General features: G+C 41.3%; 12 protein-coding genes, 1 long non-coding RNA gene and 1 other non-coding gene across 23 annotated transcripts; 9 read left to right on the top strand and 5 right to left on the bottom strand.

The window, feature by feature from the left end:
• The first annotated feature begins 5,295 nt into the window (after positions 1 to 5,295).
• On the top strand, positions 5,296 to 7,715 carry LOC120457478 (protein yellow). Its single transcript, XM_039645032.2, has 3 exons — positions 5,296 to 5,626; positions 6,459 to 6,864; positions 6,924 to 7,715. Exons 1-3 carry the CDS (start codon positions 5,394 to 5,396, stop codon positions 7,599 to 7,601), a joined length of 1,317 nt encoding a protein of 438 aa, XP_039500966.1. The 5' UTR covers positions 5,296 to 5,393; the 3' UTR covers positions 7,602 to 7,715.
• LOC120457485 (anamorsin homolog) lies at positions 7,632 to 8,704 on the bottom strand. The gene is made up of 3 exons (XM_039645040.2): positions 8,494 to 8,704; positions 7,913 to 8,409; positions 7,632 to 7,855 (listed from the first exon to the last, which is right to left on the bottom strand). Exons 1-3 carry the CDS (start codon positions 8,627 to 8,629, stop codon positions 7,742 to 7,744), a joined length of 747 nt encoding a protein of 248 aa, XP_039500974.1. The 5' UTR covers positions 8,630 to 8,704; the 3' UTR covers positions 7,632 to 7,741.
• Positions 8,705 to 9,257: 553 nt separating this feature from the next.
• On the top strand, positions 9,258 to 12,681 carry LOC120458080 (suppressor of hairless protein). Its single transcript, XM_039645596.2, has 4 exons — positions 9,258 to 10,074; positions 10,838 to 11,718; positions 11,777 to 11,984; positions 12,050 to 12,681. Exons 1-4 carry the CDS (start codon positions 9,700 to 9,702, stop codon positions 12,356 to 12,358), a joined length of 1,773 nt encoding a protein of 590 aa, XP_039501530.1. The 5' UTR covers positions 9,258 to 9,699; the 3' UTR covers positions 12,359 to 12,681.
• A 1,940-nt stretch (positions 12,682 to 14,621) lies between these two features.
• LOC120458318 (myosin-VIIa) lies at positions 14,622 to 27,116 on the bottom strand. Its single transcript, XM_039645927.2, has 12 exons — positions 26,929 to 27,116; positions 22,774 to 22,878; positions 22,183 to 22,443; positions 21,501 to 21,850; positions 21,234 to 21,434; positions 18,776 to 21,170; positions 17,269 to 18,719; positions 16,417 to 17,203; positions 15,792 to 16,357; positions 15,588 to 15,734; positions 15,404 to 15,524; positions 14,622 to 15,288 (listed from the first exon to the last, which is right to left on the bottom strand). The coding sequence occupies exons 2-12, from the start codon at positions 22,789 to 22,791 to the stop codon at positions 15,082 to 15,084; spliced, it is 6,504 nt and encodes a 2,167-aa protein (XP_039501861.1). The 5' UTR covers positions 22,792 to 22,878; positions 26,929 to 27,116; the 3' UTR covers positions 14,622 to 15,081.
• Positions 27,117 to 27,918: 802 nt separating this feature from the next.
• Positions 27,919 to 28,487, top strand: LOC120458328. The gene is made up of 2 exons (XM_039645949.1): positions 27,919 to 28,284; positions 28,332 to 28,487. The coding sequence occupies exons 1-2, from the start codon at positions 27,919 to 27,921 to the stop codon at positions 28,485 to 28,487; spliced, it is 522 nt and encodes a 173-aa protein (XP_039501883.1).
• A 755-nt stretch (positions 28,488 to 29,242) lies between these two features.
• Positions 29,243 to 30,673, bottom strand: LOC120458364 (transcription elongation factor S-II). Its single transcript, XM_039645978.1, has 2 exons — positions 30,382 to 30,673; positions 29,243 to 30,320 (listed from the first exon to the last, which is right to left on the bottom strand). The coding sequence occupies exons 1-2, from the start codon at positions 30,445 to 30,447 to the stop codon at positions 29,451 to 29,453; spliced, it is 936 nt and encodes a 311-aa protein (XP_039501912.1). The 5' UTR covers positions 30,448 to 30,673; the 3' UTR covers positions 29,243 to 29,450.
• A 339-nt stretch (positions 30,674 to 31,012) lies between these two features.
• On the top strand, positions 31,013 to 44,119 carry LOC120443825 (ATP-dependent RNA helicase vasa). Its single transcript, XM_039623173.2, has 9 exons — positions 31,013 to 31,125; positions 35,371 to 35,424; positions 38,452 to 38,489; positions 38,543 to 38,768; positions 42,219 to 42,472; positions 42,532 to 43,275; positions 43,328 to 43,541; positions 43,600 to 43,871; positions 43,940 to 44,119. The coding sequence occupies exons 3-9, from the start codon at positions 38,469 to 38,471 to the stop codon at positions 43,991 to 43,993; spliced, it is 1,785 nt and encodes a 594-aa protein (XP_039479107.1). The 5' UTR covers positions 31,013 to 31,125; positions 35,371 to 35,424; positions 38,452 to 38,468; the 3' UTR covers positions 43,994 to 44,119.
• Positions 32,797 to 40,184, bottom strand: LOC120443826 (plasminogen activator inhibitor 1 RNA-binding protein). Of its 2 annotated transcripts, XM_039623174.2 has the most exons (5): positions 40,033 to 40,184; positions 38,144 to 38,255; positions 36,986 to 37,724; positions 35,043 to 35,309; positions 32,797 to 34,802 (listed from the first exon to the last, which is right to left on the bottom strand). In XM_039623174.2, exons 3-5 carry the CDS (start codon positions 37,662 to 37,664, stop codon positions 34,288 to 34,290), a joined length of 1,461 nt encoding a protein of 486 aa, XP_039479108.1. In that variant the 5' UTR covers positions 37,665 to 37,724; positions 38,144 to 38,255; positions 40,033 to 40,184; the 3' UTR covers positions 32,797 to 34,287. The 2 variants fall into 2 exon arrangements, with proteins under 2 accessions (XP_039479108.1, XP_039479109.1); XM_039623175.2 differs by lacking the exons at positions 38,144 to 38,255; positions 40,033 to 40,184 and adding an exon at positions 37,949 to 38,092.
• LOC120443824 (sister chromatid cohesion protein solo) lies at positions 38,785 to 42,002 on the top strand. Its single transcript, XM_039623172.2, has 2 exons — positions 38,785 to 39,990; positions 40,292 to 42,002. Exons 1-2 carry the CDS (start codon positions 38,888 to 38,890, stop codon positions 41,886 to 41,888), a joined length of 2,700 nt encoding a protein of 899 aa, XP_039479106.1. The 5' UTR covers positions 38,785 to 38,887; the 3' UTR covers positions 41,889 to 42,002.
• A 460-nt stretch (positions 44,120 to 44,579) lies between the features above and the next one.
• LOC120443822 (anoctamin-8) lies at positions 44,580 to 72,496 on the top strand. 8 transcript variants are annotated; one of them, XM_039623163.1, is made up of 19 exons: positions 44,580 to 44,653; positions 45,271 to 45,648; positions 57,339 to 57,524; positions 62,656 to 62,908; positions 63,037 to 63,407; positions 63,518 to 63,810; positions 63,876 to 64,031; positions 66,382 to 66,517; positions 66,581 to 66,711; positions 66,777 to 67,058; positions 67,130 to 67,459; positions 67,608 to 67,970; positions 68,036 to 68,127; positions 68,355 to 68,492; positions 68,863 to 69,124; positions 69,689 to 69,787; positions 70,224 to 70,725; positions 70,928 to 71,073; positions 71,132 to 72,496. In XM_039623163.1, exons 2-19 carry the CDS (start codon positions 45,402 to 45,404, stop codon positions 71,357 to 71,359), a joined length of 4,215 nt encoding a protein of 1,404 aa, XP_039479097.1. In that variant the 5' UTR covers positions 44,580 to 44,653; positions 45,271 to 45,401; the 3' UTR covers positions 71,360 to 72,496. The 8 variants fall into 8 exon arrangements, with proteins under 8 accessions (XP_039479097.1, XP_043861633.1, XP_043861632.1 ...); XM_044005698.1 differs by lacking the exons at positions 44,580 to 44,653; positions 57,339 to 57,524; XM_044005697.1 differs by lacking the exons at positions 44,580 to 44,653; positions 68,355 to 68,492.
• A 15,865-nt stretch (positions 72,497 to 88,361) lies between these two features.
• LOC120455956 (zinc finger protein with KRAB and SCAN domains 8) lies at positions 88,362 to 91,510 on the top strand. The gene is made up of 2 exons (XM_039642502.1): positions 88,362 to 89,309; positions 90,546 to 91,510. Exons 1-2 carry the CDS (start codon positions 88,362 to 88,364, stop codon positions 91,368 to 91,370), a joined length of 1,773 nt encoding a protein of 590 aa, XP_039498436.1. The 3' UTR covers positions 91,371 to 91,510.
• A 461-nt stretch (positions 91,511 to 91,971) lies between these two features.
• On the top strand, positions 91,972 to 96,541 carry LOC120450088 (protein shuttle craft). Its single transcript, XM_039632885.2, has 5 exons — positions 91,972 to 92,685; positions 92,754 to 94,132; positions 94,476 to 95,543; positions 95,611 to 95,962; positions 96,025 to 96,541. Exons 1-5 carry the CDS (start codon positions 92,362 to 92,364, stop codon positions 96,124 to 96,126), a joined length of 3,225 nt encoding a protein of 1,074 aa, XP_039488819.1. The 5' UTR covers positions 91,972 to 92,361; the 3' UTR covers positions 96,127 to 96,541.
• Positions 96,542 to 99,483: 2,942 nt separating this feature from the next.
• Positions 99,484 to 100,415, top strand: LOC120453831. Of its 2 annotated transcripts, none has more exons than XR_005616566.1 (4): positions 99,484 to 99,594; positions 99,682 to 99,774; positions 100,052 to 100,108; positions 100,237 to 100,415. It is a non-coding gene; the product is annotated as an uncharacterized LOC120453831 (long non-coding RNA). The 2 variants fall into 2 exon arrangements; XR_005616565.1 differs by having other exon boundaries at positions 99,682 to 99,797.
• Positions 100,416 to 110,869: 10,454 nt separating this feature from the next.
• Trnal-uaa lies at positions 110,870 to 110,953 on the bottom strand. The gene has a single exon. It is a non-coding gene; the product is annotated as a tRNA-Leu (tRNA).
• Between the last annotated feature and the right edge of the window lie 10,943 nt (positions 110,954 to 121,896).

The following is a 121,896-nucleotide window of genomic DNA, read 5'->3' as shown; positions in this document are numbered from 1 at the left end:
GTGACGCGGGCGCGCACAATAATAAATAATAAATAATTCATAATAAATAATACATAATAAATAATAAATAATACCTAATACATGATACATAATAAATAAGACATAATACATAATAATAGATAAAACCAAAACATAATAAATAATCATCATAAAGAAGTTCAAATTCAAACAAGGCGCGCGCGCGCCCAAATAACTAGAGGGGCACACTAACCCCGAAACCCGGCCACACTAAGTCGGGCAATTCGGACATACGGACATACGGGCACACTAAGCCAAGCGCTATATAAAGCGGGCGGCTGGCCTCAGAATGGGCAGTCGGTGGTGGGAGTCGACCGAGGTGGACGTCACCAGCGAGCGGGAAAGCAGCAAGATCAGGACCGGGATCAACAAGTGGTAACTATTGGAGAGTAAGATCAACCCCTACGTATATACCCCACCCTAGCTGACTTCAGGGTCCTGCTTACGTCTATACGTTAACTTCAGGGTGCTACTTACGTATCTACGCTGACTTCAGGGTCCTGCTTATGTCTATACGCTGACTTCAGGGTCCTACATACTTCTCTACGCTGACTTCAGGGTCCCGTGTAATTCTCTACGCTGACTTCAGGGTCCCGTATAATTCTCTACGCTGACTTCAGGGTTCCGTATAATTCTCTACGCTGACTTCAGGGTCCCATATAATTCTCTACGCTGACTTCAGGGTCCTACATACTTCTCTACGCTGACTTCAGGGTCCCGTATAATTCTCTACGCTGACTTCAGGGTCCGATATAATTCTCTACGCTGACTTCAGGGTCCTACATATGTACTTCTCTACGCTGACTTCAGGGTCCCGTATAATTCTCTACGCTGACTTCAGGGTCCCGTATAATTCTCTACGCCGACTTCAGGGTCCAGCAACATCTGCTTACGTTGATTCCAGGGTACTCGCCGGAATTCGGAGCGGCCGCGTACGGAAGACCGCGTCCCCGGACGAAGACGCGAGGTACGAAGAGCCTCGCTGTGGAAGACGGAAACTAGGCCGAGGGAGCCCCGTACAGTTCTATGTAATTATTGTAACAGGGAAAAGGAATGAATAAACTCTGCGTCTATATTTAAGCCTAGTTAAGGTTAACTCTGCGCATTATCACTGGGACTCGGGTCGGGGATTCCTCTCTAGCACCATTGTCCTGAAACAAAGAAATTTCCTGGACGACCCTGGCCAGCCCTGACTACCCGAGGAAAGGCTGAACGTCACACGCTTCCTTCTGCCTGTTACATACTTTTCAACGAATCTAGTATACCCTTTTACTCTACGAGTAACGGGTATAAAAACTTTCAAATCACACTTTTTTTAATTTTGCACATCGTTAAATGAGTATTAATTTCTAATATATTTATTTTGCAGATACTCATGACCATCGTACATGAAAAAACTTGTTCCTTTTCCTTTGAGGGATGGGTGAATTATACAAAAGATATGAAATGCAAATAATGATGCTAAAGGAAGATGGATTTAAACAAACACGTACTTAAAGAACTATGTATCAACTTTAAGCTGAGCTAAATAAATGAATTGGAAGCAGCAATTTTGTAGAATAATGAAATATGTATTGTACCTTAAACGTGTTTAGCGTTAAAGGAAACAAAATATCGACATTAGCAAATTGTTAGACTTTAAAGTTGCAACTCAGAAACCAAAAATTCTAGCAAATCAAGAAAATCCTGTAAAATACGATCGTGTTAAAGTTGATACTTTTTAAATTCAGGAAGGAAAGAATAATTATTGTTTTTTTTTTGTTAAATAAATATTGTTTTTTAGTTATACGAATTATCTTTTTGAACCTCATTTGCTCAGCGCTGTCTTCTAAAGCTCTCTATACTTAATTATAATAAAGATGAATAGATGAAAATTCCCAAAAGGCGTCCTTCTCCTGATTCCCATTATTAGTTTTTATTTACGTCTCTTTCTTAAACAGGTCGCGGCAATACAAACCAAACTCCTAGACTCCGGGAATCAAACCATGGAACTCTGTCCATCTCGACAGGATAATTGGGTTGTTTCCCAATATGTTGGCTATGTTAGCATTATGCACTTTGAATAGATCCATATGTGTATGTGAGGTGTAAATGTGCACTCCATAAAAGTTTTAATAGTTTACATGTCAGCAAATCGTAAAAAGCACAACTCGAATGACAAGTCTAGCAAATATTAGATAATGAAGGGATATTTATACATTTAGCTTAGACTAGTGTAGATTCAAAAGTTAATATATTACATTATGAATGGGTTGACCGAGGAGAGACCGAGCATAACTGAAGACGTCGTTATATAGGAATTGACTTTATTTAAACATATACTTAACTGAACCCTATTGACAAATGATGAACTTATCCACTTTCATAACATACTATCACTCACTCACCCTTCAACAAAATCGAATCCTTTCAATTCAATTCAAACTCACTCACATCCAAGTAAAACGGAAATTTATAAAAAAAACAAGAGAGAACGCTATAGTCGAGTTCCCCGACTATCTGATACCCGTTACTCAGCTAGTGGAAGGGAGAAGGAGAGTCTTAAACACAATTTTTGGCGGTTTGTAGGCGTTATAGTGGGCGTGGCAGAAAGTTTTTTGGCAAATCGATAGAAATTTACAAGACCAATATAAAAATGAAAAAATATCAAAACATTTTTCAAAAGTGTGGACGTGGCAGTTTTGGGCGGTTTGTGGGCGTTAGAGTGGGCGTGGCAACATGAATCGACAAACTTGCGCTGCTTCTATGTCTCTGGAGTCTGTATGCTTAATCTCAACTTTCTAGCTTTTGTAGTTCCTGAGATTTCGACGTTCATACGGACGGACAGACGGACATGGCCAGATCGACTCGGCTATTGATCCTGATCAAGAATATATATACTTTATATGGTCGGAAACGCTTCCTTCTGCCTGTTACATACTTTTCAACGAATCTAGTATACCCTTTTACTCTACGAGTAACGGGTATAAAAATCACAAAAAGTGCTTAAGAAACATACACATGTCTCCGCTTTCCATTATATATGTCGCTGCTTTATATTAAATTTGTCATGCTTGAAGCATTATACTATGTTAATGTTCATTTAAATAATTGATGAAATGTAGAGCAAATCGAAGAATACTCTAGAATTCGTCCTGTGTCCGTTAGAAGCCTGGGCTAACGGTTGTTTCTGTTTTGCGTAGCCTAGGCGCGACACAGCTGCAAGAAGTGTGGCGCCGAGCTTCGAGTAGTTTCGGGCCTGAATTCCAGTGAACTTCGAAGAATGGTTTTGACGCGACAAAAATGCAAGAACGCATTTATTATTCTAATGTCTTTGCATCGACGGTATCGATGTAGTGAACGAATATTGATCCATGATTTTACATATGTATGTACATACATATATAAATATTGAAATATATAACTATATGCAATTTACACATGGCGAAGAACATCTCTAGTACATTGATATTTGTTAAGAGTCGTTTGAATTTGTAGGTTAATTGTATTGTATTTCATACACATATAGGGAACACTGTTAGGGTAGACGTGTAACTCGAGATCATGTACATATGTATATTGTATATAGAGCATTTAGATGCGCCTCTCAAACACAGAAACATTGAAGAGCCACAACGGTAACCAAATCTACAAATGCAACAAGTAATCGACAGGCAGAAGGAAGCGTTTCCCACCATATAAAGTATATATTCTTGATCAGGATCAATAGCCGAGTCGCTCTGGCCATGACCGTATGTTCGTCCGTATAAACGTCGCGATCTCAGGAACTACAAAAGCTAGAAAGTTGAGATAAAGCATACAGACTCGAGACATAGACGCAGCGCAAAGTTTGTTGATTCATGCCGCCCACAAGCCGCCCAAAGCTACCACGCCCACACTTTTAAAAAATGTTTTGATATTTTTTCATTTTTGTATTAGTCTTGTAAATTTCTATCGATTTGCCAATAAACTTGCCCCAAACCACCAAAAACCGCCAGTGTTGAAGACTCCCTAAGCACTTTCAATAGCTGAGTTACAGGTATCAGATAGTCGGGGAACTCGACTATAGCGTTCTCTCTTGCTTTATTTACACTTGCAAATTTTTCTCGCTTTGCCAAAAAACTTTTTGCCACGCCCAAAAACCGCCAAAGACGTTCAGTGTTAAAATTTCTCCTACGCACTTCCACTAGCTAAGTAACGGGTATCAGGAAACTCGACTATAGCGTTTTCTCTTGTTTGTTTTTGTCCTCAAATCACAGCCGAAAGAAGAACTTTTAGCAAAGTAAGACACAGTTTAGCCACCTAATTGTTATATAAAAACGAGTAAATAGAAAAAGCAAATAATTATTTCAAAGGAAGACACAAGAAAGTGAAATTCAACTGTTAGTAACAAAATACTTATGAACCATGACAAATAATAGCAATATGCAGGAAAAACAAACGATCAAAGTAATGAAAAACTTGTTATGTTCTTATGAATGTAACACTAACGAATTAATTTGAAGTTTGATAAAACTTAAATTTACAGTTGTAAACAGTTTTCTTATCTACCACATAAACAAATAGGCCACCTGAGTCTACTTTTGTTTTAATTGTTGGTTTGAACAATATAAGTGTTTTTATTCTTATTATTATTATTTATAAATATTCTTAGGCTTTAATTAATGGTAACATTGAAATTTCAAGTTCATTTGCTTTTAAAATTTGAGACTTCATAATTATCGTCCACAAATTTGTTTCTTGAAATGCAAATCGTTCTTAAAAGCAAACATTTACTTTGCACCCCACCCGTGTTGCATTTTAAATGAGGGAATCAATAACCTTTATTCATAAATCAGAGCTTGAATTGTTTATGCAGTTTAGTAATAATCATATGAAAATTCTTAAGATTATTTTAAATATGTAAACGCTTTGGCAACTCATTTATAAATCAGTTCAATGTTTTATATCAATTCCTTTAGAACCAAACATTTTTTTGAATTTCTTTTTATATAAAAAAAAATTACCACAATTGACCCATTAGTTACTAACTGAAAACGACGTTCACTGTTCGATTGATTATATTCGAGGTGGGCTTAAAAGGCGAGTAAAAAGGTATTTTTAAAGTATTACCAAGTAAATTCCAGATCTTCCTTCCGGCTACGTTGCTAATTTTAAGTCCGAGCCCATCCATTAACATGCAGCTGGGTTTTTGGTATAACAGATTATAACACTACGGTCTCCGATCTCTGATTTCTGAGCTTAAAGCTCATCTTGTTTTGGATCCAAGCCAGCATATTAAGCCTGACTCCGATCTAAGCTCTTGCAGTAAGCGGGCTTAACTGAAAGTGAACGGACGTCCCAGAAAAGAAACGAGCAATCCACAAAAACGATCTATTTAAAGCCGCAGCTCCGAAATGAACCCACTAGGAATGGTGAGCCTGGGCCTAATGTTTTGCCTTTTCGGCGGCTTAAGCCGGATTTCATCGGCCAAACTGGAGGAGAAGTTCTCGTGGAAACAGCTGGCCTTCGATTGGCCCACTCCGGAGGCCGAGGCGGAGGCCAAGTCGAATGGCCACTACATCGAGGAGAACAACCTGCCGCTGGGCGTGGAGCGTTGGCAAAACAGAATCTTTGTCACTGTGCCAAGGTAAGTTTCCAAATTCAAAACCGAAAAAAGACATCAAATTTACGAAAACGTGTAGTTAAATTTTCTTTTTTCTTATTATTTACCTTTTTGTTGGCTTGGTTTGTAATTAAATGTCAAGCTAGACTTGCAAAATCATCGAGCGTCAAAAGGGGAAACCGGTTTTCTCGCTGGCTAGTTAACTTTATTATTTTTTTTTCTTTTGTGTATGTCCATTTTGCATTTTAAATCGTGGTTTCTAAATGCAAATCGTTACATGAAGTCAATTAAAAAAATAATAAGAGAAAACACATGATCGGAAAATTCTGTGGAATATTACAGACCCCATTAAAGGCAATCTTGATAACTAGTAAACAAAATCATTGTGACGTCACCTTTTTGGGATTTACCACCGATGCGCTTGTTGTCCAAAAAGCCCCGAAACCCATTTTGATATTTGGGAGCCATGAATAACCAAAGCAAGATTCAGTTTGCTTTTCACATTAATGAAACAACATTCTATAATAAAAACATTCCGAAATATATGCTACATATTTTCCCATCAATGTAATGTTTTCATGTAAAACACGGTAATTATACAAACCATAATTGCCGGCTATGTTTTATCTGATAGGGCTAGGATATAAATTAAATCTGTAGCTTATATTAGGCAATATCCATTGAGTTATAATTTTTTCTGAGGTAGTTGGCATTTTTAATCTAATAAACTTTTTTTTGCCAAAGCCTTAGGAATAAATAAAAGTAATAAACTAAGAAGTCTAAAATGCAAATTCGTGGCTTAAAATTTTAATTTATATCTCCTCTGTATTAAATGATCTACTTTCTATTTATGTAGATGGAAGGCTGGTGTTGCTGCCACCCTCAACTATATCGATATCAATTCGACGGAGAAGTCGCCAAAGCTGCACCCTTATCCCAGTTGGGAGGCCAACAAGCTGCCCATCGAGGTGCAGCCACAGGACCAAAAGACTCCATCCGGTGGACGTCTTGATGCCGATAAGGCTCAAGAAGCCGGCATCCAGCTGAAGGACAACTCCACTGTCATTTCCACCTTCCGAATTCAAGTGGACGTATGCGATCGCCTGTGGGTGCTCGATACTGGCTTGGCTGACATCCTGGGCAGTCCCAAGCAGATTACACCCAATTCTATCCTGGTATTCGACTTGAAAACGGATACCTTACTGCGCCGTTTCACCATTCCCGCTGATCAGACCAAAGAGGACTCGTTCTTTGCGAATATTGTGAGTATTCATAGGCGAATTTTTCAAATTCTAAACTGATAGAATACATTAATATTTAGGTTGTGGATGCAGACCGCTCAGAGTGCCAAGATGCTTTTGCTTACATCCCGGATTTGGGTGCCTACGGCGTGATTGTCTACTCCCTGAGGAACGACAAATCCTATCGCGTCAAGCACAACTTCTTCCACTTTGATCCGCTGCAGGGAGATTTCAATGTCGGCGGCGTGAACTTTCAGTGGACGGATGGCGTTTTCGGCTTGGCCGTGGGTCCAATGAACCCAGATCACTCCAAGGACATTTACTTCCATGCCTTGGCCAGTACCAAGGAGTTTAAGGTTTCGAACCGAGTGCTGCAGAACGAATCGCACGTGACCGGTGGCGATTCGTACTACGATTTTAAATACGTTGGTGACCGTGGCATGAATGGCCAGTCCACCGCTGAGGTCTTTGATCCCGAGACCGGCGTCATCTTCTATACGCAGGTGAACAAAGACGCCATCGCTTGTTGGAACATCAAGCGTCCCTACACTCCCGACACCCAGGGGCTAATCGATTCCGATTCGCACACCCTGGTCTTTCCTAATGACATGAAAATCGACAATGAGGGCACTGTTTGGGTGCTATCCGACAAGATGCCTACGTATTTGTACAAGGAACTCGATCCCTCGGCCGTCAACTATCGTATTTTGATGGGCCAGAACCGCGATCTCATCAAAGGTACTCCATGCGAAATGTGATCACTTGGATATTTAAATCTACATGCTGTGTTTGTGACGCGGTGCATTTTTGTATTTACATTATGACATTATTGTTTGTTAGTAAGTCAGCTTAATAAACTATTTGAAATGTGATTGATTGGGTGTATGGTGAGCCTAAGTTAAATGTCGGATTTCAGGAGGTTGTCGCCCAGTTGCACCTTCTCACCAGGCTTAAAGGCAGGCATGCCCAAATAGGGGCAAGTGGAGCAGCGGAAGGCGTCTCCCAGATAACACTACAGAAATTAAATCAGTTAAAATCACGAATATTGAAAATGTATAAAAGAACTTACATTTCCACAGCTGGACTTCGCAGTCTCGTTAGCTTTCTGGCTCTGTTTTTCAGTCTCTAATTCCTCGGCCAAGCCGCAGGAGCAGTTTTTGCATGCCTTGCGCTTGCCTGTGGTGCTACAGACACGTAGACCAGCCGGATCCGGCTTCTGTTTGTCCTCCTCGTCCAGCAGCTCCTCCTCATCGATCAGTTCTTCATCGTCTCCGCTTATCTTCCACACATTGACTGCACTAGCGTTCTTTTTAGCGAAAGACAGCCTCGCTGAGGATCCCGTCTCGTAGCCAGGCTTCTCGGCGGTCAGAGCATCTGGAGAGTCTTCACGACAGTTTATAAATCCGGATAACTTGATCTCCTGCAGCAAACTAGCCGCCGGTCCGATAAAGGACACCAAATGCAGTTTGCCACTCGGCTTTAGCATGTGCAGCAGTTTTACGTAACTGTCGGTCAGCTGCGCGCACTCGATCACAATCAGGTCGAAACTGGAGTTGGCATAGGAAGCTGGAATGCATAAACACCATTGATTTCAATCTGCTGACTCACTAGCTAGACAAAACAGCACACAGACACCACACCGCAACTTACAAAACGACAGGCGGTGCACATTTTCCAGGGCCACATCGCCGCCGGTGGCCGACTTTAGTTGCTGTACACGCTTGTCCAAATCGGCGCTATCAGTCCATATATACAGGGATTTCTGCAGACCCTTGAAGTTCTCCATTGTTGCGGTGTTTCTAGAATATCTTAAAAGTTCACGGAACCGATTTTTGATTTCACAAGTTAGATATGGCAGTGCAGCAAAAATATAGCGGTGATATCGATTGTACCGTCTATCGAGTTTAAAGTGATATTCAGTGGTTATTGCGCCAGCTTCATTTAATAATGACTTATAGCTTGCATACTGATATATAATTTACAAATTTGGTTGCTAAGTGCGCTGTTCTGCCAATTAACTGCACTCAAAGGTAACATATAAGCTCGACGTCGCGAATTGTCTCTAAGATTCATCAATGTGTACATTCCCACGACCCATTTTAAAAATGCATGTGCCGTTAAGAGAAGGTTGGTAACTTGTACCTTGAATTTTAAATGGTAGAAAATCGATATCTGTATGCACGGCAATAAAAAGTATTGACAAAAATAGTATTAAACAAAATAAATGGAGGAACTTCTTTTATAGTAATGTGATGGGAATATATATATAAATGTATTTAGAATTATAAATATATTAGCTAAGTCAAGTTGGTTATAATATAGCCAAATGACCATTGCAATTCAATACCAGTATCAGTGCTGCGAAGCGCCAAACATATCGCCGGTAGGCACCGACTATTATAAATAAGCGTCTATCGGACTATCGATACAACATCAACATCCTCAGTCGCTTTTTTATTTGTAGCATATTATAAATATAACTCGAGCGCTAGTTGCAGCCTTAAACAGAAGCCAGCCGCTACTACCGCTAGTCGCTAGTCAAGATCTGCCCAAAACGCTGAAATATGTGTGATTAGTCGTGAACCGCAGCTAGCCGCAAATCCAGCCAGAGCTACAACAACAAAGCCAATCCGCGATTAAGAGGAAGAGAGTGCGTGAGAGAAACGACAGCTGCTCTGCGTGTGTGTTGGTGCAGCAGGATAACAAAATAGAAAACATACAGCAGCAGCAACAACAACAACAGCAGCGAACAGTGTATAAAGTGCCAAACGAATTTGCCAAATAGCCAAAACCGAAATAATAGGAAACATATAAACAAAATTCCAATCAGTTCAATGCTAAAAGACATGTGCATAAATGAAGAGCTACAGCCAATTTAATTTAAACGCCGCCCCGCCCGCCATTGCCTACGATACTACGGTTGTAAATCCCAACAGTTCGCCCCTCGATCCACACCAGCAGCGGCAACAACAGAGCCAGGATATGCCGCACTTTGGACTGCCCGGTCCGCAGACGCCGTCGTCGCAGCAGCAGCAGCAACAACAATTGCAAGTGCACCACCAACAGCAGCAGCAGCAACAACAACAACAGCAGCACCAACAACAAATGCAAATGTCCTTGCTGCCGGGTCCTTATCGGCCACACATCGAGGAGAAGAAGCTCACGCGGGACGCCATGGAGAAGTACATGCGCGAGCGCAACGACATGGTCATCGTTATCCTGCATGCCAAGGTACGGAAGGACTTCCTTATTTAAGCCTGTGTTTCCAGGTGCTTGTGCTAAAATTATTATTTAAGCTATTGTGGAACAAATAATTTTAATAATTACGCTAGAAAAGCTTTGATTAGATTATTTTACGTTTGAAACACATTTTTAAACAGTTAAAGCCAAAAGATAGAAATGAAGAAATAGCTTGACTTCTGATTTAAATTATAATTACCTTAAGTGGCTTTTTTTAACAAAAGACCATTGATTAAATGCCGATTAGCACAGAAGATGCAAGTTTTATTTTTCTATTAAAAATCTAACGATGTGTCCCTTTCTTAAATATCCTACCTATCCTTGAAAGTTTAGCTCATGAAAAAAAATTCTTTTTTTAATTGAATTCTTAACTAATCGGTCAGTCCGCACCGCAAACCCCACCCACTATTAAATAGTGCTAGTGTTTCTATTGTCCACTTTAAAGTGTTACATTTTTGCGGTTTTTTGCGAAGGCAGACTTAAAAATGGAATCAAATTGTCGCGGTTGCTTTTAGCGGTGGCGATCTTCAAGCGGCGACTGCCGCCAAATGCGAATCCTTCACACTCGACTGCCCGCAAATTGAGCAACGCGAGCCCAGTCCAGTCCGCAATGAAAATAATTGAAATTAATTACAGAAAATTAACAAAGCTGCATTGCTTGCGGTTTTGATATGATTTTCCGATAATCTGGATGGCAATTTGTACTAATTGAATTTTCCCTGCACCACCGTGTGTCTGCCTGTGTGAATTCCAGGTGGCCCAAAAGTCCTATGGCAATGAGAAGCGCTTCTTTTGCCCACCGCCGTGCATTTATCTTTTCGGAAGTGGCTGGCGCCGGCGGTACGAGGAGATGTTGCAGCAGGGGGAAGGCGAACAAGGGGCACAACTATGCGCCTTCATCGGAATCGGGAGCAGTGACCAGGACATGCAGCAGCTGGATCTCAATGGCAAGCAGTACTGTGCGGCCAAAACGCTCTTCATCTCGGACTCGGACAAGCGAAAACACTTTATGCTGTCGGTAAAGATGTTTTACGGAAATGGTCATGACATCGGCGTCTTTAACTCGAAACGGATTAAGGTGATATCGAAGCCGTCCAAAAAGAAACAATCGCTGAAGAATGCCGACCTGTGCATAGCCAGCGGCACCAATGTAGCCCTGTTCAATCGCCTGCGTTCCCAGACCGTCTCCACCCGTTATCTTCATGTGGAGAACGGACACTTTCACGCGTCGTCAACACAATGGGGAGCTTTTACGATACACCTGCTGGACGATAATGAGTCCGAGTCGGAGGAGTTTCAGGTGCGCGATGGTTACATTCATTACGGAGCCACGGTCAAACTGGTATGCTCTGTTACGGGCATGGCCCTGCCACGTCTGATCATCCGGAAGGTAGACAAGCAGATGGCCCTGCTGGAAGCCGATGATCCCGTTTCCCAGCTGCACAAATGCGCCTTCTACATGAAGGACACGGACCGGATGTATCTCTGTTTGTCGCAGGAGAAAATCATACAGTTCCAGGCCACGCCCTGCCCCAAGGAGCCCAACAAAGAGATGATTAATGATGGAGCCTGCTGGACCATCATATCCACCGACAAGGCTGAGTACCAGTTTTACGAGGGCATGGGTCCTGTGGCGTAAGTATGGCTTACTTACAACTCGATGGATAAGTTTTCACGACTTGCTTTCTTTTAGTTCCCCAGTCACTCCAGTGCCAATCGTTAATTCCCTTAATCTCAATGGCGGCGGGGATGTGGCCATGCTAGAGCTCAGTGGCGATAACTTTACTCCTCATCTGCAGGTGTGGTTTGGCGACGTGGAGGCGGAAACTATGTACCGCTGCACGGAGACATTGCTATGTGTGGTGCCTGAGATTTCGCAGTTTCGAGGCGAATGGCTTTGGGTAGGCTTACCAATGTAAATCATTGAAATACATACTATAAATTCTTCTTGTAATGGTCTTTGCAGGTACGTCAACCCACGCAGGTGCCCATTTCGCTGGTGCGCAACGATGGAATCATTTATGCCACCGGTCTGACCTTCACGTATACACCTGAACCAGGTCCTCGGCCACACTGCAACACACAGGCCGAGGATGTGATGCGAGCGCGACAGAACAATAACAATAATAACATCACTAGCATAAGCAACAATAATAACAGCAACAATGCAGGTTCGCCGGGCGGCGGTGGTTTGCAACAACAACAGCAGCAGCATCAGGCTCTGCCCTCAATCTCAGAAGTGCAATGGAATAGCCATGGTAGCGGCTTATCCTGAGTGCAGGATTATTGCATCGCACGTATATGTATCCTAAGTTTATAGTTTTTATTGAAGTCCTTAGTTTGTAGATTGACAATTTTTCTCATACTAATTTTTCACCCCTCATGACGTAAACCAAAATGTGTCCCATCCTCTCTAAAGTTAATCATCCTATATACATGTATCTAGTGCTAGTTTGGAACCAATAGATTTGTAATTGCCCCATAAAACTATGTAAATAACTCGAAAAGCTCACTGACATATACACGTTTGTATGCGCATGAATATACATTTACACAAAACATGTAATTCTAGTTAAATATACAATTTATGTAAGTTTATAGACGATTTTTAGGAGCGGTTGAAATATTTTTGATTTTCTTTGCTATGAATTTCCAAAGACTTAAATGAAAAAAATACTGCGAAATACATAAGAAATCTTAATGATACAAAAGCCAGTAGCCACGCTACAAAAACATTCCATTTCCCCCTTTAACTTTCTAAAAAGTCAATGACAAAGTCTAGTGGGAAAATTTTCTTTCTGTATATACAGTTTTGTTGAATTTTTTTTATTAATCAACTCCTTGGAAATTCGTAGCATTGAAAATCCCGAAAAATTATTTTGTAAAATAAAATCGCAACCAGACAAAGCAGCGAATTGTTTAAGAGTAAGCGAAATGCCTATCATAAATAAAAAAAAAGAAATCCGAAAAAGAAAAATCAAATCATGTCATTTTATGTTGTTGGTTTAGCGTGATTCTTCGGGTTCAGCATTTCTTGTTGGGTCTGAAGTGGAGAGCTGGGGAGGATTGGTTGCCTTAAATTGCTGTGGGAATATTACCCAGTATCGTGTGAATATTTTTAAACAAAACAAGTGCAGCTCTTCCCACGTTGGCTTGCCTCAACCCCCTTGGCCGGACCGACTTTAATTATAGTTTGGTCTGGAATTGCTGAACGCGAAGCTAAGAAGCAAATATACATACATAGATATATAAAACTATTGTTTCCGTTTTGGCCAAGCTAAGGAGCAGAATATTCTCACAGCCCAAAAAGCCGCTCAGCTGCTGTGAGAATTTTTACGGCCTTTGTTGAATATTTATGCAGTCGTCGTTGCTGCTGTCTTTACAGATTTACAAATTAAGATTCGCAGTTTTGAATTAATTATCGCTTACTTCCGCTCGACGGAATCAGAAGGTGAGCGCTGGCCAAGCATTTAATCTCATCTTGCACTTGGGAGACACATTTCTTATCAGAGTCAGCCAATAGGAACTGGGCTGCAACCCCTAAGATTTAACTGCACCAGGCGATGGGAACGAAAGACTCAAACAACGAACTTCAGTTGCGTGAGGAAAACTGGCTTGTTTATTATGATGGAAAAACCACCACCAAAAGTTCTGGCTCTGGCAATTGGAACTGCAACCTCTTAAGGTCGCCGCCGTCTTATAAGAAGCTGAATATGAAATTAGTTTGGAATTTTTAATGAACAATTCCTTCACATTTCCCCAGGCCTCTTTCTCCCCCACTGTTTGGATAGGTGAGTGCGATGATTGTGGTCGTTTTTAGAAAGGGGGAGACAGCAATTTCTAAAAGTTCTCAGGACTGCTACACAACTTCATACCGTCTACTAAAAAGTTAATTATCTTGAAAAATCTAAGTCTACCTGCCGTCTTTAGTCGCTCGCCTGCCGACTGCTGCTGTTTTTCACACGCTGGGGAAAAATGGAAATTCTCGCAAAATACAATGCGTGGGAAATCGGTGGCGTGGGAGTCAGCTAAGAAAATCAAGGGAAACTATATAATCCAGTACATTAAAAATTAGTATTCACAAGTCATTGGACACGTATTCCGTTCCTTGCATGGTAAATCCAAAACCGTAGGTCAAGATTGGATTATTGATTGCAAAATATGTGGGGTGACCTGAACTATTTTCAAAGTTTATAAATCGGTCGTTACCGACAATTTAACTTGTTTAATTCTAGTGTGACCTAACAAAGATATTTACATAAGACTAATATATTATTAATGACTTGTGATAACAAAACATTTTTTATCTAAAATATATTTTACGTTAAATATGTTACGCTAACGCGTCATGAAGCGTATTACGCTTGCAAAAGTAAATTTTTATGAAACTAGGCTAACACATTATTCTATACGATCCAACTTAGGACAAAGTTCATGGGTTTACATCCAAACGAATAGGAGAAGTTTGCTTTTCTGGCCGTTGATATCGAAACTAAATTCGCTTTGGAATAGAGGAAATGCATCCCATTCAACACCTATTAAATTCAAAATAATTTGTATATAATTTATTAAATAATTGAACATTTCTATGTATTTGATACAAAACGTCATCAGTACAGATATGCAGTTAGGATATACAAAGAGATAGATGCAAAATGTGTAGATACAAATGCATATATAAGAATATGTAAGACCTTTTCTTCATACAAAACATTGTATTAAATATTTAACCGGAATGTGCCATAAGAATACCTAAAAGTGTAATTGCAAAATTTATACAAATACAAATACTAAAAACAATAGTTGAAAGTTGGTTTGGTATAATCGATAGCTGAACCAGACCAAAATTGGAATGAGTTCTCTGAAAAGGGAATGCTATTAGAATAAAGTGAGGTGGGTATTAAGTATGATTTAAGTCTATAAAGTACTAGGCTTTTATAAGTTATTGCAATCGTAATTTATAATTATTATAAATATTTGCGGTATGTGTAGGTTTTACTAGTTGGCTCGAATGGTTCGATTTTTGTTCATATTGGTCAACATCAACGAGATATATGAAGTCAGCAGATCGTCCATCTTGTAGCCGAGCGACGTTTCGCATAACAGTTTCGAGCCCCTTACCAGATTTCCGATGGTCATGTGGAAATATGTATTGCCCGATGACCAATTCGAGATGCGTGTAAATGGATGCGTGACCAAAATGTCCTGCAAATAAGCAAAATATTAAAAAATTATCAGTTTTTAAAATAATGTGAGCAAAAGTATGTATAAAGGTGCTTATCTTCTTAGTTTATATTGTAATCAATTTATAAGTTCTTACCTTGGTCACTGGATGTATGAGACTCACGCCGTGCTTGTTAATGGCTATCAAAAGCATTTCGGGATAATTCGGTTCGGTGGTTTGTTTCACCTCAAAGAAAGCGGATCCAAAAGTTGGCCACCTGAGCAAATATATTGAAATGAAATAAGCATGTTTAGGAAAATGATAACGTTGAGAAACCCACCTATATACAATCTTCAAGAAGGCCACCTTGGCGTCTTCGGAAGTCATGCCGCCATCCTGGTTATAGGATGCAACAATCGATCGCTTCCATTCGCTAGTGCTCTGCATTTTCATAATATCCGACGGAATAAGTTCCCTCAGCATTTGCCTGAAAAATGTTTTTGTTTTCTAATGTTTTCTCAGTAGTAGGATGATCTGTGCTTACGGTATGGCCTGCAGTTCCTGTTTATTTTCACCAAAGCGCACACGGAAGACAAGAGCAGCTAGCTTAGCCGCCTCCTCTCTGGAACACTTGTGATAGCCACGCAACAGCTTGGGCAACTCCTGATGATAGTGGAATATAAGATCGGCATTCCGATCCTTGCCTGGCACTGTGTTCGTCCACAGTTTCTTCATGAAGAAGACCTGATAAGTGAACTGCGGATTGGCTCCATCTCGTATGGGACGTGCTTTTTTAATCCAGTCGGTCAAATGGCGTACGAAATCGAAGAAGAAATCACCTTCGGGAACAGAAATTACCTTATCGGCAATCTTCACAAACAAGGAGAAACCTTCGCTGGTGCGCAGCGATAGGCGCTGCGAGATGTTGTTGCAGAAATCCTTCGCCCGAGTGGAGCTGTCCACTTCGAAGGCCTCGTCTGTGTCGTCCGGAAAGTAGACCTTGTGGAATATCTGTGTGGTTTTGTGCTGTATGGCTTCCACCTCCACCTGATGCGGCGGATACTTACGCTGTCCATGGCGTATAGTTTTTTGTAGTCGATGCATTGAGTCCTGTGGTGTTATTTAAAAGTATTATTAAGTAAAACTACAAGATTTATCAGTAGCGTTACCTGTGAAATGGGATGACGCCTGGTGCGCAGGAATAATAGCAATTCCTTGAGCAATCCCTGCGAACAGGCAAACAGTCCCGTGGCCAACCACATGAGCTCCCAGCCCCTCTCCTCGGACATTCGGTTGCGGTTGTCCGTTAGCTGCTTCATAAGTTGACAGTAGATCTCGTCGCGCAGAATTTCGTGCTTCAGGGGTCCATCAAATATGTGGTCCGTGATTTCATTGCCCATCCGCGGACGCTTGGAGGGCAGATCTCCCATATACTTCAGTATGGCGGCAAAGGCGAAACAGGCCTCCTCGGCAAACTCTTCCTTACTTTGCAACTTGCGTAGCAGCGGTGCTTTAATGGGATCCCGGGAATAGCGCCACAGTTCCTCACTCCGTTTTGAACTTAGAGTGAGTGTTTTCGACATTGTTCGTTTTGGTGGTAAACGGAAGTGATCCAAGGCATACTCCATCAGCGTATGAGGTCGATCCCTAGGCTCCACAGCACCACCATTGGAAGCCATGCTCAGGCGTCGTCCATGATGCGCCTCCTCGATGTTGAACAGGGCCAAAATATCCTGAGGCGGTTTGCTAAGGGTGGGCAGCACGTACACGGTTTCGGCGGGGAAGTCTCCTCGCTCCTGGGAACGATCGCAACGTCCTATGCACCAGCCGTTGTTCAGAACTGATTCCCCACAGGATTCGTCCTCCAGTATGATCAGATCTCCCTTAAAGAAAGACAGAAAGCTGGTTCCATCTGAAGGCGCACGATAGTCCTGCAAGGCTATGACATATTTCGAGCTGAAAGCAAAGTTAAATATTATTAATTGGTGTTCGTACATATTGGATCATCGGGAGCTGCTTACCGTTTCTTCAGGCCATCCAAGAAGTAGACAACCAGATCTCGGATATCCTCCGCATTGGGACTCTGGAAGGTGAACTCCTCACCTCGAACAGTGGAAAGACTGAAAGTCTGGGTGAACACTTTGTTGGTCTTCTGACTGGACACGGCAGTAATCTCGGGGAAGCTCAGTTCCAACAGAACCTGCTCCTGATCGTCCACCACATAAACGCCGGTCCAGTTCACGGCAATGATAACATCGTTTTTGGGCAGATTCGGACCGGAGTTTCGATACGCTTCGTAGAAACGAGAAAAGAGCAGGGGCCACTTGTACTTGGCGTAACTGACAATATCCTCCTTTATTTTCAAGGGTGCAATTTTGTCCTTGACATAATAGGATTTTTTATAGGCCTGTAGAACCAAAGCAGCCCAACGTTCGATGGCTTTGTCCACACCGCTGAGACAAAAGTCGGGTATGAAGTTTGGCAGAAGAGTAAACAGCCTCTCCATAGACATATCGGTCGAGTATTCGATGAAATATTGCTGCGCAGCTATCATGGCCAAGTCTTCCTCCTTATCGCAGCGGTATTCGCCAAACTTAACGCCTCTCACCACCTGTTGGTAAATTAGGTTGGTGGCCACCTGATCGTGCGTGGGTTCGTGCCAAGGGGCAAAGATTTCCTTCCGGAAGAACAGACGCCACGGGGCATTCCGCTCCTGGGCGCCCTGCTCCTTTGCATACTGCTCACATTGTGAGATGGCGTCCATCACGTGGTCCCCGCCACTTCCCAAAGAACTTACTTTGTCGAACAGAGCTATGTACAGGGAAAAACCAAATTGATCCTTGAGGCTTATCTTGTCTGAAAGTTGATTGCAAAGTTCGCGGGCCGTGGTGGCGGAATCTGCCAACAGAGTCTTTGTGTTTCCATCCATAAAAGTAATAGGCAGCATGATGGGCTTCTTGGATTTGGTGGCTTGCAACTCCAGCCACGAAGGCGGTTGATTGCGAGTGCCATTGTTGAACGTTCGCTTCAGTCGCTCCTCGCAGTACGGTGCATAACCAGGGGGACCCTCACGGATGAAGGCCCTTAAGTAGTTAACAAACTTTTCCGATGGAGCAAAACATCCAACGCAAAGAGATAACAGAATCCAACCTCTGGCATGTGAGGATTTCAGAGGATTGTTCGTCAGCTGCTTGCAAATCTGACAGTATATTTCATCACGCAGCTCCGCCCGCAAGATACCATGGCCAATGATAAAATGCAGCTTTTCAAGGTTGGAGGTTGGACGGGATTGGAGCCAAGATTGGTAGCTGTCCGCCGTGTATTCATCATCTTGAAGTCGCCGACGCACATCTTCGCCCAGTTTGTTCTTCCGCTTCAACGTCAAGGATACAAGCTTGTGGCGGATCGATCGTGGCTTTTGCTTCAAGAAAGCATCTGGGTCCAGGCCCATAAGCTGAGCCTCTTGGAATTCCTGAAAAAACAAAAGTGAAGCGAACCACTAATGTGCGGTTTAAAGTTTAAACTCACCTTACTCCTGATGAAATTGCGTCCCAAGGTGGCTGTGACCTTTGACATGACGGAAGTGGTGTCCATCCGATCCATTGTGTGATACTTTGGCTCCGGCATATCCCCTGTAAATCTGAGAATAGTAATCCACAATGCCTGGGCAGCAAGTTGATCGCCTTGCGTATGAAGCGGAAGTAGGGGATGCTTTAAAGCTTTTTTAGCATACTGATGATTGACATTTCCTTGGAAATAGGTGGCGGCGAATTTTTGGAACTTGAATTCCGATAGATCCTCCTCATCCTCGGATATGTGTATGGGTGCAATGATATCGTCTTGGTTGACGGTTTGCGCGTGAGGCAGATCGTTAAACACGGACGTTTCACGTCCACCATGCGGAGTAGGGGCATCGCTACTGGAGTCGGGAAGGAAGTCAAACATGGCCTCCACCAGTTTGCCATCGTCCACCGGCTCTTCCTGTTTGCGAGCGGCATCATTGATAATATTCATATTGACCTCCACTCGACGACGATTCTCCAATTGCTCCTGAATTTCCCGACGCTCCAGCTCGTGCAATCGATCTCGATAATGCTGCTCGGCGATTTCTCGGGCATGCTTATTGCCGCGATGTAGCAGTTCCTGCTCCTCCAGTTTGCGCAGCTGAAGAACCTCGGCAAACTGTTTATGCTCCAAGCGAAGTTTCCGGTAGCGACGCATGGCAATCATTCGCCGCACATGAGACTGGATCTTAATGACGGCCCACATCTTGTGACCATACTCCCGCCTCACCAAATATCCACGGGCATGAGCTTGCAGACCGACAATGTGACCCCGTAGATGGCGAAAACGATGTGACAGAACCCTAGAACGGATCAACGCTTGCAAACGCATGTAGCCCACTCTCATGTTTCTGTATCGTTTACGTTGGGCATAGCCCTTCCAAAATCTCTGCACAGTGATAGCAGCAGCTCTTAGGCGTAGAAACCTTCGTCGGTACACCCAACCGCGAATGCTGCGCTGCAAGATAAGTATTTTTCGCGTCAGCACGCGATCTCTCTCCTGCTCCAAAAACAGATCGTGGGCATCCTTGAGGAAGACCTTGGTGTGGCCCAGCTGATAGTCGGACTTGCCCAGAACTACGGCACAAATCCTCGAAGTGGCCGCCTGGCAATCCGTGCGATGAGCTGGTGGAACTCCTGGTATCAGGAATCGATAACGCTCGACGAACTCTCTGAACCCATGCCGAATGGGATATCCAGCGCGACGAATTCGGATCGTTTCCATCATGCCCGAGTATCGCAGCTGTCGGCAGCACAAGCCACGGTCAAACATCATTGGCTTCTTCAGCTCGTTGGGTTTGATACAACGAATAAAAAATGGCTGACAACTGCTGAGCGTCTTCATAAGCGCATCTAGGGACTTTCGAAACTGTGTGGAAAGTGTGGGTGTCCGCTTGCGCGTTTCTGCACCCATCTCTATGTCCTGAGCAAAGATTTGTCGGAGGAACTTGTTAGTACTCTGGCTAACCAAATGCAATAGATCAGGACTGAAGGTATCCCGATTTTTGTCTAGAAATCCTCGTGTGTCGTAGAACACCACACCGGCAAAGTGATTCAGTCCAAAGCTGGTGTTGATATCCGACTTGGGCTTCAAATAGTTCTTGTGCGATCCATGGGTTTTGTGTAGCTTGGCCAGCATCGTCTGATCGGTGCCCTTGGGAAACCGGGCCTCCTCATCGATTAAAGCCATAATATTGAGCTGCTTAATAGCTATCAAATCGAGCGCATCCTGATTGTCTACAAACTCAATGTGTTGCCAGTTGATGGCTTCGTGGTTATACTCTTCCTGTTCAAGCTTGAATATATGCTGCACGAAGAACTGCTGCAGATTCTCATTGGCATAGTTAATGCAAAACTGCTCAAAGCTATTCTGATCAAAGTTCTCAAATCCAAAGATGTCTAGAACTCCGATAGCATTTCGGGATGTGCCGCGTGGCTTGAAAATGGCCGTATTGATCTTTCGAACGATGTGCACGAACATACGTCCGTATATGCCTTTTACAAAAGCATCGCGCACATCAACGGATTGATCGCGCGATAGAGTGGACACCACGGTTTCTCCATGAGCGAAAAGCGTTCGACGTGTTAGAGCATCTATTAGCGGCTGAATGGGAAGTCCAAGTAGACCGGCAACACGCTCCACATTTATGTGTTCCGGTATTTCGGTAGCATCCAGATTATCCACCACCGTCGCCTTATACTTGATGTTGCCGCAATGGAGAAGGGCAGCCAGGAGCTTAATAATCTCCCAGATTTCCTGATCAGAGAAGAGCAAAACCTTCATGGCAGATCGAATGTCTGAGAACTCGGCGGCATCATCGCGTCCCTCGCATGTTATGCTATTGCCACCAGTCAGGTATCTTTTATGCGACAAATGAAATCCAAATCAATAATGTTAATTCAAGATGGAGACAATTACTTACTTGTAATCAGCAGCCATGCCAAGATCAAGGCGGCTCTTCTCATCTGACGATAGCCCTGCCAAAATGCAGTAAAAGACATGATAATTGCGTTCGCTATGATTTTGGGAAACAATTCGCGACTTCTCCAGCAGGTATTGCTCTATTTTGGCTCCCTCGATCACGCCATTAGCACTAAAGTGTATATCTATGTATTTGCCAAAGCTGCAAATGAATTCATTTGATTATTGACAGATAAGGTGATGAAGATTCTATGCATATAGTAGTTACCGCGATGAATTGTCATTGCGAATGGTTTTTGCATTTCCGAAAGCTTCCAAAATGGGATTCGCCTCGAGGATTTGCTGTTCGATCCATGAGTGTTTGCCACTAATCGCAGCCAGATACTGCAGGATTAACTTTGTGCTCTCCGTTTTTCCAGCTCCCGACTCTCCGGAAATGACGATACACTGATCCTGGCGATATCGTTTCATATGCGCATACGCATTGTCGCCAATCGCAAAGATGTGCGGCGGTAGCTCTCCGATTTTTCGTTCCTTGTAGAGCTTGATCTGATCGCCCGTGTAGATGGGCAGAATCTGGTAGGGATTAACAGCAACCAGTATAGAGCCGGTGTAAGTCTGAAATAATGAAAATTATAGACGTAAAATCTCATTTCGTGGTACATATTTATGTTTTTAGAAAGGCGTTAGCCTGCCGCCGATGTGATTTCTTTCAATTTCTTATAAATGGGGCACGATAAGGAATTGGAGGCAAAAACTGAAAAACACTTAATATTAAGTGGGTAACGATGACGCAACATAATTTGATCTTTACGAGCTCATTTCCTTATGTTTACCCTCAATAGTTTTAAAAAACATTTTTCTTTCTAGTGGTTACCTCTAAATTGGTCAGGAAAAACCAATTAAAGTACCTAACTGCATTTGAATGCAATACATATAGATCCACTTACGTATATCAGATTCTCCTTGTAGCGGATGAGCAGATTCCGCAATATGCCGGCCTCGTGCAGATCACCCAGGGATATCATGTCCTCCACTCCCTGGACGGAGGACGCGTGCATGGCCTTGATGCGGCGCTCGGGGGCCAGCCACACCTCGTCGCCATCGTCATCGCGCACCTGGATGCGACGACCCTCAGCGGAGACGACACGTGCTCCAATGGCCACATCGAATTCTCGCCCAGAGGCCGGCTCTATCCAGATGTAGTCACCCTGTCGATTAGAGGCGTGTATACAAATTTACCATTTTTAACCAATTTACGATTTTACAATTTGACATTCAGTTCTTTACGAGGCTGCCGCATTCGGTTGCCATGGACTATGGGCTGTTTGTTGTAAGAGTCACTTGAGCGGAACGCAAACAAAAATAGTAATACCATGGACAGATATGGGCAATGAACATGGCGTGGAACTTCCGCTTTTTGCTTCTGTTAGCTGGTGCTGGTGCTCATGGCGCAGGGTAAGGTGAGAAAGATGGAGTACCTCGATAAGAAGAGATTCCCCCACTGCGGGCCTAGGAGTGCTAGGGAGTGAGATACTTACACGTGTTACGATCACCATGTTCGTCGTCCTTCATTTACTGATCCTGGGTTGGCATCCAGGGACTAAGGCCCGTTCCTCTTCGCTGCTGCCGTTTAGGTTATTCTTCTGTGAAGAAAAAGAACAAGTGGCGTTGGCCGTGAACAACAATAACAAAATACGAGTTAGCGCCTGTGGCAACAAAAACCGGCTTCGAATAGGAAAAAAATTAAGGTGAAGTTTACGGTAAATTGAAAGAATTCACAACTTGTCGCTGTCTTCGTTTGTGGTCCGTCGTCTCTTTTTGTTGTTCTTGCTATCAAATCGCTTTCCTAGCTCGAAATAAACGTCTTTCTTTCCTCGATTTGGCCAACACACTCTATCTCCCCGAGTCGCCAGCAAAGGTGGCAGCTCATTAACAACACAAAATCAACAGCGAATTAGTCATCAAACTTTAACGCATCCACAAAACTCATACTTTCGATACTTCTTTTCTTCTTAAACTAAGGGAAACCAACCCGACCCAAACGAACCGATACGTGACCGAAAATCCTATAAAAAAGTAAATAAACCTTAACACCTTTAAACCTTTAGACATGCAAAAAAGGCCATCGAGCTATTTTCACTTTTTAGCCTCAGTCGCTTCGAACAAACAGCTTTGGCCACGAGAACCACCTGAAAAGAGGGTCTAACCGAAATCGAAGGTCTCAATGAGCTGCGTTTGTTATGCAAATTACTTGCTTTTCATTGAAAAAATTTACTTTCATTACTTTGTACGGCTCGACAGTAGTTTAACAATGTTTTCGATTTAAGGCGATAGAAAACTGAGCCATTTTTAAGTAAATGTTTACGAAAAAAAAATATAAAGGTGCTGATACTGACAAGTTATAGTTAGGGGAAATGGAACCTTTAAATATGTTGTTTAGAACTAAAGAAAATTAATAGTACAATTATAATAACCAATTTTACTGCCTTTAAAGTATTGAAAAACACGGCTCATAAGCAAGCAAATGTGAGCTGATTATAGAGCCTGATTACAACCATTAATCTTTATATTAATCATTTAAGCTTGGGAATCCGCACACGGATCAGATCGACTAAAGCCCCGGTAAAACTTATACAATCAACTTGTAGATCAGCTTTTTAAGCGAACTACTTCATTTTCGAAGCCAGCCATGATTCAGAATTTCAAACTGGCGTCATTTCCCATTTCCCAGTCGGTAACCATCGAAACCGCCTTTCAATTGGACACCCCATCCATCATTTAGCACATGGACTAACGGCTGCCTCCGCACAGGTATGGTGTGGCATGGTATCATCCTTGGTGTAGTTACTCATTGGGAGGCGTCTCTCCGCTCCACGGTAATTGCAACATGCCAGACAAAAAAGCAGCAACAGCTACGGAGCAACCAAATTTAGTGGCACACGGCGGCACGTATACTCATACTCGTACACATACCAGTCTGGTTACGCTCTGCCGGTCAAAATACAAGTCTAGTGCACATAGGGAACCCATCTATTCGCGATCCACACTCGAACACAACCATATAGCAACCTGAATTGTCGGCTGGAGTTCAAGCGTTTATCTGAGACATATGTACATTGTATATTGAATAATATTGCTCAATACTCGTTGGTCTGTTATCAGCACCCAATTTAATAGTTTAATTCCCTCATTGCCTTCTACTATCCCCACTATCCTCAATTACTTAAATGTAGAACACGGAAAAGATTCGATATTCATTTTATTCGAAACTCTGTTTAGTTTGTATACATTGTGCCTTTGGGATTGATTTTTAAAGAAATGTTGTTGAGAGGCGATCTGCACTTCTACTAGTACTTTAAGCTTTTTTCATATTTTGCACTTAACTGTTTTCCAAGTGAATAGAGAACTTAAACTAAGCGCAGTCATGGCCGAATTATTTAAAAACGATTACCTAATTGTCGTACCTGCTGTTATCAGAATTTCCCTGCAGCGCAAGCAGAGATAAGCAGCGAAACATCAAACAAGGTGTAAATCGAGGTGTGAGGCAGGCGTAAATCTGGGCATGACCAAAAACGATTAAAACCCTAGGAATCGAGCAAAGAGTGTCTAAGAATTTCCGGCTTTGCAGATTTAGCATCGAATGGTGATAGTGCCCGTCAGTGACGAACGACTGGCACGTATCTATGTGCATTTATTGCAACCGTATGTATATACACACATGTATGACTGTTTATACATATATGAGTAAGAGAGTGCGTTGTTAGTAGACTGAGTTGTGAGTGATCCAAAAGTTCATCGAGAGTCATTAGTGAAAGTTCGTGTGTGGCAGCCACGTACAATTACGGTTTATGCCATCTACTCTACATACAGACACTCGGCCATATATTAGCTACAAACATATACAAATGTAATGCTTTATTGCAAACATTTTTTAATATAACCCCTTTTTATTCACTTTGACTTGGACACTTTTGAGCGACCTGTGGCATAAAAACATTTCCTACCACAAAACTTCATGTTTGTCTTATTTAACAAAAGACCAATATGATCCTATGTGTTTTACCTTATTTATACGTTTATTGGAGCAATGTAGTTAAGTCCTTATTGTTTTATTGACCTTTGAATTAGATTTCTCATGATAAGATGGCTAATAATAAATCTAATCTATGAAATAGGAAGGGATTCAAGGGAACAAGCTAATTTACTTTTTCATTATATTGACTGCACAGTAAAAGTATTTTTTTTTAATTTTTTTTTTTTTTTTTTTTAAAGTTGACTTCTGTAGCCTTTAGAATTCTTTTTCGCAAAGCCTAGTTTTCTCACACAATTTGCTTCTGGTTTAACAACTGAAATCTACAAAATTTAACGACTCACCAGCGACAGCAACAAAAAAATGGGCAAAGTATTATGTTCGTTTTTTTTATTATGTATTTAGAGAAGACCTTAAAAAAGTTTCACCAAACAAACAGAAAGTCGCTGCGTGCGCGAAAGCCCCAGCAAACCAACAAAAACGATCCAACAACCCAAATGAAAACGCAAAAAAAAGGTTGAGATGGAGAGAAGAAACAAAAACCGGCTAATGAAAAGCGTTTATTTGAAAAAGGGTTTTCCAATTGTCCACACACGAAATGTCCCGTTGTGCAACAGCAAGAACAACAAACCGGACAAACAAGTGTGCCTGCGTTTTTGTTGTTATTGTCAATTATAGAACTCTTAACCGCTGCACTGGTAAAAAAGCATGCGCTTTGTGATCAATTTGCATATATGCAAAATTAACAGTGATATGAATGGAATTTACTTATTGATTTACAATCCATAAATCAAATCATCTACAAATAATACAACTGGCTGATTAGATTAGATGTTAGAATACTTTCAGAATTCTGATTCATATATACTTTTCATAATAATAATCATCATAGAAATTTAAAAAAAGTTGTCAACTGATATACATACATAAATGCAAAACACACTTTGCACTGTTTTAAAGGTTGGCCACGAACTTCTATAAGACTATAATTGAAATCCAATCTTTTTGGTTTGACATCGTTTTTCTCAGTGCCGCAGCCTGGTTCAAGCTCAAGGAAAAATAGAGGGAGAGAGCGCACTGGTAAGAGCGGTCGGAAAAGGGACGTGGCAGAGGGGGGAGCGGGAGCAGCACCCATGAATGTGTTGCACTGTGAGCCGCTCTTTACGCATCTCTCCCTCTCGCTCGCTCTGCAGTTCTTCGGCAGGTGTACCTGTTCGTGTGTGCGTTCGAGAGAGTCGGTCTGCGCTTGTAGTGTGCATGTTAGTACCGTTCTAGCAACGAAACCTGAAGCGTAGCTATTTAATTTGGTCAATCGCCTAAAGTAATAAAAATGCAATGCAGCCACGTCTCCGTCTTGAAATGCAATAAAATCGATGTTACACTGAACCGTTGCTGTGACCCTTGTCATTTTCCCCACTAGCGTTTCTAGCCACAACCAGACACACACTTACACACACCGATTGGCAGGGTTAATGCACTCTTTTCTTTTCTGTTTTCCAATCACTCTCTACCTTAATTGGCGCTTCAGAATTTGCACTCTCCGCTTTTCGGTCACCGAATTCGAATTCTAATTGGAATCGCTCTCGCCACAACCGTTTAATTAACACCCGTCGAAAGCGGGATATGCTTTTTCAAAAACAGGTTACATAAATAGGTCACGCACCAGCAGTCGCAGGAAAAGAGCACCGCGCCGAAAGTCCGCTTTTCCAGCACAGTTAAGCCGAGCAACAGGTGGATCCCAGTCCTACAGACCACTGATCATTTTGGGGCTGTGCGATTTGTTTATTGTTTTTTGCCGAGAAGACAAGACTTGGAGCGAAAAATAACAACCGATAAACTGATCAATAAGAGTGACCAGGTGGTGGGGCCAGTTCCGCATGGCCTAAAAAATCCGCGGATAACTAATCTTGTTATACTACCGGGTAACATTAACAAAGAAATGGAAAAACTTCGGATCTGGCCACACTGTCACATTATCAGTCCGATCGATAGCCATTCGGTAGCATCGATATCAAGGCACGAAAATCTAGCTAATTTATCGTAATTCCTATTTCTGGCGCGAATTTTAAAGTGTCTGCCAAAAACTTTTACTCGTAGAGTAAAAGGGTATACTAGATTCGTTGAAAAGTATGTAACAGGCAGAAGGAAACGTTTCCGACCATATAAAGTGTAATATTCTTGTCCGTCTGTCTGTCTGTCCGTATGGACGCTGAGATCTCAGGAACTAGAAAAGCTAGAAAGTTGAGACTAAGCATACAGACTCCAGAGACATAGACGCAGCGCAAGTTTGTTGATTCATGTTGCCACGCCCACTCTAACGCCCACAAACCGCCTCTAACGCCCTCTCCTTCGCACTTTCAATAGCTGAGTAACGGGTATCAGATAGTCAGGGAACTCGACTATAGCGTTCTCTCATGTTAATTTTGCAAAAAGCTTTCTTTTTATTTCAATAAATTGAATATGTCGTCAACAACGTTTAGTGGCTTGTTGAAATGGTTTGTTGATTACCTAATTATTTATACGTATTGCGAAAAGTAGTCAGTATATCAATGTTTTATTATTTTGTAATTAAAATCTAATTACGCCTGACCAATAATTGCATTTTGGATCACAACTATATAAATTGGTTAGTGCATTCAGACTATCAGCCCCGATGAAGTACCTCTTGTGGATCTTCTTCCTTTTCATAGGGAAATCCCACGGATACGTGCGCCTTACAAACCTGGCGTGCGAAAGCTATGACAAAACATTCGTTGACTTTCCAGAATGCCGACTGAAAGTGCTTGGCAGGGGAATCATCGGGGCCAACATCCATGTGAAGTTTCTAAAACTGCCAATAAATAGGATGGCCGTGAGATTCACCGTTTATCGGAAGCTATCCGGATACCATCCGTTCCTATTCAATGTTTCCGAGGAATTCTGTCGCGTCCTAAAGCATCCCAATCGTCTGAGAGTCTTCTACTACTTCTACACCGCCTTTTTGCCCTTTTCCAATCTTAATCATACATGTCCTTACAATGTGAGTACGTTTGACGATAATCAGATTTATATTAATATGTCTTTTAGGCTGATGTTTTCATAAGGAACTGCACCTTGAGTGACCGCATGTTTGCAAAGGTTCCATTGCCAAAAGGCATCTACAAGTTGACTCTCGAGATGGATGATGGAGTCGTAAACTGGGTGTCCATCATAAACGTCTACTTCGAAATTAATGTTGACTAAGCGCGGAAACAGAGGCGCATTCAACATGGCAATATATGATATTTTAAAACTTGAATTGCATGTGGTATATGTATATCTATCTTACTCGGTATCAAAAAATTATGGGTCGAGCTCAATTTATTTTCCCAAAGAGCCGTTTTAAAGATATTTGCTTATATGCACACATTATCAAGAAGGGAAGTTCAACAAGCCGAGTTTGTATACTCTTCCAATAATTATTTTACTTACGGCTATAAAAACTAATATTTATCAAATAAGAACATTTTATGATGAAAACCAAAGAAACTATAATTTCTTCTCCTTCATTTTTAATTTATTTTACTGTTCATATGGCAGCTATAGTCGGCCATTTTTAATTAGTTCTATAGTTCTATAGTTAGTTCTATAGCAGATATGATATAATGGTCCGATTTTGCTTATATACTATATACTACCTGCAATAGAAGGAATGCTTTAGGGACAGTTTAATGCAAATAGCCTAAAAGCAGGGATAGCTATTTAGAGGCTCGGCTGTTAATACTGATCAAGAATATATATACATATAATATGTACATACCGTATATGGGTTTCTTCACTGCGCTGCTAACTCCTGCCTTCTGCAAGGGCATACAAATAAGTGTCAGTCCGTACTGAGTTATACTCATAATATTTAATTAGCTCAATGCTCAATTCTTCGCCCCGTAAGTACTAGCGTTATCAGCCACATGGCTGTTATCACCGGCTTTTTAAAAAACTGATTGCGGCGACAAGACGTCTTCGTTTTATCAATAGTTAATGTTTATTGAAATTTCTTTTCTTCTCGTTTAGGTTTAGGTGGTCAGAGTAAGCGCCTCCACAGTTGGGCAGCATATACAAAATGTGTTCTTGCGTGTCGTGTCTTTACAATGTTTCATTTAAGAATATGAAGGATGTGTGGTGTGTGCTGTTTTGGGATTGATTTAGTATTTGGAACAATCTTGGGAGTTAGCAGAACTTCCATCGGTTGCCGCACTCGTTGCACATGACGAAGGTGGTCATAGGTTCATCGGCGGAACGCGTCTGCAGCTGGTTGTAGGTGCAGTTGCGCTTCTTGCACTTGGCGCACTTGAGGAGATCGGTCTTAGTGCCCTGCACGGTGGCCAGCTGGGCATCGTTGATGGCCTCCTTGACGAACTTCTCGCGCAGCTTCTTCATCTCATCGCTGGCCATCTCCTCGGGCGTCATTTTGGCCAGCTGCTTGGCAGTGACGGCGCCGCACATGAAGTTCCCGCGCAATCCCGGATTCTTGGGGTCCTTCAGATTGGCCACGCGCGACCTAATGCGATTCTTGTACTTCATATCCGTGTTCTTGAACTCGGAGTAAATGGCATCCTCCAGCTCGGCGGCCATTTCCTCAGGCTCCCCGCATCCCTCAGGCACTTCACCAATCTTTAGTGCGGCGGCCAGCATTTCGCGGCACTTGATGCGAACCGCATCTGTCATGCCGCCGGAGGGAAACGAGGACTGTGACGAGGATGACGAGCCTTTTTTCTCCTTATTATTGGATGAGCTGGATGAACTGGACTTGTCCTTGCTGGAGGATGACGACTTTGCGCCGCTCGTTGACTTCGCGGCACTGCTGTTGTTGGAGGAGCCCTCCTTCGTGGAGCTGTGGTTCGGAGTGGTGGGCGCCGGGCTGGCCAGGAAGCGCTTCCAGTTTTTGATCAGGGTCTTGGCCAGAGCGATTACCTCGTCGTCCTTGCTGCTCTTGCGCAGCTCGTTCACGGTCATGCCGATGCGCGTTTTGGTCAGAATGTCCAGGTTGATGTTCAGCGTTTGCAGGGCCTTCAGCAGGTCCAGAGCCTGATCCTGCCCCTGTGTGGCGGATATCGTTCGTGACATGATGTGCAGAATGTTAGCTTATCTCGATACTCACTGTGCCGTCGCTGGCCATCTTACTCATCTTCTTTTGGATTCGAAACACTTCCTCCTCCACGCTCATTTTGGGACACTCAATCTGATCAGAGGTTAGGTTAACTGACGTCGGCTACCGGCTATGGTCAGTGCTGAGGGTCTGCGTCAGTTGTTTATGGGGAAGCCGGGCTATTACCTTTTTTCCCTCCAATAAAAGTTGTTTACTATTTTTTCGTTTCTGTATTCGCAGAACGAGTTGCAAGAATACCCTAACGCGTTTTAGTGGTACCGGGCGGCGGCTTGTCAAGAAATACCTTCCCATGGCTACTGCAAACAATTTTCAACTGGAAGTAGTGTGAGTTTCATAAGCCGTCAGCGTTACCGTATTTAAAAATACATATGGGTTTAAGCGAGTACACACACCTAAAAACTGTTCTTAAAACATGTACTGCTTGCAAGCAGTGCACTTTTGTTTTTCCATGTAAGAACAGCGCTTTTAAACGGAACGTTTTTGATTCAAAATCATAACTGTATATATCATTAACAGCCAATCTAGAATACTGTCAGGGGAATACAATATACAGAGACTATCGATATTTTTAAAAGTGGTCCGATAGCCATATTGGTTATTCCACCGCTAGCTCTAACCTCACGCTTTTTTCAGATCCTTTTTAGTTTTGCGTTTGCGCCAAGAGCTGTTGTTCTTAGTTGAATTTCTAAAGTGGTTCCTAGCTTAAATAGCATATATTTGCTCTAGAAGAGCAAGGTAAGTAGAAAGACTATCTTAGTAATTTCATTTTAAAATTCTTTTTTTATAATTTTGGAACTTTAAAATGAGGTACACTTAAACTTTTCGATTCATATTAAAGTTTCCGAAAGTTAGTGCTTTAATTAAAATAATTCTTCTTTTCTAAAAAAAAAAACCGCATTAAAATTTTACGCCAGTTTTCATACTCCTTATAAATTGAATTTATTAAGTTTCTTTTTACTTCATTCGTCCATTTTCGGATTTTCTTGTGTCAGTCGCCGTTATGTTTTAGGGTTGTCGAAGCGACATAATGTAGTTGCCACGGAGTTTCTTTATATTTGACTGATGCAATTCGAGAGCTTGGCTACCCTGAAGCATGAATTCTTCATTTCGTTTCCTTTTTGTGTTCAATTCTAACGGGATCTCAAAAGTTCAAAAATAAAAAAGTCAGCGTGTGGAAAGTCTATTCAGGTTAATAAAAGAAATCAGTTAGAGAACAAATTTCGCCTTTTCTAGATCGGGGGATCTTGTTTCATGTGCGTATTTTGATTTTCGCTTTGAAAATGTTTTCCTGTTAAGCTTATTCATTTTGGCCAACCATGTTTAAAGAGGATGTTCTGCTATTTTGCCTTTTTGTGCGTGTTTGTGTATTTGTTCGGTTTTCTTTTCTGTCTATTCTCTTTAAGGCGTCGTTCGTCTGACATTTCTGTGGAACTCTGTTTTAGGTGCGCTTATACTTTTGCAATTCATCTCAAACATTTTAATTCAAAGTATTATAACAAGTACAACAAACACTTAATTCATTGTAGAGTTCAGTGGGTTTCCTTTTTTTTCGGCTTTGTTTTTAAACATTTTTCATAAACCTAATAAATTGCTTTTATTAGACTCCTTTTAACTTCTTGCGTTCATTTTCATATTTTCTTGTGTCAGTCGCCGTTATGTTTCAGGGTAGTTGCCACGTAATTTCTTTCTATTTGACTAAAGCAATTCGCAAGCATGGCAATCCTAAAGCATTAATTTCGTTTCCTTTTTGGCTTAAATTCTAGAGGGATCTTAAAAGGGTCTAAAATAAAAAAGTCTGCGTGTGAAGTGTATTCATTTTAATGAAAAAAAAAGTTAGAAAAAACAAATTTGGCTTTTTTAGTTCGTGGGAAAAAAATGTTGAAAATGTTATCCTGTGTAGCTTTTTCATTTTTACCAACCAGGTGTTCGTATATTTATTCGGTCTTCTATTCTGTCTATTCTCTTTTGAGTTTTGGAACTTGATGGAACTCTGTGGAATACTGTTTTAGGTGCGTTATACTATTGCAATTCATCTTAAACATTTTCATTCAAAGTACTACGTTGTAGTGTGGGTTCCCTGAATAAATCTGAAAAATGTTTGCGTTAGGTTTCGTTTCTTTTGGCTTAGTTTTCAACACTTTTTCCAAAGATCAGATTTGCGTTTTCTACGATCTGCCCATGTTTTTCTTTCCTTTGGCTGATATTTTGAATTTTTTTTTTATTTTGAAAATCTCAAGGGGAAGCATTTGCTTTCATAGTCCCAACAAATTTTGTCATACACAGAAATTCTTTCCCCTCGTCGTCAATTACCATTCGCTATTCGATCTTTTATGTGCAACTCCTCAAATTACTTGCTCTTTCATGAATTTTCTTTCTCCTTTTCCCCAAAATTCTCAAACTGACAAGTTTTGTTTTCTTTGTTTCTTTATTTTTATCAAATAAATGTTCTTGTTTTATGTTTAAACGAGTTGCTCAACATTTGTTGAATGGTTTCTTTGGGTCAAAACACAATACAATATTTCAAAAAATGTATTTGTTTCATGTACGATTTCCTTCATATTTTTCATCTGCTCTTTAATTTTCTTTGCTTTGTGTAATTGCCCTCATAAAATTGATTTTACCATGTACGAATATATATATCTCATATAATTTATACAGTTTCTAGTTAATATAGGCAAATGATTTTACAGGGATCTTCAAATTAGCGTTTTCGGGAGTGGTTTTCTCATCTGAAATGGGTTTCTTCAAAAGTTTCCCTCCAACTATTATCTACTTATTAAAGGTTTCTAATTTGCTCCAATAGTTAATCAATATTTTTTGTTTTTATTTCTTTAATAATGCTTAAATTAATATTGTTTTGTTTTGTATTTCAGTGTGTGTGTGTTCAGTTAGGTATTTATAATTAAAAGTAGTATATATGATGCATAGTCCGCTTTATAATTATTAAATTTAAATGTTTAATCATAGAATTTGCATCCAAGAAACACAGTTACAAAGGTTTTAACACTTACTATTCTTTCGGTTTTGGGTTTCTTTCTCTCGAACTATTGATTTTTTTTTTAATATTTCTTCCTTTTGGTGTTGTTTATTTTAAATAAAAGTTAACATAGTAAAAAATAATAAAACGTACATTTCGCTACGAAAATGTGATTCGTTATTGAACAAAAAATTATGAGTAATGAAAATGCTTTTACTGTTCTCTCGGTGAAAACAAACTATTGTAATGTATTTAGTGTATTTTGCTTCTTTTCGTAGAAGATTTTATCAGGCTGTGATGTTGTATATTATATATTTTATCTTTAGTTTATTTTATTCGCCTTGTTCACTGGTTAGCGACTGCATTTTGTTTTTATAAGGTAGGATGATTTTTTGATTAAGTGAGTGGTAATAACAAAAAAAAAACAACTACATCAGGTTTTGGTTGATGCAATAAAACAATTCTTATGACCGCCTCTGCCGTTTTAGAAAAAATCTCGTATCGTGAACAGTTACTAGATATAAAATCCATAATGCGGATGACTTAGCCTGACACTGACTAGTTTACACGAGGTCACTTGCTTGATCGCGATTTTATCGGGTAAAATCTGAATAGTTGGCCGCGTATAAACTAAAATTGCTTTTTGTGTGTTCTCTTTTCATATATTTTTAAACATATGTATAATTTATTATACATGTTTTGCTTAGCTTGTTGGTTGGTATTTTTGTTGCTTTTGGCTTATATGGCGGCTACAATTGTTTTGTAATATCCCCTTTTTGTTTTAGGTTTTAAAAAGTTTCTTGTCTGTGATATACGTAATTTATAAGATTTCATTTTGGTAACCTGCTGCTTGCTTTCATTTTTCAACGTCAGTCACCAAAACTGCAATTTGAGGAACTACTCCTGCTCAAACAATCGATTTAAGCCAGAGTGGGAAACTGACGCTCATCGTTGACCTTGGGAGCGGTGTTCTGTTGTCGCTCAAAACGCTTATTCTGTCCTGGACCGCTGTTCTGATTGTTGTTTTGGTTGTTTCCCGGACCACGACGATCGATGGGTGGCCTCTGATTTTGAGCGGAGGGAGCACCGCCCTCGTTATTATGCTGCTGGCCATCTCGTGGGCCACGGTTTCCACCCTCACGATTGTCTCGGCCACCCTCACGGTTGCCGCCATCGCGGTTGCCTCCCTCGCTGCGCGGTCCGCCTCCAAATCCGCCGGGTCTGGGACCTCCACGGCCACCGCGTCCTCCGAAACCGCCTGGTCCGCCACGGCGACCATCATTGAAGTTAAACTGAATGTCCAGGACGCGCTGCTGCCTACCCACACGCTGTGGATAAAGGGCAGGATCGTACTCGAGCTCCTCTTCGCTGTCGTTCTCCTTCTTCTTGTTGCTAGTTAAGACGACCATTTTCTTCCATTGTGTGGTGTCCTCGCCTGCGGAAAAAATTGATTGTAGATTGTTTTGTAGCTAATAGGTCATAGCACATAGTTTACTATTGTTAAGCTAAGATCTGTTTAAAATCTAAGGAGTTTCCTGTGATTTGTAACTTTACTATAAATGCGGATTTTAGCTAACATGATTAAAAGTTTAATTGATGGTTAGCCGAAAAGGATTCTTTCCATGGTATCGAATTCAAATGATTAACTATAGATCATTTTGCATTGCACACGCACCTTCTCCAGCCTTGCGGATGTTAAAGGTCGGCTTTATGCGCTGTCCTTGCTGTGCCTTCCACTCGTCCAAGGTCAGCTCTTTGGCCTCCTCCTCGGCAACAGCCTGCTCGCTCTGTGGTTCAGTGCCAGAATCTTCAGCCTTGGGGCCACCCTCTGCATTGGTCACATTGGTCTCGCTTTCGTTCTTGTTCACATCATCAATAGCCTCTTTGACCGATCCCCAATTGTGGGAACCAGCTCCATCGCGTTTGTCAATTGACTTCACACCTGTGAATATAGTAATAAATGTTGCGTTAATTATTATTGACCTACTTCTTCATCATTTCAGAAAAGCCAACAAAAAGGAAAAGCGGAGCTTCTATACTTGCAAATTGTCGCGAAAGTAAGTTTTTCAGTTTAATTTAATTAATCTATTTAATATTAAGTTATTAAACCGGTAAAAAAGTATTTCCAAGCCAAATGGACTCTATTCTAGCAGTAGCAATACCCCACTAATTAGGTCAATCTTGCCTATTGAAATCTAACCACGATAGGACTTTTCACTGCCCTCGCATAGTGACAGATAAGCCGACAGCACCCGTTCACTGTAATCAGATTCAGCGGGGGAACTATTCCGTCCCCTCCTCTTACCCAATGAGTATGCCTGCAAAGGCCTCCTACAAGCACTTGCGTTAGACGGGAATGCCGCCCAGAAGATGGACGAACTATTTTTAACACATTTTCTCTGTCGGTTTGTGCCGTAGTGCTTCTTGTTTCTTTTGCTGCCGCTGTGATTATAATTTTGGATATTCCAAAAACGAAGCGGTCTAAGAAGCAGGCAGCAAGAAAACAGGCGGAAAATGCGAGGAAAGAGATTTCATTCAATGGAAAGAAGTGTGTGCTGTAGCTAGTTGAATGTTCTGTTCCGACCATTAGTATTGATTTGACTGATCCCCCCACGTGAGTGGGAGATATGCCTGCGTCGTTTGACCACTGCTTGACCATAAGCTTACCGTGAACTTATGTGCCACAATTGATTTACATACACCGTGTTCCCGCTCTTCTTCTATTTGCCTAGCATATACCACATCTTACTATCAAATTATTTTTAAAGCGTTTATAATCCAACAATTTTAATATAGATATCTATTAAATTTATTTCCATTGGACCATCAGCAGTGTGGTCTATGCAGGCGGCTAATAATTATGAATATAATATGTTTCGTTATAGTTTGACATTAAGTCAATGACCTTGATTAGTTGTACGAATCTTATTGTTATTGCATCAATCGATGAAAAGTTCGCGTTAGTTATAAAAAGGAATTATATTTCAGATACCTAATTCGAATTATTTTCCTTCAAATATTTGTTGGGTGGGGTACACAGAAGATTTCAGTCATGTTGCCTAAAGGCGGCTAATAATTCCTCGTGACTATAAGCATGGGTAATTGGTTACGAGTAAACTGTAGATGGAATGTGTTTTTCCTGCGTCGCCTGCTGAGTTTGATTTTCTAGTTGTCATGGAAAGTTGTTTTTGGTTTATTTGTTAATTTTTTCTTATTTTCTTGAGCGCGGGCGCGCTCATTTTGTGGTTATGTCTACCGTGCCCCTTGGTAGTTCAACGTTAGATTCGATCTGATCAACAGAAACACTTAAGCATTGGAATGAGAATAATGGAATGGGGTAAAAACGTTCACGTTTATTGGCCAGGGATGGAATGCAAAACCATTCTCATAATTTGGGTAGATTTACTCCTAAAATTCCATCTTCTCAAACTTTTTTAACAGAAAACAAGCAAGTTAACTTTGCTTTGAAAGAATGTAGGTACAATTGTATAGCTCGAACCCTCAGAAATCCGAACTGATCCGGAGTTAGTGGTCTAAACTGTATCTATTTGACCTGAACTAAGGACTTTCCATCTGCTGTGTTGCATTAACGACATGACTTAATGCATTAACACTTACCAGTTCTATCGGAACCCGACTGGCGATCGAACTCGCGCTTCCTGTTTTGGCCATCGTAGTTGCGGTTTTGACGCTGGGGACGATCTCCGCCAGCACCTTGACCACCGCCTGGGCCGCGGTATGGTCGCGACTGCTGGCCATCGGGTGCTCCGCCGTTTTCGCGGACATTGCGGCGATTGTTGCGCTGCTCACGAGTCTCGGCATTGCCGTTTTGTTGACGGAAGTTTACGCTGCGCTGCTGCTGGCCACCTTGTCCTTGTCCTTGACCCTGTCCTTGACCGCTGCCAAACTCACGTGTTCGGTTGGCGCCACCTCCTTGCCGTGGAGCACCTTGTTGTTTGTTGTTGCTGGCGTTGTTGTTGAACTGTTTGTCGGCTGATGGGGTGAACTTCTTGCCATCGGTCTTGTTTAAAGCATTGTTGGGCTTGTTTTCCTTCTCGGCCTGATTTGGTTTTTTGGCATTGGGTCCACCGGTATTGGATCCTGCGGTCGCCTTGTTATTGTTGTTGGCCACCTTGGCGGTCGTTTTGGTGGCCGCTGCAGCAGCTGACGGCTGCTTCTTCTTGCCAGCTGCTGCTGCGGCAGCGGCGGCCGTCGGCGCCACAAGATTATCTAATGGATCGCTGACATCGTCGTCCATGAACAAAAGTTCATAACGATTTTTACCGGCGCTGTCCATGATTTTGTGGGTGGGTGTGTTTTTCGTTGCTAGCTGCCTGCCGCTTCAATTGCCTTTTTTCTGTAAAAAGAAATATTTACACACAGTTTTAGTGGGAATTGATTGATTTTCCTTTTTCGCCCGCTGCCTCACACCCTTTGATATTCGATAGGATTTCTCTTTCGGGTCACAAACTATGGTCTAATGTGCCCCATATTCGCTGGATTTATGGTTTACACAATAAACTCTTGGACTAACGTGAATTTTTGCAATTTATTTAAGCCTTTTGGGGGGATTTTTCTTACTTTTCTGCTGGCTGTTTGGTGCCTGCTGCTCTCTAACCTTAATTTTCAGTGTTTCTTCTTCGCCTCGCTGCTAGTATTACCTACACATACTGCCTCACGCGATTCCACATGCACATGGGCCAAATCACGCATACAGCCAGCACAAACAGAGCGCCCACATGTGTTCTTGGTATACATAGAAAAACAGAAACTCACGTTTTTCCACGCGTTTCGCTGCGAATGTCGAAAATCGATTCGAATGGCAGCTGTGTTTAGCGGGCTCTCGATTTGGCGGGTACTTTTTAGTTTGAACCAGTCATGGCATCGGCTGGAAAATATGAAGAAAAATAAGTATATTAAATGAAAAGCGACCAAATACAAATACATTATATATTTTAAAAATTCAGATTTGAATACTTAAGAAATGGCCACAATAATTTATTGGCTGTTTTTTGATGCCTTTGTACGCATGGAAATAAATTCATTCAATACTTATTTATTAATTATTAATTTGTTTATTTTAGCCAAAAAAACCATCAATATGTCGGACTGGGAGGATTTGGTTCGTATTGCTTCGTACAAATAATATATGCTTACTAAACTCAACTATTTCAGCCCTCTGCCCAAACTAGCGGTGGAGCCTCGTTTAGTAAGCCTGAGAAAGAAGCACCCGGATGGAGCGATGATGAGGACAAGGGCAAGAGCTTTGGCGGCGGCGGCAGAGGAGGTGGAGTCTATCGAGGAGGAAATCGTGGTGGTGATGGAGATGGATTTGGTTTCCGTGGAGGACGTCGCGAAGGAGGCGGCGGCTTTCGAGGTCGCCGCGACGACAACGAGGATGGTAAGTGAATCATTTGTAGGCACGGTAGTTAAAGTTTGGGTTATGGTCATTTAAGTCATTACTGCTGAATTCTATGTTGTGCATTGTTTTGTCATGTAGTTTGTTTTTTCGTTTTGTCTATGCGTGTTTGCCCGATTCGTGGTAAATTGGCCAACATTTTAGTTATGGAACTGCCGCCGATCCCTTCAAGCTGTGATAAGGATGAGGTGGGTGCATTCATCGATCAGCTGAACCTGAGCAAATACACGACCAGCCTACCATTGATTCGCAAATTGCGTGACTACATGCTGACTGCCTTTAAGACATTGGTCAACCAAGCATGGGCTTCTCTCGAGAAATTAGCTCAGGAAAAGCGTGCTCAAAAGGCACATCAGATACGCAAAACAACTGATATTGTGAATCGCCTTATGGACGACATGAACCGATTGCTTTGTGAAAGCGAACATGAGGAAGCGAATGGAATTGGACAGTTTCAAAACATTATTGCGGATTGTAGAGCTGATTTGTCCCGGTTGATGAACCTACAGCAAATTGTAGTACCGCAACTTTCGCAAGTCGGAGATAGACAAATAAACAGAACCAGCAGGACTGAGAGCGCTCGATCGAAAGGTTTAACAGAAGTCGAAGACATAACGGAAATACAAAGCGCTGCATACAACGTGTATCATCAGGTTTTTGGCCAAGGATACCAAACAGGTCGAAGGCTATATGATGATAATCAAGGTGTCTTGAGAGATGATTTTATTCCAACAGAACAACAAAAACACCCAGGAAATAATCAAGTGGAGGGATCTACTTATGAAGTGACTAGATTTCAGCACTGGTTAAGTGAGCACTTCGTCTCTCGACATGAAATAAGGGCAATGCGTTTTGGCATTCCGGAAATGGGTTTTCAATCTTATGCCTGGCCAGATGCAAAAAAGCTACATATTTCGACGGTCCACCAAAAAAAGATTTCTTATTGTCGACTATTAACTAGGACACACATAATATTGACTGTTGCGACCGAACCAATCCAATCGAGTAGTGTTCAGGCCAGTAGTATGGTAAACTTGGCACGACACCAGCGGTCGCAAAATCAGGAAACGCCAGATGGAGTTTACGTTAGTCGCTACAATGCAACTGGTGATGAGGGGACTCCCTGTTCCGCAACTGGCGTCCCCGGCAGAGCAGTGGAAATGCGTGCTTCGAGCACCCCAAATGAACATAACAGCGATCCAGGGTACTTAAACCAAATATCTAGTACTACTCTTCTCTTCCTTACCATCTATGAATCCTCTTTAGTTCATTTTCCGAATTAGCGATTGAGTATAAAGGCAGATTCGAACATTTAAAGCTTACAAAAACAACACCAAATTTAGCCAGTCACCGAAACATTTAATTCGAAATTTGATTTGACAGTAAACTAATCCAAAATAATGTCAGCTTACTTTTCTACATGTTTTTCCAATCCCATCGCTTACTTTCGTTTCCTTCTCTTCACTTTAAATGAATACATAAGCTAAGTAATGTCCGTTTCACAGCTTGTCTTTTATACCCAATTTGACCTACGAAGATGGAACCATACCATTATTGGCAACAGGCGGCGCTGCATCGACACCGTCAGATCCATCACTGCCAGCAGAGCATTCATTGGGGTTAGAAATGGATAGCGGCACTTTGGTGCTGCCTGCAGATGCAGATGAAACCCGCTTAGTCGGTCTTCCTGGATCAACGGTGGTGCGTTCGCGGCTTGGAGGCGCTCCAGCATCAACTCCTTTACTGTCTTTCCGGCCTAGACTACCGGTCATTGACGAAGAACATCATCTACGTCTCAGCAGGGTGTCACGCGAGCTGCAGTTGAGTATTACTGTCCCTCCGGAAGAAACCACACTAATCCAGCAACGTGAGTGGAGCTCGATTTTCCGTCCACGTGATCAAATGATTAGGTACGCCGAAGGTGGTCCCCCTCCTCGGCAGGCACAGAGGGTCCGCCGTCGCAGACGAGGTCACCGTAACGCTTCAGTCGCCAGTCCTCCACTAACACCGGAACGAATTCTCCGTCGCGAGGAAGCATTCCGAAGCAGCCGGCACATTGCAGCCACTTTTATGTCTAGCTTGCTACAAAACGCAGCTGGAGAAGTATCATCGACTTCACGTCTAAATGTATCTCGTTCAGAGGATAAGATAATGGGTATCAGCCGAAATGGACAACCGCAGATACTGACCACAGCAGCAACAACAACAACCTCTCTAGAAGTTGCTGAGGCACCAAGATTTTCGGATTCTGGGGCTTATACGCAATCTGCAGCTTTCTCGCAGTACGTTGCAGTAGCTCCCTCGGACATTTCTACAAATGCACCAATTGATCAAGCATCATTTGATAAAGCTTTGGCTATATTACCGCCAATAAATTCCACTCCAATAAGTCAACATCCAATTGCTGTCTTTGGACCTAAAAGCGGTCTTGAATATAAACCACAAATAATGGACAACTGTGATATTATGAATATTTCGGTTCCACCTATGCCAATGGAAGTTGACGAGGTCCCAGCGGAGGTTTCAAACACTTTGGCTAATATAAGCGATCACGCTTATGTGACTGATGTACAGGTACTACCAACGTTGCAAATTAATTCTTCGAATTCTGCTAGCACATATATTACCAGCAGTGCTGTAAATCTGGCTCCACCGACTTCAACAAATGATTTGCAAACGGTTAATACGCGCAGAACTTCAATGGAAAATCAACTGTATAGAGAGTCTATAAACGATTTGGAATACATTTCACAACACGCTAATGTGGTTCGCCTAATGGTAGATCGCCAAGAGGAACTCGGTGTACAGGGCAACTCCCTGGGACATATTACGGAAAATAGGCGAGGCTCATTGAATTATAGTACTATGCCCGCTGTAAAAGTGTACGATCCACAGATAATTCAGAACATCCAGAAGGACAAGATAAGAATAGTTCATGGGCTGTTTGGAGCTCTCATCAGGCAGTCCCAGGTGGACATGCACAATGCACCTTTTATCCGTAATCGCAAAGATGCGATAATGGCATATCGCTTTTTACTTGAGCTCAAGACTGCAAATATTATAAGTCTTAGTCCGGACGGTAGATTCTTCGCTCTTCTCTAAATAAAATAAGATGAATATTAACTTAAGGAATATGATGATCGTTTAATAATAGTCTTCTTAAATATTCGAATTAATTTGTAATTTTTATTTAAATCATCTCCATATTAATTATTCCAATACCTGGTTGGAGTAACAGTATTTTATCTTAATATTGTTCGTGATTTATTAATTAATGCTTCAAAAAAATACTTAAATAAAGTAATTATGAAATTGAATTTTGGGTTTGATTAATAATTATTACTAATGCATTTTGTCTTCAGATTTGTCTGTTGATCATCATGATTTAAGCGGATAAAATTCATGTTTTTCAAAAATCAACATATTTTCTAGGTGAAGAACGTCGGGGCGGACGCGGAGGCTTCAATCGGGAGCGCGGTGAACGTGGCGAAAAAGGAGAGGGTGGTTTTGAAAGGCGCCGGCGAAATGATGACGATGTTAACAATAACAATGATATAGTCGAAGACGGCGAGAAGAAGCGAGAATTTTACATTCCGCCAGAGCCTACTAACGATGCAACTGAGATCTTCAGCAGTGGCATTACTTCAGGCATTAACTTTTCAAAATATGATAATATTCCCGTTAAGGTAAGAAAATGCCATTTTAGTTAAAAAATTTTCAATCGGTATATAACTTAATTCTTTAGGTGAGTGGCGAGGATGTTCCCAAAGCCATTAGGAACTTTGAACATGCTGAATTGCGTGATATTATCAGAGAGAATGTTACCAAATCGGGCTACACGGTTCCGACTCCAATTCAAAAAGTTTCTATACCGGTGATTGCCGCTGGCCGTGATTTAATGGCTTGTGCCCAGACTGGCTCTGGAAAAACCGCTGCTTTTTTGGTGCCTATCCTCAGCAAACTGTTGGACGATCCCCAAGATCTGGAATTCGGGAAACCGCAGGCAGTGATTGTATCCCCAACTAGGGAGCTGGCAATTCAGATCTTTAGCGAAGCGAGGAAGTTTGCTTTCGAGTCATATCTAAAGATCAGTATTGTTTACGGAGGCACCTCTTTCAAGCATCAAAACGAGTGCATAACCAAGGGCTGCCATGTGCTAATCGCGACTCCGGGACGACTGCTGGACTTTGTTGACCGCACTTTCATTACCTTTGAAGATACTCGTTTCGTAGTATTGGACGAGGCCGATCGAATGCTGGACATGGGCTTCTCGGAAAGCATGCGGAAATTTATGACCCATCAGACAATGCGTCCGGAACACCAAACATTGATGTTTTCCGCCACGTTTCCCGAGGAAATCCAGCGCCTGGCAGGCGAATTCTTGAAGAGTTATGTCTTCGTTACTATTGGCGTAGTGGGAGGAGCTTGCTCAGATGTACAGCAGACCATTTACGAAGTTAATAAATTCGCCAAGCGATCAAAGCTAATGGTAAGTGGACTTCATAATTAAAGCGTATGATTAATTTTTGTCTTTTATTTAGGAAATCCTTCGCGAGCAAGCGGATGGTACCATTGTCTTCGTAGAGACAAAGCGTGGGGCAGACTTTTTAGCTTCGTTCCTGTCGGAAACAGAATTTCCGACAACCTCGATTCATGGCGATCGTCTCCAGAGTCAACGCGAGCAGGCCTTGCGTGACTTCAAGAACGGCTCTATGAAGGTTATCATAGCTACTTCAGTTGCGGCTCGTGGTCTTGGTAAGTGAGGACACTTACTTTTCTAAATTAAATTTCTTATAGTTGTGGTTCATCTCAGATATCAAGAACATCAAGCATGTGGTCAACTTTGACATGCCCAATAACATCGATGACTACGTACATCGCATTGGACGTACAGGTCGAGTAGGCAACAATGGCCGGGCCACATCTTTCTTTGATCCTGACCAGGATCAATCTCTTGCAGGAGACTTGATAAAAATCTTGGAGGGATCTGGCCAGACCGTTCCGGAGTTTCTACGCGACTTGGGTGGGGGCGGTGGTGGTGGTTACTCCAACAAGAAGTTCGGTGGCGTGGATGTGCGTGGTAGGGTAAGTAAACTTAAAACACTTTTATTTGTCGTACTTAAGGCTTACTGAATTAAAATTCTTTCATTCAGGGAAATGCCGTAGTCGAGGCAACCTACGCTGAGGATAACGAGGAGTGGGATTAATAAAAACCTTTGGACACAGATGCTAAAATACTCTAACCTTAGCAACTAAGATTAACAGAGTTCTTTGTCTTGTTTAAGTTCAAACTCAATAGGCGATATATAAAAACTATATAATAGCCTAATAAAACGCATCTTTATGAGATGCAAGCTTAAAAAAAACCGTCCGAATTTTCTATTTTTAATTCCTTTTTACGAAGTAATATTTTTTTAAGAGCTTTTAATAATAAGCGTTTGCTGGTAATTTGCCAAATTTAACTGAAACTTGTATGACCTTATCTACTACCATGTACTACCATGTGTTTGGTTTTATGTACTCATACTTCGTGTTCCGTTGTTTGTTGTTTGCCTTGCTGCCCCTCGCCTCTTACGCTCTCTCGCTCTCCGTTGGAGCCGGCTTTTCGAATGCATGCCTCGCCCTGCGTGCGCCCAGTCCTCCCCCAAAAAGCATACCGACCAACAAATGTTGCCCTTTTGCGTTTGCTGTCTTTGCAGAAGAAAATCAATAACTGAGAAACCCACCACACTGCTGCTCTCCGTGTTGGATTTTCAACTTCCGCAGCCAAGTAAAAGACATTTTAGTCTCTGACGGAATTTCGCAGCGCGTAAACACTTTCTTCGCATCGCGCTTCGCATGACACATTTCCAAATAAGAGGAAAAAGGTGTGAAAGTAATTCTGGTTAATTGTTATAAGTAAAACGAATCATTATTGAGATTAAAGAGTTTGGTTTCGTGGTGTACGATAGTGTTTTTTCGATTAGTGATAAATTAAACAGTGCTATTGTCAATCTACAGATTGGTAACCTAAATGCAAAAAGCGATTATGAAATAAGAAAGCCATTTGGGTTTTGTATTTGTTTTCACAAGGGTTTCTCGATTCATTTCTGTTCACGCAATTTGTCTGCGAAACCGCCGTGGTAGTTTCGCTTTCGAAACGCATTTTGGATCGGTCTTGGGGTTGTGCGTAATGTCTCAACCCACCCCATTGCACTCGGCAATGCTCCAACACCGACCAACCCACTTTTACTAGCCACCCTATACAGCAGCAGTAGCAACAATAAAAGCGTCATTTTAGCCGGCAAAGTCTTGGCATTCTTTTTTTACACATTTCTCTGGGAATGGCGTGATGCTCCTGTCCACCAAACCCTTTTCCTCGAATCACGCACTAAATTTAAGCATTTACTTATTTGTGATTGTAGTAAAGATCTTGTACCATAACAAATATGCTTTTCTGTTGCCTACTTTTTTGGGTCATCGGATTCATTTCGTTTTATTGTAGTTCATGAGGAAACATGCTATGCCTGTCATCGTGTGCCAATTGGTAAACAAAAAACATTGAGAGCGCCGAAATAATCAAGCAAAGTAAACTAATTAAATATAAAATAAATCACCAACGGATTTTGGCACAGAATGAGCCAAACTTTTAAAACTTTAATGCACGGCATTGAAGGAGACAGAGATGGAGTTTCGCAGCAGTCGTCGGAGGATGTACCGGACTCCACAGCGACAACCACGGCGACTTCAACAGCCGGCGACGTTGGAGGCGGATCAAGGGATGGCGGCGAGGATGACTTCACCGATGACAACAATTTCGAATCAAATTTGCGACGTCGCAAAGGCAAAATAATTTCCTGTGCCAAGGAGACCATCGAGAATGGTGAGTGCCAAATTCAAAACGAAAAACAAACCACAAATTCGGTTTCAATATATATGTATATATGTGCGCATATACATACAATTTGAAGTCGTGACCCACATCTTTGTCTATTTGTATACGATTGCCAAGCTCCGGAAGATGAATATTTAAGTTTACCGCCATTCCATCGTAGACATGTGAAAAACAAACTTTCAACCTGTTCATTTGTCATTGATAGACAATTGGAAAGTGCTGGTTGTGAAATGAATAGAAACTTAAAAAGCATCTGCGAAAGCGGAAACTTGCTCGAGATTGTAAGGTTATAAAAAGCATGCTCTATTAAATTTTTATAATAATAATTTTATTGATTTGCCAAGGTAAAAGTTTGTTTTCTGGGAGAGTTGTATGGTTTAATGCAAAACTGCCAAACAAAACTGGTTTATATATATATTTTTTAAATGATCAATCCGTTTAAATTCTAATTTTGAATTCTTCATAACAATTCAAAGCCACTTGTTATGTGAAAGTTGGTTATTTTTACTAGAATGTGAGATAGAATTTTACACCAATATGCTTAATCGTGTGCAAGTCGGTTAATAGTTTAACATTTCCGTGCGTTTGTTCTCCCTTGGGACTGACATCAAAGTTTTTAAATGGGCTGCGTTTTCGCACGACCCAAGCAACTATCCAATTACGCTGAAATTACTTTCAGATTGGCGCACATCCTGTCAGCAATAGACAAATAAAAGAAACTTTTGCATGCATTTTACTCAGACGTCGGTGTGCATGTAGATGGAGGGTAAAGGAGGCTCATTGCCATTGTCCCACTTGAGTCCTTTGTGCAGAGGAGCTATTGAAAATCGTCGCCGTCTAAGGCGCTATTTGAATTATTTATGCGAAGATGACAAAGGAAATGCGCTTCGAGCCTTGCACAGCAACGCCGACTGAACTGTAGGGTATTTCCCAATGGATTACTTTAATGATTGGGCACCGCGCTGGCTAATTTTGCACCAGCCTATCCCCATATCGATTGTCTTTTCCTTGGTTGTCGCACTACATTAGAAGTCTACATTAACCAGTCTAGTTCAAGTGCTTGCCTTTATTGCCCCGCATATAGAGAGTTATTGGCTTATGTTTACTTGCGGTGACTTGCTTGAGGGAAGTTAATTAAATTTATTAGCTTTTATGGGTCAAGGTTGCGTGTATATAATATATGGGTTGTCTATATTGGATTGATGGCTAAACGAAATTTGTTATGACTTGTTTGTTATGCTTGTGTAAGGGTTGCTTTTATATATGTTTTCATTCCGTGACTTCTGACAAGCATTTAAGAAATTAAGTTAGGAAAATAGAGTTATACTATTTCATTTGTAACACGTAAAGTATTTTCCTAAAAGCTATTGCTTTAGAGCTATATAAATAACTTGATCATAGATAGGCATTACATTTTCTTTAAGCTTATGTAATCATCAATCTTCTGAAATCTTTCTTGCAATTTGCTGCGCTAACAAGTCCGTTTGAATTGCACAAAAAATTTAGCAGCATGTTGTGGCGTTCTTCGCGTAAGCTCGTGAAGAGACTATCCCTACTTCTCCCGATTCATGGCCTCGATTGGCTCCCCATCAGCCACCCTCTTGGCTCGCTGGTGTTGCGGTTCAGGAAGTGCGCGGATTTACGTGTTGCCAAAATGTCAGACCTGACTTTTAAACTTTACTGGCAATCTGGGACGACCGAGTGACGTGGCCAACTCACTCACGCCAGTGCACATTGGGCCAGCGAGCCGATTTTTCAACGAAAACAAGAGAGAACGCTATAGTCGAGTTCCCCGACTATCTGATACCCGTTACTCAGCTAGTGGAAATGCAAAGGAGAGTCTTCAACACGGACAGTTTTTGGCGGTTTGTGGGCGTTAGAGTGGGCGTGGCAAAAAGTTTTTTGGCAAATCGATAGAAATTTACAAGACTAATACAAAAATGAAAAAATATCAAAACATTTTGCAAAAGTGTGGGCGTGGCAACTTTGGGCGGTTTGTGGGCGTTAGAGTGGGCGTGGCAAAAAGTTTTTTGGCAAATCGATAGAAATTTACAAGACTAATACAAAAATGAAAAAATATCAAAACATTTTGCAAAAGTGTGAGCGTGGCAGCTTTGGGCGGTTTGTGGGCGTTAGAGTGGGCGTGGCAAAAAGTTTTTTTGCAAATCGATAGAAACTTCAAGACAAATAAAAAAATGAAAAAATATTAAAACATTTTTCAAAAGTGTGGGCGTGGCAGTTTTAGGCGGTTTGTGGGCGTTAGAGTGGGCGTGGCAACCTGAATCGACAAACTTGCGCTGCTTCTATGTCTCTGGAGTCTGTATGTTTAATCTCAACTTTCTAGCTTTTGTAGTTCATGAGATCTCGACGTTCATACGGACGGACAGATGGACAGACGGTCATGGCCAGATCGACTCGGCTATTGATCCTGATCAAGAATATATATACTTTATATGGTCGGAAACGCTTCCTTCTGCCTGTTACATACTTTTCAACGAATCTAGTATACCCTTTTACTCTACGAGTAAGGGGTATAATTAAAGTTTTAAAGCTAGGTTAAAATTTCGTACATATGATAGTGTCGATGCATATAAAAACATATCCAAGTTTCAGACCGATCTGACTACGCCTTCCCTAGCCGCCCATATAAGTTATGTTTCCTCTTATTCTTAATTGTACGGTAGTTAAAATGGTAGCACTCGTTAAATTCAGCAAATGTTTTTAAATCATTTTTTTTAACACATAACCTTAATATTAATAACTAAAAAATAACAATGCATTCAAAATGACTATACATAAGTATTTTACATTAAAAAATGTTCATAAAAGTCGTGTTCTACATCAAGATCTATTGAAAATGGATTTTCAGAGTCAGAATCTGAATCACTATCACTATTGTTAGCATCAAAATCGGGAACATTGCTATTATTGTTCATGCTAACAAAATTTAGCAAGTTTGGTGATTTCAAAAGTTCGATTGCGTCAGCTGGTAGGGGTAGTTTCTTTTGCTGGCCCAATCTTTTTGTTAGATAGATGCTAGACACAAGAGGATCTGAGGAATCCATTGCTCTGCCGTGTACTCTTTCGAGCATGTAACCTCCTGTCACTCTTATAGTATTTGTTGCGATCCTCTGAGGCGTTTTCGCCAAGAACACCTAATGGAAGGATGCTTCTATTATCTGGTAGCCGTGCATTAACACTTTATGGACCGTTGCCGACATTGGAAACCATGGATAAAAGGACAATATTTTTATACCCGTTACTCGTAGAGTAAAAGGGTATACTAGATTCGTTGAAAAGTATGTAACAGGCAGAAGGAAAAGTTTCCGACCATATAAAGTATATATATTCTTGATCAGGACCAATAGCCGAGTCGATATGACCATGTCCGTCTGTCCGTCTGTCCGTCTGTCCGTCTGTCCGTCTGTCCGTCTGTCTGTCCGTCCGTATGAACGCTGTGATCTCAGGAACTACAAAAGCTAGAAAGTTAGGATTAAGCATACAGACTCCAGAGACATAGACGCAGCGCAAGTTTGTCGATTCATGTTGCCACGCCCACTCTAACGCCCACAAACCGCCCAAAACTGCCACGCCCACACTTTTGAAAAATGTTTTGATATCTTTTCATTTTTGAATTGGTCTTGTAAATTGCTATCGATTTGCCAAAAAACTTTTTGCCACGCCCACTCTAACGCCCACAAACCGCCAAAAGCTGCTACGCCCACACTTTTGAAAAATGTTTTGATATCTTTTCATTTTTGTATTGGTCTTGTAAATTTCTATCGATTTGCCAAAACACTTTTTGCCACGCCCCCTCTAACGCCCACAAACCGCCCAAAACTGCCACGCCCACACTTTTGAAAAATGTTTTGATATTTTTTCATTTTTGTATTGGTCTTGTAAATTTCTATCGATTTGCCAAAAAACTTTTTGCCACGCCCCCTCTAACGCCCACAAACCGCCCAAAACTGCCACGCCCACACTTTTGAAAAATGTTTTGATATTTTTTCATTTTTGTATTGGTCTTCTAAATTTCTATCGATTTGTTAAAAAACTTTTTGCCACGCCCACTCTAACGCCCACAAACCTCCAAAAACTGTGTTTAAGACTCCTCTCCCTTCCACTAGCTGAGTAACGGGTATCAGATAGTCGGGGAACTCGACTATAGCGTTCTCTCTTGTTTAAATTGTGTTGGATCAATTGGTAGGTCACAAGGAATAGCAATTAAAATATTGCTCAAAATATGCAATGAGGAATTCATCAAGACCTAAAATTTCAGCTAGTAGCTTAGTGGGCGTCCAACTTGTCTTGATGTAGATGGCTTTGGATTTGAAGACAACAATAAACTTACTGTTATAACCATGTTGGACGAAAGCCATTTGGTATGCTTTGTCTTAAATCTGGCTAATACAATTTGGCAAATTCTTTTGTATGTAAAGGTGAAAGCCTCTTACTTTGGTGCTGATTTTATCCTTTTTCTCCGTGCTTAAGTCGAACTCTTTCAGTTCATCATATATCCAACTCGAAACGTAAGATGCGCTACGATTGTTTTGTATGTAGATATCAAGCAGTTGCTCATAGGCGAACTCAACCACAGCTGTAATATTAAGGATTATACACATCGGAGCAAAAAGGAGCAAAAAAGATTTTTAAACTTAGTTTATATACACTTTGCACTATAATGACACATAATTACTTTTTGGCACAAAATTAGTTATACTCCACAAAAGAGGGGTTAGCAGGTTAGCTTTTTTCTACTTTTGGACAACACGAATAAACGCACACAAAGAACACATTAACCAAACATGAACTAAATTTTTTTAATAAAAATATTCTACATACCTTCTTTTCCTTAATTTTTGTGAAAATGAGTTAAACCACAAAAAGTTTGGCACGCTCGCAAGTCAACAAAATTTGTCCTGCGCTTTTTAGTTTCGCACGCATGCAATCAAACAGCTGACTTAGAAGGGATGCCAAAATTTCAGGAATGCATCAAAACACTTAAAATCTTTTGATTCATTTTAGTCGAAGTATATACTATTCAAATTTTATTATTAAAACAGGTTTCCTTTTTATGAAAAATTTGAATTTTCGTCGAAAAATCGGCTCGCTGGCCCAATGTGCAGTGTTCCATTAGCCGACAAACTACTGAAAATGCATTGCGTGCGCTAGGAATTAAAAGAAAATTATCGATTTTATTACGAGTCCACTGTGCTGCAAAGCGTCTCCTAATGGAATTGAATCATACTCCCTCGTATCTAACGTAGACTTTTGTGTTCCCCATTTCTTTGCTCTTGGCTCCATTGTCTAACTGTCTGTATTTGTATTCCCATTTTTGTTTGCCTCTGCTAAAGATTGTTTTGTTGTAATTTTTATTTGCGTTAGCTTCAGGGCATAGCCTGTAAATTTGTTGGTCTGGCTGCTATCGGTATTGACAGCTCCCCCGAATGTTGGGGGCATAAAGTAGGTGGTTCTCAATTGATGCGCCATGATTCTGACTGTTAACCCCTTTTATGGCATTGTTGTCAGGGGTTCAAGTGGGAATTACATTTGTTGTGCTCGCCGTAAGATATATTTTTGTTGTATGCTCTGAAAGAATCAACGTAGCTCTGAAGCAGAGTTTTGTTAAATTTAAAAACATTTTGCAATAGTTCTTTTCCATTTTTTGCGGTTTTCAATTTGAGTGAAATTGAAGGCTTCGTAACAGTTAAAACAGTTTAAAACAGTTTAAAACAAGAGAGAAGGCTATAGTCGAGTTCCCCGACTATCTGATACCCGTTACTGAGCTAGTGAAAGTGCGAAGGAGACACAACACTGTCAACAACAAACTTGCGCTGCGGTCTATGTCTCTGGAGTCTGTATGCTTAATCTCAACTTTCTAGCTATTGTAGTTCCTGAGATATCAGCGTTCATACGGACATGGCCATATCGACTCGGCTATTGATCCTGATCGAGAATATATATACTTTATATGGACGGAAACTCTTCCTTCTGCCTGTTACATATATTTTACCAAATCTAGTATACCCTTTTACTCTACGAGTAACGGGTATAATTAATTAAAATGTCCACGACTGTTTACAGATCTTTGATGTATAGACCAACCTGCAGCATATAAACAAAAACCTGGCTAATGTTTGTTTAGTCGACTTTTTCTAGGCTTTTCCTTCGACTTTATATTAAGGTTATTTTTTTCTAAGGAGGCTTATGGCTCAGCAAGCAGCACATACACAAAACCATGGATATAAAAGCTTTATTTGTGTCAGATTTGCAGTTTCTTTTTGCGTCTGCTAAAAGAAACGCTAAAGGGGAATAAAGACATTATTTGTGCAAAGTTGCACTTCGCTTCCAGTTGCACTTGAACTTTGTGGGATACTCGTATTCAAAAAAGAGGTCGTTGCAAGCCGGAGAATATGAGACCTTTCATAAAGCTGAACCATTATTATACCCGTTACTCGTAGAGTAAAAGGGTATACTAGATTCGTTGAAAAGTATGTAACAGGCAGAAGGAAGCGTTTCCGACCATATAAAGTATATATATTCTTGATCAGAATCAATAGTCGAGTCGATCTGGCCATGTCCGTCAGTCCGTCCGTCTGTCTGTCTGTCCGTCCGTATGAACGCTGAGATCTCAGGAACTACAAAAGCTAGAAAGTTTAGATTGGGCATACAGACTCCAGAGACATAGACGCAGCGCAAGTTTGTCGATTCATGTTGCCACGCCCACTCTAACGCCCACAAACCGCCCAATACTGCCACGCCCACACTTTTGAAAAATGTTTTGATATTTTTTCATTTTTGTATTGGTCTTGTAAATTTCTATCAATTTGCCAAAAACCGTTTTGCCACGCCCACTCTAACGCCCACAAACCGCCCAAAGCTGCCACGCCCACACTTTTGAAAAATGTTTAGATATTTTTTCATTTTTGTATTAGTCGTCTAAATTTCTATCGATTTGCCAAAAAACTTTTTGCCACGCCCACTCTAACGCCCACAAACCTGCACTTCTACTAGCTGAGTAACGGGTATCAGATAGTCGGGGAACTCGACTATAGCGTTCTCTCTTGTTTTTCCATTTACTTTGTCAAGATGGGAAAACTGATTTCTAAAATCAAAATAAAAATTTAATGACTTTCATTGTTTGTGTTGCACATTTCATGGCGCTTAAGTGCGCACTGCACCAAAATTCCCTTTTTTCCGTTTCATCTGACAAATTATTGGTTATTTCTTTTCGTATACCGAAGAAATTAAATAAAACAGAGTGCTTAAGATAAATATGTTTTTTGTGTATATTTGTGTGTTTGTTTCTTAATGAGTGTAAATGGCTTTTTATATATACAAGCATTTGAAAACTTCTGTTTAGAACTTTTCCTTGACAATATTGATAACCTTAAAGCAAATTTGCAAACTACTTATCAGCCATATCTGCTATTGTAGTTTGTTTTTGGCAAAACCACAGCTTAGCTGAAAATCTTGATATGTAAATGCGTGGCAAGATGTGTTCACTTGTAGCAACTGAGCTACATACAGCCATTATACCAACCGGGTTATCCTGGCTTGCCTGCCGGCTGTCTGCCGTTTTTCCGGGCGATGCCAGTTACAGGCAACCGGATGTTTCTGGGTATGGTTCCATCCGATGCAGGGCTAAAATATGCTTGGGAAAATTCTGCCTAAAAAGCATTTGACTGACACCTGATGTGGGATACTTACAGGTAAAGAAGCTGAGCTTGCATTCGCCGGCAATTCCAGCCATAATTCGGTTTGGACCTGTGTGTACTGATGTTTTAAATTGTTGAATTCATCGTGGGCAAACATCATCGCGGCTTTTGTTACGATGGCATCGAGAGCAGCTTAATTTCCGTGGAAATTCCCAGTGCAACCCCACACATCCTTTGGGTTGATTTTCAGGTGAATCGGGTAGCATTTTCAATTGCGTAGCAGTGCCTCGGCATATGGCATATAGTTTTGATTGGCTGCTAATCTGATTGGCTTCTGTCAACGCCCAAAGATGCCACGCCCATACTTTTGAAAACTGTTTTGATATTTTTTCATTTTTGTATTAGTTTTACAAATTTCTATCGATTGCCAAAAAACTTTTTGCCACGCCCACACTAACGAGCACAATTTCTTGAAAATTTCTATCAATTTGCCAAAAAAAATTTTGCCACGCCCACTCTAACGCCCACAAATCGCCAAAAACTGTCAGTTTGGAAGATTCTCCTTTGTACTTCCACTAGCTGAGTAACGGGTATCAGATAGTCGGGAAACTCGACTATAGCGTTCTCTCTTGTTTTTCTTTTTACCCAGTACGAGCTTTAAAGTTTTTATAACAATGTGTTATAGGTTAAAGAAGCAGTTCTGGTACTTATGGTAGTGTAACATACCTATTGATTTATTTTTAGTAAAACTGCTTCTATTCCATATAGAAGCGACTTTTAAACTACATTTTCTGCTTAGACCACACCATGACCCATGCATTGACCAAACTTTGGTTTCAAACAAGTTCTGAAAATGAGGGAGTTGGCATACATACATAGGTGGGCTGACCGAAAAGCCAGACAATCTGACAATCTTACCTGCATTCCCGATGCGCATAACATTGCTGTCTTGATGAGGCTCATGTCCGGATGGCTTAGCCAAAGCCGTAACCTGCTTTGCAGGAAACAATAGACTGTATACAGTGCACAGTACCCAATTCTATTCTGACAGACCTTCCTTGCACCTCTTCCACCGACGTGCTTCCGTCCAAGTTGAGCTGAATCGCCCAAGGTATTGCTCTTTGCTTGCTACTCAGCCAAAAAAGTTCCTCCTAAAAAGGAAAATGAATGTGAAAAAAAAGGTTGTCTGTATTTATATTGCATGTGGTGAGTTTTCGCCGCGGGACTTGGCTGTAGTCCAAAACACACCGCTACGCAAATCCAAATGCACGTCACTTGACATGTGCTCCCCAAAACTGAATGTTTTCCAAAAGTCATTTCTATGTTCGAAAGAGCACCATTAACACACTTCATTAACGAACATAAAAACACTTCAAAATTGTGTATTATGTACACTTATTGAGTTTATTTAGCTTGGTGAGAATTGTTCGCAGTGTAGGTATATATATATATATACATACATATATATACATATACAAATCCGCAAGTGCACTTTGAAATTCTGTCGAAAACGGCTAAAATAGAAATTGAAAAATCAATGAGGGCAAGTGGAAGTTGAATGTGTTTACTGTCTGCGGGAGAACTTTATTAAATCCAGTTCGAAACTATAAGAAGCCTTTAATATTGGCATTTAGGTTATTTTCGTTTTTTATTTCTTGGGCTGATTTGTATGTAATGTGAAGGTTCAATACACTCTTAAATTATCTCGTCATACCTCGTCATATGATGGACCCATAAGTATGCTTCAATTTCAATCAACTTATGACATAAAAATACCCTATTTATTGAAACTACCGCGTTTATGCGATAAAAAAAAATAAAAAGAAATTCTACAATTTTCAAATAAAATTAAATAAAAGATATTTTTTTTATTTAATTTCCGTTATATTGACAGCTTGAAAATTTTAGAATTTTTTTTTATTGAATTTCCGTTATATGGACAGCTTGAAAATTATGGTAACATGCAAATGCATTCTTACTCTTATCAGTTTTGTTGATGTGCGCAATTTAGTTTTTTAATTTACATCAGTGGAAAATCAATTTCAGTTTTCTGTGAGTACGCAGGGTAGGATAAGAAGCGGAAAATTGCTGTCAGATTCAGGCGAGTCATAATGTTTATTTAATAAATGACGGATAGCTTTAGACAGTTATGAGGATTCTCTATAGTGCACTATAGTGGAAGTGAGAGACAACTTATCGAATAAAATTCCATTTGTAACAAAATTATTGAAATTTAATGTGTCACAATAAAACCAACTAGATTCACCGTACAATAATTCACTTATATACAAAAAAATATAAGGTATACATATATGAAGAAGAAAAATAATGCATTCTATTTCACTGGTCGGAATCAACTTATCCATATGAGTGACTGTCCGTCTATTTGTCCGAATAAATGTCTTCTTCTCGGAAACTAAAAGGACTAAAAAAAATGTGTAGTGCTACTAATATTTCAATCCTAAAAACAAAACGATTCTTACGAAGTTTCACTGTTCAAGTGTGCTTTCTCTTTATCAGCCATCGACTGCTCCTTAAGTGGTTTGTCTTTGCATGTTCCCGTCATACATCTTGTTTGCCTGTTCGGTGTTTAGCAGATGTCCAAGTACCAGTAAATCAATTATGTTGGTAAATCTCGGAAGTAAATATATTACCTTATCACTGATTTCCGTGGCCTACCTTAAGTGCTTGGAGTTAAAGCAGGTATCTTGCCCGTATCGTTCAACAATACTCTGTTGATGCTTTTAATGGGTTTTTATATTTCTGGGGCTTTTGGCCAGTGTGTTGTACGTGTGTGGCTAACCTGCAAAATTTGATTTAAGGTATACAATTCTCTCCATTTTCATGACTCTTAATAAATAAAACTAAGCAAGCAAACTTTTGCCCTTCCCTATGCATGGTTTTATGGTCGTTAAAAGCCGTAATCAATAATATTAATCCATTTTACCAGCACTTACTTTCAATTCTCATATAAAAAAGTTTTGGAAAACATGTGAAACATTAAAATTTATGTCTTTTTGAGTTATTAATCAAAAACTCCAAAGGAGGGTGTTTATTCACTTAAAAAGAAGGCTTTTATTATTATAAGGATTTATATCGCCATTAGTTTCACTTACAGACGCGTCCTCAAACTCAATTATTTTCTAGTTCACTTTCACAGATTAAATTACGCAATACTCCGTCATAAGATTGACACCGTCATTTTAAGATTTTTATACCCGTTACTCGTAGACGAAAGGTATGTAACTGGTAGAAGGAAGCCTTTTCAGCCTTATAAAGTATATATGTATATTCTTGATCAGGTCAATCTAGCCGTTTCCGTCCGTCCGTATGAACGTCGAGATCTCAGGAACTACAAAAGCTAGAAAGTTCAGATTAAGCATACTGACTCCAGAGACATAGACGCAGCGCAAGTTGATTCATGTTGCCACGCCCACTCTAACGCCCACAAACCACCCAAAACTGCCACGCCCACACTTTTGAAAAATGTTATGATATTTTTTATTTTTGTATTGGTTTTGTAAATTTCTATCGGTTTGCCAAAAAACTTTTTGCCACGCCCACTCTAACGCCCACAAACCGCCAAGACTCTCCTTTGTACTTCCACTAGCTGAGTAACGGGTATCAGATAGTCGGGGAACTCGACTATAGCGTTCTCCTTGTTTTATTTTATTTTTCTTGTCTATATCTATCGATATTCAAAAAAGAATTTATACTTTCTCGTTTGCACACCCCTTAGCTGAGTAACGGGTATCTGATAGCCAAGGAACTCCAGTATAGCGTTTTCTAGTGTTTTCTTTTGTCGAGGGGGCCATACCACATTACAATGTTCTAAGCTTTAAGAGAAAAATATCGCTAGTGTACCCACAATTTACATTTAGCTTGTCACAGATTAAATTTCAAGCAAATACAAATTCCCGTCCTAAATTTAGTTTAAGCCAATTAAAATTATTAAAGGCACGACAAGTGTATGTTGCATCTTTAGAAGAGCCATTAAAATGTTGCAAATTATCCTGACAGCTTGTGCGTTTATGTATGTGGATGGGTCTTCGCGTTATAACATGGCAGCGCTGACAACCAAACAGTGTTCGACACAAGGAAACTCCGCTTCCCTCCCACTCACGTGTCCTTGGAATTTCCTGGGCGCTGGCTTTCTGGCTGTTTGTCTGTTGTTATCTTGCATCCGGCTTTTTTGGTTTGACCTAAGTGAGTTTTCATTATAAACGTAAGATTTACTATTTAATTATCTTCCTTAATGTGTAATTATGTCCGCAAGCATTTACTTTTTGGCAGCACTTGTACCCTATTAGCGATATATATAAACTCGCACCAAAGTGGAACATCAAAATTGTTTAACCTAAATTCCAGTATGTCTTCCTTATAAACTGTATTTATAGGGCCAATATTAGAAACTCACTGCTAAATAGGAAAAATAAAATTGTTGAGTTTTCAAAATACATATTAGATTTAAACCCAAGATAAATGGTAGAATACGTTTATCTAAATTTTTTTTTTTTTCAATTGGAATCAAAATTGGAACTCAATGCTGCTACTCACTTATTTTAATAAATTATGCTTTGCCTCTGCCGAAACGTTTTGATTTTAAATCGGATGCTTTCCATTATACATATATGCAGATTCAATCAATATAGTCAAAGCCCGCTCAAGAGCTTGTTTCGCTGAAGAGTCCCTAACACTTACCCCCTTTTTTCTTTTCCCCCTTGTCGTTTTGGGAGGCCATTTTGACAGTTTGAGTGGTATTGGTTGCCAGTTATAGCATTTGAGAGCAAAAAGGACTGTAAAAGCTTGTCAAAAAAATCCTTTTGCATTTAAAATTATCAGAGACTGTATGTGGAAAATATAGAGAGATAGATTATGCCTGTGAGTGATATTATATATATCTTTTTTAAACCTTTTAGTTATGAGAGAATTTCGGAATTGAAAATGGAAGCCAACATAAGCCAACATTTTCAAGCCGCTTGGTGGCTTATTGCATTAGATTGATAACTGACCACTTTTACTTAACATGATTAAAACTCAATTAAAGACTGCACTCTGGAGCCCAAAGGACACTTATCCATGCCGACGATAACGTTCCACTGCCCTTACTACTATATGTATATTCCGTTCCTTGTCTACCATACACAAATGCAATTAATTTATGCTGACCAAGTTTATGTCCTTGAATGTTCACTGTCCTGTCAATTACTTTGGCAGCAAAAGTTGCAGATTAACAACCCAAAGGGTGGCGGCTGGATAAATGGAGACTGTCGGAAAGGGAGTGGGCACGATTAAGGGGAACTCAGATTGGGAACATTTATCTATCAGAATGACTCGGGCATCAATAAAAATGTGTCCCACAAAACATGGACACATTCTGTTGTGCAGCAGGATATCGTACTACTTAAACCTCAAACGGGAAAAAACATTTCGGACAAATGATTTCTGGTGCAGCGGTGTGTTAAATTTTCGCTATTAAATATTTTATAACAAAGGATTTTATCAAGCACGCGTATGTCAGGCATATTAACTCTATTTAAGCGTATGCCATTAAGAGCAATTTGATGCGGGTGGAATGTACAATTGAAGTGCATATTGAAGAGAATCAATTCGGGGTCATTAAGCATTTGCCTGCAGCCTGATCTCCAAAGCAATTAGGTGGGTAATTGCAGAGAATATTTCGAGAATACATATAATTAACTAGTACTTATATTTATGCTACGCAATTATAAAACAAGAGAGAACGCTATAGTCGAGTTCCCCGACTATCTGATACCCGTTACTCAGCTAGTAGAAGTGCGAAGAAGAGTCTTCAACACTGACCCGTTACTCAGCTAGTAGAAGTGCGAAGAAGAGTCTTCAACACTGACAGTTTTTGGCGGTTTGTGGGCGTTAGAGTAGGCGTGGCAAAAAGTTTTTTTTTAAATCGATAGAAATTTACCACAAGACTAATAAAAAAATGAAAAAATATCTAAACATTTCTCAAAAGTGTGGGCGTGGCAGCTTCGGGCGGTTTGTGGGCTTTAGAGTGGGCGTGGCAACATGAATCGACAAACATGCGCTGCGTCTATGTTTCTGGAGTCTGTATGTCTAATCTCAACTTTCTAGCTTTTGTAGTTCCTGAGATCTCAGCGTTCATACGGACGGACAGACAGACAGACAGACGGACGGACTGACGGACATGGCCAGATCGACTCGACTATTGATTCTGATCAAGAATATATATACTTTATATGGTCGGAAACGCTTCCTTCTGCCTGTTACATACTTTTCAACGAATCTAGTATACCCTTTTACTCTACGAGTAAAGTTTAATGAGAATACTATCATCTACGACTTGGTTCACGTCCTTTGTTTACCTTTAAAGCCAAGCTAAGCATATATCGCAGATCTTACATGCGGTAGATGGACATCGTGTCAACTATAATAGTGTATAAAGTGTTTTCTCCCTTGAACGGCTGGCTACCTGATTTGACTCAGTGATGATTAAATGATAATGGTGATGAAGGCAGGATGTGCTCCATTTGCGATGAAGCGGCTGAATTGATGGAAAGGTGGGATGGCGGATTGGTGGGTCATCATCAAAATAACATAATCTAGTTTCAATTAGACGGAATTCAAGCTGGAGCGAATTAAGTGAAGCATTTAGCTGTGAAAGCTGAAGGTTTGCTAATGAGCTTTTCCAGCTCCTCTCTCGGGCACTCGTCACCATCAAGGTTAATTAAAACATAAACTGTTTCAACTGAATGCTCGTTGGAAATGGCGAGGGTGCAGCCATCAGACACGAATCTGCTGATTAAATTTAAGCCATCACACTCCTTCATCCCGCTTATGCAACAAATTATGCGTCCTGGCTTCATTTTGGCGCCCAGCAGAAGGCTGCGTGGTGGGTGGTGCGCCCAAAGCCGATTTCATTAATTATTCAAGGCACAGTCCGTCCCTTAGGGGGTCCCAGTGCTGCTGATTTAACAGCCGAAAGCATTAGTTGGCACTTCCTTCTCCGACTTGAGTTGCTCCTCCAAGAGGAGTCATTCTCGTCCTTGTCGGTGTCAACTTAAGCATGTGCGGACTGTATAATGAATTGTGTGGTTCATGCTGATGGAGGAGACTTCTGCTGGCCTGCTCTTGATGTCGTCTATTACTCAACAAAATTGGTTTGGTTTGTATTGGATTGGATTAGGAAGTGTGGCTTGATTGCACTTTTTCTTACTTTTGTATGTGATAATGAATGGAGAACATTTATTTATATATACATAGTGACTTTGCTTGGGAAGCCTATTAATGTGACTAATAAAACTTAGAAATGCTTACATACTGAAGGTTTGTGAATAATTTTTATATTATATATTGGGCTCATGTGCTAAACCAAATCACGAACCGAACATTAAAGTAGCCAACAAATTTTTTCCTCTAAGGACGCTCAATTTTTTGTGGTGTGTAACCCTTATTAGCATATGCCGCCCCTGACCGGCAATAAAGTGATTTCCAGCCCCTAGCTAGGTTTTTATTTACTCGCGATGCTTTAGATTTATTCCCAAATCCCTCACTATACTGCGACTATGCACAACGCGTGCTCTTTTTGCGGAGGTCCTTCCGGCTGTGATCCATTCTTTTGTCACAATTTTATGAGCAGAGCGTGAGGGTACGAAATCTAAACACATTTGTGTGTTTAGCATATTAAACTGGCAATCGTACAGCGGTTACATTGATTGCGTATGAGTTTATATTCCACCGGGTCGTTGCTATTTCGGTTATGGGGAAGTGGTTTTCGCTGAAATTTACCACAGACAAATTCACAGCTCATTTGCAATGCAACAGCATCCCATTCGATCCATTTGGAGCTGGTTAAAGGTTTGGATTTGCGTTGTTCCTGTTTTATTTATGGAATTAATTACGAAATTCCGCATTACGTGATATACTCTTTTGCCCAAATATGCAGACATCAGTTCGAGCTGCTCCTGCGGTTTGTTCATGTCGCTTATAATTAGTTTTATACGAGTATCGACATACAAGCGTACCAAATATACATATATTTACAATTTGCTAGCTCTAAGCCTTGTTCCTCGCGTGCACCCTAATTAAGTTTGCTTTTGTTGCCAAATCGGAGGAAAAGCTGTAAGCGGAGTTTAAGCTGTATAATTGAGTTTGTTACATAAATATCTAAATATTCTAATGAGTGCGGATAGAGGCTTGGTAAAATGTTACAATGAGTAATTAATGATGGGAAATTTCGCTTGGGCAAAAGCAAGCTGAATAAACTCATTGCGAAATGTGGTCTTTTTGAGTTGACGAAAGCTTTTAGAGAATTAAGGGATTTTGGGTCTTACAGTTTAATTCAATTCAATTGGAATATTTATAATAACGACCGTAACGCTACTTCAAGTCTTAATGAAAATGGGTTCGGTTATGTCCCCATTAAATTTAAACCGAATTTTGTATAACCGTAAATCTTTAGCGAGAAAATATTCAGGGAGAAGTCATCCAAAGTACTTTTTCACAACCTTATCGTTTAATGGCGAAAACATTATGCCCTTCGTAATGAGCTCGGCGAACTTAGAACGAAGCAACCATTATTATTACTCTTATCGAAAGAAAACATTGGCAAGGAACCAACCCAACGCTTGAGGTCACTGCAAGTGGCATTTTTCATTAGCCAAATTTCATTAAAGCTGTTGATAGTCACAAGGACATTAATGGTGGCAGAATGTCCTCGCCCGCTATCAATTTTAGTGCAGCTTTGACAGTTCCTTTTTGCTTTATGCTATTTTGGCTACTCATTGAAATATTACTTTTTCCTGAGCGTAATTAAGTTTATCGGAAACCACTAACAATATGAAATATTATTCAATTTATTCATTTATAAAATAATTTTGGATATTGTAGTAAAACACTTAAATAATTGAACGCTTTTATCAAGCTAGTTTTAATTAAGGTTTAAATTTGCAGTAAAGTTTTTCCAGTTGTAGAAAATGATGAGTTTCTTATTATTTAGACAGTCATTTTCACGCGATATTTTGTTTATTTTAGGCAAAAATATTTGTCTGCATTCTGCTTTCACCACTTAGCTTTTGCATTGGTTGATGTGGCTATATTTTCTAATTAGCCATGTTTCTGTTTTAGCCATGTCAGGTTATTTGCGGTTCGTATTCTTTTTCTTTGAGGTGCTCTGGTCTGCGTTTATTTTTTTCCCCTGATTTTTCCCTATGCTGCAATGTTATGCAACCCATTTTTGTACAACTTTATTTAGGATGGAGCGGATTATTCTCAACTAGTCTGTAAATTGAATATGACTTAGATTTCAAGAAGTTTACCAACTACTTTGCTTTACCCTTTCCAGCTTCCCGCCAATTACGCCGCAAAGTGCCCTACGCAGGTCATTTGATGACTCCTCGTCGCCTTTGGCTCAATAAAATTCCCACACAATGTGATGTGGTCATTGAATTTCCTGAGGATGCACCAGACGAAGCACTCCGCTGGCTCCTGGCCCGCATCCGCTCGCAGCCGCCGGCTGGTCTGGGTCTTTTGGTCCAGGTCAAAGCACACGAGAGTACGCGGCGAAACGCCTTCTATGTCAGTGCTCCCGTTAATGTGTAAGTGAAACCCTTTTTCTATTTGCCCATTGTTTGAAATATTATATCACTGCTATGAATAAAATATATTTGAGTACAGGCAATAAAATATCACTGAAAGTTGTAAGCAAAATCGAATTTGTTTTCAGACTGTTTAAAGCCGCCGAAGAAGCCCGCCTGCCAAAACGTCTGCGTCCGGATTTGGGCGGTGCTTTGAGGGAGTTCACCACCCGCGAGAGCCATTGTTTCCAACAGTTGCGCGGTGACGTGGGAAGCACGGCACTATTCACCTCCCAGGAGCGTCAGTGGCTGGTTCTCCAGGTGCTGCAGGGCCTGCGTGCAGGCTGCAGTGACATCGATGCCCTTAATGGACGAGCGGCTGTCGCCGAGGGTCAGAGCATTGTGGCCACCTGGCAGGAGTCCGGCCTGATCACACAGGTCTTTCCGCTGCACGAGCCCAGTTCGCTTACGCAGCTCCAGACGCACTGGGTCAAGCAGATATTTGCACCTCAACCTCTGGGTAAGATTCAATCTCTCCCTCAGTATCATCCCACTATCCGTGTCACATGACATTATAAGTGAAGCGTTGAATCGAAACGAAAGTCATGAGGCAAAAAATTCTCTATTCAGATGACATTGCTGCCTATTTTGGCGTTAAAGTTGCCTTGTACTTTGCCTGGCTGGGTCATTACACCTGCGCCTTGGGCGTTCCCGCTGTGTTTGGCACCATACTCTACTGCATTCTATGGGGCAAGGGTCAAACAGCCCAGGACATGGGCCACGTGCTCTTCTCCCTGTTTAATGTAGCCTGGGCTTCACTGTATCTGGAGGCTTGGAAGCGCTATTCCGTGGAGCTGGCCTTCCGATGGGGTACTTTATCAACGCCACCAGAGCTTTTGGAACCACCTAGGCCCCTGTATAAGGTAGTTGTAACAGAAGTTATTGACAATTTCCTTGATTAATCGTATATCTCGTATCATTGCTCCAGGGACCTTTGGAGGAGAACAACGTGACTGGTCGTTTGGAGCCCAAGGAGGCGCCTGCATGGCAGCGTCGCGCGTTTCGCTATCTGGTCAGCTTTCCCATAATAGGATGTTGTCTGTGTGTGGTTTTTGCTGTGATGTTCCTCATGCTGCGTTTTCAGGTGAGGCTTAGCTTAAAAATCGTTTCTTAGTACAAGTCCCCAAATGCGTTTGCCTGAAAAATACCAGAATGGCCTTACAAATATCGAGCTTTGCGTAGAGAAACATTTGCCAAAAGCTAATTGGTTTTATGCTTTACTGAAAATTAAGACATTTTTATTATTTAGAGTCTGAAATATCCATCCTTGTTACTAGTGTTTTAATCTAATGTTATTACTGTAATTACTATCACGACATTCGTATTCTTAACGTGGATTTCACGTTAAGCGTGATTCCGATTTCAGTTCGCACGTGTGAATGAGGTTGTGTGTCTGCTTATCAGTTTGTTTGATTTTAGCAGTTTCATAGACGCTTTACAATGATCATATCAAGCATATTTCGACTGTCTTGCAAACACACATATACATTGCCCATTTTCCGGCTGACCCATTTAAGCCGTTATTTTTTCTAAGTTGGTCTTAATTCTTTAAAATTATTTTTCGCAACTAAAACATTCAAAGAGATAAGGCCAAAGTAAAATAAGTCTATCAATCACCACACATCATTGAATTGTTTTGACATTTTCCTTTTCATTTATGCTTTCGTTTTATGTTGTTTTTTCTATTTTTGTATACTTCACAGGATTGGCTGGATCACCATAACATACCAGATAAAGGAATTGCTCAATGCATGTATAATTTGCACAAGGTTCTTATTCATTTTTCAATTGCATTTAAATAATTTAGTATGAGTAATGTATGATCGAACAATCCACGCATTTGTGTTGTAGTTCTTATTTGCCATTATTCAAAAACGGAAATATCGCAATAAAACTAAACACTAGGTATTGGTTAAATATTTAAATAAAATAATATGTTTTTATTTCGTTTAAACAGTTTCGATAAAAGGTCAGGGGTGCGCGGAGATGTTTTTGAGTAGTGATGAATTGAGGAACCGCAGGGTGGTTAACCAAGAGTTGTTTTCATTAAAAGTTTTTCACACATATGCACTTTGGTAGAAGTATTTTTGCAGTGGCTTTGGGCCATCATTTTGCATACGCAATTTTTTGTATTTTGCCGTCCCAGACTGACGTTAATTAAAATGCTCAGCTGGCGAAAAAAAACTGCCTTGGGAAAACTGAAAATAGATACAGAAAGGGGAAAGAAAGAGAGCTGGCGAATGCAACCTCGACGTTGATAAAATACTTGTACTGTAAAACTTTGCTTGGCGCTAGAAAATGGTACGCATAATTGAAAGTCTTGAGTATATAATAACTTTTTTTCTGAAATTAACCTAAATCGATTCTTGGATGGCTATAAGTATTTTCATTGAACAGATCCGCCTTAAATGGTAATTTCCAAGTCAGATTTAATTGCCTAAAGAGATTTAATTAATTTCTCATGCACGACACATAATGAATTACTCTAGTGATAGTTGACAGAAGTTAACTACTGAAAAGCTCTTTTGCTTGCCTGTTGATAAAACTGTTTAACCTTTACCAGCGGGTATTTACCTTCTCCCATCTGCTCGTGTCATTAAAAAGTTCAAAAGCTGCCAGCGCAGTGGACAAGCTCCACACATCGCACCAATCTGAGAATGGACCAATTGGTAGTTGTTGCTTGGCTGTCGGCCACCATTCGGTGTTTGCAGGTAGTTCATGTGGCTTAATCCGCACCCGGAGCCAGAGGACAATAGCATTTTTGGTTCGGCTCTCTTTAGTGTTCCACCGAGCAACTAAATGTTGTCGTAATGAAGCGTACAGGCGAGGTGGCACATCGTGTGCTTATATGTGTTGGTGCGGCTATTTGTCAAACTCACACTTTTGGGCTCGCAACTGGCCAACTTGTTATCAATCCAACTTGTTACTAAATTAGTTAAACAGCATAAGCGAAAAAGTTAAACATTAAAAATTTCCAACTACCAAATTAGTTACCGTTTCCGATATATGGTTAATTAGGTAAGTTTAACAACTTAAACAAATGTTTATATACGATACAAAAGTGCACGTTATATGCGATACAAAGGGGAAATGATGGGTAATGCTGCAAATGTATGGCAGGACAACTGCCAGATCGTCGACAAAATTGCAGTTAATGCTCGGAAATGGTTTTTAATTTAATCAAAGCGCGTTAACACTCAATGAGCTCTTCATTAGCAGGGAAGAGCTGGGTGAGGTTGCTAACAGGTCACTGGAAGAATGAGTAATAATGACGGGTTAATTATAGGGAAAGTATGACGGGTGAAACGAACATTGATGGAAAACTCGACTAAGAGTGGGCTATGCTAATTAATATTAATGTTATGCGTGTGTCAGCTATTGACAAACTATTTACTATACATTTATTACAACTCGGTATATATTTAACCCTACAGGACTGGTGGGACTCCAAGTTGCCCGAGGAAAGTGTATTATGTTGTCTGAGTGTTATACCGAAAATCTTGCTGGCGGGAGCAATTACCTTGATGGACGAGGCGTATTTTAAGTTGGCCGTTTGGTTGAACGACCGAGGTAAAGTGGATGAATATTATCAGGTATAGTTTAAATCTCTAACATTACTTATTTCATATACAGAAAACTACCGCCTGCAGTCGAAATATGAGAACCACCTGATAGCCAAAGTGGCTCTTTTTCAGTTTGTTAACTCCTTCCTATCGCTCTTTTATATAGCATTCTATTTGAGGGATGAGGAGAAACTTAAAGAGGTCAGTAACTCGAATATTATAAATATAAATAGATTTTGTAAAAATAGCTTTTTATATTTCGGCAGCAACTGGCTGGTCTACTTATCTCCCGCCAAATCATTGGAAATCTCAGGGAGTCTGCGATTCCCTACTTTCTTGAACAATGGAAACTAGCCAAGTTGAGCTTCAATATGTGGGGTGCTCTTAGCCCTACCCAAAATGTGACCCGCAGTCTAGCCGAGGAGCTGGCCACTGCAGAAGCCGAACTGAAGGCAGAGTCCACTGGAACGCCCACCAAATCCCACCAGCCGGAATCGGCGAGTAAAAGGAATATTGGACAGGCTGAAATAGAGAGCTCGTTGTACAAGGTGATTGACACAATTCAAGTAGTGAATTCTCTGTGAAAGGCCGTTCCATTTCAATTTATACTGCCCCACAGTACGATGGCACTTTTTCTGACCACTTGGAGATGCTCGTTCAAATGGGGTATGTGGTGCTCTTTTCGGCCGCTTTTCCCCTAGCTGGAGTTTGTGCTCTGATCAATAACCTGATGGAGATTCGTTCGGATGCCTTCAAACTGGCCCATGTTCATCAGCGGCCCTTTGGGCAACGAGTGGCCAACATTGGAACCTGGCAAAATGCCCTGAGCATCCTGTCGCTCGCCGCCGTCATAGTGAATTGCGCCCTGATTGGCCTCTCTGGACAGGTGTCGAGGCTATGGCCAGGATTGACCACGGCACAGACAATTATTCTAATTGTTACCCTAGAGGTGAGTTTTGTGCACGGAGTGCATTTCTAATTATCTGGATGGGAGCGCTATAATTGAGACAAAATGGCTATGGAGATGTTTACTTATTTACCTATTAATTAGCGTATTACTAGTTAAAACCTTTGAAAATACATTGTTGACTTCACAGCACATAATGCTGGGACTGCGGCAAGCACTTACCTGGCTACTGCCGGAGTTGCCCTCGTGGTTGGCAGCGGAAATCGCACGCGCAGAGCATTGCCGCCGGGAAATGCAGTGCAAGGGCACCTCGCCGCGGCCCACACCACCTACTCCGCAGTCGACCACGTCCACGCAGCCGGAACAGGAGGGCCCGGGCGGATCGCAAATGGAGAGCGGAACGAGTACCACACGAGACCCGTCCATCGAGAGCCAGGTGGCCGAGGATATAATTCTCTACGGACAAGAGTTCGCTGGCTACGGTCGTAGCATCGAGGCGGATGTCAATATTTATGAGAATCGTGATTCATCGCCCGATTCGCCGCCCTCGCAGGTGAGCTAATGAACTGTATACGTGTGTACTTCATATGCAACTACGTTTTGTACTCTACTTTTCAGACCAGCACCATACTGATTAGGCCGCTGCATGAGTCAACGCCACCTCATGGTGGAGCCTCCCTAGCCAGTCTGCATCAGGACGGTAATGGCGGGTAAGTGCCTTTTCCATTAAAATATGAATAAAAGAGTAAGGGACAGGAAAACTTAAGTATTTTGAACACGTATCGCCCATGAACTGTATGAACATGCACCGAACATACTTTTTACATTCGATTTATCTCTTTACTTTATATGAAATTTTTAAATTTCCCTTTTTTTACAATTCCCAAAAATCCTTTTGGTCTCTTAAATTAAGCTAAATAAATTTGTATTTTAATAGGGCCTATCAGAGTTGTGTTAAAATATCGAAAATGTTTATACCGGAAATTCCACCATACCTGGGATATTCAGTGCGAAATTTAACAACTTTTGCTGGTAGCAATCCAAAAATGCAACAACACCTGAAGCTGCAGAGCGGGTAAATTATGGATGGATAGTTAGTTAGATGGATTGATCGATGTGTGTTTCGAAACATGTTTTAAATGCTTTCGACGCTGTACATTTATGGGACTAATTCCGACTGCAGATTGCTCATTCAAGTTTATTATTAAATTGTTTCGCAATTAAATTGTTTTTATGCAAAGAGCAGCTGGAATCAGCATTAGGTGTGCTTTTTTTACTTTCCTCATGTTTCCGAGCTTTCAACATTTTTGAAATGAAACCTTCTAAAATTGGCTGACCTGCTCTTAGTGACCTATGTAACATAACAAAACAATTTCTATATCTTTTTACTCATTATTCTTACACTTATTACTTCTTGTACTTCCCGCTTTATGTGCGCCACATAGAGCTTCCGCCAGCACGCTAGCGCTGAACTCGGCGGCATATGCAGCTCGCATGCAATCTATGCATATCCAAGAAATACCGCCATTCCGAAAGAAATCAACCGACTCAGCCGATCACACCGGCAGCAGCGCCAGTAGCAGTCCCCAGCGAACTACGATGCGACAACTATCGGCGCAACGGGAGCCGCAACAGACGATCCCTGAGATACCACCGTACAAGACGCGCAAGATATCCGCGGAGAGTGCCATGCATCTGAATATGAGCGTAAGATCTTGGGATGGACGATGTAGTCGTATACCTTATAAACAGGAACTTACCCCACTCACAAGAATTTCCTTAGTTCTCCAAACGACCTACCGTGTCTCTGTAGCTGCTCAATGTATTTATTGTGTCCGTAGACTCTTGCATCAACTATCAAAAGCCAAAACCCTCGATACTGGTTACTTAAAACTTACTAACAACTTGTAGATCCACCAAATCACCGGCCTACCTGACTACCTGACCTCCTATTTATCAACACTTCAGAGATTTGAGATTACAGAACATTACAGTTGCAAAGAAGTTTGCTTTATAATTATCACGATGCCTGGGTATCCAAATTTGAGTCCTCTTTTATAGCAGCGTACTTAACTTTAACACAGTATAGGTGACATACACATCGAGTATCTTATTTGATGTGCAAGGAAAACTATTTGTTAATAATATTGAAAACATTTAGCACTGGCCATTTCCCCCCCACGAAAGAGTTTATAACACTTTTAACCAAACCGAATAGCAAATAAAATACTCACCTAACCTAACACCTCGCTCGAATTTTGCCTTTTAAAGGACAAGCTACACATAAAACTTCATGCACCAGAATGGATGTCACGTTTGAAAGTCAACGACAATGCTAATCTGCATAGAAGCATAGATTGTATTTCAAAGGTAGTGGATAGATAAATACTATATATACCATATACTCGTATGTCAAACCGGAAGCATATATCTAAAAATATTGTGTTTGTGTGTTGTTGGTGTTTTATTCTTGAACATCGCAGGTTCTGTAGTAATGTACACCATAGTAGTAAATCACCCGTGTTAAACCGTGTTAAATATCGCTTTTATTGGAGTTCAAGTTGGGAAAAGGAATAATGAAATACCAAATTTGATTGGCATGGCAGAAGCTTTCGTACACACAAATTCACGCTGGCTTCTCTATCACTCACATACCCCACTCACAAACAGATGGCATGGATTACTAGCATCATACATAGATCATAGTGTAATTTCCATAAGCTTTTGATGTTGACAGATCTTAAATATCGTTTTCTTTTCGAAAGTACAATGCTAATAGTATCGGTTTATTTCGATTCAACTTAAGGAACTCGGAAACACCCCAGATACAACAGACATCTTAAAGCCAGCCCCATCATGGTGCAATGTGGCCATGAGGTCGGGAGCACCTGGCAGCAATTTGGCCACGCCACCAGCTTCTCAGCACCAGCAGCAAATAGTGGCCTCATCCTCATCGTCCTCCGGCGGCGGTGGCAGCGTCTTTAGCCCCAGTGGCCCTGGACCAGCTGGAGCTTCCGGTGGCGGCATCAGCAATTCCCAGTCAAGACCTAGTGTCGGCGCACTATCGAACTCTTCATCTAGTTCATCCCATAAACAGCAATTGAAGCAGCAGGCCAAGGAGGAAAAGGAGCGGGCTAAGGGGGAAAAGGAGCGGGTTAAGGAGAAGGAGAAAGAAAAGGAGAAGGAGCGACTGAAGGAAAAGGAAATCGAAAAGGGAAAGGAGAAGGAGAAGGAAAAAGAGAAAGAAAAGGATGCTCAGGGAGCAGCAGCATCCACATCTACGGCCCCCACTGATGACGAGGCTAAGGGTAAGCTCTATGCATTACAACATAAAATAGTTCGATTTGTGGAGAGAAATTTCAATATTTTGAGTTATTAATGTTGTTACAGATTCGTAATTTATGAGCACAGGGTTGGTGTACCATATAATACATCATAAATAGTGCTTTTTATTCCTCGTTAGAAGTTATAAGTTTCCCTTTGCTGATAGTATTTTCCATTCCTTTACAGCCGCCGAATTGGCCGCCAAGAAGTCTCGTCTTAAGCAGAAGTTGGTGAAGAGTGCGAGGTCAGTGGCAATCTTCTCGCTGAAGCTCAAGGAGCGAAGACAACGGGAGGCGGAGAAGGCAGCCACCATAGCAGTGGAGCATGCCAAGGTAGGGCTAAGGAGAGGGTAAAGCCAAGTGATAATTCTTGATAACTTCGTCTTTGCAGGCTCTGGCAAAGCTGCCCATGCCGCAGCCAGTTGGCGGCGAATTGTCTCTTATACCCATCGAACAACTCATACAAATTGAGGATATCATACCTGCAATGAAAGCTGCAAGCACCTCGGGTGCGCCCACATCGTCCAGTCAAGTCGGTCCATCGACGTATCATCAACAGCAGCAGCAGCAACAGCATTACCACCCACCTTCACATCCACATCCGCACACGGATAATTAGGCTTATAAATATCAAGATGGATGGCCACCCCTTCGCACACTTTGTAAATAGTTTTCTATGCACCCGCCCCCATCAAGCTGAGATTTTATCAAAGTTACTGATGGTATATGAGCAAATTTGCTGAATGTGTGTCTTGTCCAGAGTTGGAAGAAACTAATTAACTATACTTAGTGGTTACCATATAGAAAACTAAGTTACTCAAACAATAGGTCGACAAGATTGAAACTTTATTTGGTTTAGCGATAAACGATACAGAACTTAAAAGAAATTTACCTGCAGATTAACAACGCTAGTAACCTACAGGCCAATTCCATTAAGATTTTCTAACGTTTAGTCTTCGTGTGCTCTTTGGTTTCCCAGTGTAACCCAGGCAAATTATTCCAAAACCATTTCATATACAAGTTTATCAAGTTTTGTATGAATGGAGTTTATGTGAAAACAAACTGAATAATGTTTTTGTTTTAGAAATTCGGGTACAGTGCAATAGAAATGCATCAATAGAAATGGTAATTAGCAAGGGAAATAATAACTTTTAAGAGTTGTAAAACGAATTTTGTGTTAGCGTTTTAGCTGTTAATGTGTTTTTGTAGTCATTGTTGCTTAGCGTCGTTTAGTCACTTTGTTACATATAAAAAAATGTTGAAAATGTTAAATTTGCATTTAAGTTGCCAGTGAACGAAAACTAAATAATTACGTAATTCCAAACACTTTCACACGAGAATCGAAATCACTCAAAACAACGACACGCATAACTGTGAGATAATATCGTCCATTGTTCCTTCCATATAAAGGATAACGCCTTCGCACTCGCTTTTAGCTATGGTACAACAGATCTGATGGACACTACTATTAAATGCAGCTTGCTATTACGCTGAAAACTACATATTACTTGCTGCAACGTTTCCCCCTCGTTTTTCTAAGTATGGTCCTCGCATGATCAATGAAAAAACGAAAAAAGTTGCACACTTTATCGACAGTCTAGTCAAAAGATCTACACTTTAAGATCGATGCACCCCAACACAACTGCTATTTGTAAATAAATAGGGTTATTTGTAGGGTTAAGTGTAATTTAAATGAGGTATACAAATTATATTAATGTAATAATTAAACGTGCTCTTGTGTTAAAAAAAATTTCAAGTAAAGCCATTCAATAAATAAATTGTATTAACTGGATGGGATGGGTGCTAAACTTTGCTAAAGCATCGTGGAAATATTGGGAAGCATACTTTGCGGATGACCATTTATTTTGCGGGGATGAAAATTGAATTTTAGTTTTAAAGGCATTTTTGTGACGGACCGACTTGAGGCAAGCGCATGTATTTGCTGCGAACCGAGTCAAGCCCTTCCAGCCATTCGAGCTTAAAGAGATTCAGGATCAGCTGACCCAAGCGATTCAGATGGACCTGCCTAGAGAGGCAGCTGATGTCATAGCACGCCAGAACAGCAACAGAGCACCAGGCCACGATGACATCGGCAATGCCATTTTAAAGGTACTAGGGGATTGTGCGATCCTCTACATAACGTTGGTGTTCAACGCTATTGTGAGCTTTCAATACTCCCCTTCTCAGTGGAAGTTCGGGATAATTTCCATGATCCACAAACCTGGCAAACCAAAAGGGGAGCCCGCTTTCTAAGGCCGATCAGCCTAGCTCAAAGGTGTTTGAGAGACCCAAGGGATTACTCCTGAGCACCAGTTCGTGTCGACAACAGCTGACCACAGCACTGTTGAGCAGCTCCATAGGGTTGTAGAGGAAAGACTGACTGCCTAAAACAATAAGGAATATAGCAACACCCTCTTTCTGGATATACGAGAATCTTTTGAGAGAATCCTTGCTCAGATCATATCCTTAAGAAAGGCAATTCGCAGTTAGATATAACTCGGCACTTTTCACTGAACATGTCGCTGCGGGTGCCCCTCAAGGAAATGTCTATAAAATAATATAGGTACATTTGACGCGTGTCTCACCTACAGGATCCGACGTGAGCTTGAAGCTGCTGAAGTCATCCAGGACTACGCAAAACGATTTTCGGCATGAGCCAGGCGCCGATGGAAAATGGAATATTGGGATAAATAGCGGCCAGTCGACCTGAGTAGCAGAAAGTCAGTAGAATATCTTGGAGTAATTATGCATCGCAGACTCGTATTTGGCAAACATATAATATTACGGACTATTACGCACTATTGTCGCCCTGGGCATTACTCTTCCACCAATGAGGCTTAACAGAAGACAACCGAAGGGTTTTATTCTCCGATCGCCTGAGGAGGGTCAGTAAACACAGTGACCACTATGCCATTTATTATTATTATTATTGTAATTTAGAAGCAAATATGGGCTGAATTAATAGCTGCCAAAGGGGTAGATGAAATTAAAAAAAAAAAAAAAAAAAGTTCTGTGCAGATGAACTTGTTTCTCCTTTGAGTATAGAAATTAATATTTAATTAATATTTTTTTGTATTAATCAGCGCATTTTATTATCGATTAGGTTCTAAATAGATGTCATATAGACACAACTATTTTTACACCCGTTACTCGTAGAGTAAAAGGGTACTTTAAATTCGTTGAAAAGTATGTAATAGGCAGAAGGAAGCGTTTCCGACTAAAGTATAAAGTATAAAGAATGAAGTATATATATTCATTGATCCTGATAAAGAAGCCGAGTCCTTCTGGGCATGTCCGTCTATGTATGAACATCGAGTTTTCAGGAACTACAAAAGCTAGAAAGGCATGAGATTAGGCATACAGACTCCAGAGACATACCATAGACGCAGCGCAAGCTTGTCGATTCATGTTGCCACGCCCACTCTAACGCCCACAAACCGCCCAAAACTGCCACCCCCACACTTTTGAAAAATATTTTGATATTTTTGTATTGGTCTTGTAAATTTCTATCGATTTGTCAATCAACTTTTTGCACGCCCACTCTAACGCCCAGAAACCGCCCAAAACTGTCAGTGTTGAAGACTCTCCTTCGTACTTTCACTAGCTGAGTACAGGTATCAGATAGTCGGGGAACTTGATTATAGCGTTTTCTCTTGTTTTCTTTTTACTGATTTGTCTTCACAATCTAATGAGTGATAAGTTAAGGGAGTTTTTGTTATACAATTTTACATGTCCGTTTATATAAGTCATACATATCCATAAAAATACCTCTGCTTCAGCAAATATTTTATCATTCCTTTCATTTGTAATTTTACTGAGTAAACCTGTAAGATATGTAAATCTTGTACACGTCTCAGATAGAGCACTCACTTTAATTAAACAGGTCAAGGATAATGGAGGGTCAGCTGTGAAACTTTTCCAGAACTGATTGCACTGTCACTTGCATCTGCCAGGCTGTGTTTTAATCATTACGTTTAAATCAGATAGAACCACTGCCCTCACCACAGACAGCACTCGATGGGTACAAGTGTTTCGGTGTACGATTTCCTTCGCCTGCTTTTTTTTGCAACAACATTTTTCATTTTGTTTTATAGCTAAGCTTAACGAATGGTGGACGGTGGACACGGGTCAAGTCAAGTCTCGACACACATGGGTCTCGCAATTCCACGTACAAATCTCCAACCTCAGACCCCATACCTCGTTCATCGCCACCGTCACCGTCACCGACATCGTCATCGCCATCAACACTTGTCATTGTTGCAGGTGAGCTGTGAGCAGTGGGCAGTGAGCAGTGAGCAGTGAGCAGTGAGCTGCCCGTAACTGATTTCAGTTGGCTGATAAAATATCTGAGCCGAGCAGTCGTTGGCCATTTGCCTGCTTGACAAACGCACTCCTCACGTACAGCTAATTAACGCGCGTTTTAAGGCCTCGCTCCCGTAATCCCCAGCCCTCCCACCCTTTCCCCATCCGATATCACGACTCTCCATCTGGCTGACTCCCTCCTTTGTTTCACAGGGCACGAGTCGCATTACGAATGCATTGTGGTGCGACGCTCCGGATCTGGCCAGAATGTCCTACCGGCGTAGATTGAGGGGCATATGTTTTAGAAGTTCACGTACTTATAGCATCGAATATTTATGTTTGATTTGGTAAATTTGATTTGTCAATCAACCCAATAGCTTTTAATAACAAAATAATCTATTTTGGAATAAATTTAACAAAACAGTGCAAAAACAAGCGAATGCTAACTTTTTATCTTTAATCATTTTTATTTTACTATTGCCTCTTGACTGTGCTCCAGTTGCTTGGATTTGGCGTACAGGGGATGCAATGCTGCCAGGCAGAAGGCGCCACATTGCTGAGGCGCATCGCTCAAGACACAAACGGACCCGCTGGTGGAGTGGGACACTCCGAGAAGGATGCAGAGTGCAACGACGAGGCACAAACAAACGATACGCAGCCCAAACATGTTGCGAAAAACTCGGGCTTATTTGTACGAAGCTAAACGAATTATGCATATACATTCGTCGCGAAAGGTTAAACAAATTAAATTGCTAAGTTAGGTAAATCAAACCAAATAATTGACAAGAGCACTAGAATATATAGTTAATGGAATTAACATCCAATTTTTTCCAAAATAAATTATTCACTAGAAACAGGAGAGAACGGTGATACAAGTTACTCAGCTATTGGAAGTGCGTAGAAGAGTCTTGGCGGTTTGTGGGCGTGGCTAAAAGTTTTTTGGCAATCGATATAAATTTACAAGACTAATACAAAAATGAAAAAAAAATCAAAACATTTTTCCAAAGTTTGGGCGGTTTGTGGGCGTGGCAACATGAGTCGACAAGCTTGCGCTGCGTCTATGTCTCTGGAGTCTGTATTCTTAATCTCAACTTTCTAGCTCTTGTAGTTATGAGATCTCAGCGTGCAGATCGACTCGGCTATTGATCCTGATCAAGAATATATATACAAACGTGTCTTTATTAAAATATATGGTCAAAACTTTATATGGTCGGAAACGCTTCCTTCTGCCTGCTACATACTTTTCAACAAATCTAGTATACCCTTTTACTCTACGAGCAACGGGTATAAATATATTACATATTATAGACTTTTAAAAATTTTGATATGGGGCGATAAAAGCGAAACCAGAGAGAATTCTATAGTCATGTTCCCCGACTATCAGATACCCGTTACTCAGCTAGTGAAATAGGGAAAAAAGAATTAAATGATAAATTATTTAAAAATGTTTGTGTTAAAAAGTTGTTTGGTAAATCGGTACAATAACCAGAATAATAAGAAACTAAAAATTTATCAAAACTCTTTTGTGCGGTTTGTGGGCGTTTTGGGCGTGGCAAACAAAATTTTGGCATATCCGGAGAAAATTACGGGACTAAATTAAAAATATATCAAAACATTTTTCAAAGTCCATAGTTTCTGAGATCTCGTTCATACGGACTCGTCTATTGATCCTGATTAGGATTATACATACATACATATATACTACCTATATATCTTCTACATGTTACATACTTTTCAACGATACTAGTATACCCTTTTACTCTGCGAGTAACGGGTATAATAAAACAAGAACGAGGGAAAACTAACTTTCCAAAGTATGTGTAAATATTTTCACAACGATCTTAAAGCATTAAGTTTATCAAGAACTATTCTGCCGCCTACATATCGAAAATTATTCTAAAATTATACGGAAATAACAATGTCTTGCATCGCACAAAGATATCTTAAATTGTCGAAACTGTGGCAAATTCGCTTATTGTAGTAAAGTTCCAAAATTGTTTATATACATACATATATGTATGACTGCAGAGCTGACCAATCAAGACGTCCGACTTGGCAATTAGTCTGCGCAACACCCAAACGAAATGAACACAAAAATAATGGAAATAATGGCACAATGGCGGTCTGAGGAAATAGGTAGTTATGTAGGAAACCACAACGAGCTAATGTTGCTATATGTACAAGTGCTCAGTGCAGATCGCGAAGGTTGGTCAGATGATGATGATGATGATGGGATGGTGATGCGAACAAGGTAGCCACCAAACAGCAAACAGACAACGCTTTATGGGCGATATTACCGCAAGATAGTGGACCACCAGGCAGAGCCAAAAACTTTTGGGCCTTGTCAGCGAGATACAGGTTGGTGAAATCTCGTCGGATTTGGATTTGGATTCGGAGTCTGGGTCTGGGTCTGTGACTGGGTCTGGGTCTGGGTCTGGGGCTGGGACTGGAACTGGGACTGCTTCTTTGCACCTGACCCGAAAATGTTTCACATTGCGCGAGTTACAGTTAAACGCCATCTTTTCCATTGAATTTTGGCTGTTACTCGTGAAGATCTCTTGTTACGGCGAGAAAGCAAGGTGCAAAAGGTGTTGAATCCCAGTCCCATCCAGTAGCCGGCAATTTGTTTGTCCAAAATGGCTGGTCGGGCCATTAATATGGGTAGAAAACACGGTCGCCGGAGGATGCCCCCAAAAGTAAAATGAAACGACAGAAACGGCCACGCCTCGAGGGCGCAACGGTAAATGGCCCCCAAGACTGCGTTTTTTGGGGTAGCGTTTATTTTCTCGACATTTTTGTGTAGTTTAGTCAGAGTTGCGAGTCGGATTTGACCCATGGTTTATTCACCTGTGCTGCTCATAGCCACTGTGAGCTTAAATTAAAATTTAAATTGCTATAACATTCGGCTGTGGCTGTAGCTCTGTGGCTGCGGAGTGGAGTGTTCGTTGTTGTTTATCTTAATGAAACTTTTTAAATCACTTTTAAGAGCGTCAGTCGGGTTTGTCGGCGGTCGGCGACTATTAAAGCATACGCTATATATAAAGCTCACACTCTCTCGGAACTCTTTGATTTAAGTGCATTTAATTTTGAGGCATGTGAAAATTAATTACATTTAATTAGCCTGGCCCCCATCCCGTTTCGTTCCGTTAAGTTCCCCAAAATACAAGTTGCCGTTGCTTGCTTTTGATGGTTTGATAATTTCAATTTTCGTTTACCCAATACAGAAAACACCCGGCAACGTGGAAACTAATAAAACTTTAAACTCATCCAGTAGCACCGACTTTATGGCCCCTTCTCGAAAAAACGAAGGAGTGTGGTGTGGAACAATCTTGAGTTTGCATGTGGGAAGGTCACACGATTCTTTAATTGAATTTCAAACGAAATGTACTTAGGCTTCTGCCAGCGGGTCGGTTTCTCTTTCAATGCTAATCAAATTAAACGGAAGCAACGTTCTTTTTCTATTTGCCTCTGTTTTAAAAGTATTTAAATCTCATTTGAACGAAAATCAATTTGTATTTAACTCAATTAAAGTAAACTATTAGGGTGGCAGACCTTCTAATCTGAATTAAGGAAATCTGCTTTCTTAAGAATATTACAATTAGCTTAGAGATTCATTTGAACCAAGAAAATGCTAAACTTGTTCAGCTCCTGCCCCTTATTGAAATCAATGATTAATGAGATCAAATCAAAGCTCATATTTTCGGTGTTGGACCTAATCCTAATGCTAAACCTTATATTTATATTAATCGACTCACAAAAGAAGAATCCAAACTGTTCAAATTAAATATTTTTATTATTGTATTTACGTTGGAGAAATAATTTCCATCGGCTCAGTGTAAATCCCAAGAGGTGACTTATTTTTTATAAAAAACTATAAAGTCGTTACGTTCATTATAATGTCCCATAAGATCTTCACATTTATTTGTTGTTTCGACACCTGCCATTCGCCACTTAGACGGCGATTCTATTCTGAATGTGACACACAGAAATCTTGGCCCATGGGTTAATGTCTATCATCTGACTTTTGCCAAATGACAATTACTTTTTGTTCTCGAACACTTAAAATGGAACTTGTTTGGGCTCTGAAACCAGCAAGAACTACACAGAACAACGAAAAGCAAGAATGTTTTAATGTGCAATTAACGCAAATTTAATTAAACAGCAAACGGTGAACAGTGAGTGCAGGTCTAGCGGTCTAGAGATCTCTCATCTAGTGACAATTTATTATGGCACATTTTGGCATTCGTATAACCAAAACGTGGTACAACCGGGCGATTGGAGTAAGGAGATCGCCAAGAGCGCAGAGATCTCTTCATTTGTGGCACGCTGAAAACTGTCAACAATTTTGATGAAAATAATTGGCCAGCAGCTGTGGGCGACGACGGGCCCAATTATGGTTACTGGGGGCGATAAAATGCGTACGTGTTCATAAATATTGTCAATTAGCAAAGGGGCCCATGCCCACCGTTCGATGGGCCAGAAGATATAGCAGAACCGAAAGGAGCCAGGGCTAATTGCAACAGCAACTGCAACTGCAGTTGCAACTGCAGCTCCAACTGGAAACAAGTTACGCAACAATCATCAATGGGGATTGAGTTACATTTACGATCGCTCGAGATGCCCCAACGCGGCGGCTGGGTTGATTGATCAAACGGTGACAATATGGCACTTACGGGTGCAATCAAAACGAGGATGGATTGGATTGATGGGATGCGCCCGCAATACTCGATCTCGATCCGAATCCGATCATTATTTTATAAAGCGTGCTGACTGCATAGCAAAGCGTTGCCATTGCTCGAATGCCGCATGATTAGCTCCCGGCTACAGCTCCCAATCGGTTTTTATTTGCGATTGATGAGCACCTCTGGCTCCCAGCAATTCACATTCCTCGCCTTTGACATTTTCGGTCTCGGCAGTTAATCCCTGAGTTAATTAAATTAATTAAATGTTGCAATTGCTACTCGGGGGATTTGGCGTTAGTGTACTCAGAGATCCAGTAAGTGAGTTATTGCTGTCGGTAGTGCATAAAATTGACTGCATAAAATAAGGAAGCTGGAGAGAAAGTTGGTCGGTAATAAGGGAAGCCCTATTTTATGTAGGTCAGTAGTCTGTTTAGAACGATATTTACTTTTTATACATTCCTAAATTTGGTGGGCTATTTAGTTTAATTTAAAATGTTTACAGGTAAATTTGAGCTCATTTCAGTTTTGCCATGACGATCTTTCTTGTGAAGACGAAGTAGTTCTAGGCTTTTTTCTTAAGCTAAAACTCTACCATAGGTTTTATTATCTGACACGTTCTTCCCAATCCAAAAAAATAGTTGTCTTGCACAAATATTTCTGAAAGTGTGGGCCATAAATGCACTGTGCATTGAGCACAGTTTTAGTTCCGGCTACTCAAGCGGCAAAAACGTATTAAATAACTAAGCCAAATAACAGAACCATAAAAGAGATCTCAGGATGGGTGTTAATCAATTATACGTCACTGGAAACTCGGAATTCAAAAACTCTGTGACAGCGACAATGGGCCAGCTTTGTGCCCAAACAGACCATGGCTTTTTGTTTTGTGGGGAGAAACGGTAGCTTTTCGATCAAATGAAATATTGCTACACAATATTCGAATATTTTTTAGCTGTTTTCGGTTTTATTGGGACGCTAATGAAAACGTCGATTGCATTGTTCGCTCAAGAGAGGGCCGTAAAACATGAATAAATAAATTTGAGACTCGTGACATTTGTAAAATATTTTAGCGGCCCAATAAACCCAATTTCACAGCTACTAGTGCGACACGTTGGACCACCGTCGACTTTAAAAATGATGTGTATAGATAGGTATACATTCGAAACGATAATTACTGGCTTTTTGCGCCAAAGGCTTGGAGTTCGATCATGGAATGGAACAGGACTGCGATTTGTGGCTTTTTGTCGGTTCCGCATTTTTCTGCGACCAGGCGCCCGCCGATTGATGGTGAAAATGTAACCGTCACTGGCTACATATGAGGAGCTGGAGCTGCGACTGAAACTGACTGACGGGCAGACAGATCTCCGCTCCTCCGGATGTGGAGCCGTGAGGATGTTGACGTTTAACTGTGTCGCTAATTGGGAGGTTTTATCTGGATTTTTTGTGCCTTTTGTTTCTGTTTAGACTTCTCGTGCCAGTCCACGTCCTCCCCAACCTGGTGACAAATGACAATCAGCCGAGAGACATGGCCATCCATGTCCGCCAGACAGAAGCCGACTTCCTCTGGAGGTTCGCGATGCCTGTATAGCGGTTCAATAGGAATGTAGGTCGCATTAAACGAATAATTAATGTCGAAACGCTTTAGACTCACGGCATTAGCTGCTTCAGCTTTATAAAATTCTCTAGTAAATGTGCTTTATTGGAAAAATAACGGGATTAGTAACTTGCATTATACGCGAATTATTTTAAGTTTTAAAGAACCATAAAATTCTAAGAAGCATAGGCACTATTAAGTGTTTGAAATATGTTAATAAACAAAAATATATACATTTCATTTGTGGCTTCGAATGCTATGATTAATTCGTGTCCTTTAACTATTTCATGGAATCCTTTCCATTCACCTATATACTTATTTTACTTATTCATACGAACGTCTGCACAGAATTCACCAACCGCATACCTCTGTAAACGGTTTCCAGAAATAGCCAAAAGCAAAAACCTTTTCCTTTCATTAAGCTGTGGCCTCCTTTGAGCTCGACGCTCTTATGATTGACATGAAAATGCTTAAAGTTTACTTTAAAGCAATGATAGAAATGTTGACTAGATTTCAGAGTCAGTTCCAGATTAAAGAGACATACACAGTCTTCGTCAGGGGTCTATAACCCAGAGTTATCCAGCACCTGCTCTGTCCTAAGTCTGGTTCATTACACGAAATCTCGGCTTCTGGGTAAAACATTTTTTAATAAATATTATAAAATGGAAGCTGTCGGTCGGTGGCGGTAAAGGAAAAAATAAAACAAACACTTTACAACAAAATTCATTTACAAGAAAAACAATTAAACAAAAAAGACAAAACCGCTGACAAAGGAACCCAGTTAAAGACCCTAAAAAATGTCAACTGTTTCTTCTTTTTGCCCCTCTCGGAAGCTGCTGTCGTCTGTGATTTTTAGTCGGATTCAATCCCCGCAACCTGTCATCCATGGGCTACACAGACCGAAACCGAGATGGAGTGGGTCTTGCGTTCACCACCTCCTTGCCAGGCGGTCCAGGCCCGTCATAAAACAATTAAGTTTAATTTTGTCACCGTGCCCAGGCCCCAAGTAGCACCCATATCCCCAAGTCTCTTGGCAATTAACGCATGTTTCATAGTTGTTATTGTCGTTGTTGCCTGGGTAATTGTGCACCTGTTGCCGCCTTTCGTTACAACCGATGTGGTCGAGGGGCCACATCAAAGCAGTAAACCACTATTTCGATTTACGAAACCCCTATTTTTAAATATAAATATTGTTCTAAGACTCCGCAAAACAGAATGCCATTTTGTTTTCCCCAAATCCCCCTTTATATGTGCTCGTATGTACATTTGTTCCGGAATGGAAAACTAAACTAAAAACGCATTGAAAAATATTCCCTTCAAATCTCAGTCAAAAATAAATCTAATTTCAGCAGATAGAAAGTAACAAAGACACGGATAACTTACTAGAATACTATAATATACTATAAGTAATAGTTTAAATAGTTGAGAAAATGTAGTATGACTTTACCAGCTTATTTCCAGAGCAATTTTTAACAATTCCATCTAATTTTGGTTTGTGCTAACATTTAACATACTGCAGACCGTGCTTTTTTAGATCCTCCTTTCTCTGGGGGAAAGACTACCTAACCATACCTCGGGTCCACTGCAGTCACCTATTAACTTTTTATGATCCTTTTTTAGTTGGGTGTTTTTATCATTTGTTGATAATTATTATGGTCATTTGTGATAATTGTGGGCTATTGTGTCATGTCTTGCAGGAGCCACTGTTTTATTTCTCTTTTTTCGTTTATCTTGACGCGCACTTTAGTAATAATTGTCATTAAGATAATTAGTTAACTGGTATGTGGCCTGGCCCCTGCTCGTTGGAAGAGTTTTCAGTTTATTAAATGAAAAGCTATGACGAAACACGGAGGCATCAGCGATCCAAAGATTTACTATGCCAGATTAGACGGCGTTTAGCCTGAGAAAAGTGAAAATCCTTTTCGGAAAAGGTCGTAAAGGTTGGCCACCAACATACCCGCTGATATTAAAAACGGATTTGGTGAATGAAAATGCGTTTTTAATTGTGTGAAAATTAAGAAAATTATGAAACAGATCGCGATGCTGGAGCCATTAATTGCCCACTCTAGATAAGGTTTCTTCCGAGAATCGCTAGCATGGAGAGAACAAAGAAAAGGCATGGCTCGAAATGACAACTTCCTGATGGATGGCAATTTGAGGGCTATAAATCGCGATTGAAATGCTCGTTCATCTTATCGCGATTGAACCGAGCACCACCCAAATAGTTTCCACAAAGAACTCTCATAATTAAATTATGCAAATTTCGCACTCTCCGTTCGTCGGCGCCATCAAAGCCGAGCAATAAACCACCAAAACCAAATCAAGTCAACATATGTACTATATACGAGTATGTGCATATATGTAGTTTGATTTTGGCCAGTGGATCACTGCTTTTGGGCGTTTTCCTTTCGGCAGGGCGGGAGACTTGTTAACCTGTCACATCGTTAAAGATTTGATTGATTTTGCTCAGGAAGCCAAAATATCTGGGCGGTCGCCACAAGATCTTAATGAGAAAACAACGTAGCGCATTTAAATGTGTGGCGGGGCCACTAAACTAATGTTTATGGCGAAAAATAGTTAGCTTTGTGGTTAAGAGGCTGCACATGAATAAATTATGTGTACTATTTTACTTACTTGTGAATCTTGTGGCGGTTTAATCTTAGACATTAATTCCATTTTTCCAAAAAAAAAAAAAATAATGGTACTTTATTTAAAAGCAAATCACATACATACAACTTGTTAGAACTTCTGAAAAATATCCTGACCACTTCCGAATTGAATAACCTTAGTGATTGGAATAAAAGATTGGAAAAAAGATTGGAATAAATAAGTTTTTCTTTCAGTGTCATCTCAGCTTAATCTATGCTCAAATTTGTAGTTAATCGTTCAATTTCGGATACACACCACCATCAACAGCGAAAACAACCAGTTTGCGTTGGCGACAACTTTGCATTCCCCTCGACGAAGAAACATTTTTTCCAGTTGGGTTTGTTGCTTGTTTTAAAGATTCAAAGATTTATCACTATTCTTCACACAATTTCTCAATAAGCAGATCAATCGGTGCTCTCGCTCGCACATTTTATTGCCGTCTCGCTCCCCATGGGATTTCAATGAAATGTGTTTTCGAATAAAAATGGTCCATGCGATGCGATCGAATTTAAATTGAAAAATTTGATTTTAATTCTTGCATTCGAAATGTGTTTTCATTAACATAATTAACGTCCGATTAAATGTTTAGTATCGCCCTCCCTCTCACTTTTTACTTTCATCCCTCTCGCTCGCACCGTCTACTTGTTCGTTTTCGTTTGAATTGTTGTAAAAATAAAATAAATTACATTTTAAGAGCAAAGAAAGTTCCCTCCAAAGACGTTGACAGCTATTCGTCAGTCCATTAAATTTGGGTTTTTGTTTTGGTTTTCAGGAGGCTTGTATTATCTGTTTATAGGATGCATTAAAAGTCAAACGATCTCGGGCGTGTTTGTTTCATCACTTTCGTGAGTTTTCAATATGGGGGGTCCATGGGGGATTCAAGATGTTTAAACGGGGCCGATGGGCCGACAGGTCAAGGGGTTGAGGGGCCTTCCCGCCCAATTGATTTATGTTTGTGGCTCATTTATATTGAAATTTGATATATTCCAGCGCACGCTGTTCATTTTGCAAAAGCCGCCGTCCCCACTTCGTATTTTATATTCGAATTAATTGAAATGATTGTGATCTACAACATTGCCGAGCTTATTCATATGTACATATATAGTTTAGCCACTTTGAATCTGTGTATACATACATGCAAATGGGCATATATAATTCACGAATATCGCTTTGTCCGCGCTCTACTCTCCTTTGTCTCTGTCTCATTTTCAGCGAACTTTTATTTCATCCATATAAATTTTATCTCGGGTAGACAATAGTATAACACCTCCTAAATGCTGTTGTTAGGGCCTTGTTTTAGTTTTATGGCCAAGGCTTGACACATACATAAGTGATGTGGGGCTTTTGGATCACTGGAATTAGGAGGTGGGCGTTACTTCAGAATTTGGATGCAAATTTCAGACCATTTCCACTTTTAACTTGCCGATGAACATTGAACATTCAAATAACCAACATTTATTTAAACATTTTTGCTTTATTTTTATATATAATTTGTTAATATTTATTTTAATTATTTAAAAGGAGTTTGTTGGTTTGTAGTTAGTGTCTGCATTTAAATAATTTAAATACATTCCATGGCCAACAAACTGTCTTACCTGGAAATTCAGAACTTTCAACTTTTTAGCCTTTTGTCCGCCTTGAAAAATCAAAAAACCCAAAAAGGTCGTTCAATCTTATTGCCAAAATGTTGGACCCACCATCGCTGGAAACAAACTTGGCAAATCAACACATTTGTCAAGCTACACATAACAAGGCGCAGACGAGAAGGCCCAAGAACCAAAGATCCAAACAAAACCTAACTCCATCCAACTAAGGAAATTAAACAGAATCCAAAAGGAGGACAACCCCAAACCGGAGGTGAAGATCGGAGGGGAAATCCAAGGCAAAGTTGATCACCCGCTGACAGAAAATCACTTGGCAACGTGGCTGATCATTAACCGATAACACATGACATTAAAGAGTTTCACAAAGAAGTTTTAAACGCACACAAAATAAGATAAATGCCGACCACCCCAATGAGGGGAACCAGTCGACTGAGCGAACGAACTCAGAATCCCGACGACAATAACGAGCGGAAAATTAATAGTGTGAACAAAGAAGAAGAACCATGGGGAAGACAGGGGAGATCGGGGGAATCGGTAGGTGGGGATGGGGATGGGGATGGGGATGGGGATCTGGGCATCTGGGCATCTGAGATAGGTATCAGCTTACATTGGAGACGGCCCCAAAACGACGACGGTAGTAAGGAGTTGGAAATTTGTCAAAATGTCAACGGGTGAAACAGTTTTGGAGCGTTCTGAGAGTCACCTGGAGGATGCCTTGATGCGATGGGATGCAATGGGATGCTACGGAGGGACTTCATATGGGGCAACCACGTAGCTTTTGTAAAACAAACCATTAGCAGCTAATAAACATTAGTCATGCGACAAAACAAAGTCTCCTGGGTCTCCAGTCTGCAGAGGCCCGATGATTTAGTGAGTGTAATTAAAACTCAAGTTTCCATCGCTTCGCATATGTAAATACTCTGGCGGAATTCCACGAAATGCCAACCGAACTGAAAAACGAAATACGAAAAAGAGTTTTTCAACTAAGGTTGAACAAGTTTTGTGGTGTTTCTCCTCCGCCCGGTCCTCATATGTATAATTATAACGAATCGCCTGTTTAATCAAAATTTATGCAGATCGTGGTCAACCGAGGCGAGCAGCGCGTGTTGACCGTCAAACCATTATCAATCATTGCAAAGAGGATCGGTAGTTGCCTAGTTGCTAAGCTGGCCACTGTTCCCGGAGGATTTAGGGGGGTTCTCCGACGGGTAATCCTTATAAGATCGTTTTGTAAGTGATCGTGGACAAATGGTGTACAAGATACGGCCATGTGCATTAGAGTCTCTATTCGGTAATCGGCAATTGGAAGCGCGACTTTCATTTCCAGTCCTTGTGATTCAGAAAATCGTCTCCATTTTACCGGATCCCATTCCATGTGGCTGTAAATGTATACCACTTCATTTGTATCTGAAGCTTCCTTGAATTCTGGTGGTGTGTCACCATTCTACTCCACCTGTGTGGATCCTCAGAGTCCTCGGCCTGGATACCTTCTTATTTATGAGCTTTTCGTCCAATCACAAATCACTTGGGGAGCATTTTGTTTTGCACATTTTTATGGCGGCTACTGATGCTATGCAAGTCGAGGAAGTGGTAACAGTCCAGAGGGAACTGAAGTTGAATTGAAGTTGATTGAAGCTTAAATGCTTCAGTATGCAGTATTTTTAAGGTACCCTAGATTGGAAAAGATTGTTTTCCGAAATTTATGGAAAAAGATTTGGATACTTTATTAAAAACTACATTTTCAAAACCGCGAAAAATCCTTATTTTATTAACTGCTCAAGAAGGGGTTGATATTTTACAGGCGCAACAAGATTTACTTTGTAGTTCCTTAGTTAATAGTAAACTTCAAGAGGCACTAGTCTTTGTTTCGAAATTAAATTGTTGGCCGCTTTGGTCAATCGTGAACCGCTAATAAAATACCGCAAGAACAATACCTGTCATCCTGTACACCATTTTGGCCATCGTGCCGGTTATGTCATCTAGTCCATAGCTTCAGTTCCTTCCCACACTCGCACATTCGCACACTCGCACACGGCCAAGACGGCAGAGCCGTGACGAACCGAGTTGCCTGAAAAGATGATCGCTGCGCATGCGCATAACCGTAAGATTCGCACATGCCTGGGAATCGGATTCGGAATCGGGCGAGGATGTGGATGTGGATATGGATGAGAATGTAAATGTGAATGTGTGTGGCTGAGGATGAGGAACAAGAGAAATACATTTTGAAAATTTAACGATGCGCACATTTTATTACCGCAATTAATTACAAAAACAACGCGGCCAAAACGAAATCTTAGTCACTTTATCAGAGAGGTCCAGTGAATAAACAGAAAGAGAGAAGTGCAGGGAGAGCGATCTGAAAGGAGAGATAAGCTTTATGATAGATGTGACTAGTAGAACGCTACTACCAAATGGTTCTGGGTCTGCAGATTGCAGCTCCTCTCGTAATTGGAGGCGCGACAGTTTGTCTCCAGCAGTCAAACCTGGTTAATTGGAGAGACTCCCGGTCTATGAGAGAGATACGGAGCGAGACTGGTACGGGGAAACCTGTTTCTCGACCAATTAAATTCGAGAGCGGGAGCGTAAGCCAGGCTTTAGGCCTGGCCAAAAGACGATGACGGCTGCTGTGGGCTGTGAGTCCAAGACATTTCGTGTTTCAACGCGTAACGCGACAGTTCCCGCGGCTACAAAGCGCCTCCGCCTCAAAAAATAGCCATCCAAAACGGTAACGCCAGCGGTCTATGGTCTATGAGTGATTCTTCGGCGTGGAGAAGAATGGGTTTCAAGCACGTCATGCTGCAGCGCAGTTACGACCTCTCGCCCTCACCGGCGCGTACATCACCTACCAACGGAGTCCAGAATGTGGGAGCTGGTCCCCAGTTGCCACCGCCTCAAGTCACTGACTTCAGCATCAGTAAAATTTTGGGCAAGGAGCGTAAATCCGCTCAGGATACGAGCACGAACATCCTGGATCTCTCCAAGAGCAGTAGCAACAGTATCAGGAGCCCTCAGCCTGTTGGAGGGCTGGCAATACCATCATCTCCTTATGGCACCGCCTACTCCATGCTGCCGCCAGACTTGGTCGCCATGGCCAATGCCACCAAGTTCTATGCCCAATTCTTTCCGCACTTGTTGCCCGCCTATGCGGCTGCTGCAGCAGCTGCCGGCTTGAGTACCCCCCCTACGTCGCCCTACCCAACACATCAGCATCAGCCGCATTTTCAAAATCAGCAGAAACGCTTCTTTGCACCCTATGTGATCAATGGATCGGTCCCACCGCCACCACCACCGCAGCAGCAGCAACAGCAACCTCTCAACCGCACCAAAAGCACCGCATGCGCTCGCCCGGATTGCCCGGAGTGCCTGGATTACTACCAAAGATTGCAGACGGGTGGCTTCAAGCAGACCGCACCTCTCATCTCACCCGCCGCCTCCTCGGTGAGCAGTTCCAGCGGTTCAGTGCGTCCTGTGAGGGATCTCATCATGAGCGCCACTGGAGGAGACGCCGGCACTACATCTCACATCTCACTGACCACCGTGACCAATCTGAGCCTGAATTCGGTCCAGGCCACGGCCGTCGGAATGATGCCTAAGATGGCCGGAGGACTGATCACCACAGCCGTCGGCAGTAAAATCAGACCAATCGGTGGAATCAGTGGATACAATGCCACATCCGCCGAGGAGATCAGCTACAAGTGCAGGATTTGCGAGAAGGTATTCGGATGCTCGGAAACTCTGCAGGTGAGATTTTATTATTATATTCATACTAGAATGCTGTCCTCTTACAAATAAATAGGTATTTATGAAAACCAAAGAGGGCTTCAGTTAATTATTATCCTCAGTAAAAGGTATTAAACCTATATACAGATGTTTATTCCAATTATTATTATTATATATTATAGACAACACTTAAATATTTATAGAGCATACAAAGTGTGCAACTTTTTATCTTATTGCTTTTGTACATTAAATCAACAAGGATCCTAAACGTATTAAGTTTCCAACTAGAGTTCAGGAAACCAAAGATTTCGATTTGTCGATTATATTTTTTTTAATAAATTATTGTATAAGATTTGCTTATAAATTCGGAAACACTAACAGACTTATACGTAGAACCATTTAAAAATTTTGTACTTACATACAATCATTTTGCAATTGCACATGCATTGTTTTGCAATTATAAATGACAAAATATTTAATGATTATGTTCTTACCAACGGGCTTGTATAAATTCATCGCAAAGCGAAATGTCTTTCTGGGTAATCTTAAATGATTGAGCATTATTATTGCTAAGCCATTTAAATATCTTTAGGAATTCAACTCCTTTCAAAGCATCCAAGCCAAAAACAGCGTTAACCTTTCATATGGCCATACATTAAATCAGATGTTTGCACGGTCCTCAAAGTGAAGAGACACACGAGATCCTCCCGAAACGGGTTTCTTCACCAACTGAGATACCACCCGGAATGGGGCGGGGCCTAAAAAACAGAGAAACAGTAGTCCAATTGGGAGGCGGAGCTCTGAAGAGGAGACTTGAGAGTCAAGTGGAGTTTGGAAGAGAGAGGCAGCGAAGAATTGAGTGCCTTATGCAAATCTCGCCAGCAACCCGTTCAAAATGGAGTCGGCCCAAAACAGAAGCGGGCAAAAAAGAGAGAACTGGTTTTACGCATGGGTGCAGCTACAAGATACGTTAGAAAGAGCAAGCCGTCGAGCAAGCGAGAGGTATTCACAAAATGGCCCCTTTGCTGTACATGTTAATCCCCAAATCTATTTAACAAAAACTTTTGACTGACAGTAAAATTGCTGTCTTTAAGAACATCGTTGTTAAATGATCTAAGCAACCGACTTAACTTTTAGGGCCTTATTAACCTCTTTTTTATAATAAGATACGTAGCCATATTAAGAACACATTACTATTGTTTGGAAAATGTATCTAAGTGCAGGTATTTATTTTATATATTTTTCTATTTATTTCAGGCTCATGAAAAGACGCACAAGTCACCGCGCTACGAGTGTGCGGATTGCGGGAAGGGCTTCTCCCAGCTGCGTAACTACAAGTATCACCTGTCCGTTCACCGGGGAACCAAGGAGTTTGCGGCCGAGTGTCCCGAATGTGGCAAGACATTCAACGACAAGGGATATTTGAGTAGTCACTTAAAGATCCACCGGAACCGGAAGGAGTACGAGTGTCCGTACTGTCCCAAATCGTTCAATCAGCGTGTGGCCTTTAATATGCATGTCCGGATCCACACCGGAGTGAAACCCCACAAATGCAACGAGTGCGGAAAGAGATTTTCGCGGAAAATGCTGCTCAAACAGCACATGCGAACCCACAGTGGTGAGAAACCGTATCAGTGCTCCGTGTGTGGCAAGTCCTTTGCCGATCGCAGCAACATGACCCTGCACCATCGCCTCCACTCGGGAATCAAGCCCTTCAGCTGCCCCCTGTGCCCCAAAGCCTTCACCAAAAAGCACCACCTAAAGACGCACCTGAATTACCATACCGGCTGCAAACCGTATGTCTGCCCACATCCCAACTGCAACCAGGCCTTCACCCAGTCGAGCAATATGCGCACCCATGCAAAGAAGTGCCAGTACCGTCCGTTGGATGGACTCACCGTCTCAGCATCCGCACTCCCAGTACCAGGAAAACAGGCACAAGGTCCACCACCCACTGCAATGGCAATGGCAATGGCTCAAACCTTTCAAATGCCGCCACCACCTGGAGCTCTAGCACCTGGAACTGGTCCACCTCAACCGCCGACTCAGCAAACCCTTCTCAGCAATCTCAGGACATTCTAAATCGATGGAATCGCAGTGCCCGGCCAGTATCAACCAAATTTGTGGCAATTACAAAGCTTAGTACTTCCACTGTTGTTATTCATTTCACACTTATTTTCAAGCAACGATTTTGCTAGAAATTAAATTAGGACTATTCTTAAATTTAGTGTATTACATAAAAAAAATGTATTTTGCTAAAAAATAAGCACGTAAAATGCCAGTCAATAAAATTAAAAATACAACAAAAATTGCTACGGGATTGGAAATATGATTGGGTTCAGATTTTGTTCGTGTCTGATACTCTGATATTATTTAAAACGAATTTGACAATGACACATTTCAAAATCGGATTTTATTTAAGGCCAGTACTTGTGTTTTTATGAAACAAATTAGCGAACCATTGCAGTTAATTAAACATATTTAAAAGTGCACTCGCGCTCAGGCAGATGGCGTTACCTTATAGTTTGCACCACTGTAAGTGACAAAATCGTGCTGTTAAATTTTAAGCCAGCGCTACCGAAATCGAGTTGGCAACTCTTTTCCTCTTTAAATCGTAAATCTACACAACTATCGATAAGTCGATTGCTGTCGATATGCGACCTACCGATATCAGTGGGACCAATTTTCCGGTATGACCGTGTTGTGTAGTTTTGTTAGCAATTTACATTTTTAGCGAGCAGAAAATACGCAGGAAAAGCGCAATAAAGTCAGTTAAAAGTGCCTGCGGACCCGGGCTGCGGTCTATAAAGTTGGCCGGAGAAAGGACTTCAACAAATTAGGTCGATTTGAGAATTCGATTCGGTTAATTTCGCCAGAAGGCTCAATTTCACCATTGCACACGTGTCTGGAGTTTTACTGGGGTTCGGTCACCTCCTCCGTGGATTGCAGACGATCCCGTGGTAGCGCTGGGCAATGCCCAGCAGACAGCGGCGGCCAGTTAGAGATTTTTCCGGCGGCAAGGAAGCTGCTACAGCAGCAGGCGCTGGTCAGCAACGGAAGCACCGGACCGTCCATGGCTGAGTACTGGCAGCAGTTGACCAACGGCACCGGAGAAGCGGGACCCGGCAATGAGTCACCCGCCATGGCCGCCTGCAACGGAGGTCACGAATCGGCGGCAGTTGGTGGCGCCAACAACAGTCACGGCAACAACAATTACGTGAACTTCAATCAGTTCATCATGCAGCACAATCTGGGTGGAGGAGCGCCCTCCAATGCCACTGGCACTATGCAACATCCGCTGGGCAGCAGCGACGCAAACTACTCCCTTGGTGGCGGTGGGGGAGCCTTTGGACTGAATCCACCAGTGGCATCTGCGAGCAGCAACAACTTTGCAAATGTGAGTCATCAATCTCCGAAGGTTGAAAATCAGATATTTATATTGTATTCTATCCATTCTCCAAACAGTTTTACTCGCAGCCCATATTCCCATCTTATCAAAATGGCGACGGCATCGCCAGCGCCGCCTTTACCAACAGTTATGGATCGGGCAATCCGAGCAGCAGCAATTTTTCGAGTCTTTACACACCTTTTGGCAATAATCCGTTTGACTTCAGCGCTTCCAAGCTGCAGGCCTCGGCTCCGGAATTCGTGCCCAATTTGGCCAAGCTAAGTCTAGAAGAGACCCCGGCAGCTACTACGAACGGAAACAGCACTGCCAGCCTAGAGACTGCCATAAATGAGACGAGACCTAGGACTCTTCGAGCCCAAGAACCAGCTGAACGGGGAGCTAACAACCACCGCACGAACCACAATTATGAACGGGAGCGAGAGCGGGACCGTGACAGGGACTCTCGGCCCGGAAGTACGCGTCAACAACGCCGCTCCGACTATCGTGATGATCGGGAGGACCGATATGAACGAAGCGATCGTAGAAGGCCGCAGAAGCAGCAACGCTACGACAATCATCGCAGCAACAAACGAAGGGATGACTGGAATCGCAACAGGGACCGCATCAACGGCTTTCCGAGGGCCGTTGACGATTTGGACACGAGCAACGAGAGCGCCCACCCATCGCCCGAAAAGCAGTCACAACAGCAGCAAATCTCTCCACGGAGAGGTCCACCGCCACCACCGGCGGATAACGAAAAACTATCGCAGCGAGAGAAACTTATTCGAGACATCGAGCAGCGCCGATTGGAGTGTCTTGTATGCGTGGAGCCGATCAAGGCGCACCAGCCAACCTGGTCGTGCCAGAACTGTTACCACTTGCTCCACCTCAAGTGCACCATCACTTGGGCGAGCAGCTCCAAGTCCGAGGTGGGCTGGCGTTGTCCAGCTTGCCAGAATGTGCTGCAGGAGTTGCCACGCGAGTATCTCTGCTTCTGCGGGAAACTGAAGAACCCACCGGTATCACGAACCGAATTGGCCCACAGCTGTGGCGAGGTTTGTTGCCGAATTGAGGGTTGTAGCCACGCTTGCACTTTGCTCTGTCACCCGGGCCCTTGCCCGCCGTGCCAGGCCAACGTGCTGCGTAGCTGTGGATGTGGACGCAGCTCAAAAACGATGCAGTGCGCCATGAAGGAAGAGCTGCTCTGTGGCGAGATCTGCGACAAGACGCTCAACTGTGGCGATCATCGGTGCCAGGCAGAGTGCCACTCGGGCAAGTGCGCAGCGTGCCCCGAACAAGTGGAGCAGCATTGCCACTGCGGCAAGCAGGAGCGCCAGGTGCAGTGCACGCGCGAAAGCCAGGACAAACGCAGCTATTCCTGCAAGGATAGTTGCGGTAAACCGCTTCCCTGCGGCAACCACAAGTGCAAGGACTCCTGCCACGCGGGAAGTTGTAGGTAAGGTCAAACTCACTTCTGAAAGCCATTTCTAATGTTGACTGAAATATAGACTATATTTGATATTTTAAAATGTGTAGTATCTAGTAAAAGTTTTAATCTTTATTTTCGTAAACCGATAACAACCTAAATCGGTTGAAACTCGAGTATCGTCTTACGTTTCTAATATATGTGCATTAAACATTATCCATAAAGCCAGAAAAATCCTACAAAACTTCTGAATTGCATTTTATATGAACCAATTTTATGCTAAATTATTCAGCGAAAACGTTAGCAATAAGGTCTTTGTGTAGATTTACTATGAAACAATTGCCTGATAAACTGATAAAATCAATCTTTTCAGACCCTGTAAGCTGAGTCCCGAGCAGATAACCAGTTGTCCTTGCGGCAAAATGCCTGTACCGGCTGCCCAGCGTTCAAGCTGCCTGGACCCAATTCCCACTTGCGAGGGCATTTGCTCTAGGACGTTACGTTGTGGGAAGCCGGCGCACCCGCACCAATGCGGGAGCAAGTGTCACCTGGGCCAGTGCCCTCCATGTCCCAAGCAGACGGCTGTAAAGTGTCGTTGCGGCCACATGGACCAAATGATCAAATGCCGGCAGCTATCAAGTAGAGCAGACGATGCCCGCTGCAAGCGACGGTGCACCAAGAAGCGCAGCTGTGGAAAGCACAAGTGCAACGCCGAGTGCTGCATCGATATAGACCACGCTTGTCCACTGCCCTGTAATCGAACCCTAAGTTGTGGCAAACACAAGTGCGATCAGCCGTGTCACCGGGGCAATTGTCCGCCATGCTACCGCAGCAGTTTCGAGGAGCTGTACTGCGAGTGTGGTGCCGAAGTGATCTATCCACCAGTGCCGTGCGGCACCAAGAAACCAATCTGCAAGCGCCCCTGTTCGCGCTCTCATCCATGCGAGCATCCGCCGCAGCACAACTGCCATTCGGCGGCCGCCTGTCCGCCCTGCATGATGTTCACTACGAAATTCTGTCATGGCAACCACGAGCAGCGGAAGACCATTCCCTGCTCGCAGCCCAACTTCAGCTGTGGCCTGGCCTGTGGCAAGCCGTTGCAGTGTGGCGGGCACAAGTGTATAAAGCCGTGTCACGAGGGCGCCTGTCAGTCTGCCGGCGAGATCTGCCGCCAGAGCTGCACTAAGCCACGATCGAACTGTGGTCACAAGTGTGCATCTGTCTGCCACGAGGGAGCCTGTCCGGAAACGCCTTGCAAGGAGCTGGTGGAGGTGCAGTGCGAGTGCGGCCACCGAAAGCAGAACCGCAGCTGCCAGGAACTTGCCAGGGAGCACAGTCGTATAGCCACCATCCAGCTGGCCTCTTCCATGGCAGAGATGTCACGCGGCAATTACATGGAGCTCAGCGAAATCTTGGCTCCTGCCAAAAAATCAAATAGAACGTAAGTGGTGTCTATTCAGCCAGATTTGAGTATATTGTTATAAATATTCGTGCCATTTTGTATTTAGTTTGGATTGCAACGACGAATGTCGGCTACTGGAAAGGAATCGCCGACTGGCTGTGGCCCTGTCTTCTGGAAATCCCGATACAAAGCAAAAGTCCCTTACCAAGTACTCGGAGTTTGTTCGTGGGTTCGCTAAGAGAAATCCAGCGCTGACCAAGAGCGTTTACGAGACGTTGACCGACTTGGTAAAGTTGGCGAAGGAAAGCAAGCAACGGTCAAGGAGCCACTCCTTTCCCACGATGAACCGCGAAAAAAGGCAGCTAGTGCACGAATTGTGCGAGATATTTGGGATTGAATCGGTTTCCTATGACAAGGAGCCAAATCGGAATGTTGTGGCCACGGCTCATAAGGATAGGGTGAGTTCAACTTGGTGAAACACCAACTAAATCGCATACTCATTTGGCTAAAATATTTGCAGTGCTGGTTTCCCGCCACAAGCATCATGGAAGTGCTGGCTCGAGAGTCCGGGCAACGCCGTGTCCCGGTGCCCAGTAACAATGCTTGGGGCCTAAAGAAGTAGAGCAAATCCATGTGGATGATTGTATACAAAGATATTTTAATATGTTTAGTCGTTGGCGCTGGAATACAATACCTTAAAATGGATAAACGATGCGGTAGGGAGCCTGGATGAGTTATTGATTGATCCTACATGAAGGACAGTTAGATGCGCTGCGAGGACAATACAGAAGGATTATTGCCGTTACCACGTATATTTTTTAAATTATATCAAATGTTAGTTAAACCATAGAATGCTAAATGTTGAATACTTGAATATGGAGTGAACTGGATAAGCAGGCACAAATGTGAAGAATCATGTTAACCAATCTGTTGTACGATGAATTTATCCATAATCGAAACCTGGCCACGTTGCATCTAAATACAAAGAAAAGATAGATCAGAAGGATAAATATATGAGTAAATAGAGCAGAGGGCAATTCTTGCGTTTATTTTTGGATGAATGGACTTTAAAGAGCGTATGTAAGGTATACCCAAATAAAAAGAAATGGAATACATTTCTTTTAGGCTTTCCAAATTTAAATCTCAGTGTTGGAGCAACAATCTTTAGTATGGTAAGCTGCACCAATTAGCTTTTTTCAGTGGTCATGATTCAGTGATGTAAGTCGTTGTTATTTAACGGTCGCTTGTTTAAATCGAAAACTAAAGTAATTTTGGGATTTGCTTCGCTGAGAACAGAAATAATTTGTTATTGAAAATAACACCGTATTAAAATTATAGAACATACGAGGAACGTCGTGCTTCACCATTAGATAATTAAAGTTCCACGGAAAGGAAAATAACCAAAGTGGAGGTGCTCAAGGGATATTCCACCTGGTAAGCCTGGTAGTCGAGGAAACTAGAAAATACCCCCTGGACTGCCCACAAGCCGAACTCGTTGCCATCTCGTTTCTGGCAATGGGCACAGGCCTCTAATTTGTTGCCATTGCCGTTGCCATTTTCACGAAAAACAATAAGCGGCGCCTGGGGAATAATGCCAAAATAAAGATGAAATGTTACGACAAGTCAGAGTGGCGAGAGATGAGGCCCTTGGATGAGGCCAGCTCACGCACTCCACCGGAACGCAATGGATGCGGGGGCGTGGGCTCGTATATGAATATAGACCTGACATAATGAGCAGCCTATAAGCGAAATGGCTGCCACCAACCCGGCACCCGCCACCCGCCTCCCATCACCCCAATCCTCTCAAGATGTGTGCGTAATTTGAATTTAGTCTGCCGGGGAGTTTATTAACAAATACAAGGCAATCCCGACGTTATGGAGGGCTGGATGAACAAAAAAGAAAGAACGCTTTCAAGGAGAAACGGCCTCTTTGCCTGGGCGGGAAAAATAATTCCAGGGAGATTAAATTGTGGTTGGCATCTGTGGGCAGGGGGTGGTTGCTCCGAAAGCCCGCGAGATTGCAGGGGAAAGAGTTCATTTTGGGTCAATTGTAACCACTGCATGTGCGTGTGGGTGTAGGTTAGATTTTATGTGTACAAAATGTGCGCGTAATTTTAATTATGTGTTATGGCAAGAGAAAAAATGCAAAAAAGTTGAATACAACTGGGATGGCAGTTATGCGGGCGTATGCTATTATCGAATGGTACTTGAGGCATTCAACATTCCAACAATTTCGGAGTGAATGCAAGTATTTATTTATCATATATAATTTAAAACCAACAGCAAATTTAAATTGTTTGAAATTACTTTCTGCGGTTAGGTAAGTGTGGATTTAAATGATTTTTGTAAGCCAACTTTGATAATATTTAAAAATATGGGCTTATGGGCTATTATTTACTGCCAATTTCGAGTGGTTGCATAGCTCCAATTAATTAATGAAACCGCTTTAATATGACACAATTGCGCAAAGTGTATTCAATTAGGGTTTTTAAATTCTTTTTAATTGATAGCTACTTGTTCATGCTTATGTATGCATTGTATTGGTAGTTTACACCGAACTATGCAGTTAAAAATGATAAGTCGCTTGTTTGTTTAGTTACTTTTTTTAGAAATTTAAATATGCGGACATCATTTTCATTTCCTTTGCGATTCTACAGAACTGATAGGTTTCCCAAAGGTTAGCTCACATTCGGCATTCCAGTAGGAACTTTGGCATTTCGGTTGCCCAAAAATAGTAACTTGACAAACATTTGTTGCCCATTTGTGACATTTAAATTGGGCAAGCTTTCATACATACATCTATGCATATAACATATGGCATATGCAGCAGTATGTAATATGAAAGCTGCCCTTAAAATATTCATTAAGTCTGAGTGCAGTGGCTGAAATTATGCCTGCGTGTGGCCCAGTATCCTTCGCTCCTCCTGCTTCTCACCTCCTACCTCGCACCAAAAGAATGTCCTGCGTCCTGCGAGGACGTGACCCAAGCGAAAAGCAGGCGACCACAGAGCTGAAAGAGGGGCTAGCGCAAAAGATGTGTGCCGAGTGGCTTGGGTAGTCGTCGCGTTGCTTTCAATTTGCGCATTTTGGCATTTTTAAAAATGCATTAAAGAAGCAACACCAGCCTCCGACTCCACCTCCGCCTCCACCTCCATCTGCGTCTCAGCCCCATCAAGGAGCACAAATAACGTGCCCAAAAAGATCTGCAGACAGACACAGAAAAAGTTGCGATGAAAGCGCGAAAATTACTTCCTAAATAGCCGCCTGACTGCCTGCCAAGACTACTCGACAAGCGGCGGCTTCCAGAAGCTTGCTTTGCCGAAGAAAATGGCCTCCAAGCCGAGACGACTACGACGACCATGTCCTGGGCTCAATAAAAGAGACACAGGCACACAAGCGCACATACATAGGTATGGCATGGAAAGGGCCAGGAGTTAGAAGCCAGGAGCAAGGAGGCAAAGGGCAGGAAAGGGTCACAGACGACGGGGTCGCAGAGTCGAATTCAAATTGCAAATTCGCCGCAGATTTTTTATGCACTTTTCCCTAGCCAAAATTAAGCCAAGCGAACGCTGCGCTCCGGAACGATTTCCAGACGGGTACCAAGACCACGACCAGGAAAAGGACTACGACCTGGACCGGCAGGATAGGGATGAGGTCGAGGCCCAGGACGAGAGTGAGAGGACGACATTGCTGACGTTTTGACAGCGAAGTAAAAAGGGAAATAGACTACAACTGGAATGGTAATGGAGGGCGGGAGTTTGAGAAAAGGAGGCCCAACTGAATGCAAATATTATCGTATCTACATGGGAAGATGGAGCTCCAGTGGAATATCGAGGTAATCGCAGAGGCAAAGAAAAAAGTTTCCAGGTTTGAAATCTATAACAATCTTTTAATTGTGTTAATTGTTTGAAATCTATAACAAATAAATTGGTTATTATGTTAGCTACATTCTTAATGACACTTTAGTTAGAAAACAATTGTTATAGAATACAAGCATTGAGTTTTAAATTCAAATGAACAACTGGAAAATTTCTTATGGGAGAATGCTATAGTCGAGTTCCCTGAAAATTAGAATCAAAATTTTTCAAAAGTGTGTGTGCTTTAAAGAATCTAGAATAATAATTTTTGGTTTCATTTAATAAATATATAATATTAAGAAACCAACTTTTATTTTCAGTGCATGCGCATGTTGCAAGGAAAACAGAAAAACCCAAGAACGCCTGCAACGACTAGTCTCGTCTTTCTATAAGACGGTTTCTATAGCGAAAAGGTGACAAACTGGTCGAGCCACTTGTGAGTAACTGGAGAATGGGTACTGCGAAGGCCAAACCCAAACACAAACACAAACCCAAACCTAAACCCAAACCCCAAACACAACCCACCAGTACCACCCACTGCCTATCTGTCGCTGTAACCCCACCTTAGACACCCTTCCGCCAACCAACTAAATGCATTTCGGTTTTTATTCATATTTTATTCAAATGTGGCAACCAAAATGGCACAAACACAGCGCAGTTATTTATGTAATTCGTTCTCTTTTCCCGCAGACATCCTTGTTGCATTGGAGATGCAATAAGAGAACTTGGAAATGAACCAAATACGAAGTACGTACATTTTTCAAGCAGGAGAAGACAGTTTGGTGGGTCCCGAAACCCGATTCCTGTTATTCTTTGGAAACTTTGTTAAAATGTACGGTTTTGTTATTCTTTGCTAAAACATTTAATTTTTGCAGGTACCTCGAACCAACTTGCTTTTATAAAATTGCAATTATAAAATGTCACTGAGTTAGTCCTGTATTGACTCCTTGATCACATTCGCGAATGGGCCAGGAATTTTACAATTCTCATTTTTCAAGCCTGAATGGGTTGCTTATAAATAAAGCCGCGAGACATCAGCTTTCCATGAATTGCATTTTCGCTTCGCTTTCACTCATCCTTTTTCTTTTTTTTTCTCCAATATTCCGCCGCTGCCTCGCCTGACGAAGCCTTTGCTTTTTTGCCATAAACTTGTCATCATTTTAATATTGGCAGCTTATAAAGGCACGATAGATAGGGGGGTGGAGCGGGGCTCGGGCGCGGGCTTCGTTCAGGCCCGATTCGAACCTCATAAAGTGGAAGCGGAGCGGTACGACGACCCAAAGCCAATGTCAAGCCAAGTCAAGACAAGCCAACTCAGCAGCGGATTATCTGCGACAGCAGCATGGAAAGCGTCGACATGGCTGGTGGTGGTTGGTGGGCGGAAGGTCAGAGGATGTGGGTGGTGGGTGGTAGGTGGGTGGTTTTTTGCGTGGATTTGCAGGACAGAACGACAGGGGTAGCCTCGCTCGCTAGCTAGCTAGTTTGTGTGTTGCAGCAATTTACTGTAAAATACAATTTCCCGTTTTTATAGCTCATTTCCAACAACATTTGCTTAGCCGCCGTCACCAGCGTCTATGGGAAAACAATTTTTATTGCATTTCACTGGCAATAAGGAAAATGAGCGGCGAGGAAAATTCAGGCAGTGGAGTGCCTACCAAGGCAGCCATATCCTGCAGTAGTGGGTGGCTAAGTGGTGAGTAGTGAATGGTGGATTTCGAACGGTGAGGTAGTAAGTAAATATTACTGCTTTTCTTTTCACTTCCTCCCCCATCTGCCGCCCACTTCGTCCCTTCCCCCATCGCCTTTTTAAACACTTGGCATTAAGTGCAACAGCTGGGACGGGAAACGGTGGCCAGTCAGCCAACGTTTCCTGCGTTAGTTGTGCGCTCCAAGATTCAATTATAATGCAATAAAGCGCGAATCAGAGCTACAATAAAAATAACAAAAAAGCAGCAGCTCCAACCGGGCGCACACGAATGGAAAGCGGGGATACAGTAGTGCATATATACATATACTTACAGATTCTGGGGGACTCTCGTCCCCATATGCATGCCGATTACAGAGGGTGTTCTTGCTAATATGATTTCAAATATGTAATTGTGTCTTTCGTAAAATGAAATCAATCAAATATCTGTTACCATTTATTAGCTATACAATTTTACGAATGTGCTGAAACGAAAGGGTTATGCCATTTGAAAATTAAATTTAATGTAATTCTATCACAGCGAAACTAGCACTCATTCATATTTAACACAATTAAAAGATTATTTATTAATATATTTCAACAAAACAAAAGAACTCAGTTTAATAGTCCCCTAAGCTGAAAAGTTTGAAGGTACTGAAATCCGATTTGAATATTTAATGCTAATTCGTCTCTTTAAAACTGGGCGAATCTTAAAAAATCAATCGATTAGTGAACTGTGTGTGCATAAACTTAATTAAAATCCCATCGGCAATTTCCAAAGCACAGTCAAGGCTGAAGCAAATGGGGAAATGAAGAACAGACTAAGAAAATTGATAAAACGAAGACCTTAAGCGATTTCTAGCTTCGGGTGGGAAATTCCAGGGAATCGCTTTTCTGGAACGTGCTCGGAATATGCAACAAAAAGAAAATCGGACGGGGAAGATAACCCCGCCACGGTGGCAGCCGAGGAAGAGTTGATGGGTTGGGGATAGCTAAGTGCTTAAGTGTTCTAATGTTGTTCCCGTTCTCTTTCATTTGCGCAGCCATCGCCCTCCACTCGAGTTGCAATTTGCAAGGCGCAAGCTTTTTACATAACTTCCACCCTCCTGCTTGAAAAATATCCCAGCCTCATTTTATTGCAATTATTGTTGCTGTCTGACGCTTATTATGAAAATTATCAACTTGATGCTACACCACTGAAAACAAACTTTAAATGGGGAAACCAAAACAGACTTAATTCAAATTTCCACTAAAAACAATTAAGCACTGAAAGAATTTGGATGTTTCGAAATAACGAAAAAACATAATATATGCCATGAAAATGACTTGGGGCACTTTAATTATCCAACGTAAGGGAAGGCAAAGCCAACAAAATGCTAAGCAGCATCAACAATAACAATAATGCCAACAATAATGCCCAACAGAATTCAATTAAAAATGGAATCCCGGGAAATTCCTTGTAGTCGCCCAAAATGTCGAAAAGCCAAATTGTCAAAAAATAAAATAAAAAACAAAAGCCTACTTTTAAAGAAGGGGAAGCCCAAATTGTTCAACTCACGAAGGTGGCTGGCGAAACATGTGGCTAATAAATTTTGCCAAGACCGGGCCTAAAAAAAGAATCAACAAAACGGATGGCGGGGAAAAAAGAGAAAAGGCAAATCTGCTCCCCCGTAATCCCAACTTAAGTATGTAAATTGCCGCACGTTCATTTTTTGATTTTCCAGCATGAAATCAGTATAATCTGTTTTGCAGGCCTCCCGATTTCCTCTTACCTCTGAACTGACCAGTTGGGGAAATGTCAATGTTGTCGCTGGAGAGCAAAATCAACTGGCCCAGTCGCATACACAATAAAAATTACTTGCACTTACCATTTCGGTCAGCTCAAAGTATCTAATAAACGTATTTATGAGTAATAGGTTGTCAGGCAGATATACATACAAATATATATATTGATGCATATATAAAAAAGTATGGTTTCTTCTAAATAAAGAAGTTAGATATTAAATAAGTTAAATTCTATAAGTTAAATATTATTATACCTAAATTGATCTTGGAGTAATATTTTTTAGTTAAATAAACAAAAACTTTTCTGCTTACCAACTTTCATTTAAGACAACTGATTTTTCGGTTTTTGCTAGATCAGCAGGTACTCAAAGTGCATTGAATTGTTTTGTGGTTAACTTAACTCAGCTTACACGTTTTTTTTCGTGCACTCCCAGCAGTGATGTCCTTTGGTCCTGCTGTCCTGCCCAGGAGCGCTGATTAACGCACTCGAGCGCAATCTGCCTCACTTCACTTTTATGTAAACACAAAACAGAAATATAAAGGCATGAAGCAAAAATAAAATAGAGCTCGTGGCCCTCCAACTGTCTGCGTTTCTTTTCGGGCCTATCTTGATGGCAGCGAGGAAACTCGGCTCCCCCCTTTTCCATGTCTCTGTTTGACTGTCTGCCTTTTCCCATTAAAGGTAATTTTCATATTTCTGCAAATGGCAGCCAGACTCAATCTCTCTCTGACTGTTCTGTTCTGTCTGTTTGTTCTGGCCCGTTCATCTTTTTGGCTTGGCACACGGCAATTCAATCATTTAAATTCAAAAATACACATAAATATATATAATTTATATGCACGTACATAAGTACGAAAAGTGGGTTGGGTCGCCAGGCGGCAGGAATATATTGCCAACATAAGCCAACGACCACCGTTTGGGTGCGCAAAGTGAAATAGGTGAAACAGGACGAGCTTTTCATAGCTTATTGAACAGGTGATGAAATACCTGATACTCTTGTTATTTTTCCTGGCAATTTTACACCCACTACTGCTGGCTGGGGTAGCTCTAGTCACTTGGAAAAACCAAGGGGAAACTGTTGGGATTTCAAGTGAACTTATAAATTTAATTGGCCATAGTCTATACATGGAGGGCGAATAAGTCCTCATTGACCTTGTTAATTATATCAAGTGATTTTTTATTGTTGTTAGCAAGGGGTTTTAAAAACTTTGGTGCGAGAAAAATATTTATCTTTATACTTACAAATCAAAGATTTTTTTTTATAAATTTTAAACACTTGAAATAAGCTGGCCATAAGGAGGAATATGATTTAATTTGTAATAATATTATCTTTTGATAATACCAGTCGTTAGTTCATATCGACATTAAATTAAGCTGTTTTTTATTTTAACGTTGACCACTTATTTATTTTTTTAAATAGCTTAACTTTAACTAGCTTTGCACTAAGATAAAGCTACCCATTCCACTGCACAGAGCATCTAAGTAATAAAAGTGGCAAACAAACTAAAAAAATCTTTGGAAAAGCGACGAATAAAAAAGGAGAATGTTTTTTTTCATGCTGAAGCAGCTAAAGTGGCGCAGCAAAAAATATTTATTACTTTCTCCGTACTGCATATAGTTGGCTATATCAGTGTGTATGTGTGGGTGTGCCTAGTGGGAAATTGTTTGCCCTCAAGGTGAAAATATGTTAAGTAACAAATAAAAGCAGTATCTCTATCAGAGCCGCCCCTTCAAGCCCCTTCAACCTCCGTCTCATCTTGCCTCCCCGTTCCGCTTGCCACCATTTTGGGGCTGCAAATGTTGCAAACGACTCGACGAGTCTTTGGCTTTTTACATATTTTTGAGGTTTTCCAAAAAAGGAAGCACACAGGATGGCGGTAGGTGGTGGGCGGTAAGCGAGAAAGATGAACGGCCAAAGGAAAAGCCGAAAGCAGAGCTCGTAAACAAATTAAGAGATTGCTTTTGGGCAGGCGACCGTCAAAAGCGTTGAGCTTGAAGGCCGAACAAATGGCCAGAACAGAACCGAGCTGAGAAGTCAGACCAGTTTTGAAGAGGCGTTACAAGTTTAGTAAAGATTTGAAAGGGGCGTTTCTAATCAAATCAGTTTGGCTGCATCCAATAAATTTTCCAGCTGAGGGTAAAAAATATATACAAGCAACACTGAAAACACTTTGCGTTTGATGGGACGACTTTTTGTGTTTCGAAATATTTATTCACAAGTCTTGCTTATTTATCTCAGCAGAGTAATAGATTAAATAGTCTCAAATCGCCCAAAGCAAGGGAATATTTAGTTTCTCGGCGTTGGCTTCTCTAATCAATTTGTACAATTCGTTCATCTATAAATTGAGATACAAATATCTTTAGACCTCAATAAATATTATTGCTTTCTCCTGCACTCAAATAAATCACTTCGTCACAAATTTGGTAAATTACATTTATCAAAAACAATAATACAAACAATATTCATGGCGTGGCCTGGGAAAATTCTAATTAAATGAGACTCGACTCCAAGTTTTCGAGCTGGGCAGAAGTTCAAAAGTTGGGAAAGCGGCTCCGCTCGCGGAATAGTTTTCTAATTAACTGTGAACTATGCGTTGCGAACTGAGCAACTGAAAAGCGAGAGAGATAGAGATAGCGAAAGGAAAATGAAAAGAGAAAGGAACAATGCAGTCCAGGTGGGAAGAAAGCGAAGCCGGTGAGATAAACCGTGAAATCTCATGAATTAACTGAGCCAACTTGTGACTCGGCGCAGCGAAAGAAACAAATAGAGAAGTGAAAACTATTTGGAAACAAAAGACAATTGCTGCAGAGTGCCAACGTTGCAACGTGGGAATCGTCGTCGTGGAAGGGGTATGGAATTGGCTGTGGTGGTGTGGCAATGGGTGGGTGGTGAAACGGTTTAGCCAGGACGGAAAGCGGAACGTCGCCAGCAAACAACTTCGAGTGCGGGGCCTTCCCTCCATTGTTACCGCCATTGTACCGGAAATGCCGCACAAATGAGAAGTGGAAGGAAGTTGACAAGCCAGCGGGAAACGCAGGCGGAAGGGAGTTAGTTTGGCCCTGCCAAGTGTGAAGGCAGTTGACTGCAGGGCAACTGCAGCAGCAGTAGCTGTAGTATCAGCAGTAACAGCAACACCAACAGCAACGGCAACGTGCAACACCAATGTGCAACAGCAACTTGCAACACCAGTGGCCAACAGCAACGTGAGAGGCGTCAACACAGAATCAGGCGTACACATGACAGGCCGGAGGAGCGACTGCGGATGCGGGATGTCTGGTGTTAAAGGAGCTGGAGATGATGGTGGAGATGGAGATGGCGAAGGCGAAGGCGTCACTGGGGTCACTCCTCTAATTAGCTGCAGTAATGGTGTGTCAACAAGGGAAGCAACGGGTGACAGCACAAGCTGCAGCTTGCACCAGCAGCACCACCAACTTGGGTCCCTAAGACAACAGTCCTGTAGTCCTGTATAAACTAAGCAGTCTCTACGGTAACTATACCACTGCTGCAACCAGAGCCCAAGGAAGTGCAAGGATAGCGAAAAGGACCTGGTCACGTGGGACAGGACGACAACCGGCTGAGATGAACAGCCGGCTGAAATAAACGCCGTGCCGAGAGTGCAGCCAAGTCTCTTAACCCATTTAACCCAGACAGTGAATGGTCGCGTACCGAGCTTAAATGTAGCATTTGAAAGCATTGCATTTGGAGCCTCTCGAATTTCTTTCAATCTGGCATTGGCTTTCAGCGTTTTTAGCTTCCTTGAGTTATACGAACATTTCATGACAATGTGCGATCTGATCTAAGTTATCCGACCTTTGGGCACAAGGACTTCAGAAGCGAAGCAATTTATGGTAGATGGTTCTCACCTAAAGCTGGATTCGAAATTTCATTGTTAAAATAATATCTACGTAAGTATAATAAACATAACAAGAGAACATTTTTGTGAACTTAGTAGCATTACGTAAATATGATAAAGTGTTGCATAGCATAAAGATTAGTAAGAGGTACTCATTTGATTGGAAGTGATTATTGTAGCATACCCGAATTTGTTAACTTAATTCTTTTTTTATTATTTTATTTATTAATTAAAGAAAAATATAATTGCTATTTTAATTCCAAAATCCAAAAATGCCTTATCAATGCTGGAAATTCATAAAACTTATGCTCTATCGCATTTTAAATAAATATAAATTTTGTATAATATTATTCGTTATCTAACACCAAAGAAATGCGTATGTTTACGAAAGACAAGAAAGATTTGGAAGTTTTTATTTTGATAATTTTTGTTTTAGTCCTCCTTTTGTCCATCTTGGTATATGGATTTGTATATGAATTTAATGAATTAACACCGGGAGAACAGCAATAAAGCTACTTCATTGTTACATTACTTAATTACACATTACTAAATAAGCTCCATGCAAGAAACCTCGAAGCACTTATATTTTTTTTTTTAACAATTAATGAGTGTTTAAGCAAATGTTCCGGACATTGCGCCACATGCAATTTAACATGCATTTTTGGAAAACGGTGTGTTTCCGGCTCAGATACTTAGGCACCAGGTGAACCAATGAAACCGTTTGCGTTTCCCAATTAGGAGAGAGCAATTTGAAGAATGTCATATGCTTAAAAAATATTTTGAAAACACAAAAAATTTATTGAAAAAACCACCACAGGCAAATTTTGAAATTCAATAACGGTCGTAAACAAATTCAAATTCAAGTCTTAAACAAGTAAGATTTGAATCATCATTTATGTTTTCCGGGTTCTGTACCCACTCGGCTTTAGGTATTTCAGGAATTATCCATGCAAAATCTGTGCCAAGCATTCAACGTCTATTCTACCGGCAAACGGCTGAATCTTGGCCCAATTCTAATTTGGCTGACTTTTACATTTTTTTCCTGTGCCTGACACAAATAATTGGCGCATAATGAGCATAACTTAAGGAAAATTACGAGTACGGAGCGTGTGCTTCGAACCCTGATGGGGCGGAGTGGGCGTGCCCTTGGGGCTGAGCTCGCTGGATAGCTCAGTGTTTTGGTTGCGTGGTTGCGTCGGTGGGTGGCATTGGTGGTGCCACTCTGCACACTGGACTTATGCATATTTCAAAGCAAACTTTAGAAAATATGTCCCGTCGCCGGTTTCTGCAGCTCTGCGGTTTTTCATTCCATTTCGTCTGGTCCCTTTTAGGATCCTACAACGTTTTTCTTTAATTATTCAAAAGATAATTACACTAAAAAATCGTTTGTCGCTAACTGGCTGCGAGCAGCCCAATCCCAAGTTGCTGAGCCAAACCTATAGACTCCGGTGCCATTGCCAAGGCAGGGAAAACTTTGAATTTGCTCTTTTTTTTGGTTGCTTGGGTATAATAAACTGGCTGCTAAAATGTTATTTTTATTTAGCTTCTTCTCATAATTGCTCGCCAAGTAAACGGAGCATACGCACGAGCAGCCGGATGTCAGCGTAAAGTTACGGGAAACACAGCCCAGATACGGAACACAAGCGGTTTGGCACATAAGAAGATAGCCGAGATGCAGATACAGATACAGGACAACACAGTCGGAACTGGCAGGCACATATGCCATGTTGCCAGGAGTCCGGGATGCCAGGATGCCAGGCAACGAGGTTGAAGTCGGAGGAAGAATGGAGGCAGAAGATGCAAATCGGCCGGATGGAAGACTGCCAGACTACTCGCCCACTTTTTAAAAGAGTCTCGAACGCTTTGTTTTATTTTCCAGCCTTCACATCCTTTTTGGCTGCCTTAATTAATTCAATTTATTTTAAGAGATGCAATAAAACGACACGATCTGCAGATATGCAGGACGCATGAAAACAGAATCAGTATTGATTTTTTCAACTACATCAGAAGCCACTATCATTATTAATTATTTTAAATACATTATTGAGCAAAGATTGGCACTGTAGATTAAGTCAGTATATTGCATATTTATTTATTACCAATAAATGGGTTAACATGGCTTAGGGTCTAAAGGTCACTGGCGAGGTGTTAAAGTGATTTTTTTGTCCCATTCAATCAATTAAATGTGGAGAGGATAAATTAACTGAAAAATTTACCTCTGTAAAAGCAGGAATATATATTTAATCAATATTTAAATCTTCCTCGATGCTGCCACGGTATGCACGTTTGGTTTTATGGCCGTCTGCCTACATAAAAGGCATCTGTACTCGTATATTGACCGTTTCGATTTGGCCCACTCAATGTGCATTTAAGCATCTGGCCAACCGAACTGGCGACCACAACCAGTTGGGCTTTAACGGTCAATGCAGGCCGAGAAAGAGTTCGATAATTATCGAGACATATTTAATAATAACAAATAATAATAAAGGACCCACAGACAGTCCGCGCCAATTTCGTGTGGTCCGTCCCAAATATACATATATACAGATGGGCATTATGCCTATACGTATATTCATCTCCCTTAGTACTTTTCATAAATAAATGTGAAACGCGCATAATTGCCAGAAATTAACGTAACCGTACAATCAATATTTATCGTCTCTATAAATGCACGGACTCAAATATAAAAGTACATACATTTGAACTTTATGCGTTTATGGCCGTAAAACACGAGATGTGTGTAGCAATTTGCCTTGCGCTGCGTTTGCATTTTAATTTAAATTCAAGTTGGCAACTGCAAAAGTGATCAATATTTTTTTTTGCTCCGTTCGTTTGTTGATTTTGTCCATCAACATACAAAAATGGCACGCAAATTATGAACCGCAAATGTGCGTGCCACTGAAAATGGTGAAGTAGGGCTGCCTTTTTTTGCTGTGGGCGTCAAGGCCTTCCACCCTGTGGGCGTGGCGATTGAAAGGCCCGAACTGAACTGCACATTTGCATGTCCAACTGATGAGACTGGCCGAGCTGACTGCCCCACAACGGCCACACATCTATTTTTAATGGACATATTTTCATGTGTCGGACCATTTCATTTTTTGCACATCCACTTATTTTCGCCATTTTCATATCCGTTACTCGTGGAGTAGAAGGGTATACTAGATTCGTTAAAAAGGATGAAACAGGTAAACGCTTCTACGGCTCTATTAGCTATATATATTTTAGCGATCTGGCTGTGTCCGTCCGTATAATTGTCGAGATTCCTGAATGCAGATTCTAGTAACGCTAGTATTGCCAATCTTCTCCTACCAATCTAACGTTATAATTTCGTTTGAATTCCACAATTTCGTTTGATTTTATTTCTTTTCTATTCTATTACTATTTCGAATAATTGCATTTCAAGTTACTAACGCATTACCCCAACTTCCTCGCTCTCTTTTACTTGAGTAACAGATATCTGATAGTCGAGAAACGCGACTACAGCGCTCTTCCTTTTTATTTTGCTTCTGTGGGAAAACAACGCGAAATGCAAAAAAGGAGATGAAATTTATTTACGCAAACATTGCGGAGCTTATCTATGGCCATGGTTGGTTTAATGCCTGGGATATGGACGTGGCTTGATGATTTTTTTATTGATGCCTATGTCGAGGTCGCGATTCGCTGATCTTTGTCAAGTTTACCGCCGTTTGTTTTTGGGAATGTCAAATCGGACTGGAAACATAGCAAAGGAAGAAAATAATTATGATAAAATTAATATGTTATAATTTACTGACGAATCAAATTTCAAATTTACCATTTGACCAACGTCTTTTATATTAAATCGGCAATTAATTAGTACTGCAATATGACAAAATAATTGATTAAATGTTATAATGTAAGTGGGCACGTGTAAGCTTTAATAATTAAATGAAATGCTTGCGTTTAGCTTGTGTTAATGGGCGTATAATGCTAGAAAAGTAATAAATAAAATATAATTGATAATTATTAATATAATTGGTCAACCTCTTTTATAGAGAACTATTCCTTTGATAAGCTAGTATCTACGAAAAGGAATAAAAAGGGGTGAAATATTTTGAAGCTTAAGATCAGCACAGAATATAAAAGAAAGTGTTGGAGATTTAATGTTGTTATAAAAAACATTTTCCACAACACTAAAGGATAAGGGGTACACCACCCACCTACCTTGCCAGGTGTGGGGTTCGAACCCACGCTCTCTCACGAGAACCAGAGCTTAAATCTGGCGCCTTAGACCGCTCGGCCAACCTGGCTACAGAGAATTAAACTTTCACAGTAACATTTAGATGCTTGGTTGGCAAAATGAGGTCCTTTGTGAAAGTAATAGTTGCAACAGGGTGAATACTTTCATATTTGTAGTAAGCTTTCACATTTCTGAGTCATTTGTTTAAAAAATTTTTTATAAACCATTATGCAACTTAAAAAGATCCAAATGTCCACTGAACAAAGCAACGCAGCATAAATCCAAGCTCCACAGCCAACAAAATCCACAAATGGAAGTTGAATTAAATTACTGCCTTACACAGGTGAAACTTTGCCTGGCTTACTTTCCAACACTAATTGCTTTATACTTCAATGAACTTTATATCGTACAAATGTTTTCCCCATGTCCTCCAACCCATATTCGGTTGGCAACGCTGCAGTTTTATCTAAAGGCTGCGTCAACTATTTGACCAGGAACTTCAACAACTTGGCAGTAACTCATCAACGGCAGCTGAAGAGGCGGCAGTTGCAGCCACTGCACCACCGAAACCTACCGACCACACATGTCAGTTGTTGCCAGTGGAAAGTGGCAAGAGGCAAGTTGAAAGTGGCAAGTGGCAAGTGGCAGACGCAACTGGTGGCCTTTGCGTGCCTATTTGCACTTGCCAAGTGCCAAGTGCCAAGTGGGCAAGTTTACATTAAATACAATAAATACCTGCCACAATTTATGCAACGCCAATGGGGTGGCACGTTGCGCTGCGATAATGTGGCTGGCAAAGGTGATATACATATTTAATGGATCCGGAAGCAATTCAAACTGCATACAAGATTCAGTTCAATCTATCTTAATTCCAAGGGATGATGCTGAAATGTATGCTAAATCTTCTGACGCCAGAGGGCGGTTTACCTGAATTTATCTACAAAGTTCCGCTTTAATTGGTATGTTAATTAACTATAGACTCTTTGTTTACCTGTGCGACTTTTGTTAAGTCAGATTTATTCACTTGTTTGAATAACAAATGATCCCATATACTCATATTGGTGGTTTAAACGGTGTTGCAGCTCAGAGTTGCGAAAAAGAATTAATTAATAAGAAAAAAAAAGCAAAGTTGAAAATTGAAAATAAATTCCAAATATGTACATAAATAAAGCGCATGCAATATTCATAGAGTCCTTAACAACTTTACGCTTTTGCAAAGGACTCAACTCACATATCATAAACATGTTTCACACGTTCTCTGGCCCGAATTTCCGCCCTACGCCACAAAGCCCAAAACCCAGCCCGTCATCGTTGACTGTTTATCGATGATGTGCAAATTAAATTTTCCAGTGCAGAGGCGGCTTTGGAAATTGGAAGGCGTGGCTGTCCGTCCGGAAAGGACAGCCGACAGCCGACAGCAGTATTGATGGATACGATGCGCACGTGTCATAGACCGCAATCGAAAATATTTTTACACTTCAAAATTATGGAGACTGGTGGTGGACAAACAAACAAATAAATAAATAGAGCTGACGGAAAATTGTGGCTGCCACACAAGCCTTGTGGCCAGAGGTCTTGGTTCGAGGACCATGAGTTGGCAAATGTACTGAAGCTTGTCTAAATTTATAAAGCTGCAAAATAGCAAGCTGGTGGAATGGTATACATACATATGTACCTTTATGGAAACCAGGAGCCAAAGCCAAACGAAGCAAACAACACCCTTAGAAATATAAAACTAAATGCAACTAATTTGTAAGGCCACATACGAGTATGGGGGCGGTTAATGCCAGAAAGGACTTTGTAAGTGTTTGTTAAATGCAACTAAAGTTTTTCTTGTAGAGCTTTTGTTGTTCTTCTGATGCTCACTTTGACATACACTGGCCAAATATGAACTGTTCGTTGTTACTATATAATAAACACTTAAATAAAAACTGAGGCATAATGAAAAGTTTTTAAAAACGCCACTTTGTGGTAATATTTTGTAATTATGTTTAATTGGAAAACAAACCTATTATTTATTTTCATTTATAAAATGCATAATTTCATAATTTCATTTTTCTAGGAATAAGGGAGACTTGCATTACTTTTGCAACATATAAGACTGGCTGTTGCGATTATAAACTCTATAGAGACTTATTATTCAGCCCGCAGTCTTTAAATGAATAACATTGGAATCGGGATCGCGTGCTTTGTACTTTCTGGGATCCGCTGTGTTTGTGGATTCTGTTAGCGGTATTCGTTCTTCCAGCTCTACAGTTCCACAGGGCGATTGCCTCTTTTAGATGAAGTCCCTGGATGGCATTCCTTTACACCATTGTACCTGGTTCTACTGCAGTGCCAATCAATGGTGTGGCACAGCTATCTCAAAAATGTCACGTTTTTCTATCTGTGAGATATATTTAATGCAATTTAAAATTTGATACAGCTAAATCGAAACCTTGCCTTACCTTTCTGCAAAGTAGCTCGCCTGGGAGAGTACGATATGGAAAAATATGAAAAGTGCTACGGAAATTATTGCACAGTTCGAGTAAAGGGAATAGTGGACAGAGAATTTAGGCCTAAGACGCTGGCCAACGATATAGCTATTCTTTGGCTAAAAACCAGAGTACAATTTTCTTTTCGAAAATCAACACTATATTTAAGTAACTGATACAATGTTCCTCCACAGAAAACTTTAAACAAAACTCCATTGTGAAGGATATTAGGTGGAGCAATTACATTAACTCTTTGGATCCGCTGATTGGAACTGGCGGGGAAAAAACGAAATCAGGCCAAGATAATGCTCTTATTCTTGAACTTAGGGTGCTAAGATCCATTATTATGTTATTTAACAATATACGTCTTTGGAAAACGAAGTTTCGAAGTTCGAAAGTTTGAATAGACAATTTTTGTAGCGGTGACTTCGGTGGTCCTTTTGGACCAGGCCGGAATATCTAGTTTCGAAAACAGTTTTTGCTCAAATGCGAGCGCGTTAACGGATTCTTTTGGAGCATGACAACTATTCATTGGCATCAGCTTTCCATGATCATGACTAGGTCAGTATAGAATCTATACTATCTATACTATAGATCTACTTCTGTGTCATTGAGATCACATTTTTTCTAAGGACCAGAGGGAACTTAAGACAAATGATCTTATCACACATTTAAATGTTTGTAAAACTTGCTTAAATCTTTAAATTTGTTTAACAACTTTCGGCAGATTTATGAAAAATCAAATTAAGTTTTTGTAGAAGTTCATGGGTCTGACCTAAAAAAAACTCCAATGCAAATTGAATTGTCTGGCCTCACTGGTTTTGTTCAATAGTTTTACATTTTTGGCGTTTGCCGTCTGCGATATAAAGACAGCTGAATCGTGAGAATCGGTTACCAGGACATCGGCTACCAACCCAACCAGATCGTCAGCCATTATGTTGTTGATTTTCTTCCCCTCAGATCTTTCATGCGTAACTTTTGTTTGCCTAAGCCACGCTTAAGCATTTGGCCAGTGCGTGTGGCAAGGCAGTATTAGCATCCGTTGCCGGCTTCTGGGTTTCCAGTGTGTGTTGGCTGGTTGGGTGGATGGCTGGTTTGTTAGTGCGTTTGTTTGTGGCTGGCTAAATCCTTTCATTTTCATAACTCGTCATAGAATGTAAACAAGATTAAGTTAGTTTTCTGTGCTGCTCAAGTGGCTTTGGTCGCCCCAAGTGCCAGGGAGAACCAGGGATTGCCTAGTGTTGGGGGCAAGGATCGGGTGTCGAGACATAGGGATATGCAATATGCCCGGCTTGGGTCCGGGAACTGCGGCTGTCGTCCTGCCCACAACAAGTCCACCAAGTGACTGTTGCAATTGCTTGAACTCGGAGCTCTCCAGCTGTTGTTGTCCTTGCCGTTGCTGTTGTTGTCATTCTACTAAGCTTGGTAAAAGTTTTCGTATTAAAAAGTTGGACGTAGGGATTTCACAAAAGCTTCCGCCGCATTATATTGAGAGCTGATTTTGAGGATGCCCTTGCCCACTGCTCAACCACTAGCCAACACTCATTCCCCATTCAGTCCCCTTTCCCTCCAACCCACCAGAAAACTATCCAGCCAACCAACTTGCAACGCCCTCGTCTTAGCCTTGATTTTCTCGTTTGATTGCCCAAAGTGACATTGCAGTTGTTGTTTGTTTGTCGTTCGCCCTAATAGTAATTAAAGTTATAGCAAACATAAATTAATATGCAGATTGGCGGTTCGGAGGCGGAGTCCCTACCAGCCATCCAGCCATCCAGCCATCAACAGCCAAATTAAGTTGCCAAGTGCTAGTTTTGACCTAACAAATTAGTTCATAGTAATTAAGTAATGGGAATTTAATAGTATCAGAAGGCTTTTGAATACTGTATATTATTTTCTCTTCTGTCTATAAACAATGATTTACTTAATTTTGTTTTACTCCCTTTTATTACATTTTTGTTTCCATTTAAGGCTATGAATTCTACTTTCAATTGATTTAAACGCCATAGACCATTATTTGCCTGTAAGAGCCAATTATATTGAATCCATATTCAAAGGCCTGTGGCAGCAACTCAAAGCCAATAATTTTATCAAATGCAACCCGTATACGCAAACAGAACTTATTCGGTTAACACCTCTGCCCACTCGTCATACATGCTTAGTATGAAATCACCCGCTTGCTTCAAGTCAAAATTCTAATTAAACTTATTAGAATTTCATTTTAAGCACATTCGTGCCCAATCTGGAGTTAATCAATAAATTAAACATTCGGTAGGCAGGGAAATCTTTGCAACAGCTCTTGCATAATTGCGTAGGCGTAATGTTTGTTTAGTTCAATTCTCAAAATACGTAGACCGGAATGTTTAAACAGGGATATTTTATGCAAGTCCTGGCATAAGTGAACGGAGAGCCAACTGCGCAAAACCTCGCACATTGACCGCACCAAATAATCAAGTTTTGTTTAGCCGCTCGATTGCGATTTACCGCAGGGACCAGAGCTCGGCTAACCCCATTCCCATTTCCCTCCTAGTTCTCGTTCTGAGTATCAATCCCAATCCAGTCGTGAAGCCCCACTTGCAAGCTCATCATCTGCGTAAGTCGGGGCTGCCACGCCCACTTACAGCAATTTGTGCACATCGCCATACATATGTGAGTTTCCTGTAATAGATCTTGCGGCAAACATAAACTGCATGTTAAATGCTTTTGCCTCCAGGACAACTAAGCCCCGAATGGAGGGGCTGTGGTGGAGCATGTTTCCTCCTGATGAGCTCAATGGTTTAATGCATTTGAATATATGCATATGCTTGGTTGGCTGGTGGTTGGGTTGGGTGTATGGCTTGTTGTGTGGGCGGAGTGCGTGCGTCATGCTCGAATGATAAATTGCTTCAGTCAGGAGGACTGAGAATGAGAATGAGGTGTGGATGCGGGAGCAGGAGGATGTTGAGGAGAGGGAGGAGTTGTGATGGCCAGGGATAACACACAGTGCACAGTTGATGCCACACAATTTACACATATTAAGTAATGCTCCCGGTAACTAGTCTATCAGTGCATATATCAGCTGGAGATGCCTCCGAAGTGGGCGGTGTGCCTGGTGCGCCTGGTGCGCCATTAACGGAAGGCCATTGTGCTTGTGCACATGGACAAATTGCAACAAGATGGCTGAAATATCTTTGGCGAGGCAAAAGATATCCCAGCATATCTTCATAGTCCCAAAATTGGTCACTGGCGTGCAGCAAATTAGTAAGCACATCGGTTGGCTGGGAGGCATTTCAAGTGTTTTTGATTAAACATTGCAGCACATAATCGTATCTTGCCGACTTCTGAGGTTATAGCAAAGGAAATTGTTGTTTTAATGCCCTAAATATGGTGCAATTCCTTGCACTTCATCTGGGAAATTTTCGGTTCTATACTCACATTATTCAGGCTTCAATTGCACTGCCTAAGCTCGATTAATAACCGGTCAACTAAAACTTATGCAACTTTACTTAATAACAATTTGATGATTTTGATGTGTGGAGCTGTCAATGTGTTGGTTAAATATTTATGCTTTACCATTAAATAGCATACGCTTTTTGTAAGTTTACAATCCAGAATTAAGATTATACTTTAATTTATATGCAAAGTGATTGGTAGAAAATCATTTAAAACGCTCACAAAAGAAGAGCAGCTTTTGTATCTACCCATCTTACAGTGACGGCCCACCTTTAATTACAGTTTTTATTTTGCATTTGCCTCGAGTGCACGTCCTGCACTCTTATTTGCTACCTATAAATTGCGGCATTCTTTTGTGGGGCAGCCGGAAATGTATTTTTGATTTAAAATGCGTAAAGCACTGGGCACGTTGCGTATACGCAATGTGTGTGTGCGTTCTACTTTGTCTGGTCCTTTAAAATTTCAATCCTGCTCACTTGCACACATCCCACAAGAGGGAGTTCAGCAAAGTGGGGTTACTTCGTCCTGTCGACGTTCCTGAGGCGATTCATGTCAAGTGGAAAATTAAGATTGATTACGGGAGATAAGCCGTTGAATTTACAACGAATTTAATTGATTGCATGTTCACCCGTTTGTGCCTGGCAATGTGTGTGTGTATGTACGACACGTCAGCCATCAGGTGCGAACTGTCAATTGCTTAGATGCAATGTACTAGATGCAATGTCAGTGCAATTTAATTGCATCGCCAGTGAAAATCAAACACCACGCTCATTTTTCCCACTTCAAAGCCAGTTGACATGGCGGCATTAGTTCCTTAACAAAAACTTCAGCTCGCAACTCACAACTCGCAACTCACAACTCGCTACTCACAAAGGAGGGGTTGCGGTAATAAGCCGAAGATGATGATGGTGTGCCAGACAAGCATCGACAAGCTGAAATTTCCCGAGCTGAAACTCAAAACTGCCAAGTTTGGCTGCGGCGGAAAATGAAGCACAATCAGCACCAACAAAAGAAGTATCATTCTTAGGAGCGTTTTCAGTAGCATCGGCAATGCGCAGCTACAAAATCTGCTGCTTCAAATGCGGTTTTTGTACTCTGAAGACTACTAGAGGTACTTGCCAAGGCTCGTAAGGATTGCAACAGTACTGTTTTGAGTTTATATGAAGAACAGAACTGTAATATACTCATCCTGAAACTTAAACCATCAAAATTTTGCATTTCAGAGGCGTCGAAATTCAGCACTATTCGTTTGTCAGAGACAAATTCGTTGAATATTCATCAGTGTTCAATGCTCATAATAGTAACTTCCTAGAAGTAAGGTAATGAAATATCTATAATACAGTGCCCAATTATTACGGTAACATTACCATCAATTTGGTGCCATAATCCGCGAGCAATTTTATATAATAGGAATTCCATTATTCGTAATAAGTGTAATAAGGCAAATAAAAAAAAGAAAGAAATTACTGCAAGAGTATAGACAAACTTGGAATTGGAGTGCAATGTTACGAGGTGCTAAGCTTTGGGCTCTTCTGTATTCCGTTCCTAATTAACTGATTTGCAAGCTAATAGGGTATTGCTGAATTCCATATAGTTGGCACATCGATGCTTCTTTGAAGCTGTGCTAGGCAACAACCCATCTTCCAAAAAGCAGGATGTCATTGCTTTTGTGTGGTTTGCTGCTTGTTATGCCATTTTATACTTGGCGTGTTGGAGCAAATGTTTATGTTTGTTTACTTATGCATGCGTGCGAGTGTCAACCTCGCCCTCATAGTCATGCACTTGCGATATCAGCACTTGTATCTTTGTATCTACGTGTATGTATCTGCGTGTGTGCGCGCTTGTGGCTCATTTCAATAACAAAACCAGCTCAACTCACTTGTTACCACAACTGACGCACTAAACTGAAAATATTATGCAGAAGACAAAACAAGGCGGAAACTGAGAATTGCGACCACAATTGTTTGCTTCAGAACCCCCGAAGTTGCCAGCCGCATTTCCGCCCATTTCACTCAAGTGCACAATGACAGCTAATCAGGTCTGCCATGTTATAGGCCTTCCATCGCCCATTGACAGGTTAATGCAAATATTGTTTCGAGCATCTCGAATCAATTGGTATTAAAATTCACACAGGACAGTTTAAAGTATGGCATTTGTGTTTGATCAGGCCATAAAGGTGGTGTTTGCCATCGTAGACGGGGAGAAATGGACTTTCAGTCTTATCTTGGCCAGCAAAAGTTTGCTCCATGGAAAGCACTTTGTACCTGCATTTGTCACAGAATTTATGACGTCCGTGTGCTCTCTGCGGGGTGGCAGAAAAGGACGAAAGGACTTCTAGGAGTTGAAAGGCACGAGGATGTTGAATGGTACAGGGACGACAAGCGATGGCGCTGCAAAATTCGTTCGTTTGCTGCTCACTGGACTTTATCTAATAAAATCTAAAGTGTTTAATCCTTTGCACTCGGCTGCCGTCGCTAGACGTTCCAAATGGCCGCAATCTGAATTTTGGCTGCTACTTTCATAGCCCCGTTTATGCCATTCCTTTTGCTCCAGGGGCCGTTCGTTCTAATCGCCATTGCAGATGCATTCGAATGTCCTGCATGCCCTAAATTGGGCATACTGGCTTGAGAGATCAGTTATGTATTTATTTATGTATTATTCACAATGAAGATGTACGAGAAAACTTGCTTATATTAATACTATTACAGGAAACTTATATTTCTGAGGGCATAATGTGGTTACATCTTTTACTGTTTAAATTCCTTTCCTTCTTTGTCCGAGAACTTAACTTTCATCTAAAAAAATATAAAGCACTTTCATTAAATTTTTTCCACACCAAATCATTACTGAAACATCATCCTAATTACACATTCATCTCTGCACAAGTGGTCTCTTTATAAGCTCACCATCAAGTAGTCCCCTCGAAACTCGTTGTCAGTTTATCGTTCTTCATGAGAGTGGTTTCCGATCGAAAATCTCTTGGGTTCAAGTCCCCTTCAACCTGACTGCTGATAACCCCAGCAATCGCTAGCTTACAACCATCTTGGCGGAGCTGTAATTCAAGTTCAGTCAGCGTCAGTTCGACAAGAGCATTTGGTCGTCTCCTTCTCCACCAGCCTCTGCCACCCTCTAAAAATTCATTTCGCCCATCTACAAAGAATTGCACAAAGAGAATACCAGTTTCAGCTTCAGCTTCAGTCGGTCTGGAAAACGGTTTCTGAAGTCCTAGCCCACTCGATCAAATTACTTATTGTAGCTGCGCCGCAGGATGCAAAAGTGCCATTAATACAAATACAGTGACACAGAAGCAGGGAGCCGAGGATAGTGAGTCCACGGGTATCGCCTTTGGCCAGGTGGAAATGGTGGCTATCGCCTTGCCTGGTCGCCTGCCGCGCTTTGTATTCCACTGCCTCCACCTCTCGAATGCCATAACTTTGGCGCCCAGCAATGCTGCAGATTTGGCCAAGTGGAAGACTAATCTGTGAGTCCACGCTCGCGGGGCATGCGGAGGTGTGAGTGATGGGTGGCATGGAAAAACTTTGAACAATGGGCTGGAAAAGTTGTTTTTTCTTCGTTTTCCAGAAACTAGTTCTTTGCTGGCGAGGTTGTCAACTGTGAGTAAGAACAATAAAAGGCATTTCGCTAGCCAGCGGGTGTCCTGATGTCCTAATGTCCTGGTGTCCTTGGGTCCTTGTGCGACTCCCCCATTTTCATACCTATGTCTCAGCAGCGAGGCGTGAAAACAGCAGGCCAGAAATAGAATTACGGCAGAGTCCTTCTCACTTCCTTCCCCTTTTCTCGGTGCGTTGATAGATTTTCTGGCTCTTCTCAACGATTTGCATTTCAGCCTTTAAAGGACACCCTTGACCAGGCAAATGGACGCGCGTATAGCCATTGCGAAGGTCAACCAGGGGCGTGTGAACTTTGGGCTGAGCTCAGCCGAACTGGCCATCTGTCCTTGGATGGTTGTCGAGATGAGTTCACTCGGCGCCCCATAAAGTGTCTAAAGAGGGTAGATTAGCTAAATTCCTGGGTGCGATACAGGACTTTGGGGGACTGGTATGCTGAGCCAGCCAAATTAAAGCAACTGATTTCTAGCGGATGCAATTTTTATAAAAGGGTTCTGCAAAACTGGCAGATAAGTAAGTATATTAAATACGGAATTGGCTAATAGACTTAAGCATTTTATTACGGCTCAAAGTAATTTCATTTATCCAGGTTTTATAAAATACATTGCGAAATTAAGTGTTACTTATATGGGAATATGTTTTTACTTTAAATGTAGCTTTACAATAATTACACATGTACATATTTCTTCCAATTTAAAGAAACATTTCACAACATTATTTTGTGATTCTTTCTTTCCGTTCAAACATGTTTTTAGGGCAATCACAATAAGAACAATGTGTAGGCAACATATTGTATTATTTTTCTCATTTCACTTGCCTGCGGTACTAACCTTATAGCCGTCGAAGTCGTAATAGCAATTCGCCATCCCATATCGCCCATCGCCATATCCTGATTGTCCCATCTGCACATGTCACCCAGCAGGCTCAGCAGAGTGCCAGATCCAGTGCCCCGTGCCTTGCCCTTTGGACCCTGACCTCAGCCCCAATCCGCAGCTCAGTCCTGCAAAGACCCCCGCAACGATGTCCCCAATCCAATAAATTTACAATATGCTGGCATTTAAGTTTGTTTTGTACCCTAACCACAGGGGAGACACACGGGTGCCAGGGATTTCGGATGATTTTCGCTTTGCCTTTTGACGGGAAATGGAGTGGAAAGTTACTGAAAGTTGTGTGCGGTAGGTAATTATATTATGCAAGAGATAATTAGATTAGAAACCAAAAAGAAGTATTTATATTTCGTGCTTCATTTATCTTCATATGGGACTTCATTAAATTAATAACAAACGATATAGTTAGCTTATCGGTTGTGGATGGAATATGGAAAAGCTTAAATTACAATTTTTAAAATGTTAATTTAATAGATCAAATGAACATACATAAGTGTAGGTTAAATCTGCAAAATAATTCCGGAGAAGTGTTTTTTTTTTTCAATTTCTTAAGTTTTGATAGTTGACCGTACTGCTAAACTGTTTGTAAGGGTA

The sequence above is a fragment of the Drosophila santomea genome, chromosome 2L (genome assembly GCF_016746245.2).
Source record: "Drosophila santomea strain STO CAGO 1482 chromosome 2L, Prin_Dsan_1.1, whole genome shotgun sequence".
Lineage (NCBI taxonomy): Eukaryota > Metazoa > Arthropoda > Insecta > Diptera > Drosophilidae > Drosophila > Drosophila santomea.
Note: the sequence above shows the minus strand (reverse complement) of the source record. Positions and strands in the feature narration are given on the sequence as shown.

What these genes read in the sequence shown, in the direction of transcription:
- LOC120443822 (XM_039623163.1), top strand. Translation starts at nt 45,402, where the DNA reads ATGAGCCAAACTTTTAAAACTTTAATGCACGGCATTGAAGGAGACAGA. An exon ending in CCGATTCGCCGCCCTCGCAG is followed by an intron (nt 67,971 to 68,035) that starts GTGAGCTAATGA and finishes TCTACTTTTCAG; the next exon opens with ACCAGCACCATACTGATTAG. An exon ending in CCATGCATCTGAATATGAGC is followed by an intron (nt 69,125 to 69,688) that starts GTAAGATCTTGG and finishes TGCCTTTTAAAG; the next exon opens with GACAAGCTACACATAAAACT.
- LOC120458364 (XM_039645978.1), bottom strand. Translation starts at nt 30,447, where the DNA reads ATGAGCGTGGAGGAGGAAGTGTTTCGAATCCAAAAGAAGATGAGTAAG. An exon ending in AGATGGCCAGCGACGGCACA is followed by an intron (nt 30,321 to 30,381) that starts GTGAGTATCGAG and finishes TCCGCCACACAG; the next exon opens with GGGCAGGATCAGGCTCTGGA.
- LOC120458328 (XM_039645949.1), top strand. Translation starts at nt 27,919, where the DNA reads ATGAAGTACCTCTTGTGGATCTTCTTCCTTTTCATAGGGAAATCCCAC. An exon ending in ATCATACATGTCCTTACAAT is followed by an intron (nt 28,285 to 28,331) that starts GTGAGTACGTTT and finishes TATGTCTTTTAG; the next exon opens with GCTGATGTTTTCATAAGGAA.
- LOC120457478 (XM_039645032.2), top strand. Translation starts at nt 5,394, where the DNA reads ATGAACCCACTAGGAATGGTGAGCCTGGGCCTAATGTTTTGCCTTTTC. An exon ending in ATCTTTGTCACTGTGCCAAG is followed by an intron (nt 5,627 to 6,458) that starts GTAAGTTTCCAA and finishes CTATTTATGTAG; the next exon opens with ATGGAAGGCTGGTGTTGCTG. An exon ending in ACTCGTTCTTTGCGAATATT is followed by an intron (nt 6,865 to 6,923) that starts GTGAGTATTCAT and finishes ATTAATATTTAG; the next exon opens with GTTGTGGATGCAGACCGCTC.
- LOC120458318 (XM_039645927.2), bottom strand. An exon ending in CGCAATGACAATTCATCGCG is followed by an intron (nt 21,435 to 21,500) that starts GTAACTACTATA and finishes ATTCATTTGCAG; the next exon opens with CTTTGGCAAATACATAGATA. An exon ending in CAGGAACTGCAGGCCATACC is followed by an intron (nt 15,735 to 15,791) that starts GTAAGCACAGAT and finishes AACATTTTTCAG; the next exon opens with GCAAATGCTGAGGGAACTTA.
- LOC120458080 (XM_039645596.2), top strand. Translation starts at nt 9,700, where the DNA reads ATGAAGAGCTACAGCCAATTTAATTTAAACGCCGCCCCGCCCGCCATT. An exon ending in TCGTTATCCTGCATGCCAAG is followed by an intron (nt 10,075 to 10,837) that starts GTACGGAAGGAC and finishes TGTGAATTCCAG; the next exon opens with GTGGCCCAAAAGTCCTATGG. An exon ending in GAGGGCATGGGTCCTGTGGC is followed by an intron (nt 11,719 to 11,776) that starts GTAAGTATGGCT and finishes GCTTTCTTTTAG; the next exon opens with TTCCCCAGTCACTCCAGTGC.
- LOC120443825 (XM_039623173.2), top strand. Translation starts at nt 38,469, where the DNA reads ATGTCGGACTGGGAGGATTTG. An exon ending in TGTCGGACTGGGAGGATTTG is followed by an intron (nt 38,490 to 38,542) that starts GTTCGTATTGCT and finishes CAACTATTTCAG; the next exon opens with CCCTCTGCCCAAACTAGCGG. An exon ending in CCAAGCGATCAAAGCTAATG is followed by an intron (nt 43,276 to 43,327) that starts GTAAGTGGACTT and finishes TCTTTTATTTAG; the next exon opens with GAAATCCTTCGCGAGCAAGC.
- LOC120455956 (XM_039642502.1), top strand. Translation starts at nt 88,362, where the DNA reads ATGCTGCAGCGCAGTTACGACCTCTCGCCCTCACCGGCGCGTACATCA. An exon ending in GATGCTCGGAAACTCTGCAG is followed by an intron (nt 89,310 to 90,545) that starts GTGAGATTTTAT and finishes TATTTATTTCAG; the next exon opens with GCTCATGAAAAGACGCACAA.
- LOC120457485 (XM_039645040.2), bottom strand. Translation starts at nt 8,629, where the DNA reads ATGGAGAACTTCAAGGGTCTGCAGAAATCCCTGTATATATGGACTGAT. An exon ending in TGTGCACCGCCTGTCGTTTT is followed by an intron (nt 8,410 to 8,493) that starts GTAAGTTGCGGT and finishes TATGCATTCCAG; the next exon opens with CTTCCTATGCCAACTCCAGT. An exon ending in CGAAGTCCAGCTGTGGAAAT is followed by an intron (nt 7,856 to 7,912) that starts GTAAGTTCTTTT and finishes TAATTTCTGTAG; the next exon opens with TGTTATCTGGGAGACGCCTT.
- LOC120443824 (XM_039623172.2), top strand. Translation starts at nt 38,888, where the DNA reads ATGCGTGTTTGCCCGATTCGTGGTAAATTGGCCAACATTTTAGTTATG. An exon ending in GAACATAACAGCGATCCAGG is followed by an intron (nt 39,991 to 40,291) that starts GTACTTAAACCA and finishes TCCGTTTCACAG; the next exon opens with CTTGTCTTTTATACCCAATT.
- LOC120450088 (XM_039632885.2), top strand. Translation starts at nt 92,362, where the DNA reads ATGGCTGAGTACTGGCAGCAGTTGACCAACGGCACCGGAGAAGCGGGA. An exon ending in GCAGCAACAACTTTGCAAAT is followed by an intron (nt 92,686 to 92,753) that starts GTGAGTCATCAA and finishes TTCTCCAAACAG; the next exon opens with TTTTACTCGCAGCCCATATT. An exon ending in GCCAAAAAATCAAATAGAAC is followed by an intron (nt 95,544 to 95,610) that starts GTAAGTGGTGTC and finishes TTTTGTATTTAG; the next exon opens with TTTGGATTGCAACGACGAAT.
- LOC120443826 (XM_039623174.2), bottom strand. Translation starts at nt 37,664, where the DNA reads ATGGACAGCGCCGGTAAAAATCGTTATGAACTTTTGTTCATGGACGAC. An exon ending in GTCGGGTTCCGATAGAACTG is followed by an intron (nt 35,310 to 36,985) that starts GTAAGTGTTAAT and finishes CTATATTCACAG; the next exon opens with GTGTGAAGTCAATTGACAAA. An exon ending in CATCCGCAAGGCTGGAGAAG is followed by an intron (nt 34,803 to 35,042) that starts GTGCGTGTGCAA and finishes TTTTTTCCGCAG; the next exon opens with GCGAGGACACCACACAATGG.